Raw genomic sequence first — 121896 nt, 5'->3', positions numbered from 1 at the left:
GAATCCTGTCCTGAGCCAAACCCAGCCCCTTAGGGTCACTTGAATCACAGCCTCTCTGTGTCAGTCTTTTCTATCACCGGCAACTTCACGAGGCAGATCGATAAATTGGCACTTGTTTCCTGGGGTGACCTAAGGTTCTGATGAACCCACCGGTTTTCTCCTTGGGCCTTAAATCATGGAGTAGTAGCAGGCGATGGTTAGTGCGGGTTCAGATTGACTCTAGACTCCTCATTCCTTGCAATGACAAACATCATGTCAAAAGTGTTTCTGTAAATGTGCCTCTTCCCATCCTCCGAACAGCAGAAGGTTGGTGGGACCCAGGAGAAGAACCAGCCAGCCATTCCCTTGGGTTTCCTTTTTTAAATGATTTATTAAAACACAAAAATTAAAAAAAAAACAAAAAGCAGGGGGGAAAACCCTTTGAGACACTCACAGAATTCAAAGGGGGTGGGGAGACACAGTTTGTGGCATTATAAACTTGCCAGAAAGGCCACCCAAGGGTGGGGAGAGCACTGCTTTGATGTCCCACTTGCTGGTATCACAGAAATAAAAACACAGGAGCAATATGGCAAAGTAGCTTGGAACACTTTTCTCATTACCCCACAACCCGTGTTAGGAAATCTAACTGGTCTCACCTGCATTTATGCTCCCAGCTTAAGAGCCAGACTTTCTACTCAGATAGGGGAGGAGGGGGGAAGAGGGGTCCTTATACAAGAGTTGAGACACCCTTGGCAAAGCCAGGGGGAAATGGTCACGGCAGGCAGGTGGTGGGGACTTGAGGTGGGTGGAGCCAGCAAAAGAAACTCAGGGGAAGATCCCAGCAGACTCTAAAGCTCACTGGTTTTCAGACTGCAAAACCGATCACCTTACTATATGGGTATCCTGCTCAGAGCAATGGAATGCTGGCTTGTTGTCAATGCTACACATGAGCAACCTAGAGGCAGGCCTCTCTCTATCCATTTGCCTGTATTTCTAAGACCCAAGTTAATTAATGGTACAGAGCAAAAAAAACACACTTCTAGCCACTGTTTGGCAAGCAGGCAGAGTCAATGCTAAAACTAGTAAATCTGATGACCAGGAAGAGTGGAAATGGGGTGCTTTCCATTCTGGCCAACCCCAACATTAGAGGGTCTCCAGATCTTGTAGGACTCCCAACTTCCAGCAGTCAGCAAGCATATCAGAAGTCCAGCAATGGCCAACCCCTCACCTGTGAATGGTTTGCTAAGGCTGACACGGGGCTTCCAGATGTCAGAGTTCAGAAAGATCTAGGAGTCTAATAAGGCATCCTGAGCTGCTCACAGGAAATCATTCTGGGCTTCTCCACATTCTGCCTTTCTCTCCTGGCATTGCACTTGTGTGTACCATGAGGAACTAAACTCCCACCCTCACTTAATCGAATGGAGCTGGAGAAGCTTTGTTGTCAGGGAATAGCTTCGGTTCATCTGTTAAAACAATTGCCCAATAACTGAGTGTTGTGCTCATGCGCTGAAAAGGATGAGTGTGCAACCTTCTCTGAAAAGCACATTGGGGAAATATATAGAAGGAAAGCATCTGAAAAGGGGGGACATTCAAAGTAGCAGAGACTTGAGGCACACATCCCAGGATCATACACCCAAAATGTATACGAAGGTGTTTCTTGTTGGGGAAATACTGTTTTTTGTCATGGGCACAGATCAGGACTCCTCAAAGGCAGAGTCCTCCTTCAGTGGCAGCCCCAAGGAGGAGATGGAACCATTCCCTGGTCCTCACCATATGGAGCCACAGGCACAAAACCCCTAACACCTTGGTCCGCAGACTCCTCAAAGGGTCAGGATTGCCCTGAGAAGGTATCTCCACTGCTTGAAGCCCTGGGGCCTTAGAAGAAGCCAGCAGATGCAAAGAAAGGCACTGCCCCTTTAAATGGCCAGATGCAACTTTCAAGGGGCATGGGGGGGCCTTTACTTAAAGGAATACTAAGCCCTGGTTATAAAGGTTGCTCCAAGACATTGCTAAGACCTGTGGCCTATGTGAGCTGCAGGATTGCTGACCATGGTCTTCAAACCCGCAGGTTGACCACTCTCCATGGTGCTGAACTTGCCTTGCCTTCCTGTTTGCCTGGAACCCTGGGGCAACTGATCTCTTCTTCACTTCGGCCATTACCTATCCAGGGCAGAGGGCATTCTCCGTAGATCAGGGCACATTTTGGGGATTTAGACAACAGGGACATGGGGACACTGGCACATTCTGTATGAGCTAGTGGAGGCTTGGTAAAAAGGAAGGCATCCAGGCCCTTTGAACAGATTGCTCAAGCATATACAGGTGGAAAGGGACCAAGCCCAGATTACACTCTGGAAGAGCTATATACAGCTGTCTTCATTTTGTGGGAAAGACCAGAGTGGCCATGGCAAGGAGTGGACAGACAAAATCAAATCAACAATTCTGGATTGATGTTTTCATATCTGGGCACTTGTAGATTCACTTTGGGATGTGTCCCCCTTGTCTCCTCACCCTGGTTTTTGCTCAGGGGCACTGAGGACTTTCTACTGTGTGGTGGTTCACATCCCAATGCACATTAATGCATCTCCTTTTAAGTTTGATCAAGGTACACCCAGGCCTGGTTCACACATGCACATTCATCACTGGATAGCAGACCAGCTCATGATGCCTTCATTGCATTGCTTGGGAATAAGCATTCACAAACCCCAAAGACGGAACTTTTGTACCACCACAACTCTTTTTGGTGCAGTCAAATTTACCTGCCGGTCACTAAGCAGAGGGAAATCAAGCAACAGATGCACACATGTGAGATGGGCCTTGAAGAGGACATGCTTGGTGCTTTCATATCCCTCATTACTGGGACCAATTAAAAACTACATTGCTTGACCCTTGCAAAGCCTTCAATCCCTTACACCGTGACCATTAGCCAAACAACATTAAACACTTTGAAGTCCCACTGATTTCAATGGGACAGAGAGTTAACTGAACGATTAACTCCTGCAGAAAGCGACAGGAGTCTTTGGCTGGACTGAGACCTTGGTGTCCATATTTTCTTTTTGAACCTCAGTTGGCTTTTTCGTTCAAATGCGGGTTGCATCCTCAGTCTTGAACACATATCTGGATTGAGCACAACCACAGTTCAGAGCCTCCTCTACACACACAGTAGCAGCAGCATTCAGTCTACCCAACCTGGCCTGTTCAACGTCTGAGCTCAGAGAGTGAGCTTGTACCTTTTCCAAGCACAGGCCAAACAGGCATTAGCAAGATTCTCCACTTGAGTCATGGCTGCCACACATCTCTGGGTGGGGGGGGGGAGGAATAGCACATTGGCACCTGCTCCCAGTCTCTCAATCAGCTGCGTATGAAAGGGGGACAGCATCCAGGCGAAAAACTGAAGAACCCATTTGTAATCCAGCCAACAAACCTTTCAAGTCCTCGATAAGAAAGTGCGAAAGAAAAACCCAAGATACAAGGAAGTGAAAATCTTGCTGTCTCAAGGAAGTTTGTGAAATGGCCCAAGGGACATTGAAGAACACTTTGAGATGTGAACACAGCAAGCCCAGAGCCACCAAGACTGGCCTTCAATCTTCGATGCAGATGACATCGCAATGCTGTCCCTTGCAGTCTAAGGTTGCACCATCTTTCAGGGGCTCGGGGACCTTTATATCCAGGTGGCTCAAGGGCGGTCCATTGGGTGTTGCTGAAAGGACAAAAATGGAGGGATTATGTTCCTTGGATTGAGTTCAGCCTGGATGGCTCAGTTGGTTAGAGTGTGGTCCTCATAACAGGTTTGATCCCTGTATGGGACAGATGGATTGCAGGGGGTTGGGCTGAGACGATCCTCAGGGTCCCTTCCAACTCTATGATTCTATGAGGTACTTCCATCACGAGCCAGGGCCAGTTTGTGAATTAAACACGTGGCCTGACCAATGCCATTTTTAAAAGCAGAGAAGCCACTATGGACCACAAGATTTCAGAGGTCAAAACCTGTTAAGGAGATGCCTTATCTCTGTCTAGAGCCCCACATGGAATGCATTTGCAGCAGTCAAATCCCAAAGATGCAAAAAGGCATGCTTGGAGCTACATTTGGGATTGCAACTTTTTCATGTGGTGAGTGGTGGCATTGCCTTGTGCTCCCCAAATCACCTGAATGGCAGCTACAACAGGCACACCACAAGGAACTTTGACCTTTCTGCATGGGCAGTCAGCTTCCCAATGAACATGCAAGCACTTTCAACAAGCCTTTAAGGCTGGCTCAATGGAGGGTCCAGTGCAAAGATGGTCAACCTGGCATTCAAGGGCACAACAGTTCCCTTGAGGTACTCTGCTGCCACCCAGGGAGCTTCTGGAAGCCCCCTCCCCACTCACACCCACCTCGGTCAGGAAAGTAGATAGAGCTGAAGCAGAAAGTTGGGGAAGAAGCTCTTTCCCACTTCCTCTTTTAGGTCTATGTGCATTTCGAAGCTCCAATTAATTCAGATTCAACCTGGATCCCTTGGACAAATGAAGTGTGCTTCTGAATGCTAGTTACTGGAAACCACATGAGGGGAGAGGGCTTTTGTGATCAGATCCTGCTTGCTGGTTTCCTTTTGGGGCATCTGCCTGGTCACTATGAGAACAGGATGCTAGACTAGATGGACCTGATCCAGCGGGGTCTTCTTACGTTCTTGTGAAACAAGTGAGGACCCGGAAGGTTGCTTCTCCAAACTCTTCACTGGAAGTCTGGACCTAAAGATAGAAGCAACTCCTGTGCTGTCATCAATGAGAGTCCGCTTAAGAGGCAGGCAGTAGCTGCCATGTGGAGGCTGTGTGGGGAAACTGGGTTTCTGCACAATCCTGAAGACTCTCAGCAGCAGCAAACTTGGCTGAGGGTGACATTCCTTTTATATTCCAGGCAGCACTTGCTTCCCCCTTAGGAAGAACCTTTTTCTGGCCAGTTTCCTGGTTCCACAGAGTGGTTCTTGTGATAAACAACAGAAATGGGCCCAATGGTGGATGGACCATCTGCCAATTCCTTTCCTTAAAATTTGAAAAAGGGTAATTATTCATAGACTTTTAGGACTGAAGAGTTGGAAGGTACCCCAAAGGTCATCTAGTCCAACCCCCTGCCATGCACCCAGGGCCAACAACATCTGTTGAGTTCTTAAGAAGCATTGGGGGGGCACCTACAGAATACATCACAATTTAAGGTTGAATTATAGCACCAAAAACTTCTGAGTGCTAGCCATGGAATAAGAGGAAAGGTCCTCTTGTGGATCAGGAATTGAGCAGGGAGTAAGAATAAATGGACAGTGAAAATATTGAACAAAAATGGGTTGTATTAGGATAAATGGCTTGCCAAAAATGTGTATATTAATAAATACTGCAGAAAATGTGTATATTAGGTAAAATGCATGAGGACTTTTTAAGACTGGAAACAATTAGAAACAGAAATAATCCGAAATCGACAGATTCATTGGTCCTTGCTCTTGAGTATTTTCACAACAAATATACACCGGCAACACAGCATACTTAACTGTCACAGCTCCCCAAATAAAGAAACTCAGGAATTGTGGTTTGCTAAGGATGCTGACAATTCCCCATTTGAGATCCACTGTTTGTTAAATAACTTCATCTTCCTGAGGAGAAGCAAAAGCTCTTTGATTAGTCTGATGTGCAGATTCTCTTTCTTGGCCAAAGCTACCTCACCAGGTTGTCATGAGGATTAAGATGAGTAGCCCCGAGTAAACCACCATTTTGGGCCCCAGGATTCAAACCTAATCCATTTAATTTTTTCACCCCCAAAATGGCATTTCTCTATGAAGATTCTCAGAAGAAAGCCAGCTCCTCTAGTGATCTATTCATTTTAGAGAGAGCAGAATGTAGTGTGGTTAAAGTGTCAGAATAGCACTTGGGATGCCCTGGGTTCAAATCGCCACTCAGCCACCTGAGCTTAACCTACCTGCAGGGCTGCTTGTGAGGATAAGTGGGGGGGGGAGTATATGGTTAAGCCCCCCTCTCAGGTTCATTGCAAGAGATGAGTTTAATAGAGAAATAAGAAGGGATATGAACTTAATAGAAAGAAATAAGACTAGAGAAAGAAAACATTTTAAAAGCTACTGAGGCTTTAAAGGGCAAGGCTGTTAAAATAGGGTGATGATTAAAAGTTGGGGCAACTCTCGGTAAATGCCATTTTGCAGTGCAGGTGTCAGGATCCAGAGAGCTCTTGGGAGAGACAGGTCCAGTGGGCTGGAAGAGGTGAGGTCTGAGACTCAGGATATCTGGGCAAGTGACCTCTGAGCTTCAATCCATGCAAAGAATGGAAGGGAGCAAGTTTGGGGGGCGGGCAGTTCCGCAAGAGGGAAAAGAGGGGGGTGCTTAAGAGTTCCGAAGAAGAGAGAATTTCAGCAGGCACATCAGCTATTCCTGCATGCTCTCCCTGCTGAAATCTCCCCCCCCCCAAACTCTTAAAGGAGAAGCACTGACCTATTTTGCATTTGCCCACCCAGGTGCTGTTGCTGATTAGGGTCCCTAAGGTTGGATCTCCCACCCCACCTCATTTTAACATAATTTTAATTAATACCAAAAAAGAGTGCTGCACTGATTAATCAGGTAGAGGGGGAGTTAGAACCTATTGGCCGGTGGAAGATGGCTATAGTTAATTGGGCAAAATGTTTTTTAAATGATTATTTTTATTGCATTGTGATTTTATTTTTGTACTTACCAGAAAAAGTACATGTTGAGCACATGCTTTCTTTAAAAAAAATCCTTTGAACAGAGGAATGCCCTTTGTTTCAGGTGCCTTTTGACTCCCTACAAATTCAACTGGCTAAGCAAAATTCATGGATTGTTGTGCTGTAGAACCTTTTGCATGATTTCTCCGAAGACTTGCTGTGTTAACCGGGGATTGCACCATAGAAAGCACCCTTAGAATTAGAGCGTAAAGCTCAGGGGATCAAATCAACGAAAGTTTTGTCCGTCAGGTGACAACGCGAACCCCAAAGGTTGCAAGTTTGCCACCTGCAGGAAGACTAATCCGGTCACAGCAGTACCAGCCACCCCCACCCTGCCCAAAGACAGAATGACAGAACACAGTTTATCAGAGAGTAATAAGTGTGGCCTTACCTCTCGTAGCAATGAGAACTGCAGAGGAAACTCTCGCAAACGGCTAAATATCTATTGATAAGAGAGAAAACAGCTGGCTTGCCCAATGCCCTTTTGTTTTTTGACTCATGGCCCCCACTTTAAAATTTGTACTCTTAAGAGGAGAGAGAGAGAGATAAAAGAGAGGGGGAAGCTGCAAGGAACCTCAACTCACCCGTCACGTAAGGTCCCAGGGGCATCTGGCTGTAGTTGACAATCCCACCTGGTCCTGGACCACGGAAGTTTGGGCCAAAGTTGTTGCTGTAGATCTGCGAGGAGCCAAAAGAGGCCTGGAGAGGGTGGAGATGGGGAAGAGCATTTATTTGAAAACACAAACCAACCCCAAAGGCTCTGGGTGGATAACATTTAGAAACAAAGAAACCATCAATATTACAATGATTATTTTTTTAACTGCTAGCGATCGATGCTGTGTACAAAATAACTTTAGCAAAAGAACAACCCTCTGCCCCATGGAATTTATAATCTCAATTTCAAATGGGGTGAGGTGCAAGTAATTGAAGAGGAGAAATAGGCTTGAATTTTGAACTGCTACGGGGTCAGCTGAATTGCAATTGCATCCCTAACAGATATATGGTTTGGAATAATAATAATAATAATATAATATAATAATAATAATAATAATAATAATAATAATAATAATAATAATAATAATTTATTTATTTATTTATTTATACCCCACCCCACTCAAAAAAATTTCCAAATATTCCCCAGCCACTCAAAATATTCCAAAATTCCAACAAAATATTAAAATACAATAATGCATCAAACATTAAAAGCTTCCCTAAACAGGGCTGCCTTCAGATGTCTTCTAAAGGTTTGGTAGTTGTTGTTCTCTTTGACATCTGGAATGCAGTTGCATCCCAAACAGATAAATGGTTTGTCTCATTTCTTTACCACTGCACACAGAGCATCTGGCCACACAAAAAATTGGTGTGCTAATGCACCAATGCCTTTTAACGCTGCCTCTAACCTGCTGGATGCTGGGGTCGCTCCCCCGGTTTGTCAGCCGGCTCAGGATGCTTCTCTCGGACATCTGGAGGCGAGCGGCCACAGGTGGGATGCGGGAAAGCATGGAGGGCAACCGAGTCACATCAGCTTTCATGTCGCTCAGCAGCTCTTCCAGCTGGTTTAGGACTGCAAGACAGTTGGGCACCTGTGAGCCCCAGAAACCTGTACCCAAGCCATCTGGCAACAGTGCAGATTTTTCCTTCTGTGTAACTTAGGCTGCCATTTCTTATATTTTATTTCAGTACATGCCATCATAGGAAATCCATTAGCTGTGGGTGCATTTGACAGGGCACAGTGCAGCCCATGAAAACTTATCCCATGATAAAATTGTTAGTGTTTTTTTTAATGCAACAGCATTTATAAAAAAATAAAATAAATCAAATTGTTTATTGTTTCCTGATCTAGACAGAAAAGTGAGCCTGGTGGGCTGATTATGGGATCAGATTCTGAGAGAGAATTGTAACCAATGGGGTGCCCAAAAAGCTATGAAATGAAAGTCCATGGCACCTAATTGTAAAGTTGGAAGGTAACCCCCCCCCCAATCTAGTCCAACCCCCTGCAATGCAGGAATTATAGCTCAAGAATCCCTGAAAGACGGCCATCCAACCTCTGTTGAAAAACCTCCAATGAAGGGGAGTCCACCACCTTCTGAGGAGCTGCATTCCACTGTTGAGCAGCTTTTGCCGTCAGAAAGTTCTTCCTAATGTCTAATCGGAATCTCCTTTCTTACAATTTGAGTCCATTGGTTCAGGTCCTGCGCTCTGGGGCAGGAGGAAACAAGCTTGCTCCATCTTCTGTGGGACAGCCCTTCCTATATTTGAAGATGGATTCATATCCCCTTTTCTGGGCTAAACATCCCCAACTCCCAATCCCCGTGAGGCCTGTTTTCCATCTTGGCCACCCTCTCTGCAGAGAGAGATGAGTCATACACCTTTTGGGGGTGTTCTTGCTGTGCAAACTCTCCCCACCTCCCCACACCCACAACACGCACAGAGTTATATTTACTGATTGCAGACATTTAAATTCCAGTTGTTGTTGTTGTTGCTGTTGTTGCTGCTGTTGTTGTTGTTGATCCGAGTAGTTCATTTTGTCAGTGCTCCCACAGTACAGCTGATAATGTGAGTTCAGGTTCCCTTAGAACCTGAAAAAGCTCTTTCCTCTCTTAGCCACTGTGGAGGTGACACTCTGCCTGTGCTGAGGCAAACCTCGCACCATGCATGCAACAGTGTGCCAAGGAGCATTGCGCCCACGCACCCTGACCTTTTGCCTTCTTGGCTAGCAAACAGGGTTTTCCCCTGACCATCTGTCCTCTCACAGATTTGGTTACTAAACATAATGCTTGGCTGCAGCATGACCGGGGATGCAGATGTAATCAAGTATCAGGGAAAACATTGCTAACACGTGTATTTGCTAATGCTGGAAATGTGCTTAGTTGGAAATATGTCATGTTCAGAGTGGTTTCACTACTGTTTCCAATTGTTGACTTCTGCTAATAAAAGGAGCCTCTACAGAACTACGGGACTACGGAACTCTACGGGACGCGGGTGGCGCTGTGGGTTAAACCACAGAGCCTAGGGCTTGCTGATCAGAAGGTCAGCGGTTCGAATCCCCACGACGGGGTAAGCTCCCGTTGCTCGGTCCCTGCTCCTGCTGACCTAGCAGTTTGAAAGCACAAGTGCAAGTAAATAAATAGGTACCACTCTGGCGGAAAGGTAAACGGTGTTTCTGTGCGCTGCTCTGGTTCGCCAGAAGCGGCTTAATCATGCTGGCCACGTGACCCGGAAGCTGTACACTGGCTCCCTCGGCCAATAAAGTGAGATGAGCGCCGCAACCCCAGAGTCGGGCACGACTGGACCTAATGGTCAGGGGTCCCTTTACCTTTTTACTACAGAACTAGCCGGCAGCCTGCTTGGAGCATGCTTGCCACTGTGCTTCTGCACAGCTCACCTGCCTTCAACCTCCTGTTGTCCTCGTTATTCCTATAGCCACCACTCTCCCAACTGGCATGGGAGAAGCAGACAAGGTGGAGGGAGTTAAGGGAAAAGCGGTCCCTTTTCAGGGAAAACCCACCTTTATGAAGGACGGCATTGGCGGGCTTGTTCCCCGCAAGGGACTCTTTGGAGAGGTGCTGGTGGCTCTCAGCAAGGCACTCCACTTCAGCCAAGCGGGCGTTCAAGGCCATGGCCGGGTGATTGGGGTCCTGGGTCATGTTGAGGTACGCTGCCCGGCGGAGCTGCTCCTCAATCACCAGCGCCTGCTCCAGCAACTGCAAAGAGGATACGGGGAGCAGTGCCGTTAACCTTGCAGAATCCTCCAAGATGCAGAGGTGGCCTCATACACAGATAGCAGCAGCCGAGGAGCAGCAGAATGGGCGAAACGTGGACCAGGAGAACATAAGCAGAGCCTGCTGGATCAGGCCAATGGCCCGTCTAGTCCAGCATCCTGTTCTCACAGTGGCCAAGCAGGTTCCCTAATGGAAAACTCACAAGCAGGAGCCCAAAGAGTGCTCTTGTTTACTGCAACTGGCATTGAGAAGCACTGCTGCTTCTGTGGAGGCAGAGCATAGCCATCATGCCTAGTGGCCACTGATAGTCTTATCCTTTCAATATCCCATTACACAGGGGGATGTGGATGAGGGGGCACATCAAGACAGCCTGCAGAGATTTAAAACACCCATTTAAATTGTCTCTGTTTGCACCAGGAGTGAGGACATCTGGGGACCCTTCAGGCTATGTTACATCCTCAATTGAATCATTCTTGGAGTTGGGAGTCCAGCAATATTTGCAGGGCTGCATATGCTCCCCACTCCTAATTTACATCAGTCCACCCTGAAAGGTACACTGCCTCTGTCCATGGAAGCTTGTTTTTGCTATTGCGGCTGAGACCTGGTGATAGGTTTTATCCTCTGCAAACATGGCTGCTCTCGAACGGGTATTTCTGGAAACCCACCTTGAACCGCCGTGCCAGGAACTTGTTCTTCATCTCCAAGTAGTTACCCTTGTGGATCTCTGACTTGAAGGGCTCGTTGAGGATTACATAATGTGGGTCGTTCTGGATGTCTTGCCAGCGGGCGTAGCCGTGACTTAGGAAGCAGAAGGGAGAGGCGTTAAGGGAACAACAGAACCATCTGGCATCTGAAACATCTCCATTCATTCACTCATTCATTCATTCCTGCCTTTTTCCCTGACAGAGACTCTTACAGGTGGCTTACAGATAAAATAGAAATGGGGGGGGGGGGATAATTTAAAAAACAATCAAACATTAATAGAATATACAACTACAGATAATAACAATAAAAACATCACAGTACCATCCCTTTCCTTAAAAGTAGTCAGTTCCCCATTTCCACTTCAGCTTGGGCAATTTTCATATTATCCCAGAGAATCTTCATGCACATTTCTCCTAACGGAATGTGTTTTTTGCATGTTCACTGATATTTCATTTTATTTATTTCAAATAAATTGATTGTAAAAAACACCACCCAAAAAAAAACCCCATGTCAGGGCAGTTTACCAAAAAGATAAAGCAATAAAATAACCACTAAAAAAAATTAACAACAATAATTTATTTATTTTTGAAAAATAACAATAGACTAGTGAAAACAGATTAAAACTTGCATCACCTACAAGGCAGACTTGCCTAAAACCAAAATGAAGAATAGAGTGAAGGCATCTGCCGGATCTCAATAGGCAGGGAGTTCCAAAGTGTGGGTGCCACCACACTAAAGGATCGAGTTCTTACAAATATGGAATGGGTATTATGTGGCACCTGTAACAGGGCCAGATCTGCTGAGAAAAAAACTGTGGTTCTGCGTGAACTTGCCCCTGTTATATGCTTTCTTTGGATGCATTTGTTTTCATCACAAAATCCAGTAATAATAAGGAAATGTATGCTGCCCATCTGGCTCAGTTCCTAGTGCCATCTCCCGGTAGGGCTGCGTAGGACCCTTCCCGTCAGAGTAGACAACATTGAGCCAGATGGACCAATGGTCTGACTCAGATTGGGCAGCTGCCTAGGTTATTATATCTCTGTGTATGCAGCTTGGCCGAATAAGCATGTGAACTGCCCTTTGGATTTCACACTTCTCCCTGTTTTGAGCCCTCAGCTCAAGAAACATACCAAAATGCACATTTTGGAAATGTGCACACAAGATAAAATAGGGAGCTGAATATGAATCTGCGTGCATTTTTAAAACAAAACATAATAATAAGCCCACATTAATGCAGAAACAGGGTTGGACCAACTTATATGTGCAAAATTGACATGGGCCAGGAACAGGGAAGGGCCGTAGCTCAGTGGGCTAGAGCATCTGCCTCGCATGCAGAAGGTTCCAGGTTCGATTCCCGACAGCGCCTCCAAGTAGGGCTAGGAGTGACCTCTGCCTGAAACCCTGGAGAGCCACTGCTGCCAGTCAGTGTAGGCAATACTGAGCAAGATGGAGAAATGGTCTGACTCGGCAGGAGGCAGCTGAAGGAAACCACCGCCACATCCAGCCCTGACTTCCCATAACCACGCCAAGGATACGTGACGATTCCTGCCAGGAGCCAGTAATCATGCCTCCGGTGCCAGATGTCGTAAATCTTCCCCGAGGAGACAGCTGCCCTCTCCTCGTTCTGCCACAGCGTGTGCAGTTCTGTAAAGTGAGAGCGGAGAAATGCTGCGTTTCAGGCGCCACACCAGCTGCGAACTGGAATGTCAAGAGGAGGCTTAATAATGCTTGACATTTCCACAGCCCTTGTGGGTAAGAAGCCTTGCACAAACTCTCGAAGGGAGACTGCTGTTATTAGCTCCACAGGGAGCCCAGTGACGGCAGGCTGCCCAGGAGTCCAGGCAACCAAGCCAAGAAATTCTTGCGGTTCCCCCATTGCATGGGGGTTGGGCTAGATGGGCCTTAAGGGTCCCTTCCCTACATTTCTATGCGGGTTGCCAGGGCTCTGCCTTACCTCTGATCCTGTGTTATGCCTCTCTGTGAATTCATCTTCGTCATTACTATTATTATTACCAATAGTATATTATTAATATTAATATTGAACAGTTAATTATATAGCGCCATCAATGTACACGGCTCTGTACGCAATTGAAGTAAGAAATTCTACCCCACAAAGCGTACAGTCTAAGACAACAAACCCTAAACAGTAAAAATCAGTAGTGCACAATTCCCAATGCATAGCAGAATTGTGTACACTTAGAGGACGTTGCCTGTCGCATCTCTGCATAACTCACTGCTCTGTCCTTTCCTCCTCCTCCCAGTTAGAGGGCAAGCAATTCTGCCATGTCTCTGCATCAGTCACTCCCTGTGCAGGGCACGGCAGAATTATCTGCCCTCAGAGGAGGTTGCCTGCTGTGTCTCTGCCCAGCTTGCTGCCCTAGCTTTGCATCCCTCCTCTCAGCCTCTGCTTGGGGAAGGTAATGCATCATATGCGACTGGATCAGAATTGCCCTCTCCTTCTGAGGAGAGCGCTGCTCGCTGTGTCTCTGTAAAAGTCACTGCTCTGAGCTTCCCAACCTCCAACCAAAAATATGGAGCTGAGATGGTAATAATGAAGCATGCCTCCAATGAAGGAACAGAGCTTGAGCCACCAGGATCTCACAGGGGGAGGCTGGCTTTCCAGGAGGTTGGGGCCTGCTCGCATGTACCTGTGAAGCCCCCATCAGCGATGTTGAACATGAATCGGATCCCACTCTTGTCATCCTTCTTCCCATCCTCCTCCTCCTCCTTTTCTCCATTCTGCTGAGCCTCTGACAGCTCCTTTTCTTCTGCCTTGGCATCATCTGCTTAGCAAAACACAGGGGCACCCCATCACAAGAACACAAACATAAGAACATACTAAGGACCTGATGGGTCATGCCAATGGCCCATCCTGTCCAGCACCCCATTCTCACAGTGACAACCGGGGGAATTCATTTTTATAAATGCTGTATTAGGTTAAGGTCCGGTTAATTACAATAACTTTTTTTGTGTTCTGTTTTGTTTTCTACATGGGTACTCTTCTTCTTCTTCTTCTTCTTCTTCTTCTTCTTCTTCTTCTTCTTCTTCTTCTTCCTCTTCCTCTTCCTCTTTCTCTGTCTTACTCTGCACACTTGTCGTTATGTATGTTTTATTTTTCAATAAAGAAAAGCATAAAAAGAGGGTGAATTGGAGGGGGATTGCTTAACAATGCAGACCAAATGAAATCTTTAGGAAGACCAGAGTCATGCAGGGGTTCTATATAACGATGGCTAGTTGCTGCTAAATTAATAATATCCCGAGTAAAGTGGATGGAATCCATCAAGTCTGCCTGTCCTAACGCTGGCTCTATGAAGGGTAATCCCTCATTGCTAATCAAAAGTGACTCGTTAATCGCTGGGGGCGGAGAACAGTAGCCAACCAGATGCCCATGAATGGAAACCACAAGGAGCTGAGCACAAGAGCCCCCTCCTTCCCCACACTGTGGTTTCCAGCAACTGAGATTCAGAAACATCCTCTGACACTGGAGGCACAGCATAGCCATGATGGCTGGTTCCCATTGATTGCCTTATTCTCCCCGATGAATTTGACCAGCCCTCTTCAAAAGCCATCCAAGCTGGCAGCCTTCAAGTGTGTGATGGAGCAGGTTCTCCAGAGCAGGGGTGCCAAGTTGAATAAAACATTGTAGGGGCCCAGGTGAGTCCCACCTCACATAATTGATCACATGACACAGTGCACACACACACACACCATTTGAATGGGTATGCCCAACAACTTTGTGGGAGCCCGTCTCCCTCAAATATTTTATAGTGGGGACTGAAGCCCTCACGGCCCCTAAAAGTTGCCTCCTATGCTCCAGAGTGAGCTTGGCACTCAAGCCATGCCCAGCTGGAAGAAGATGCCCTGACTTTTATCCTGGCAAACCTCATCTAGGGGCCCCAAGTGCAGCAGGAACCTCTGCCTGCCCACATTGCAGTTGTAACAGAGGGGTATTTAAGAAACCTTTCAGAACACTTGCGCAGGACAGAAAGCAAATCGATCCTGAAAAATCAAGGATTTATTGGTCCAGTATATCTGAAGGAGCGTCTCAACCCCCATCGTTCTACCCGGACACTGAGGTCCAGCTCCGAGGGCCTTCTGGCGGTTCCCTCGCTGCTAGAAGCCAAATCACAGGGAACCAGGCAGAGGGCCTTCTCGGTAGTGGCACCCGCCCTGTGGAACGCCCTCCCACCAGATGTCAAAGAGAACAACAACTACCAGACTTTTAGAAAGCATCTGAAGGCAGCCCTGTTTAGGGAAGCTTTTAATGTTTGATGCATTACTGTATTTTAATATTTTGTTGGAAGCCACCCAGAGTGCCTGGGGAAGCCCAGGCAGATGCATGGGGTATAAATAATATGTTGCTGTTGTTGTTGTTGATTTTGGAGGAAATTGAGCAAGTTCCTGGCCCTCAAGAAGCTGGTGGGGAGGAGCCCAAGCAAGGTCTGCAGTAGCGGCCAAAGGGACAGCCACAGGACACAGCCCTTTTGACCCTTGATATGAGAAACAAAGGAAAAGTTACATTTGCATATGACTGTGCGTGCTGAGCTGGGTAAAAGCTGAAGAGTGGGCTTCTTACCTGACTTGGGTTCTTTACTGCTTCCTTTACAAGGGCTGGCGTTTGATTCCGACTTTGCGGCTGGCTTTTCATTCTCCTGGGAGGCCTCATCTGCAGGAGCTGGGCAGGGTGGGGGGTAGGCAGGGAGGAGGGGAACGAAGCAAACCTCACATCAGCCAACAAGGAGATGAATGCAGCTTTGCATCAGGAATGGGCCCCTGGGGCAGTGGGGATAATATGGCCCTCTTTGGGGCCTTACTGTCTCGTCCCAAATATAATAATAGCCTCATCTTCCGCTTTTAAAACCATGCAAGTTGTTGGCCATCACTGCCTCCAGTGGAAGTGAGTTCCATAGATTAGCTATGTGCTGTTCGGTTATATAATATAGCCCCTCATCCTATGGATGTGCACACTATGATGCGAGGCAGCTTTATTTACCCTACTTTTTATTGCACCCTATTATGCACATTTAGATAATTCTACGTGCTTTCTTTCTTAGTGCTGGTCATTGACAATAAAGATTTGCTTTGAACCCATGTTCCTCACCCTGGCTCACTACTCCAGGTACAAAATGACATCAAGCGAACTAGAGCAGGGTCCGGTTTGATGGGTCGTTCTGAGGTACCGGTCGACCCCCAAAACCCATTGCTCTTGCACTGTCACCTCCCCACGGCATCTCATCAGCCCCACACCTTTTGCTGGCTGCTCAGGGACAGGCTCTGCCTTCTCGCCCTCTTCAATGCTCTCTTCGCCTGGTTTTGCTTGTCCCACCACAATTTCATCCTTCTCGTCCTTCTCCGTTTTCTCTCTGTTCACCGGCACCTTAACATAAAGTAGAGTTTCCATCACCCCAAGCTCTTTCCAGTATGAATTTGTCTGATACTGATGGGGGCTGCTGGAAGGTAGACTGCGGTCTGTGGGTCAGTGCCCTATTCGCCCTGGTGGATCAGCCCCACTGCTCTTTCTACCCTTCTTTTTTCTTCTTTGTTATTATTAGTAGGATTTTCTTGATGCCAACCCATATATTTCCCCAGTTTATTCTGGGTTATCCCTTTCTGCGTGAAATTCAATATTATTATTATTTTAACTAACCTGCTGCCAACAACCCATCTGCAACATCTCAACATCCCACTTGCAACACTTAAGTCCCCATCTGTGCCCCAAGGATGCCCCTCCTAGCTCAGGGGATGTGCCCTTACCTGGCTCTCCCGTGGCTTTTTTGCCCTCTGCTCCAATGGATCTTTTTCCTGGGGGATCCCTGGCTGTGGGTCCGCTTTGTCTGAAACAAGAGACAAGGCCCGCAAATGAAATGCCGGCAGCTTGTCAAAATCCTGCACACAAATCCGCTTTCTGGGCTCTTGCATGGAAATTATTAAGGCTGGTGGTTCTGTTTCTACAGCTATTAGCCATCATTGTATCAGGAGTGGCCCTCCAGGCTGTGCTGGACTTCATCTCCCATCAGCCCCTGCAAGTATGGCCAATGGCCAAGGGTGATAGGCATTGTAGCAGGGCTGCCATATGCCTGGATTTTCCCGGACATTACCGGGATTCCAAAGGTGAAATTGACACCCTGGCTCCTAGGCAAGTCAATTGAAAAATCACTCAACAACTTTGGGGTTTGTCTTAAAAAAACAACCTGAAAGAAAAGTTCAACAACTTTCGGGTTGTACTGGTTTTTACTGTAGTCCAGTAGCATCTGGAGGATCAAAGTTTCTCCACCCCCCCCCCCCCAATTTGCAGTACAGTGGAAGCTCGGGTTAAGTACTTAATTCGTTCCGGAGGTCCGTTCTTAACCTGAAACCGTTCTTAACCGGAAGCACCACTTTAGCGAATGGGGCCTCCTGCTGCTGCCGCACCACTGGAGCACGATTTCTGTTCTCATCCTGAAGCAAAGTTCTTAACCCAAGGTACTATTTCTGGGTTAGCAGATTCTGTAACCTGAAGCGTATGTAACCCAAGGTACCACTGTATATCAATCCAGCAGCTACCTGATGTTGAGTCTAGCCCAGTCTTTTCTACACATGGGTTGGCAGTGGCTTTCCAGGGTTCCAGGTGGGGATGTTTCAGCCATACCTGGTTGTAACGTGGGCCCCACCTGCCCATGAGCTGGGCTGGCTGGGACAGGCGTGTTTGGGTCCGAAGAGAGAACCTCCCCTCCCTTTTTGCTCTCCAGGCCTTCCGGGATGAGGTCAGGAGTGCTGTATTTCCCATTGACAGGTTCGAACTCTTGAACCTGGATCAAGGAATGGGCAGGGTTGGGAGAGAGAAGGTGCAAGGAACATAGGGTTAGACCCCCCCCCCCCCACAGAGAGAGAATCCATTTATTTCTTAAAGTTTAAAGAACACCATTTCTTACAGGGTGTAAGAAGCAGCTTCAGAAACAAAAGGTTGTGAATAAAATGAAATGATATTCAGGTTAATGACATCATCACCCAGACAATGATATTTAGGTTAGGGTTGCCATATTTCAAAATGTGAAAATCTGGACAGTGAGGTTGTTGAACTTTCTTTCTTTTTTGGGGGGGGGGCAAAGTTGTTGACATATCCTGGACGTATGGCAGCCCTAATTTAGGTTGATGATGTCATCATACAGGCAGTGATATTCAGGTTAATGATGCCATTATCCAGGCAGTGATATTCAAGTTAATGGCGTCATCATGCAAACAATTATATTCAGGTTAATGATGTCATCATCAGAGCTATGATGACTCAGAACTCAAACACAAAAATGAAGGTCATTTCACACTAACTCCCCCCCAAAAAACAACAACCCTAAAACAGGAAAGAGCGAAACACCTTGCTGTTTAAATAGAAGGTGAAAACCATTCCTGCAGTGCTACATCAGTTAACTTAATCTCACTTTTTGCAACCTGGTGCCCTACAGACATTTGGGGCCACAATTCCCATCAGCTATGAGAGCAACATTGGGTAACATGTAGAAGTCAACTTGGACCCAACTAAAGCCATATAAACAGTCTTACAATGACTTTTCCATCAACTCACTGAGTTCTCGGGAGCAAGCCTAGCAGGAAATAATTCAAGGAAAGAGTTGACCCACCTTCTTCCTTACTAGCGACATCACGCCAATTCGGGTCAGCACATGCTGCCGAGACAACCCCTCGCGGGGGACGCCGTCAGCGAAGGTCTCCGCCCCGTCTGCCCCGGGTTCACACAAGTGCCTCATGAACAGGGAGACGTAGGCCCTGGGGAGGAAACAAACAGGAGGGAGGGAGACGCCAGGGCAAATGGCTTCCATTGTCTTAAGTCAAAATAGATGCAACTGCCCCAACCCTTAAATTAGACATCTTGAGCTAAGCAGGGATAGATCTCTGTGTGGAAAGACTCAGCTTAGAACCAGTAATCAAACCAACACCCCGTGTCTTCTACCCAGAGTTCCAGGTGTTGGATCCTGGAATCCTAGCAAAAGCATAAAGCAGATCCCACAAGTCTGCTTTGGTCTAGAAAAGGCTGGAATCAAGCAAAGCGCATGGGAAATCCACTCCACAGAAGTCCATCCATTCTCTGCCATGGCTCCCGGTGACTACTCCAAAACAGGTCTCAAGGGCAGGAAGAGAGAAGGGTCGTGGGGCACCCCCAGTGCCAGGCGTGGAGAGTCCTCCCCTCCCTTTGGCAACTTCACAGATAAGAATTAACGAGCAGTTGATAGATTTATAGTCCTTTTATTACATGTTGCAAGCACAAGCTCTCTGCAAGGAGGGCAGATGCCTAGTCTAATCAACTTTCCGGTTTCCGCAGCATTTTGGGCGCCAATGGGAAGTTCCTCCCTCCCTCTGGCTTCTTTGCTCTCTGATACATTCAGACCTCTGAGTCCGAGGGGAGGGGGAATCCTCCACGCTCTCAAGTGACGTGTCAACTAGCTGCCCCCTCCCTTCTGGTTCTGTCGTCATTATCTCATAACTGGGTAACTCCCCACTAAGCTGTTCAGCTTCTGCCTCTCTCTCTTCTCTGTGATTCTTCCCCCGCTAGCTCTGCATCGGAGAGAGGCTGGTCTGCCATAGAATGCACTCCCTAGTCCTTGTCTTCAGACCATTCCCTGACACCCAGTACCTGAACTCCTTCTCGCTTTTCCCCCGGAGGTCCCGCACCAGCCAGTGGGAGTTGAAGGCGTCCTGAGGGGGCATCCCCCAGCGCATGATGGCGTTCAAGAAGGCTTTCCGCTGGCGGGCGTTGAAGCCCAAAACCTGCAAAGAGAGTCAGGGAAGGGTGGAGAAGAAGGAGAATATGGTGAAAGATGGCATTCTCAGATGCCTAGGACAAAGAGGCAAAGCAGCATGGGATTGTAGGACCGGAAAAGGAACCCCAGGGGTCATCTAGCACACACACACCCAAAATGCAGAAATCACAGCTACAGAATCCCTGGCAGATGGACATCTAAAGTCTGGAAATCTCCCATGAAAGAGGGTCCATCACCTCTCTGGAGAGTCCGCTCCACTAGCCAACAGCTCTGTCCATGAACAGCGTTGTCCAAGACGTACCTCAATGTTCCCACCGACTCTCGCCAATAACGGTGGGAGGGGCTTGTCCCTGTCACTCTTCAGCTGCCTTCGGGACTGCCGCCGGCCACCTAGAGAGCGTCAGAGAGATCCTGTGTCAATAAGCTGAGATCCTAGGAGGAAGCTGCAGCCTCGAAAATGCCCTCTGGAGGGAGGCGGTGCTCTAGACATTCTAGGGCACTTTAAAAAATAATAATGCATGGTTCTATGCTAAGCTAAGCGACGTGGACTGGGATCCACTGAGGACCAAAAAATGAAGACTTGAATGCTGCATACACCACACCAGAGCACCCCTGCATTCAGAAGGCATCGCTGCAAGGACTCGGTCCAGAATATAGGGCAGGGCTTCTGGGTTAGGCTTTGTTCGCTGACTCTCAGAGTGTCTTCAGCTGTGAGCCAGGAGGGCTGAGAGGCTACAGTGATGTTTTATTGGGTAGGGTGTTAAACTGGACCTGGGAGAGCATTTGGCCACGATGAAGCTCGCTGGGTGATCTTGGGTTGAACTACCTCACAGGGTTGTTGAGGAGGATAAATGAGGACTAAAATCTTAGAGAGGCCAGGGTTGAAATTCCCACTCAGCCAAGAATGAAGCTCACTTTCTTTGTTTTTTAGGATGGTGTTTTCTATATAAAGATGAGAGAGAAAGGGACTTTAAACAGTGTGTGCAAGATAGGTAGAGATCCTTCAGTAATGATCTAGGAGAGACAATGTCAGCAAAGCCTTTCTTGCACAGAACTGCCAAAACAGAAGGAACTTTCTCCTCCTTTCCACGGGGTCAGACCAGGTCAGCCTTTCCCCAAAGTTGGTGCCTCCAGATCTTTTGGACCACAAATCCCACCAGCCCCAGGCAGAACAGCTGCTCCTTCTGGGACTGATGGGAGTTGTAGTCTGAAATGACCTTGCCGGCTGAGGCTGATGGGAACTGTGGTCCCAAATGGCTGTGATGGCTGGGGATGATGAGAGTTGTAGTCCAAAACATCTGGAGGCCATCAGCTAAGGGAAGGGTGGTCTAAACCAGTGGTTCCCAAAGTGGGTGGTACCACCTGCAGGGGGGGGAGTTCCTGGGGGGGGCACTAAGAGGCAAGGGGGTGGCAGGGAGGTGCTGGAGGTGCAAGTGACTATCAGAATAGCGTTGCTAGATCAAGTTCAGCAACTTTGTAGCAATAGTATTAATGAAATAATACAGAACATCCACCCAGCATCCATGCTGTAAGCGAGAGAAATTACCAGAGACAACAGCAAGCATAAATCTTGTCCAATTGGATTTTGAATAGACGTGCAATGAATTGTGACTGTTTTGAATTTTACCGTGTTCATCTCTTCCATGCTGGGTCGTGCAAACTGCTGTTCGGAATCATGCTTTTTATAGGGGGCAATGGGGATGGGTTTATGCAACAAAGGGGACGGTGGACCAAAAAAAGACGTTTGGGAGCCACTGGTCTGAGATTGGGGGGGGCAGGGGGAGAGACATGACAAGGAAGATTGCAGGCTAGACTTTAAAGATGAGCTCCAGGTCTGCAGGGTCAACCAGGGGTAACTGCGCAAAGGAATTAGGATCCCCCTTTTCCTTTGCACCCCATTCTGCCTTGCTCCAACACCCACAGTGGATTCTGAGGATGCTGAGCAAATGTCTGCTGTCCATCCACTTTGCTCCCACTTCTGCCGGGATCAGCCTCAAAGGGCCCAAGAGCAGTTGCTGGAACATGCCTGGCTGATGTCAGCCCAGACGAGGAAAGGGATGGGGTGCCGTCGAAGTAACAAAGGTCTGACTCACTCTGACCTTCGGGCCGCTCCTCAAAGTCTTCGTCCTCATCTTCAGAGCCGATGGAGTACTCAGACTGATTGTCGGACAGTTCGTCCTGCCACTCTGCTGGCAGAGGAGAGGGAGGGGTCTCAAGAGGGAGAAGCAATGGGTCCGATGCTAAGAGGCTCAAGGCTGGGCGCAGCAGCAGGCTAAAGTGGCAGAGTCCTCAAGGGACTGCGAGGACTCTGCCGCTTTGAGCCGCAAGCGCGAACTCACATTCGTGAACATTTGAAGCATCATAATAATCATCTCCTCGCAACGTATATTTAAACAACAACAACACAAGAGGCAAAGGTTAAGCCTGCCAAGGTCAAGATTCGGTTGTTGACATTTAAAAGGTACTTAAACAATTTTTGGGGGGGATACCTAGCAGGTCACCTCCCCAAACACAGTCCAAGCTGAACTTCCAAGAAGACCCTGCTGCTCACTGCAATGATCAGCAGATTGTCACTTGGTGACAACGTGGCAGTGGGCCGTTCTAGTGGGCAGCAAACACCTTCGGGAATGCCCACCCCCTCAAGTAATTTGTTAGGCAGATGAAAAACATACATGTTTACCCATGGATTTCTACTTTCCTGGACTTTTTGTTCTTGATTTCATTTGTTCTCTGCACATGCCAGCTTTATTTATGGCTTGCAGCTGCATATTCTTCTTTGATTTTTACACTTGCTTTTAGGAAAAGTGGTTGAATACTGTTGTGGTTTTTTAATTGTTTACTCAGAAATAGCTTTATATTACATTAAAGCATTTTTGCAAATAAATCAATGCACCCATAAATAGGGGTCAGCTAATTCTCTTGACTGATGGTTGCAAACGTTCCATATGTACGTTTAACATTTAATATGTTTTTTTGGTGCACCGGGTAAGTCGATGGTCACTCAGGGGCTTTTCCAAGGGGCCAGTTTGGGTATACGCGACATCCCAGAATGTAAGGCTTGTGCAAGATGCAATTGTACTGCGTTGGGATTTGCCGTTGGGCTTCAGCTGGAGGGATCTCACAGGTTAGGCACCCCTCTTTGTAGATCAAAAGCATCATTCTTTGCTGATTTCAGCTTTGCTTTTATTCTGATTCTCTTTTAAATTTAGTTCTGATTTTACATCCAAGTTATACCCTATGCAGTTTTTCCCCCTTTTCAAAATGTACCCAGCACAGAGAACATTGGGTTGTTTGGCAGCATTAAAAATATCTGGAACTTATTAAATTGGGGTAGTCAACACGGTGACCTCCAAATGCTTTGGACTTCAAAACTTGCATTGTCCCTGGATACTGGCCATGCCAACTGCGGCTGAGGGGAGTTGTTGTAGTCAGAATATCTGGAGGGCACCAGGTTGGTCACCCTTACATTAAAAATGTGAGCAGCAAGGAAACTCTCAAAAGGACAGGTGAAAGCTTCTCCCATCCTTTCCCCTGAATGCTCACTTAGAAATAGAATCAGAGAATTGTAGAATAGGAAGGGAACCAAGGAGACATCTAGTCCAACAGCTAAACCACACAGAAGAAAACCGGTCAGGATCATAGCCCCGTGGAGAGAATGCACAGAGAATCACTGTGTGAGCAAAATACATCTTCCTTCGGGGGGCAGCTGCACATGTCGAGTTTAAACATGTGTAGGCTCTTTCTCACGAGTAGCTGAACCCATTTACAGGTATCTTACACCCACGTACAGTGTAACGTGGGGACACCCCGGGAAAGATTGTCCGGGAATAACTAGTTTTCAAGTTACTGGATAGGATGAGTGCATATGTTTGAGAGAAGTTCCTGGACTACAGTTGCCATCGTCCATTTCTAGCCACTGGCCATGGGCTGATGGGTGATGGAGTCCAACAGCAGTCAGAGGTCTGCAGGTTTGCCACCCCTGGACCACAACAGCCTCACCTTGGTCCTCCTGCGAGGCGTCGTTGTAGTTGACCTGCTTCCGGACTCTCTTCCCTTTCCCGAGGTTACGGGCCAGATCCTCCTGCTGCTGTTCATAGTGGTGCCTCAGGAGCTTCTCCCAGTAGTCGGGGTCCACGTTCTCCTCCTGCTTGATGATCTCACGCTCAACCTCCTCCTGCAAGCGGAAGAGGGGAGAAGGGAACAGCTCTCAAACCACAGCTTTGAGAGATGGAAGTAACCATTCCCAAAAGGAGACACTTGCATGGGGCATGTTGGCAGGGCTGTAGTCAAAGAAAGAAAGAAAGAAAGAAAGAAAGAAAGAAAGAAAGAAAGAAAGAAAGAAAGAAAGAAGCTTCCAAACTGGATTACTGCAATGCACTCTACGTGGGGCTGCCTTTGAAGACAACTTGGAAACTTCAGGTGCTCCAAAATGCAGCAGCCAGATTACTACTGGCCGGGGTTCCATTTAGATCACATATAACCTGCTTTAAAACAGCCACACTGGTTGCTGGTTCATTTCCCAGCCCAATGCAAGAGGCTCACATTGATGTTTAAAGCCCTAAATAACTGAAGACCAAATATCCTGAAAGACCACCTCCTTCCCTACACACCCTCACTGGTGCTGTGATGGGTAGAGGGGGCCTCTTGTAAGCTCCTCTTCAGGGGTGGGTGGACCACAAGAGGGCCTCCTCTGTGGTGGCCCCTTAGCTGTGGAAATGCCTCCCCACAGAGGTGTGTCTGGCACCTTCATTGCACAGCTTCCAGCCAATGCTGAATTTGCACCTCTTTACCCACCTTTTCATGGCGGCAAGTTGTTCTTAATTGTTTTTCACATTGTGTTTTCATGCTGTAAGTAGGACCTGATAGCGAAGGGTGGACAATAAATGAACTAGCTGCTCCAACACTTAAGTTATGAGGCAACCTTTGCTGCCCGGATGTGACTTTACCGCTAAATCGCGCAGAGGTATTTCACAGGAAGCGATTCATGAACACAGTGAAATACACAAATGAGTAAATACTTAAGGGCTAGAAATATGGGTTTGGCTTGGGCTTTGAAGATATTCAAGATGGCGGAATCACAAACCACCACCAATCTCTGCCCGATGGAGTGTTCTTCGGTGCCCCGATGAACAGATTCCAATGGCAGGTGGGTATTACTTTCCTTAAGCGTTCAGTAAGATTTGTTTATATGTTTTATTTGTACCATTTTAGAAAGTTGTGTGTGTGTGTGTGTGTGTAGATTTTAGTGTGCCATGCACAATGTTGCTTTGTGTGTTTTTAAAAAACGCAACAGCATGAAATAAGCAAACTTATTGAAAAGGAAGGTAAACCATGACTCTGAACGCATTACCACACCATCCTCTTCTCTCACAACATACTGGGCCACTTTAAAAGAGCTGAGATACTCGTTCATGTTCTGCAGCTCCGTGTCGTCAGTGGCATCTTGGTTGCGGTCCAGGAGCTTTGAGATGGCCGCGTCGTCGTAATGGATCACGCTGCTGTCCTCGACGTCTTTATTGTCACCTGGGAGGGAGAACATACGTGTGTGAGGAGAGCCTACTGGATCAGGCCCATGACCCACCTTGTCCAGCAGGAAGTCCACAAGCAACAGTGCTCTCCCCTCCTGCGGCTTCCAGAGACTGGCAAACAGAAGCATTACTGCTTCTGACCATGGAGACAGAGCTTAGCCGTTGAAGCTGGTAGCCATTAACAACCTTCCCGTTGTCCAGTGAATTTCTCCAAGGCTCTTTTCAAGCCATCTAGGTTGGTGGCCATTAGTGCCTCCTGCAGGAAGGAGTTCCCATGATCAGAGGACTGTGGCAAACTCTATTGTGTGAAAAGGTTACGATGCCTGGGGCTTTTTAGTTTAGAAAAGAAAGTCATGAGAACATAAAGGTGCATAAGATCATTTGCAGGAGAAAGTGGGTGGGGGAAACTTCTTCTATCCCTCATTTGACATCAGAACTTAATTGGGCCATCCTGAACTTTGAGAGGTTCAGGACAGACCGAGGAAACTGCTCTTCACACGGCGCATAATTAAAACTGTGGAACTCACTCCCACAAGAAAAAGTGGTGGCCCCCCCAACCTGGGAGGCTTCAAAAGAATGTTAGATAAATTCAAGTTGGATAAGGAGATCCACTGCTACTAGTTTCAAGGCCTATACTCTGCCCCACTTTCAGAGGCTGTAGGCACTCAAGTTCTGCTGGTTGGCTTCCCTTTGGGGTGTCTGGTTGGCCATGGGGAGAATAGGAGGCTGGATAAGAAGGGCCCCCTTTGACAACTTGTCTTAGCTTCTCATGTACAAACTCCAGAGCAAAAAAGGAATGTCAGCGTTGGTGGCCTTTGTGCCTCCAGTCCTTCACATACCTGGAGGAGCAGGGCCATGTTTTTTCTTCATGCCAGGAGTCACCGTCCCACCTTTGGAGGTTGGTGCCTCCATGAAAGGGGTCATGGCCTCAGGTATGCCAATTTTCTGGGCCTGAGATATCATCCCTGGGAGCGAGAAAACAATGTGAGTGTTACAGATTACTAAGTCCAAGTAAAGCTCAATTGGCTGAGGTGTCTAGAACCTTGGTTCTTCAACTGTTTGAGGTGTCTGGAACCAGAACCCTTTGACTGGTTGAGCTATCTAGAACCTGGATCATTTGACTGGCTGTCGTGTCTAGAACCATTGTCCATCAACTGGTTGAGGTGTTTAGAACCTGAGCCTGTTGACTGTTGAGATATCTAGAACCTGGAACTTCAACTGCATAATGTGTCTAGAAACTTGATCTTTCAAGTAAGTGAGGTGTCTAGAACCTTGGCCCTTCAAATACAGAGATAGAGTAATTCACAGATGGCCCCAGGCTCAATCCTGGACATCACGTAGGACTGCAAAAGTCCCCCATCTGCAACACTAGGCAGCTGCTGTAAGTCAGTGCAGACAATACTCAGCAAACTGGACCAATGGTCTGGCTAGGTATAAGGCAGCTTCTTATGTTGGAATGGGACTGTGACTCAGTTGCAGAGCACCTGCTTTGCATGCAGAAGGTTCCAGATTCCATCCATGGTTCCCCCTTCGCTGCCACCCTTCCCCACTCATGCATGGATCCTCAAGCACAGCCATGCCATCTCACCCTCAACGTCGTCCTTGAACAGTTCCTCTGTGCCAAACTTCAGGATGTCATCCAGCTCTTGTTTCGTCATGGAGCCAGACTTGGAGCCAAGGCCCGGGCGCACCACCAAATGCGTCAGCATCATCTTCCTCTTGGCCACTTGGGTGATGCGCTCCTCGACTGACGCCCTCGTCACAAAGCGGTAGATCATTACCTTCTTATTCTGCCCAATCCGGTGGGCTCTGCTGAAGGCCTGGATGAATGAATAATGAGATGCTTCAGAATAACATGGAGGACCCTTCATGGAGGAGAAGACTATTAATGACTCCTAATCACAATGGCAATGTTCTACCTCCATGGTTGGAGGCAGAAATCCTTCTGAACACTGGAAGCCAAAGGAGGGGAGAGGGCCTTTATGCGTGAAAGCTCAAATATAACGTGGGAATTAACAGTTATGGAAAAATTGGTGAAATGGAGTAGACCGCTGTGTGAATGCAGCCTTAGTCATGCGAACACCCCAAATGAACAAATTATTTCAGCAACTTCATTTTTCAGCCATCAATCAAATGAGGAACATCTGGAGCAAATGCTGAAGCAAAGGAAAAACAGCAAAACAAAAAGAAAAACCGGCCAGCAGAACATTTCCTTGTGAAAATGGCAGTGGGCAGAGAGGGGGAGAAGGAAAGATTTATACAAGAGGAGAAGGAGTAGCGAAGTCAGAAAAACAGGCATGCATTTCTAGGAAACACTTGCTTTGGAGCCAGGGATGGGGGGAGCTTTTGAGGGACCCTAGCAAGATTGGTAAGGGGTGGGGAATGAGGCGAGGGATGCTAAGAGGAGGGTGGGAGGTTGGGAGATGGCAGGTGTGAGCGGGGTGCCTTTTACTCCGGGGGTTACAAAGGCAGCAAGGGAGAACCGACGGAATTAACCTGAATGTCATTGTGGGGGTTCCAATCAGAATCGTAAATTATGACTGTGTCAGCTGTTGCAAGGTTAATGCCCAAACCTCCGGCTCTGGTGGAGAGCAGGAAACAGAATTGCTGAGCTCCGGGTGCTGAGGATGACAAAATCGACAAGGTTGTGGGGTGAGGGTGGGGAGAGACGAGAGGGGTGGGGAGACAGAGAAGTGTCAGGGTTAGTAACTGACTTCAAGGGGGGTGGGGAGAAGACAAGATCAGTTAGTGGCAAACAAAGAGGGGTGATCCAGAAGCAGGCAGGAGAGAAACAGTCAACCTGAGCACCCTTTTCTGGGGCGTTTATAGAGCCCTACCAGAGCTGGCTAAACTGCTCCATCAGTAGTAGAAGCAAATTCATTTTGTGTTGGCTTAAGTCCATCGTTTTCAAGTTGTGGGCCACAAAGGAAGGGCTAGCATGCTGTGAGAAGCAGATAAACAGAGCGAGGAAAAGCTCTAGTGGTCCAGAAGCCTGCAGACAAGACTCTGCTCTGAGCTCGCCTCCTTCTGATCTGGCAATCTAGCCTGTTCAGCCCCCAACCGGCTGCAGCTAAAGGAAGGAATTGCAGAGGGACCAAGGGACATTTAAGTAAATGAAACTGTGCCAGCCAAGGGGAGCCCCCCAGGGAACCAACGCAGCAGGAGAGGTAGCTCTTTAACCAATGGAAAGCCGGAATGAAAACTGTGCTAGTCCATGAGAATTAAGCTAAATAACATGACTCCCCAACCCTTTTTGGCCATTTGGATAACAAAGAAACCACTTCATCCTATGTATCTTGCAATGGAAAGACATCAAATCCTGCAAACTTTCAGTGGCTTTGAGCTCCAGCTGGTTCCCCAGCATTCATTCATTCATTCATTCATTCATTTCATTTATATCCCCCCTCTTTTCCTCCATGGAGCTTAAAGTGGCTTACATGGTTCTCCCCCTCCACATTTAATCCCCACAACAACCCTGTGAGGTAGGTTCAAGGCCGAGTGGGGATTTGAACCCTGGTCTCCCAGGTCCTCGCCCGACACCCTAACCACTACACCACCACTGCCTCTCCACCAGCCACCTGCAGGCCAGAGCAAGACCTGCATCTTGAACACGGAAAAGCCAAAACTGAAGTACCATTAAACCTGTCGATGGCTTCCTGCCTCAGTCCTCCAGTGATGCCGCCATCAATCCTTTCATACTTATAACCCTCGTATTCCAAGAAATCTTCCAACAAGTCAAGCATCTTCGTCATCTATTAAAAAATTAAAATAAAATAATCAGACCATGAGCGAGTGCGCCACCTGAAATAAAAAGAAACAATTAAAGTTCCCTTTAAGCCCAAAGTACTCGGAAACAGAATACACTCTATGGCAGCCCCAGGATTCCCTAGGAAGGTAACTGCACGCTGGTATACCACTCCCAAACTTTTATCACTTTACTCCCACAATTTTTCCTGGTCAAACAAGTTGTTTTTTCCTTTTCTTTCTAGACTCAAATAACACTAAAATGAGCGCTAAACAAGCCCCACGTTCCCAAAGTTTTCCTGAAGTGCTTTCACATCATGTGGAAGAACAAATAAGATGCGGAAATTAGCAGTTTCTTTTGGGAAATGGAATAAATGGCCGCGTGGATGCAGCCTTTGCCGCTCGACCTGTTCGCACCTGGGAGAAGATGAGCACCCGGTGGCCACCATCCCTCAGCTTCTTGAGCATCTTCTGCAGCAGCATCAACTTCCCAGACGACTTCACCAGCGAGCTGCCGTCGTAGGATCCGTTTGGCAATACCGGAGCTTCCTAAGAGCAAAGGGAAGTGAGTGGGGTATGGCTAAGTCCAGCCTGCAAGGGAATAGCTCCTGCACAGCACATGACCTCTTCTAGGAGGCCGCTGGGTGAGCAAGAAGTGTCTCCAGAGAGATGAAGCCACACCCGGTCTTGGATGGACCAGTGGTCTTGCTCAGTCTAAGCCAACTCTCTGTGCTTGAGTCAGTCATGCTTCTGAATACCAATTGCTAGGAGCCACAAAAGGGGAGAGGGGTCTTATGCTTGGGTTCTGCTTGCGGGCTTCTCTTTGGCGTAACTGCTTGTCCCCTGTGAGAACAGGATGGTGGACTAGGTGGGCCACTGGCCTGATCCAGCAGTTTCTCCTTATGTCCTTATGTTCTGAATAACTTAAGAGGTCCACAAGAAAAAATCGAAAATCCACAGTAGTTAGAACCCACCAAAATGTCACAGGAACATCTTTGCAAATGACAATCTTTTATAATGCTGACTAAACAGATAAACACTCTGTTTACATCCAACAGCAGTCCTACTCAGAGTAGACACATGCAATTTAATGGGCATGGTTAACCTGGGCCCAATTAAGTTCAGTGGGTCTGCTGTGAGTAGGACTTAGCAAGAGACAACCCATTTTGTTGGTTGCTGGCTTAAGATACTGTGAGTAAAAAATGCATAGAGTTCTTAAGCAAATGGAATAAAGAAAATAAAAGGTTTATGGGATATATTCTGCTTCTGCAGTTGGAGGCAGTAATGAATACCAGTTGCTGGAAGCCACAGGAGGGGAGAGGGCTCTTGTGCTCGGATCCTGCTTCCTGAGTGCCATCTGGGTGGCCACTGTGAGGACAGATGGACTAGATGGGCCATTGGCCTGATTCAGCCTGATTCTTATGAAAGAGCAAAGTTGGGTCAAGGAGTTCCCCCACCTCCAATGGTGAACCTGATGAGAGTGACCTCATCCAGAGCAAGCAGACCCCTTAACACTGGGTTGTTGGGTCTCTTGGCCAAAAGCAACTCTGCCTTGGCTGGAGTAAGCTTCAGACCTTTCGTCCATGTCCAAACCACCCTTGACTCGACCCAGAGGTTCAGAACCTCCCCAGACTGAGATGGTGAAGAGAGACAGAGGAGCACATTGGTGACCACCAGCTCTGATTCATACAGAGGAGCCCCACTGCGGCACTATTATTAGGTCCATTTGGACTCCCTCTGGAGTGACTCTCCTTCCTTGGAGGTTTTTCAGCAGAAGTTGGGTGGCCATCTGTCATGGATGCTTAAGCTGAGATTCCTGCATTGCAGGGAGTTGGACTTGATGATTCTCAAGGTCTCTTCCAACTCTATGATGGGCAACTGCCTAGCAAGCCCACCCACCCAATGCACTGATCTGAGCTCCAGTTTGGAGCAAAGGTGGGGAGAGAGATGGCACGAAATAGAAACAGACCTACCACAGCCGCCACGGGGAAAAGATATGGATGGTTACAACACTTCTTGAGATCCATCATGATATTGAGCAGGGACACCTGGTTGCCTCCACCTTTTGAATTCAGAGCCTCAAAGTTCCTTGTCAGGATTAACTTGTAGTATTTCCTGTGTGAACACAAGCGGGGAAGGGGCATCTTAGTTAAGGGGCTTCTGGGCTTCCCATGGAAGCTGTAACATTTCCATGACTCACAAGGGGCATGCTAGATTCCCACCAAGCCACAAGCAAAATAAAGACTTGGGTGCCTTCCAAGTCTACAATTCTATGATTCTGTCTGAGATCCTAGACACACTACCCTGCAGTGAACGGGGCAAGGGGGGGATATGAGCATTTCCCTAGGCAATCTCTACAAAGCTACCAGGACTTCCTCAACGGGTTGTGATGCTTTGCTTATGTTTCTGGAGCTTGGAACGAAAGCCACACTCTCCTGCCAGGAAGAGTGAAAGGGAATCTACAAAGCTACCAGGACTTCCTCAACGGGTTGTGATGCTTTGCTTATGTTTCTGGAGCTTGGAACGAAAGCCACACTCTCCTGCCAGGAAGAGTGAAAGGGAGGGGGGCTAAAACACAAAAGAGAACAAGAGTTTTGGAGGTAGCAGCTGTTAAGAAGCAGCCCCACAGAGCAGGAGGGCAGTTGCCTTTGAGGGAGCACATGGGCTTCCCTGCTTCCCATCTGCTCAACCTGTAAGTAGACAAGGACACAACAAGTCCCTAGCACTCTCTCTTCCTGGAAGAAAAATGATGGCAAACAGGCTGTCTCTGGCAAGGCCTTCCAGTGGGGGAAGAGGAAAGTGGAGGCCCTGTGTGTAAAAGGCTGGCACCATCGGCCTTGGGAAAACTAGTGAATGTAGCTTGGGGGATCACCACCACCCTCCAAGGCCCCTCCCCTTGTTACATTTTTGAAAGTTTTTTGGGACATTTTTTGGGGGGGGTCAGCTGAAAGCACTGCCTCCTTTTTGAGGGGGTGTTGCTCGCTTTTCCAAACTTCTTCTCTGCTCAGAGTTCTCACAAGATGACATTATTATTCTAATTGCAGGTCGTGCACCATGCTTGATGCATGTGTCATGCTGTCTCTTAAAGACATATGTGTATCATGTTTTGTATCACATTATATTTGCCACAAGTGAATGCTTTAATGATTGATTGATTGATTGATTGATTGATTGATTTTTTATAAACAGTCTACTCTGTTTTGACAGGCCTGTGACTGTATAATAAATGATGGATGAGTTTTCTGTCAGTGTTTCACGTGTGTGTTTTTTGTGGAGGGTGAGGAGTTGTGGGTGTTCTCACATTCCCTTTTCCACTACAAGTCTGAGGACAAGGACTGTTGTGGAAGTCACTATGGACTTATATGGGAGCTTTTTCCTGCTAAAGAGCATGATAAAATTCCCAATAATAATAATAGACACACCCACCATTTCTCTAACTATGGTAATGGATCAGTAAAGTTGGGGGTCCACATGCAGATGAAACATGTGGCCACCGGAACCACTGCAAATAAAAGCACCCCACCTGCCCCCCAGTTTCCAAGCTGTGGGCCATAGGGCTCAGTCACTGTGCTATGGCCTGGCCCAGCAGGTCTTGCAAGGGGAGAACTCACTTCTGCATCTGGCTCAGCTCCACCCTGACAATCAGCTCCGTCTTGGCAGGCATGTTCTTAAACACATCGGCCTTCAGCCTCCGGAGCATGTGAGGTCCCAAAAGGTCGTGCAGTTTCTTGATCTGGTCCTCCTTGGAGATGTCTGCAAACTCTTCCAGGAAGCCCTCCAGGTTGCTGTGGAACAGCAGAGGATGGATTATGGAGCAGCCAGGGCTGCTCCAGCACAGCAAATGCCACCCGCTCTGCCTGCAGGACGCGTCTTGCACAGCGTCATTGGGTGGCTTCAAGGCAGTGTCTGGAGAAGGTCCTGTTGCCAGCTGGCCAGGCTGGAGCTCTGGGCAGCCATACCTGAGCGCAGGTTGGGAAGGGCTGCTCTCTGGCATGTGGGCGAGCCACCAAAACAAGAGATGCAGGTTGCATCTGGTAAACAGAGACTTAAATACAGCAGGAAGGCAGCCCTGCGAGGTTGGCCAGGCAAAGGGGAAAGACAAGGATTTACACCAAGCCCAGTCACTTCAAAGTCTTCATGCAGACAACCAACCAACCACAGGCACATCCACAGTCCCAAACAAAGCATAAGGTGTGGTTTCAGCCTCAAGCTACAGTTTGTTCAATGGTCTGCCACAGAGCAGCTTTCCCCAATATGGTGCCCTTCAGCTGTTTTGGAACACATTTTCCATCAGCTCTAGCTTAGGGATGATGCGAGTTGAAGTCCAAAACAGCTGGAGGGCACACATTTGAGGAAATCTGTTGTGGAAGGTACGTGAGGAAGGGCATAACTTGCAGCATTTGGGATTTTTTTTTAGTTTAGAGAAAAAGTGAGGAAGAGGCGACACGATGGAAGTTTATAAAAAATTATGCATGGCATTGAGAAAGTGGTCTTTCTTCTCTCATAACACAGTGACTCATAGACATCCAACAAAGCTGAATGTTGGAAGATTCTGGACATTTTCTAAAAAGTACTCCTTCACTCCCACATGAGGCAGTGCTGGCCACCATATTGGGTGGAATTAAAAGAGGATTAGACCAATTTGTGAAGGAAAAGGCTACCGATGGCTACTAGCCACAACGGCTATGCTCTGCTGTCACAGCTGGAGGTAGCAATGCATCTGAATACCAGTTGCTGGAAACCACAGGAGGGGAGAGTTGCTCTTGTGCTTGATTCCTGCTTGCTGGTTTCCCATGGGGGCATCTGGTTGGCAACAGTGAGAACAGGGTGCTGGACTAGATGGGCCATTGGCCTGATCCAGCAGGGGTCTCCTGATGTCCTTAAATACTCACTTGAACCTCTCTGGCGTGAGGAAGTTGAGCAAATGGAAGAGCTCCTCAAGGTTGTTCTGCAGAGGCGTCCCGGTCAGAAGCAGCTTATAGTCGATTTTGTAGCTGTTGAGCACCCTAAAGAACTTTGGATAAAAGGGGAGGGGTTGACAGAGAGCTTATGGCAAAGGATCTGGGCAGTCGAACCATCACATAATCTTCCATTCAAAGAGAAGCCACTGACTACTGACCCTCCTAACCCATGTGATGTGATGCAGGATTAAGAGGCTGCTCTGGAAACTGGTGCCCCACCATCAAGTTCACCCTCCTCTCCCCCTTGGAAGGTGGTGGACTCTCCTTCCTTGGAGGCTTTAAAGCAGAGGTTGGATCACCATCCTTCAAAGATTCTTTAGCTGTACCTCCTGAATTGCAGATGATCCTTGGGATCCCTTCCAACTCTACATTTCTATGATTCTAGGAGACACCCCCAGAGCAATGATCTACCTCATTGGAGAGTGAAGTTCTTGTTGGCTCCTCTTGGGACAGGTAACCTTGTGTCTCTTTACACATTCCTCAAACCAGCTTGTTCTCGCGCAAAGTCAATGTAGTGCCTCCAGTTTTGGGTCCAGAAAGGAGCATGCCTCGGCTATCAGCAGTTCGGGAAACTCATCTGCCATTCAACCCCTGCGCCAAACTCTGCCAACCTGCCCTGAAAAGGTGAACCTACCTTGGACTGGTTGTTCTTCAGTCTGTGGGCTTCATCCACCACCAGGCATGCCCACTCAATGGATCCCAGAATGGCCTGGTCAATAGTGATGAGCTCATAGGATGTGAGCAGGACATGGAACTTGATCTGAGCTTCTTTCTAGAGGAAACAAGGAGACAATGTCGCCAGCGAGAGAGGCGTGATCTGGGGAGAGGCCCAGACCTCAGAGCATACCAGCTTTTCATGCAGAATGTCCCAGGTTTATTCCCTGGCATCTCTCATTACAAGGAGCGAATAGAAGACGTCTTCTTTCCGCTGAGTCTGGAGTGCCACTACCAATCAGAATAGGCAAGATGGAGCTATGTGGGCAAACATTCTGCCTTGGTGCGAGGCAGCTTCCGAGGTTCAATGATGGCCCTGGTTTACACACAAAGCTAAGCCAGCTTTGGTTCAAGCCAAACTATGGTTTGCTTCAACATATAGACCCAGCCCAGCAAACTACCCATGCTTAGTTTTCTGCCCAACAAATCATGATGTGACGCTATCGTTTGTTGCAGGCTTATGAACCGGCAGCTTGTTTTAACTATGGTTTGGCATAACAGAGGTTCAATGGTCATCTGCCATAGATTCTTTAGCTGTGAGTCTTGCTTTGCAGGGGGTTGGACTAGATGGCCCTTGGGGTCCCTTCAAACTCTAAAAATTTTTTCCCAAACTGTAGCTTGTTGAGGGTGATGAGAGTTGTTAGGAGATCTCCTATTCCCTGCACGGAGCTACAATTCTCAAAATTTCCCCGTGAAGGATTATTAAACCACTCTGAGAGAATTAAAAAAAAAAAGAGTTGAAAAAGATGCTCAAAATCACCATAGAAAAGAAAGCAGAGGCGTATTTACTACGTTTATTAGGGAAGGATATCCCACAGGAAAAGAAAACAATCTTTCTATACGCCACGGCAGCCGCCAGAATAGCTCTTGCCGATAAATGGAAAGGTGAGACAATACCCACAAAAGAAGATTGGATATGTAAATTAAGTGAATTTATAGAAATGGCAAAGTTAACAGCAGTCATAAGGCTCCAGACAAATCAAAAATTAAGATTAGAATGGCAATGTTTTGAGGACTATATGGAAAAACACTTCTCTAAAAAGAGTATGTTGATATGCATGGATTAAGTATGTAAAGTATAAGAGAGAACAATAATTGGTAATGGCTATAAGAGATGTATTATCCAAAGAATGAACTGATAGTATTTAAATTTGAGCTAAAGGAAGTTGAGTCATGGTAGAGGGAAGTCACGGGGGTACGTAGGGTTTATGTTTGCAGGGTAGGGTACATGTAATTTCTTTAGTTTGATTTTGCATTAGTATTTGTTTGTTTACTTCATTTTAATTTTCTGTATCATTTATTAAGAAATAAATAAAAATTAAAATATAAACCACTCTGAGAGTTTGTAGCTCTGTTAAACTGCAGCTCTCTGAGGGGAACCAGGGTCTCCTAAAATTTATTAACAGCTCTAACAAAATATAGTTCCCAGGATTCAGTGTGGGGTACATCATTACTGTTCAAAGTGGTATGATACTGCTTTCTGGTGCAAATGGGGTCTAAGTTGGCTATGCCTAGCCATTTCTATGGGTCTCCTCTGTGCATAGCTGTCAACTTACAGATTTGAAAATAAGGGACCAGCAGCCTCGAAAATAAGGGATCGGCAGCCAAAATAAGGGATTTTCCGGACACAGGTATGTTCGACTTCTGAGCCCCTCCGAGCCAAAGGCAGAAAGCCCAGCCAGCAGCCAAACGAAGCCTCAAGTGGTGGTTCCCACAGCAACCCAGCAAAGGGGATGCCGTAAGGAAAACCACCATCACCTCTCCGCTGGGAAGCGCTGAGCAAAGGCGAGTCCCCAGGCAACGCGGCCGATCTGATAAGCACAAGGCATGCAAGCTTCACACCCCAGTCGTTCTTAGACTCCTTATTGGGTGAGCAACGCAGCCAAGCAACACAGTTGGAGCCTCCCTCCTCCCTGGCCAGCAAGGAGGGAGGGAGAGGATCTGCTTCCTTTGAAACCCGGGAAATTTAAGGGACATCATCAATAAGGGACAGCAGCGGGACACGGCTCTGGGATAAGGGACCTTCCCGCCAAATAAGGGACGATTGACAGCTATGCCTCTGCGTAGAACTACTTTGGATACAACACACTATGTCTGGCATCTCCAGGGAGAGCTGGGAAGAACAATCTACACCTGAAACCCTGGCTGCCAGCCAGTGTCAGCAATACTGAGCTAGATGGAGCAGTAGTCCATTGTGACATAAGGTAGCTTTCTATGTTCATAAGCAAATGATGCTTGCTCACTCCCCACCAACCAGTGCTCACCTTCATCCGAAAAACTTTCTTCCCGCTGCGGATGGCGTTGTCCTCAAAGGAGAACTCGTTCTCACGAATCACAGACCGGCTCTCCTTGTCCCCCGTGTACGTGACAACGTAGAATTCGGGTGCCCACATCTCAAACTCCCGCTCCCAGTTGATGATGGTGGAAAGGGGGGCGCTGACCAGGTACGGACCCTTGGAGTGGCCCTGTTCGGGGAAAGAGGGGTGTTTCTGTGCAAAGGGGAGGGATTTCCCCATAAACAACCTCCTTGCAAAGGAGGCCAAGTAAGGAAGAATGGTTGTGGGTCTGTTTAGCTTGGATGAGAGATGACCAAGAGGGGCTATGACAGTCATCTTTAAATATCTGAAGGGCTGCCCCATGGAAGATGGAGCAAGCTGATTTTCTGCTGCTCCAGAGGGGAGGATCTGAAGCAATGGATTCAAATTGCAAGAAAGGTGATTCCAACTAAACATCAATAAGGACTTTCTGACGGTAAGAGCTGTTTGACGGTGGAATGGACTCCCTTGGAAGGCGATGGACTCTCCTTCATTGGAGGTCTCTAAGCAGAAGTTGAGTGGCCACCTGCTGGAGATTCTTGAGCTGCGATTCCTGCATTACACAGGGGGGTTGCACTAGATGACCCTACAATTCTACGATTCTGTGGTTCTAGGTCAGGGATAGCACAAAAGAGACTTCTACCTCCTTGTAAAGGGAGTAAAGGTACACAATGGTCTGGACAGTCTTTCCGAGACCCATCTCATCAGCGAGGATGGTGTCCGTTCCCTGCGCCCAGGAGAACCGCAGCCAGTTGAGACCCTCCAGCTGATAAGGATGCAGCGTCCCACCGGTTGTATCAATATACCACGGCTGCTTGTCGAATTTTACGGTGGGCTGGGGAAGGAAGAAAACAAGGCATGCCATTAAAGCCGTCAAGCAATGGAAGACATTTCCAGTTGACTCCAGGTTTTTTAATACAGTGGTACCTCGGGTTACAGATGCTTCAGGTTACAAGCACTTCAGGTTACAGACTCTGTTAACCCAGAAATAGTACCTCGGGTTAAGAACTTTGCTTCAGGATGAGAACAGAAATCGCGCAGTGGCAGCAGGAGGCCCCATTAGCTAAAGTGGTGGTGTTATGTACTGAAGTTCTCACCCTGGACCAGCAGGGGGATACTGTAGATAGTTATGCAAATAAGGGGTCGAAAGTGACGTTCAGTGATTGGATAGTTTTAGAAAGTTTTTACAATTATGTGTACTGGAGCTCTATATAAGCAGGCTGACTGAACCCTTCAGTTCAGTTCAGTTCTGGCCTGTGAATAAACAAGAGCTGTTTGAAGAATCGCTGTGTCGTCTGATATGTTCACCAACAACTTAACAGGTTCCTCAGGTTAAGAACAGATTCAGGTTAAGAACGGACCTCCGGAACGAATTAAGTAATACCACTGTAATAAAAAAAGACGGGTATGCAATTAAATCTTCCATTGCTTCAAAATGCAACTGCTAAGGGCTGATCTTTCTTTCCTTTTGCTTAAAACCAAGCAGCCAGCCCTTATGACTGCGATGGCATTCCTGATGTTGCACAGCCAATGCCTGCTGAACTCTGGGAAGCAGACCAAAAGGGGAGAAAGAAAGTGTAAGAAGCTTTCAATAACCACTTTTAAGGGGGACAAAATGCCATCTAGGAAACAGAAACGTGTACGAGGAGGGGGTGGGGAAACAAGCTCTTCCCTCCCCCTTCCGTATCCCAAACGTACATCCACAAGAGGCGATTCTGGAGGCCTTTCTAGTTTCTCATCATTGAACTTCTTCCCTTTCTTGCTCAGCCTCTTGGCAGTCTGGCTGCTCTCCTCTCCCAACATCATCTCCCTGCAAGGGAATCAAACAAAAAAGTCAGTATGTTTCAGGAAGCTGCCTTAGACCAAGTGATTCCTGCACTGCAGGGGGGTGGACTGCATGACTCTTGGGGTCCCTCCCAACACTACAATTCTATGATCATCATTTTTGTCAAACCATCGATCTGTCCAGGCTCTCCATAGTTCAGGCAGGGGTCTTTTCTCAGCCCTACCTGGAGATGATAGGAATGGAACATGGGACCTTCTGCAATACAAGCACTGAGCTATGAAAACTGACACACACACCCGCCAGAGACATGACATATCTGTTTGCAAAGCCAACTTGGGCTGATCTCTTCGGCCACTTGCAACAACCACAGAAACAACGATGGCATCTCAGATTAAAACTCAAGGACGTTTGCAAGGGATCTTTGCCAATTTGAACCCAATGACAAAATGGACGTAAACACAGACTGCGGGATTGGGCACCTCTCTAGCCCCTAGCTGTAAAAGCCCTGGGTTCAATATACTGAAATAAGACAGGGCTGGCTAAGCTGCTGGTGTGACGTGGAACATCCATAAACACTCCAACTTCTCCTGGTGAAAGGTGGAAGGGCAAAGGGGCTGACTTAGGGAAGGAGGACAGAGGAGAGAGAGCTAGTGCAATGATAGGTGTGTAGTATGGGAATGGAAGAGGGAGAGCAAAGCTGGATGTGGAACTGACACAGAAACAGAATCTATATATCCTCCATTCTCTGCTCTTGTTTTTATTATGTTTTTAACTTGTATTTCTGTGTTGTGAATCGCCCTGAGATCTCCAGATGAAGGGCAGTATATGAATTTAATAAAAAATAATAATAACAACAACAACAACTGAGAAGTGTTTGAGCTTGCTTTTCCCTCCTCCTTCCCATTCTTTTTTCCTCTTGCGTCATGTCTCTTTACACTGTGTGTCTGAGGACAAGGGACCATCTTAGCACTGATTGTTCTAAGCCACTCTTAAGGTAGGCTTGCCATATTTCAAACAGTGAAAATTGGGATGGAAAAGTTGTTTGCAAATAAATAATAACTGCCATTTCTGAGCTATTTTAAGGGGAAATTGGCAAAATTGGCAAGCCTACTTAAGGACTTTTTGGGCTAAAGGACCGGCTATAAGAATTTTCTGGTGGTAAGAGCTTTTGGGCAGCGGAACAGACTCCCTTAAAAGGGGCTGGCTCTCCTTCACTTAAGTTTTTAAAACAGAGGTTTTGTGGCCAGCTCACGGGGATTCTTTGGCTGTGATTCCTGCATTGCAGGGGGTTGGACTAGATGGCCCTTGGGGACCCCCGTCCAACTCTACAATTCTGTGATTTTATTCTCTGATTATCTGATTGCATTAGGCCCCTGGCTGCCCTCCCTGCATCGACGTATCCTGCACAATGCCTCACCCCCTGACCTGTGATTCCAGTATTGCTGCTTGAAGTTCTCGTAGTACGGAATGTCAATTTCATCCACCTCCCAGGTGCACTGATCATACGGCAGGTCCTTCCACTTAATCAGATAGTGGACATCTCCTTTCTTGTCAAAGCTGGGGAGCAGAAGACACAGCTGTTTTTTCAAAGCAGAGCCACAAACCTGCCCCAGTCCACCAATGAACAGTATTTCAGGATTCTGATTACATGTTCTAGAAGTAGGATTAAGAATTTACTGTTTAAGTTTCAAAAAGCATGGGGAAAATGCAAAGAATACTTCACAAAACAGTCCCCTAAAATACATACCTGGACTTGTTTTGATTAATGTCTGCAGGAGACTTTGTGGATATTTATGTTATAATTAGAAAAATCTTAATAATTATTCATAAAGGAAACAGCTTATAATAAGTAAATAAGGAGGCCAGATACAGGATAAAGGAAGTCTTTTATCTGGTTGTATTGTATGTTATGCTTATGGTATGTTATGTTCATGTTTAATGAGGGTGGATTTCTGTATTGGGGGTGGGGGGTTTATGTTATGTTGTAAATAAAATTTCCAATTTTTTTTAAAAAAAGAATTTACTGTTTAGTATATTTCATGTTGTGCAGATATTATTTTATCACATTTGTGCTGTATGTTGTAAACCTCCCTGTGGTCTTCTGACAAAAATTGGTTAATAATAATAATAATAAATCTACCATAATATAGAAAAAACTTTGTTAATTAGGTCCACATCTTCTTCATCTGACCCTGTTTTCCCTTTTAAAAAGACCAAACTATCTTATACTCAGTTGCAGCTAATCCACCAGATCCCCAGATATAAGACTGATAAATGAAGGCCAGTCTGCCAAAACCCTGTCCTTTGACCTCTAATCATTTGACATTTGCGAAACCATCTTCCCAAGCCAACAAATCCGATTTACACGGGTGCGACGTGGACCTCCTCACCTGTGGTTGAGGATACGGTGAATCATCATCCATTCGGGCTTGATCCCGTAGCGATAATACTTCTCCTCCATCTTGGCGTACTCGGGGTCTTTGCTCTTCCTCTTCTCTATCTTGGTGTCCTCATCGCCCGAGCCGTAGTCAAAAGCCGGAGGGTCGTCCATATCGTTCTTCCTTTGGTAGTTGCGGAACATCACCGTGTGGTAGAGCTCCAGCTGTAAAGGGAGAGTGCTGAGAAAGGGCCGTAGCTCAGTGGGTAGACCGTATGACTTGCATGCAGAACTCCCCTGCCCCAGCATCTGGTGTGACTGCTTACTTACCTGCAACTCTTTGACCCAGGAGCAGTGCCAGTAGGACAGTCCTGCCCACTTCACGAAGAACTCTCTCTCGGGGATCCCCTCCAGAGGCTTCGGTGGCAGGGCAGCCAGCTCTGGATCCGCCAAGGGCAAGGCTGGCATGAGCGGGGCTGGGGGCTCCTGCCAGATCCAGTGGAGGATCCTCTGCACTTTCCCTTTCAACGGCGGGCACTGAGGACAAAAGAGGGTGAGACGCACACAATCTACAATTGGCTTCGCCTGCAAGACCCAGACCAAGATCTGAGCGCAGGACGTCTCACTTGCCTGTGGTGCAGAGTACACAACCAGCCTGGGGGGGGGGTGCAGTGGGAGGGAGAAGGGTCTCTGCCCTGAGGAGCTTACAATTTAAAGGAAGGGAGAGGGGGAGACCAAGGCAACCAGCTGGCAAAGAGAGTGGAGTTGCCCAAGAAGCAAAGCAGGGGGAAGAGTGAGGACAATTCCTAGCCCCCCAGACAGGAAGGCAGAAACTGTGCAACTGAATTATAAAGTCGGAAGACCCCTTAAAGACGGGTTGTTTTGACTCATCTTTTTGATGCAGGAACTGCAAAGATGAAACTATACCTTTCTTATATATTTTAGAAAACTGAACAAAAATAATTGGGGGGGTGCCTTTTCCATTCTGAAACTTTACAGTGGAACCTTGGTTCTCGAACTTAATCTGTTCCAGGAATCCATTCAACTCCCAAAACAGTTCGAGAATCAAGGCACGGCATCTGATTGGCTGCAGGAGCTTCCTTCAGCCAATCAGAAGCAGTGGAAGCCACACCAGATGTTTGGCTTCCAAAGTACGTTCAAAAACTGGGACAATCACTTCCGGTTTTTGATTGTTCGGGAGCCGGAATGTTCAGCTCCCAAGGCGTTTGGGAACCAAGGTTCCACTGTACTTGGTGTGCATTTGACTTTTTAAAAAAGAAGACAGGAAAGAGAGGGTGGACCCCCTGCTCCCTGCCAGGCAAAATTCCCCAAATGCACCTCTAAGGGGATTGATTGGTGGCAGGGCTTTTGCATTCTTCTCCAGTGAATGCATATGGGCAAAAGAGAACCTCAGGATTCAGGCTAGGACCTGGCAGAGGAGAGCCGGCCACTGGCTGTCCCACCTTGGAGGTCCCGAGCCGTCGGCATCAAGCCCGGCTCCACTGCCAGGGGGCGCAAGGGAGCAGATGGCATGAGGAAGGCTGGTAAAACACTCACTGTACAACGGGGGCAGAGCCATTCACCATTTGGTATCTCCGGCAAAGGTGGGTTGAGGCAGTGCAGGTGGTAGGAGGATGGGCAGGTGTCGCAGCAAAGGAGCTCCCCTCCGTCCTTGCAGATGCGGCAGAACTCCATGTGGTCGTCCTCTTCCTCGCCAACCTCCTCTTCCTCCTCGTCCTCTTCTTTCGGCTCCCATTGGATGCCTTCTTTTTCCTGGTGTAAAGGGGAAGCAGAGCTGAAATGTTTCACATCCCAACGCTGGGCCCGCCATGTTTATCCCCTCTGCAACAGCCTCCAGTAAAATTTATTTGCGAGATTTATCAGGCAGTTTAAAAACAGCTGCGCATAAGAGACTGGGGCAAATTTATTGGCTTGCTTAAGATGGTGAAATGGCACGAGTCAGGCAAAACATATTTGTGCAAGTTGACAGAAATTACAAAGTATGCTTCTAGGAAGTGAAGTCTCTTCGCCCCCTGGGGATGAAATGAAAGACTGCATCTATGGAATGTGTGTTTAAGGCAAACACAGGAATCATTATGTTCTGATCATTAGAATCAGTCCTTATTAAGGGGATAAGTTTGAATCCAGTTTGATGTCACGTCCCTACCGAACACAAGAAATCATGCAACGCTTGCTTCAAGCAACAGTACTCTGTATACCAGAGTAAATACAGGCCTAATTTTTAATAACTTTTAATTCTTATAAAATATTGTGAGGTAGGAGTGGGTGGGTGTGTAAAATTATTTTAGTAAGTAAACCACTTGGGGGGTGGCCTTGGAATGTTCATTGGTATATACCAGTTTTATAACAAAAAAACCAAAGCTATCCAGATATTCTCTGCAGAGATATTTGCCTAATATTTGACACCTGCATTTGATCTCCAGAGCTGCTTGATTATCATATGGCATCCTCGAAGCTAGATACTTTCCCCCTCACCATAGCAATGTTCACACCATTCATTTAAAGCACTATGATACCACTTTAAATAGTCCCCCAAAGAATTATGGGCGTTGTAGGTTGTTAAGGGTTCTGAGAGGTACTAGGAGAGTCCCTGATTCCCCTCCCAGAACTACAATTCCCTGAATTCCCTGGGGTTGACTGTTTAAGCACTCTGGGAATTATATGCTGCAGTTTCCTCAGCTCAGCAATTAGCCCCAGAACTACTGTATTTTTTGCTCTATAAGACACACTTTTTCCCTCCTAAAAAGTAAGGGGAAATGTGTGTGCGTCTTATGGAGCGAATGCAGGCTGCGCAGCTATCCCAGAAGCCAGAACAGCTCTTGCTGTTCTGGCTTCTGGGATTCAAAATATTTCTTTACTTGTTTTCCTCCTCCAAAAACTAGGTGCGTCTTATGGTCTGGTGCGTCTTATGGAGTGAAAAATACGGCAATAGTCTGCCATACAGGTTAGAAATCTCCCTCAAAGCACATCCTGCACCCTTTTCTTGCCAACGGCTGACTCTCAAGTGCCAAACCTCCTTACACAGTGCGGGCAGCTCCATTTCCCTTCTGGCGCCTTCTCCAGCTCTGGGTCCAAACAGACGAGGTGGTAGGCCCGGGGGCAGGTGTCACAGAGAATAATCTCCCCTCCTTGCTGGCACACCTCGCAGTAATCCTGGTGGTCTGTCTCGTAGCCGTCTCCTTCTTCAACTGGAAGGCAAAAGCCAGGTGGAGGAAACAACATTCTGGACTGTTTTTCAGGGATTCCTCAATTAGTTGAGGTGAGTTGATTTAATATTGGCATCCCGCTTTTCCAACAACAACTGTTGAGCTCAAAGTGGCTCACAATTATCACAACAGCATTAAGAAACAACAAACGTTGCAACCACTATGCTATCAAACACAAGTGGCATATAAAGCAAGCAACAGCAAATCCATCAAAACAATGAATATAATCCAAGATAGCCATTATAGTTTATACTATTGCCAGGATAATTCCTTTGCTTTTTAATTTATTTATTTGGTTTTTCAAATTAAAATTTTACAGAGAAATATCAAACAAAGATCATAAAAACAAGATTCAAAGTAATCTCCTGGACTTCCATCATCCCTTTTGTGGGTCTTATTATTAATCATTTCCTCCTGCATCTTTTTGCCAGGAACCTTCCTAATCCCATGGATGTTTACTAAAGGTAAAGGTAAAGGTACCCCTGCCCGTACGGGCCAGTCTTGACAGACTCTGGGGTTGTGCGCCCATCTCACTTAAGAGGCCAGGGGCCAGCGCTGTCCGGAGACACTTCCGGGTCACGTGGCCAGCGTGACATCGCTGCTCTGGCGAGCCAGAGCCGCACACGGAAACGCCGTTTACCTTCCCGCAAGTAAGCGGTCCCTATTTATCTACTTGCACCCGGAGGTGCTTTCGAACTGCTAGGTTGGCAGGCGCTGGGACCGAGCAGCGGGAGCGCACCCCACAGCAGGGATTCGAACCGCCGACCTTTCGATCGGCAAGTCCTAGGCGATGAGGCTTTAACCCACAGCGCCACCTGCGTCCCCTAAGGATGTTTACTACAGAGCAACAAAAAAATGATTTCATTGTTGGCTATCAAATGCATTGTTTTTCAACACAGCAATGAAGGGAAGCCTCATTCCCTGTACAGTGGTACCTCTGGTTAAGTACTTAATTCATTCCGGAGGTTTGTTCTTAACCTGAAACTGTTCTTAACCTGAAGCACCACTTTAGCCAATGGGGCCTCCCGCTGCTGCTGCTGCATCACCACCATGTGATTTCTGTTCTCATCCTGAAGCAAAGTTCTTAACCCAAGGTACTATTTCTGGGTTAGCGGAGTCTGTAACCTGAAGCGTATGTAGCCCAAGGTACCACTGTACATGAATTATAGACACTGACACAGAACATTTAAACACCATTTGGGATGGGTGGGCAAGGTCATTGAGTCAGTGGTGGCTGGTCAGCTGCAGACATGGTTGTGGGGAAAGGATTATCAGTCTGGCTTCAGGACTAGTTTCAGAGCCGAAAGGCTTATGTCAGGAGTGGAGAGCCAGTGGACATCCTTGATGTTGTTAGACCACAACTACCATCAGTAGTTGTGCCATTTCATCACTCGTGCCATTTCATCAGTGCCAGCTGGCATGGCCAAGGATCAAGGATGGGAGGGGGGCACAGATTCCCAAAATGGTCAAGCTGCTATCTCTGTGAAGCTCACAAGGAGGACATGAAGCAATAGCCATCTCCCACCATTGTTCCACCAGTGAGTGGCATTCATCACCACTCACTTTACCAGTTACATGAAGCCATCATGGCAAATAGTCATTGATGGAGATACCCTCCAGCCCAGGGGTCACCAACCTTTTTAGGCCCATGGGCTCATTCAGATTTTTGAGCAAGTGTCATAGGCACCACGAATCTGAGTTTTGGAAAGCACATAGAGCGGAAGGGTGAAGTGAGAACTTCCTTCTTCAGCTCTATGCAAACTCCCATAACCAATGGGGCAGTGAGCAGATGGGGGGAGCTCAATGGCTTTGGAGGTGCCCAGAAAAGTTTGTGCCCACAGGCACCATTCCCCCAGCCACTACCCACCACTTCTGGTCTTCCCAGAAACATCAAAACATAAGAACAGGCATAGGCAAACTCAGCCCTCCAGATGTTTTGGGACTACAATTCCCATCATCCCTGACCACTGTTAGATAGGGATCATGGGAGTTGTAGCCTCAAAACATCTGGAGGGCCGAGTTTGCCCATGCCTGCATAAGAATATCAGAAGATCCTGCTGGATCAGGCCAGTCCAGTGTCCTCTTCTCACAGGAGCCACCCAGGCACCCTTTAGGAATCCTGCAAGAAGGACCTGAGCACAAGAGCACTCTCTCCATTACTAAAGTGTTTGTGCATTGCTCTTGGTGTGCTGCCCTGTCAGGATGAGGCCCTGCACCAGCCAATGCTGTGCCCCTCCCCATGGGCAGCCCTGGTGAGCCCTGAGAGAAGCGCCTGGTGATGACCTACTTTTCTTCTTCTTCTTCCGCCTCTTTCCCCTCTTGCCCAGAACAGCAGAGGACTCGGAGCGCACCGAGGAGCTGTTGATGCTGGCGCTGTCGGATTCCTCCCGTTCCTCCTCCTCGCTCTGGAAGGGAAGCCACGTGGTTAGCACTGCTGACACTGGGGACCCTCCCAGCCACCAGCCCATGCCACCCGCCTCCAGCCATAACCACTCCCAAAGAGATGGCACAACCTTCTAGCATTAGACAATGTAATTAGGGGTGCATTACAGTGATCAATGCAGATCTCCTTATGTTGCCTTTCAGCTCAATCTACTATTTTCTGTTAACCTACACTGGGAAAAGATTTTGAGTGCTCCAATATGATCTTGTGGAGCACCTGTTTTCCATGCTGTTCATAGCAGAACCTGGGTTCCCTCGAAACTGAAGCACCTAAATGCTTAGCCCTGGAGCACACAAAATAATTCCTCCTAGGTCTTCTTCCTGTGTGTCTTCTCCAGAGGAACCCGAGGAACCCATCCTCAGAGGCCGACTTGCCTCCTTCCACTCTGATTGGCTCCAGTCAGCACAGAGACCTCTTCTTGTTGGTTAAAAAGCTCCTCCTTCATTCTGATTGGGCAGCTCCAGGATCCTGGAGACCATGGCCCAGCTTCAGAAAGAGTAACAGGACTTCAACCCTTCACACCCCTAGACCACTACACCACTGCCCACCTCTCTTTGCACAAGAGCTGTCCAGTCTCAGAAGTAGTGGGGCAGGCATGAGGATGCAAGGAAGCTGGGGAGGTCAGGAGACTGCCACTGTTATTGCAAAGGTTGCAGACATGTGAGCAGTGATTCTGCACAAGCCCAGGAACACTGGGCTTAGGTACAGACAGGAGCTTACTTACCGAGGAGCCCTTTTTCCTCTTGTTGGCGATTCCCCCAAAGCGGAATTTCAGAGCCCCCACTTTCTTCCCTTTCCCCTTCTTCTTGATCTCTTTGGTGTTCTTAATTTTTTTTCGCACGCCGGGACCTGCAGGAACATAGAGGCATTTGCAATGGAGACCACCTGAATTTCATTACTTCTCCTGAGCCCTAAAATCCCACGTACTTCCCTCACTTGAGCATTCTGCAGTCATCAAGGGCTCAAGACTTTCCTGGGCTTCTCCCTCCCTCCCTCCCTCCCTCCCTCTCCCTCTTTTCTCCAACTTTTTATCAACCTTTTGTTGACCTTAGCACTTCCCCAGCCCTCGTTGTTCTATTAATCACAGCTAGCACATCCATTCGCATTCTTCCACCCCATTTTACCCTTTCCCTCCTTGGTTTTGGCTTTCCTGATGGCGGGTGGTGGTGGCAGCAGTTGCTGGGGGCTGAGGGTCAGTGGTGCTGGAGCTATGGCAACGGTTTCGACGGCTGCCGCTATGGCGGCTGCAGCAGCAGCAGCTGAGCTGCCTTTGAAGGGGTTGTTGGCACTGAACTCCCTCCACTTGGCACCCAGAACAGTCATCATCTTGGACATGGGGATTTTGGGGTTCCTTTTGGCAACCAAAGGTCTGGAGAAGAAGCAGAGAGGACCATTAACAGAAGTATGGGACACCAGTTCAGGTCCACAGACACACAAACACCAGACAAGATCAAGCCAGGCAGGGAATGGCATGACCTACCTGAGAAATTGGCTGAAGGCCTTGTAGTTTGTCAGCATGTGATAGTCTTCTTCGGAAAAGGCATAGTCCACATCATCCAGACCCCACTCCTCCATCAGCTGAGCCGAGGTCTTGGGCTCCTGCAGGAGAGCCAAGGGCTACAGTGAAGCTTCCCCACAAACTTCTGCAACTTCCAAGGCAGAGGTGGGTGAAATGCTTAGCAGACAGCATCACAGAGGAGTCATAGAATTGTAGAGTTGGAAGGGGCCATGCAGGAATCCTGCCCACAGCCATCTCTGGGTGGGCTTGCACCACCAACCTTCTGGTTAACAGCCAGACACACTAAGCCATTCACAGACATTTCCCCACCACCTTCCCACAGAGTTGCAGCAGGCACACTCACCTGACTGTAGTCATCCTTGTACCCGTGGCGTTCTGGTGGCTGCTGATTTAGAAGGGAGGGAGGCATGGTTAGTGCCTCTTCAGAGGGAAGAAAAACACCTTGCAAGCCAACCGTGCTCCATTAAGAAGTTCCATTTGACTTTCTTGGAGCTTCGTGTCTCATGAGGCCTGATCCTGATTAGCTTCAACAATGCTGGGGCATCACAGACCCTTCCCTGGACCCCAAAGAAGCACACACCCCAAAGGTCCTTGGTGGAAACCAAGAAGTTCAAAAGCCCACCCACAGGGCCATTTGCAAGCCACAGGGGCACAGGGAGCCAGCGTAGTGTAGTGGTTTGAGTGGCAGACTAGGAACTAGGAGACCAGAGTTCAATTCCCCCACTTGGCCATGAAGCTCACTGGGTGACCTTGGGGGCCCATCACTGCCTCTCGGTCTAACCCACCTCACAGGGTTGTTGTGGAGATTAAAGGAGGAGTGGGAAGACCATGGTCACCACCTTGACCTCCTTGGAGGAAAAGGGAAATGCAATCAAAATAATGATAACAATTGTTGCCTGTGGTTCTTTCTGGTCACCCTAAGAGATGGCAAGCCTAAGACATAAGCTGCCAGGGATCAGCTCTCGTCATGCCAATACACTTGAGAAGAAAACCATTGCATAGGCTGTCCTAAGATAGGTTTGGGTGCCCATGGCTAACTCAACATCAAATACGCTGGGTCAAGGATGTTCCCATATGGGTACCACACACACGCAAGTGCATGTGTACACAGAGCCTTAGTCTGTAGTACTAATGTGATGCCCTCTCCTTACCCAGCCCCATCACAGCACCAAGCTGCTGGTTGCCACATCCCAAGATATCTAGAGTTGAGGGTTACTTTTAAGCCTCCTTCTTCGTTCTCCTCCTCGTTCTCCTCCTTCTTTTTCCTCTTGGCCTTCTTCTCCTTCTTCTCTTTCAGCTTCTTCTTCTTCTTCTTGTTGGGGGAATAGTCGCTGCCTTCGCTCTCTGATTTCTCTCCTGCTTCCTCTTCGTTTTCGGAGATTTCGTCGTCTTGGTTCCCCTAGATTTCGACAAAAACAAACACGCATGCATGAGTTAAAGGAAGACAGGTCATAAAATTGGATGAGGCAAATTCATGGAGGAGAAGGCTATCCATGGCTACTCTGCCTCCACTGTTGGAAGTGGTAATGCTAATGGTTTCTGGTTTCTGGGAGAGTGCTGTTGCACTCAGGTCCTGCTTGCAGGTTTCCCACTGGGGAATCTGGATGGCCATGGGATGCTGGACTAGATAATAATAATAATAATAATAATAATAATTATTATTATTATTATTATTATTATTATTATTATTATTATTATTTATACCCCGCCCTCCCCGGGCTCAGAGCGGCTAACAAACAATAATAAAAATAGATGGGCTACTGGCCTCATCCACCAGGCTGTTCTTACATTCTTATGTTCTTAAGAAAAAAGGCAGAAGGCAGAGAACAGTCAGCTCTCCCGTCAGCAATGGGACTGCTTCACACACACACAACCCCCTCCTGGGCAGCTTCAAAGGCACGGCTCAGGTTGTTAAGACCGGGAGGCAACTTTCTCTTGTCGTTATTATTGTCATTAGCTGCCCTTCAACAGCAGATCCATGGGCAGATGACAGCCATTTTCCAATTCAGAATGAAAAAGAGTTAAAACATATTCTGTTCACAATAATAATCTGTCAAACGTGTGCAGTTAAAGTTTGCTTCTCTGTGTAAAAAGAAAAGAACCACTAGATTACAAAAGAAAAACCTGACCAAGTTGCGCTCAGTGGGTCAAGCATTCTAAATATGATCCAAAAAACCAGAGATGGGGAATCCTGGGGGCTCTGGGTGTTGTTAGACTCCCAACTCCCATCACCTCTAGCCAGCATGATCAATGGTCAGGGATACATTTGTGTCATGGAAGCACTTGAAATTGTCTTGAGTGTATACCTTAAATATAATGTGAAAACAGTCTTATCCGGATGCACAGACTTATGCCATGGATCCAGAAGAGACCAGGATTGCTTGAGAGCAACATTTTTGCAGCTTCCCTTTCCCTCTGGCAAAGGCAGCAAGTACATGCTGCACCAAGAGTTGGCAGTGATAAAGCCAGGAAGATTTCAGCACCTTGGACAGGGACAGAAGCCCAGAATGGGGTAGACCCAACTACATCCCCTGGCACAACTGGAATGCTCTGCATAGGAAGTCACTGCCGCTGCCCCCCTGCCCTGTAAACCCTGAAGCTTTTGGTGCTGTTTGTATTTACAGCAGCTGCACAAGCACCAAAACTGATGTGAAAACATGTGGCCGATTATAAAGGGTCTGGAAGCCTACATGAGACGGTCGAGGGAGTTGGGTATGTTTAGCCTGGAGAAGAGAAGACTGAGAGATGCCATCATAGCCACCTCCAAATATCTTAAGGGCTGTCACGTGGAAGATGCAGCAAGCTTGTTTTCTCGCGCTCTGGAGGGTAGGACCTGAACCAATGGAATCAAATGACAAGAAATGATATTTTGACCAAACATTAGGAGGAAGTTTCTGATGATAAAAACTGTTCTACAGTGGAACCAACTCCCTCAGAAGGTGGTGGACTCTCTTTCATGGGAGCTTTTTGAGCAGGGATTGGATGGTCACCTGTCAGGGATGCTTTAGCTGTGATTTGTGCATTGAAGGGCCTTAGACTAGATGACCCTTAGGGTCCCTTGCAACTCAACAGTTCTATGGTTCTGTAGCCATGATTTCACACTGCCCAGTGTTCCATGCATGAGTGTCTTGGTTGAAACAACAAATGATGGATTTCCCCCCAGAATGCCACCTTTCCATCACAGCTTAGCATAGGGGGCAGCAACCTAAGGCCCATGGGCCATAAGCGGCCCATGGGGGTCATTTAACCAGCCCACGAGCCACCCCTGAACTGAGCCACCTGCTTGCTGAGTCCCGACACGCTGTGCTAAACTGGAAATCGCATCTACACAGATGCAGACGCCAAAAATTGCGTCTGCACAGACACAGACGCTGGAAATCGTGGGGGAGGGGCGCTCACGCATGCACATGATCTGGCCCATGGAAGGAGCTTCACTGGAGTGAACCAGCCCAGGCGAGGTAAACTTTGCCAAGCCCTGGCTTAGCATGAATGAGAGAACCTGGGGCGGGGCTATGCAGATAAAAGGGGTGGGGTTATGCAGATCAGAAGGGCTGGATTCTCAATGGCCTGTGCGGGGGGGGGGGAGGGTGAGGAGCTGCCACCAGATGCACAGAGCAAACTCACCAATGACCTGAGAATATCCCTTTACTTTCTCTCAGATTGTGAATAGCACCATCTCCAGCCTGCAAATATTTGAGCATCCCTGGACCAGCTCGCATCATGACCGGATGGATGTTCACGCTTGATATAAGCCCCCAAATCTCAATCTAGGCCCCTCCTGATGTTTTGGACTAGCCTGGGCCCATGGGAGTTATAGTCCAAAGTATCAAGAGGGCACCAGGTTGGGAAAGCTGGACCTAAATCATAGAAACACACAAAGACAGCACTGGCTAATAATTCTGTGTCCTTCAAGTTTTCCATTTAATAACGGGGGAAAGGCGGGGGGAGAGAGAAATCTACTGTTGCTTTTCACTGGCGATATGAACAGTTATAATTTAGGCCTGAATAATTGGTTGCCATGGTAATTTCTGCAGAACTGACTGAAATCCCATATCTCTCTCTCTCTCTCCCTCCCTCCCTCCCTGACAAGGACTTCCATCTACATATGTTCAGACTCAAACAGCAGCCTGGTTGTTTTATGTCAATACATCTCCCTCCTGTTCAGGTTATCCTGTTGAGAGACCCGGTGGAGAACAATCAGCAAATGCATTTGGCTGCCAAAATGGCAGGCATTGAGACAAATTATCTCTTGCAATCTAGATCTAGAATGAGGATTTGGGGGGGGGGGGCTTCCACAGATACAGATATGCAGATGCAGGGGAGGCAGAGGAGAAATGAGCTCTTCTCTCTCTCTCTCTCTCTCTCTCTCTCTCTCTCACACACACACACACACACACACACACACAGCACAGGTCACATCTGCAGTGATACATGTATCAAGAAGGGTTTGCGGCTGCAGGGTACAGTACATAATCTACACTATAATTTTTTTATTATTATTATTTTATTTAAATATTTATGAGCCACCTTGTCAAAGAAAATATCGCAAGGCGGTATACAAATGAAAAGCACAATACAAACATCACAAACGCATCAGTAAGAGCTTGTTGGCAGAAAAAAAGGGAAAAAAAGAAAAATCGGGTACGAAAGGTCTGTCATCTAAAACACCATCTAATATTGAGCAGGAACAGCTCCCACCAAAACTCAACTGGTAAGGAGTTCCACAGGGCAGAGCGCATCACACTAAAAGACTGGAAACCCAAAATCTCCCCATCAGAAGACAGAAGAGCTCATATGCAGGATTTTCTAGGGGCCACTCTCCAGCACCCCCACTTCAAAGGATCTCAGGGTCTTTGCCCAAGACCTACTGCCAACCGTAATTATTATTTTTAATTAACTGTTAATTCATATACTGCTTAAAGTGGCAAGCTAGGCTTCAGAATGGACAGTTCAGAGCCTGACAGATCAATATAAAGCAGCTGTTATCTGTATGCACAAGTCCTGGGTAAGATCAGCTCCTGCTAAAAATGGGCAAAGCCAGTTGCATGAAGAAGCATTGCAGGGGGTTGGACTAGATGATCCCTGGGGTCCCTTCCAACTCTGCAATTCTGTGATTTGATGAACCAGCTTTATACAAAATCAAGCCATTGGTCTATCTGGCTCAAGATTCTGTCCCCCAGCCTGAGGACCTCAAGATGTTCTTGGACCAAAATCCCCATAATCTCTGACCCCTAGTCATGCTGCCCACCCCATTCTTAGTGAAGAATTGGCTAGATGACTGCATGCACCTTCTCCATTCTCCTCCACAAACAGAGGACCTAAATTCAAAGAAAGAGAAATGGATACTAGGATCCAGCCTTAAGTACCGTTGAGAGGACCAACATCCCTCCCCCCTTGCAACTTGTTGGATCAAAATAAGGATCCGCCCAGCCTAGTGTCCTGTTCTCCAACAGTGTTCAGCCTCTGGGAAGATCACATGCCAAGATTAGTCACTGGATTGTGCCACGGCGATAGCCCAAAGGAGGACCAGATAAACTAGCAAGGTGTTCTGTGTGCTGGTCAGTTTTGCCCATTTCTTTCAACTAGGAAACGTTCCACTCGGTGGCTCATAGAAGCAGCACGCACCTCACATGCAGAAAATCCCCTGGGAGAGTTGAGAAAGACCCCCATCTGAAGCCCAGGAGAGCCAGTATAAGGTCAGTATTAATTAGCCCACCTCCTTGAACCTCTTGCCCAGCAGATGTTGCTGGACTCCTGACTCCTGACTCCAATCAGCCCCAGCCAACATGACCAATGATCAGGAGTGTTAGGAACTGCAGTCCAGAAACATCTGTAGGGCACCAAGTCCAGAAGGGGTGCCCTAAACTCAGAGCTGCTGCTGAGAATCAGTATCAACAAAGGTTGATGTGTGAACCTCCCCTCCCTCTCCTCCCCCCCCCCCCCGCCAAACACACATCGGCTTTGAGAACGGTGTTCTGCGTCACCACCAGGAAGACGGCCACCACTGTTTCCCCACCCATCTCTTCTTCGTAACAGGTGGGCGAGCCGCTCCCACGCACGTCTGTGCCGTCAACTGATGCAAATTGCTACCAGAATCCGGAGAGGAGAGACAGGCAGACGCAGGAGCCAACACTTCTGCTAATTAGAGCAACACCGCAAATGCTCACCCAAACAAAGGAGGCGTTGCCCGCATGCCCAAGCAGCTTCAGAATCATGAGCAGGAAATCTATACATTCATTTCTGTCGTGGGAGGGTGCATCCTTTTAATTTCGTCCTTGTGTCTTGCAAGAGCATAAAACTCCCAGGGTGAATGTGGGCTTCTCTCTATGTGCATCAGGAGCAGTGACCTCTGGCCTTTCCTAAGCTGTATAATGCCAGGACTCTGTACACTCTGTACATTTAAAATAATAACACTATTATCATTATTATCATTATTCTGCACAAATTCCAAACATAATTATGTGCCCTTGATGCAAATTAAGGGCATTTGCATTGCTGGGCATAATTTTCATTTCCCTGTAAAGAATGTATGCAGAAAAACATAGGAAGCTGCCTTATATGGAATCAGGCCATTGGGCCATGCAGCTCAGTACTGCCTACACTGACCGGCAGCACCTCTCCAGGGTTTCATGTTTTATTATGTATTTGTATATGCTGTAAGCTGCTTGGAGTGGCTAAGGAAACCAGACAGATGGGCGGGGCACAAATAATAAAATGTAAATTAAAAATTTCAGACGGGTGTATTTTCTCATTGCTAAATGGAGAAGCCAAGGATTGAACTTGTGACTTCTGCATGCAAGGCAGTTGCTCTACTGCTGAGCTACGGTCTTTCCCCTGTTTAAGGAGGCATCAAAGGCCCTCTGACTCTTGAGAGCCTTATTGCCTTCCCGCTTCCAGGATTTCTTCTCTAGGCATTGTCCACATGCTTCCGATCACTTCTTTGCAAGGCTAGTAACTTGCTCTGTTGGAAAACAGAGATGGCCAGGAAACTGGGTCCTGCCTGTGGAACCGCGGAGTGCAGGCAGCCCTCCTTCCCGTCATCCCGCTCTCTCCAAAAAGCGTCCCCCAAGGTCCTCTCCCCTCCCTCAGATGCACCATCCACAGACAGAGCACGGTTGGTACAGCAGAGAGCTGCCAAGATTTACAGCCAGCCACCAGGGACAAACTGTAAATGAGGTGCTGCAATGCAGCTGGAGTATCACACGGAGGAGAAGGCCCAAGATGCTGGAGTAAACACTTCCGGTAACGTGGAGAGGATGGGGCAGAAACAGCCACATCGGGATCCTGCCTTCACGGAGATCTGAATTAGTGCACGCAGATAGATAATTTATTACAGTCAAAGACCAGCTCACATAACATAACACAATAAAAACAGCATTCATAAAGATAAAATATACAATCGGAGCAGATTGCAGCAATAACTCATGAGTTAAAATTGAGATATATACATATACCCATACAACTGAGATTTGGGCTACCATAAAAATTGACCCTGAGGTGCCCCAAAGGGCAACTTCAGCATTTTCCTAGTAAGCTATTTTATTCTAGAGGATGATCTGTGCCTACAAATCTGGGCACAGAATCTGGCTACCAGCCAGGTCATCTTATGATCTTTGCCTAAGAGGAGAGAATTAAGTTTAGACTTGTCTGAAAGCCTCTTCAGCAGAGGATCAATGTGTCTCTACAAATCTCAACATAAAAAGGACATCTAAAAAATATGTTTTTGAGGCTTCCTATTTTCCCTAATGGGAAGGCGCAAAGTCTCTGTGCGTACAGGACCCTTCTATAGGAGCCTTCCAGAACCGGTGACGGCAAGGCCGAGCTTCTAGCAGGAGTAAAAGCCCTTCTTGCATTTCTGGATGTGAGGAAATAGAGATGTGCTACTGGATAGGCTATGTATCTCCCGTTTTCTATGATTTTATAATTGGGGACCCTTGTACAGTCCTGTTGTCTCTCTATGTCCATGATTCTTTGCCTAACCACGGATCTAGCTTGGCCCAGGCCCATAATTATGAGGGTTTGGTAGTGCACACATATTGTGTGAACACCTTGGCCCTTTCCTCAAACTTCCCTTTGAAAGCTAATTCTCATGCCAAGAGGTCCAGGACATACATACATCAGCAGCATCTGCTAATACTTTGCAAATCCAGACTGTCACCAGAGGAAGGATATTCTGTCCAGTAGGGCCAGAAAAGGGCAACCAAAATGATCCAGGGGATAGGGATTAAAACCCCCGCCCCTCAAGGAAAGATTGCAGTGTTTGGGACTTTATATTTCAGAGACAAGGTGAGTAAGAGGCAACATCACAGAAGCTTAAAAAAACGATGCGTGGCATGGAGAAAATGGACAAAGTTTATCTCCCTCTCACATAACTCTGGAGCTCGTGGAGATCCAAGGAAGCTGGACGTTGGAAGATTCAGGACAAGTAAAATAAAGTTCTTCATGCAACACCAAATTAAACTATGGAACTCACTGTCACAGGAAGAAGTGATGGCTACCAACTTGGATGGCTTCAGAAGAGGATGAGACAAAACCATGGCAGAGAAAGTTATCAATGGCTACCAGTTATGATGGCTACATCCTGCATAAATGCTTCTGAATATCAGTTGCTAGAATTTACAGGATTTATCGAACCATAGAAGCATAGAGTTGGAAGGGACCCCAAGGGTCACCATCCAGCCCTCTGCGATGCAGGAATCCTTGACAGATGGCCGTCCGGCCCCTGCTTATAAACCTCCAATAAAGGAGAGCCCAATGAGCTAAATTTGCCATGTGCATCAATTTCAGTGGGTCTACTCTGATTAGGTCTAATGTTGACTACAACCCATTATGGTGCTGAGGCGCCTGCCATGCAATCTTGAGATTGGGGGCCCAACCATGCCTCAGCTTACTGTGAACTGTGAATCCCTCATGACTCCTTTAATTCCCTCTTGCTCTCTACAAATACTGTTCTCCTCCCTAAATTGTAATGTCCACAAGCAGCTGAACTGCAAGCACTACTTTACAACGACCCGTTTTTGTTTTTTGCATATTTGCAAAGAGCACAAGTCTACCTCTCTGCTGAGACACCTTTCCCATTGCTTTGATCTTCTTGTAGCAGATCTCCTTGCAAGGGAAAGGAGCTGTTATTGTGCACTTTGCGTAACATCAAGCCCTTTCCTTCTCTCAGCTAAACAGCTGAGAGGAGATACACAGGAGGAGACCCAGGGGGCTGGAGGTATGTATGGCTTTGGGGCCTGAAGGGTCCTCACTGATGATATGCCAATTCAGCATTTCTGAAGGTACATACAATATCTCAAGATAAACTGGACAATCACACAATGTGGACCTCTTATTCCTGCTTTCCTCATCCCAGAAACCCCGAGAAAACCTACCTCCTTCTTCTTCCTCTTGACTTTAGCTGCCTTGTTCTCCTTCAGCTTCTTGGCCTTCTTCTTCTTCTTCTGGGTGTTCACCTGCTCCTCAGGATAAAACTCCTCCAGATCTTCCAGGACTCCATCCTCTTCTTCTAGACCAGGAAGGAAAGGGATCAGTCAAGAAACTGGGATCTAGGAAACAGCTGTTTTAGCTGTACACTTAATCAGGTCATTAGAACCTCAACGGCTACCTGCTAGTCCACCCAGCCTTCAATTTGAATTAGCCTGATCCTTTTCCCTTTCCTCTTCTATGAAGAAACCCTTTCTGGGACCCCACATTTAAATTCTTCTCTGGTCTTCTTGCTGGCAATAGTAGGACCAACTTGGCCAGTTAGCCCTGGTCATCATTTGATGTCTACTGACTGGGTTGTTGTTTCCCCGCCCCAAATGACCCTGAAATTTTGAGTTTTATTGATATTGATGCTGCATTTTATGCTGTTTTATGCTGTTTTTAAGTCACATTCTAATCAATGTTTTATATTTGCTGTTAGCCGCCCTAGGCCCGGTTTTTAAACTGGGAAGGGCGAGGTATAAATAAAAATTTATTTATATTAATTATTTATAATGGCTGCCTTTCCCCATACAAACCGACCCGGACACTGCAATCATCACCTGAGACCCTTCTCCATGTGCCTCCTCCGTGAGAGGTCCAGAGGGTGACAATAGGAGAACAGGCCTTTACAGTGGTGGCTCCCTGCTTGTGGAATGCTCTTCCTATGGAGGCTCGCCTGGCGTCATCATAACATACTTTGAGGTGCTAGGCAAAACCATTTCTTTATCCCCAGGCCTTTGGCTGTGCTGGCCTCCAGCACAATATTGATTCTGCCCATTGTGTCTCTGCATGATTCATGACTAGAGATTTGACTTCTTAGCATCAGCCTTCAGTGCGAGGGGGTCATTCTGCTGCTTGTCTGCATCAGGAATGATTGGCCCACCCACTGCAAATGCAGCAGAGGAGGCCAGGTCCAGAAAGAGGACTCATTCAGAGATGCGGTAGGGGTGCTCCTCTGAGGCTGCATCATTCTGACTCACTGTAGTTAGAGTGTGTGGTTCCAACACTCTCTCTCTCTCTCTCACACACACACACAGCCAGCAAGTATGGGGAGGAAATGTTCAAAACCTGCAAATACATTGCCAACCTCACGGGGCTGTTGCAGGAATCATGGGGCCAATGCTAAGGCATGCCTTGAACAAGGTCCAAAATGTGCCTAGTGCAGCCCTTGCTGAAGTTAAGGTGATCTGAGTTTTGTCAGCGCCTGCATAGGAGACCACCCCATGTATGCCGACTTTGATTGAACGAAGGCATGTTATAAATAGGTGCAAAGTGCTGTTACAGTTCTGGTGCAGCAGGTGGCCTTCAGTCACAGGTTCAGGTGAGCTTGTGATAAAGTAGTCCAGCATCCTTTTCTCACAGTGACCAGCCAAATGACCCAGTGGGCAAGCCACAAGCAGGATCTGAACACAATATCACTCTCCGCTCCTGCGGTTTCCAGCAACTATCAGAAAGTTCTTCCTCATGTTTAAATAGGAATCTCCTTGCTTGTCCATTGGTTGGCGTCCTACCCTCTGGAACAGCAGAAAACAAGTTTGCTCCATCTTCCATGTGGCAGATATTTGAAATGGCTATTATATTTGAAGGTGGCCATTTGTCCCTTCCCAAAACAAGGGCAGCCCTATGAAGAGTGCCTTACAGTAATCTAAGCTGGATCTTGCCAACGTAATAGTCACAGTGGCTATTATTGGATATCCATGATCAGCGTTTAAATCTAGCAATTATAACCCATATTCTTAAAGGGGAGTGCAACCCCCTCCCAAACATATTGCATGACTAACTCTGCCTCTGCCCTTAAGGATATTATCTCTCAGCCTCAGAGACACCATCTGCATTACGGGGACAACAATACTGACCTACTTTACAGGGTTGTTGTCAAGATTACTGGCAGAAGCACTTGAAAATGAGAGGCTTGAAAGTATGTGTGTTCTTGCAGCAACGTTGCAGAAGTACAGTGGTACCTCGGGTTACATACGCTTCAGGTTACATACGCTTCAGGTTACAGACTCTGTTAACCCAGAAATATTGCTTCAGGTTAAGAACTTTGCTTCAGGATGAGAACAGAAATTGTGCTCCGGCGGCGCAGCAGCAGTAGGAGGAGGCCCCATTAGCTAAAGTGGTGCTTCAGGTTAAGAACAGTTTCAGGTTAAGAAGTACAGACCTCCGGAACGAATTAAGTACTTAACCCAAGGTACCACTGTATTTCTAGTGCAGGGGGTGCAGGACTTCAGAGGTTCCCCCGTAACTCAAAAACCCCTCCCCATAAAACAGGACAAATTGTGCCAACTGTTGAAGTGTTAGCTCATTAAGGAACTTTTTTCTTCAAGCAGCTTGAAGCAGAAAAGGAAACATTATTAGGCAAAGCACCCAAAGACCAAGCAAATGGATAACCATATTATTTATTAGCATCCTTTGGAGACCAATATGGTAACCTCTTAAAACTAGCAAGGCAAGCTTCCAGGTCACTAAGACAGGAGTGAACAGTTGAGAACCCACCTAGTGGCCGTTGCTAATTAAGTTTCAGAGTTCACTATAACGTCAGTAAGCAGCAACAGCAGTGAGCATCTTTGGCAGTTTCCGAAGAGGCCTAGAGACAAATGGACTGAGGATATATCCAGCATCAGCTTAGAGCCAAGTGGGGCCCTCCCCATTCCTCAGAAGGAAACCCCAGGACACGAAAAATTTATAAAAGTTTATAAAATTTATAGAAGTTTATAAAACTATGCATGTCAGAGAGAAAGTGGCCAGAGATAAGTTTTCCTTCCTCTCTCAAAACACTAGAAGTCGTCCAATAAAGCTGAATGTTGGAAGGTTCAGGACCAATAAAATAAAGTCCTTCTTCAGGCAGTGCATTGTTGAACTGTGGAACTCACTCCCACATGAGGCAGGGATGGCCACCAACTTGAATGGTCTTAAAAGAGGATTAGGGAAAAAAATATCTGGAAGAGAAGGCTATTGACTGCTACTAGCCACAATGGCTAAGCTGTGCCTTTGTGGTACGAGGCAGTGATGCTTCTGAGTGCTACAGATGGGGAGAGACTGATCATATGCTTGCTGGCTTCCCACAGGCATCTGGTTGGCCACTGTAAGAACAGGATGCTGGACTCAATGGGCCATTGGGTTGATCCAGCAGGGTTCTTCTTATGTTCTTAAATGAAAAGGAACAGAGGATGAGTTCCCCTCTTGTGTTTCTCATTTTAGGAATTCCCTAAGGTCTCTCTGGAGACAGATTACTGGAATCAGAAGGACCACTGGTCACCTGGCCCAGAGGGGCACACTTTCCCAGGATGTCCCATCAGGCTTGCAAAGGCCTCCAAAGAACATCTGCTACTTGTCAAACGTTATTTACAACCTGTGCTCAGGCTTGGCTGGAAGCCCCATTGATTTCAGTAGGGTATGTGCAAATCACCGCCCTCCCTCTCAATAGGCTTACTGAGGACAGCTATTAGCTAGGGGGGGGGGTGAGGTAGCACACTTCTAAACTCCAGAGGCTCAAAGAGATGTGAAGAAGACAGAGAGCTAATATGATTAGCCATCTTTCTGCTGCTCCAGAGGGTGGCTCCCAAACCAACTACTAAACCTTAGGAACAACTTTCTGAGCTGTGGAAGGGCCTCCCTCAGAAGGACTCTCCTTCATTGCAGGTTTTGGAAACAGAGCTTGGATTCAGAGTCAGGGATTCTCCAGCTGTGATTTCTGCATTTTAAGGGGTTGGACTAGATGACCCTGGGGGTCCCCTCCTAATCTACTATGTTATTATTCTAGTGGCTTGGCCCTGCTGCACCCAGACTCCGGGATCGGGTGGAGAGAGGTGCCCAACAAGCCTTTGGATAAGCTAAAGGGAGCCTCCATGGACAGGGGCAGTCTACCTCAAGTAGATGATCAGAGAGGGAAAGGGGCCACCACCTCAGGGCCCTGTTTGGGAGAGCCCACCCCCCTCCCAGCGTGGGGGCAGTCTTGCAGGCCACCTTGGAGAAAGGTACCTGACCCAGCAGGACTCCTCTTTGGGCTGTTTTGGGGAAAAGAGGTGCACCCTCCCATCTGAGCCTCCACTCGGGTCAGATTTTGTCCCCCCTCCCTTATTCCTCCCCACGCTTTCTCTACCTACCTGACATGTCCTCCGCGATCTGCGGCTCCTCCGCGCCGCGCATCGCTCCGCGAGCCGAGCGGCGGCCGCCTCCGCCCGGTGCGCACGTTGCGCTGCGGAGGGCGAGGCAGCGAAGATGGCCGCTGCAGCGACTGGGGAGGGATGGAGAGGGGGTGCTCGAGAGCCCGGCGCGTGGGAGGGGGGCAGAGATCGGCCCCTCTTCTTCTTCCTCCTCCTCCTCTTTCTCGCCGCTGCCTGCCCCGCCGCGATCCGCAGCCGCGCAGGAGGAGGAGGAGGAGCGCGCTGGACCCACCTCGCACAAGCCAGCCCGGAGCGGCGGCCGCGCACACATGCCCAGGCGCGCGCGCTGACGTCCAGTCTGGTTACCTTGGCAACCGCATCCCATCATTTTGGGCACACCACCACCACCGGCGGCGGCGGCAGCATCTCTCTCGGTAGAAAGCCAAAGCAAGCCCCCTTCCCACCTCCCCAAACACGCACAAACGCCCCTCCAAGAATCCTCCCCGCGGAGATTTTTACGCACCAGGAAAGTGAGAGGCGCAGGGGGGGAAAGATGGGTTGGGATGAGAGGGTTGATCCTGCAGGGACAATGCGATATGAGAAAAGGATCACAATATTTCTGAGGGGAGATACTGTACTTTGATTTGGCATTTGTTTTTCTTTTTAAAGGATCATTTATTTAAGCTTTTCTCTAAAAAGCCGTGCCAAAGGCCCATCAAGGCTAGAGTACCCGTGGTGGCGTCATGGTTAGAGTCCAGGCTTCAAATCTCCACTTGGCCACTAAGCTCACAGGATGACCTTGGGCCAGCCACTCACTCCCTGCCTAGTCTACCTCACGGGGTTGTTGTGAGGACAAAGTGGGGAGGAAAGGTGGGATACCGATGCAACAAATAAATAACAGACCAACCTCCTGTTCTTGCAGTGGGAACCTGCAAGTGGGACCCAAAAACAGGAGCACCTTTTGCCCAACTGCAATTCCCAGCAACTGTTATTCAGGGGGTCTGTTGCCTGCAACAGTGAAGGCAGAACATAGCCATCAGGGTTAGTAGCCATTGGCAGCCATAAATTTGCCCAGTCCTCTGGGTTGATGGCCATCACTTTCTCCTGTGGGAGGGAGTTCCATAGTTCATGCACTGCCAGAAGGAAGACTTCCTCTTATCTGTCCTGCATCTTCCAGCATTCTTGGACTTCCCTGAGTATTATGAGAGAGAACTTTCTACAGTTCCATCACATCCCCTCTTATTCACCGTTTCTCTAAACTGAAAAGTCCCAAACTCTGAAGCTTTTCCTTGATCATTTTGCTTGCCCTTTCCTGAACCTTCTCCAACTCTGCAATATCCTTTTTGAGGTGAGGTGACCAGAACCACACACAGTACTGCAAATGCGCCATAGATTTCTATAACGGCACTATGATGTCAAAAGTTTCCGTTCCTTTCCTGATGATCCCTAGCATGGAATTTGCCTTTTTCACAGCCACTACACACTGGGCAGGGACATGGGTGGCGCTGTGGGTTAAACCACAGAGCCTAGGACTTGCCGATCAGAAGGTCGGCGGTTCGAATCCCCATGATAGGGTGAGCTCCCGTTGCTCGGTCCTTGCTCCTGCCAACCTAGCAGTTCAAAAGCACGTCCAAGTGCAAGTAGATAAATAGGTACCGCTCCAGCGGGAAGGCAAATGGCATTTCTGTGCGCTGCTCTGGTTCGCCAGAAGTGGCTTAGTCATGCTGGCTACATGACCCAGAAGGTGTACACCGGCTCCCTCGGCCAATAAAGCGAGATGAGCGTCGCAACCCCAGAGTCGGTCACGACTGGACCTAATGGTCAGGGGTCTCTTTACCTTTACCTTTTACACAATGGGCAGGCACACTCTCTTCCTATTTGTATTCCCCAGCAGATGGTATTCAGAGATGACGCTGGTTAACCTGAAGGAGGACAGGGAGGAGACTGGTGTGACCTGTGCCCAAGTGAGGATTCGAACTCAGGGCTTCCTCGCTTTAGATATTCTGAAGGCAAAGAAGCTGGCAGCCCACAAGGGAAGCAGCAAATTGGATCCCTGGGAAAGCCCCACAGCCACCCTGGGGAGGTTTGTGGCAGAACAGAGAGTCAAATGGAGGCTTCCACAGCCAATCTAGCAGCCCCAAGGACCCAAACTTGGACCGGATCCCAAATGATCCCTCACCTTTAGGATGTACCTCTCCAAAACTAAGGCAACCAGAAGCCAGTAGGCTTCGCTTATTATGCTGCTCTCTTCCAGATGACCAGTTAATTGAGCATTCAGTCTGGTTTTGTTTGCAGGTAGATTACATCATACATTGAAAGCAAATTATACCCATGCTTAAAGCTCATGATTTCTCCCCAAAGAATCCTGGGAATCGTAGTTTCCCCCCTTCATAGACCTACAATTCCCAGCACCTTAACAAACTACAGTTCCCATTATTCTTTCAAGGAAGCCACTCTGGGATAGTTCAGTCAGAACTTGAGTCTCTTAATCTCAGGGTTGTGGATTCAAGCTCCACATTGTGCAAAAGCTTCCTGTATTGCAGGGGGTTGGACTAATGACACTCGCGGCACCTCCAACCAACTTCTGAAATACTGTTAAGCATCCTTAATATTTGGTGTGAAATGCCAGCTTAGCAGTATTTAATAAATTAAAAATATCTCTTATTGCTTTCCTTAACTACTGGCTGACACAATAGCCACAGTCCTTGTATGTTCACCCTGCACAGCTTGGCAAACTTAATATTGGGCATTTTTTATTTAAAAAAAAAAATCTGGGGAAAAAGCTTTCCTCAACCTCTTCTGTTCCTCAGAAGCAAAAAGAAGAGTTTGCCTGGCAAAAGAAACCCCTCTTCCACAAGTTTGCTGCAACAGTCAACGTGGGAATTTCCTTCACAGCCAGCAAACTGCATTTGCTCTCCAACTCATTCCACCCAGCTGCAAGAAGATCTAAGCAAAACTTGAAATAAGGACAGAGGTAGGAAGGAGTAGACAGGGAGCTAAAGGCATGGCCTTGGGGTAGCAGAGGTCCCTTGGTGCCAGCATGGTCCACAAAGCATAGTTGTCAACTTTTCCCTTTTCTTGTGAGGAATCCTATTCGGAATAAGGGAATTTCCCTTGAAAAATGAAAACGTTGACAGCTATGCCAGAAAGCAGGGCGTACAGTTTGAAGGGATCCCCAAGGGTCATCCAAACCAACACCCTGCAATTCAGAAATCACAGCTAAAGAACCCCTGGCAGATGGCCGTCCAATCTTTGCTTAGAAGTCCAAGGGACCCTGACCCACTGTCAAACCCCTCTCTACTGTCAGAAAGCTATTCCTAAAGTTTAGTCAGAATCTCATTTCTTGCCATTTGAATCCATTTGTTTGGGTTCTTCCCCTGTGGAGCAGCCGAAAACAAGCTCGCTCAGATTTTCCATGTGACAGCCCTTTAGCTATTTGAAGGGGGGCAGTCATAACACCTCCAAAGTCTTCTCTCCTCCAGGCTGAACATCCCCAATTTCCTCAGCTGTTCTTCCTAAGGCTTGGTTTCAAGACCCTCTGGCAGGCCACTAGTGCATCTGTCAATACCCCAAACCCAACCACCTTCAATACTCTACAGACTGCTTCATACATCCACCCTCCCTCTGAAACCAGCCTCCTCTTCCCTATTATACAAACACATGCTCTGCACCCCTCTCTCCAATGATGAAGCCTTTTCCATCACAGCAAGTCTGGGGAGCCTTTAGGAATCTAGACATTGATGAACTACAACTCCTAGCGTCAACCTTGACCATGCTTCCTGGGGCAGACAGGACTTGGTAGTTACAGGTGAAACTCGAAAAATTAGAATATTGTGGAAAAGTTCCTTGATTTCAGTAATTCAACTTGAATGGTGAAACTAATATATGAGATCGACTCATGACATGCAAAGCGAGATGTGCTTCCACTTCTCAGAGGTCGAATCTTGCTTGATTTGCAAACCTTGTTTTGCTGATTTCCTTGAATATTCTAATTTTCTGATATTGTTAATTTGGCGTTTTCATCAGCTGTACGCCATGATCATCACAATGACAACAAATCAAGGCTTGACATATCTCGCTTTGCATGTCACGAGTCTATCTCATATATTAGTTTCACCTTTCAAGTTGAATTACTGAAATCAAGGAACTTTTCCACGATATTCTAATTTTTCGAGTTTCACCTGTAGATTCCCCGCACCTGCATTGCAGCAGCCCTTTCATCCCACCCCAGTACAAGGGGATGAACCTTCCCCTCAGCCCAGTCTCCTAGGCTTGGCACCCACAGGCACAATGACCCTCTCAAAACACCAGCACCCAACACATTCCCTATTTTAACTTGAGGTGCTTTAGCTTGTGGAGAAGATAGTTTGGTTGGGCGAGTGAAGGGCTTGCCCAACCTTTGGGGGTGGTCTCCCCCCCCCCCCGTGTTTTGTTTTGGGGTGGGTAGTTGTTTTCCCCTATGGGGACGGGTGGTGTTTCCGAGCATCACCAGTTTTTTCTTCTACAAAATGTGCCCTTTGCAGCGATCCTGAGTTTGAGATTTCTAAGTGGGCTCTTGGGCATATCAGAAATGGGAACATGTGACTGTGGCGCCACTACCCTGAAGAGATTTTGTGAGGTTTTGGCTGCCAGTGCTGCCTTTCTGGCAGTGGCAGTCTCCTGGGTTAGCACCCACAGGCACCTTCTCAAACACCAGCAACCAACACCTTCCCAATTTTAACTTGAGGTGCTTTAGCTTGTGGAGAAGATAGTTTGGTTGGGGGGGTGGAGGGCTTGCCCAACCTTTGGGGGTGGTCTCCCCCCCCCCCCGTGTTTATTTGTTTTGGGGTGGGGTGGGTAGTTGTTTTCCCCTATGGGGAGGGGCGGTGTTTCCGAGCATGGGCAGTTTTTTTCTTCTACAAAATGGGCCCTTTGCAGCGATCCTGAGTTTGAGATTTCTAAGTGGGTTCTTGGGCACATCAGAAATGGGAACATGTGACTGTGGCGCCACTACCCTGGAGAGATTTTGGCTGCCAGTGCTGCCTTTCTGGCAGTGGCAGAGGTGCCCACAGGACCACTTCGCCCCACGCCACAGGTGGGCTGGCTCTGCTTGGGCAAAAGAAAAAGTTGGGGATCCCTAACCCTAAGCCCATACCACCATCTCTCCGTAGAGGGCAGCAAAGAACAGGGGAAGCTTTTGGTGCGGACATCTATTCTGTGTTTACATGGCAGACTGCAATCCAGACAGAACCACACAAGCAGAAATGTTATAACAACTTTCACCGTATTTTATTGAAGGAAAAGTGAATGTACAAAATATTGCCAGATTCCTTTGCATTTAATCTTCTTCCTCCTCCTCCTCTTCATCCTGGTTGATCTGGAAATATCGCAACTCATAGCTCTCCTTGCTGTTGGCGACCACACGGAGCCAGTCGCGCAAGTTGTTCTTCTTCAGGTATTTCTTGGTGAGGTACTTCAGGTATCTGTGGGAGGAACAAAGAAGCAGGGAAGCAAACTGACTGTGGCCCCCAAATGATGCCACCGGAGTCCGCTGGGTCAGTTGCACGCCTGGTTCTCGAGCTGCTTAAATAATTCAAGCTGAGTCAACGGCAACAGGATCTCAGTCGCCTGATGGGGGATGCAGCAGCCCAAAATCCCCAAAAGGCATGATATATGGAAATGTGGGTAAAATCTGGGCAACCCAAAAAACATTTAGCTTTCTTGTCATTGTATTTTTTAAGAAATCACATTTCCAACTCCCTGTTTCTGGGTGTGAAGGTGAGTTGACAACACCGACTGAAATCTCCAAGGCTTAGAGGAAGGACTCAGTAGAACTGGTTTCATGGGCTTGCATTCTTCAATACCCCAAGCCAAGAAAAGAAAATTATTCAAGTCTGTTAAATGAGCAGTTCGGCTTCATTTATACATGGAATGGGAGGGCCAGCATTCCCCTAAAAATATTTTTGGACTTTCAACTCCTGTCAGTCCCCCCCACAAACCAGCACAACAGAGCCTATCCAACCCTCCTTCTCACTGTACTCAAATCTTGTTTTAAGCTGCCTCCATCCTGCCCTCCATGACACCACCTGCTCACTTTACTCAAACTTACATGTTTTCCTCTCAGTGTTCAGGTTGCAAGGTTTTTAGCTGGGGCAATTAGAATAAGATCCATTATTTGACTATTGATCCAAACCCTCAAAATGTATTTTATATAAGTGACTTTTTACCTTTATTCTTTGTATACCGCATTTTGTTTGTTTTATTGCTATGGCTGGTGGCTGATGCAAATAAATATTTATTTGTTCATTCATTCCTCTCAGTGTTACTCCATCCCTGCTCTACTCAAACCTCCACCACTTTTGTTCTCCTATCTCACTTGGACTTCACACAAATCCAGGATTGTGTTGCGACACTACAAATCCTCAAATGGGGGCTGCATGATAACATTTTTATTGGAAATATTTTATATTGTTTTCACACTTTTTTGGTTCAAGGCTTTTTAAATATACAGTAGAACCTTGGGTTAAGTTACACTCAGGTAACGTAAACTTCAGGTTGCGAAAGCCACAAACCCAGAAGTGTTTTGCCGTGCACGCATGCAAAGAAGCCGTCTCTCTGGTTGCAAAAACCTCAGGATCCGGCCTGACCTCAAAAACGGATTCCGTTTGCAACCAGAGGTACCACTGTAACTGTGTATTTTAATGTGGCATCTTGCCCAGAGACCTTCATTGTGGTAAAGAGGGGAAGTAATTACCGTATTTCTCGCCCTATAGGACGCAGTTTTCCCCCTCCAAAAATGAAGGGGAAATGTGTGTGCATCCTATGGGGCGAATGCAGGCTTTCGCTGAAGCCTGGAGAGCGAGAGGGGTCGGTGCGCACCGCCGACTCGCTCTCCAGGCTTCAGGAAGCTATCCACAAGCCTTGGGAGCCCGGTGGGAAGTTGCACCGGGCTCCCAAGGCTTGCGGACAGCAGCCTGCAGCCCAAAACCCGGGGAACACAGCGGAGCGCACCCCGGGGTTCAGGCAGATATCCGCAAGCCTGGGGAGCCCGGCAGCCTGTTCTGGGGGCTGGGGTCGAGGGAAGCTCGGGCTTCCCCCGCCCCAGCCCCGCGCCTGGGGGAATTTTTTTCCCCTTTATCCCCCCCCCCAAAAAAACTAGGTGCACCCTATAGGGCGAAAAATACAGTAAAAAAAAATAGCTGGCTTCCACTATTGCACCCCACCAACTGGTAATTCAGAGGCAAGATTTCTCTGAAGATGGATGTTCTAAATAGTCCTTATGAATAGCAGCCATGAATAGATTTCTCTGCTCCTCCTCCAAGAATCCCCTTTTGAAGACACAAAAGCTAGTGGTCAACAACACACCCTGTGGCAGTGAGTAAAATGTATTGTATGAAGCAGCACATAAGCTTCATTGGGTGATCCTCTTTTCTCAGCCTGCACCTAGTTGTACAACATCAGAGGGCCAGAGGCAATACCACAGTTGAAGTACGTCAAGAGGCAAGGCCTCTTTAAGTCAAAGCCACCCCCCACCCCAGTCTTTTAACCCCGCATGGCTCCTTACCTCTTGGAAAAAGGAACCTCTGAGGTGACTGTGATTTTGCTTTTGCTTCTCTCAATGGTCACCACACCGCCACCAAGGTTCCCAGCTTTCCCATTCACTTTGATCCGCTCCTGCAGGAACTGCTCCTGCAAAAAATAAATTAAAAAAATAGGAATGCCTGTTTAAGAATTGGCACCGCAGTTTAATTTGTTTTTTCCTCTACCCTCCCCGTCCATTTTCCCTTGCGTGCTGCATTTTTTAAAGTTGTAAACCTGCAGGAAGGGGCTGTCTCATTTTAAATGATTGTATGCTGGCCACTCTGGGAGCCTTTCTGCCTGAAAAGTGCGTAACAAATGCTCTAAAGAAACAACAAGCACTTGAAGAGCGACTGTTACGAGGCGATGCCTAACCTTTTATTTATTTTCAAGAAGATGTTTGTGTTGCCATTGCTCCCTCTAGGAAGATAAAGGCGGTAAACTAGTCCCACCAATCCATTTCATCCCTACAACAACCCTGCAAGACAGGCTGAGAGACAGTAACTGACCAAAGATCAGTCTGCGAGCATCATGGCTGTATAGGCAGGGCTTTAAACCAAAGTCCCCCTGGTCTTAGTCCAAAATCCTGATCAGTACTCTAGGTAAAGGTAAAGGACCCCTGACAGTTAAGTCCAGTCACAGACGATTCTGGGGTTGCAGCGCTCATCTCATTTTACAGGTCGAGGGAGCTGGCGTTTGTCCACAATTTTTCTGAGTCATGTGGCCAGCATGACTAAGCCGCTTCTGGTGCATCGGAACACCAAAACCAGAGCAGTGCACGGAAATGCCGTTTACCTTCCTGCAGGAGCAGGACCTATTTATATACTTGCACTTTTTTGGGGTGTGCTTTCAACCTGCTAGGTTGGCAGGAGCTGGGACCGAACAACGGAAGCTCACCCCGTTGCGGGGATTCGAACCGCCAACCTTCTGATCGGCAAGCCCAAGAGGCTCAGTGGTTTAGACCACAGCACCACTTGCATCCCTTGCGACCACTATACTAGCCCTCCCCAAAGCTGGTGTCCTCCAGAGACTTTGAACTATGGAACCCATCAGCCAGCTGAAGTCCCAAAACATCTGGAGAGCACAGGCTTGGGGAAGGCTGTTCTGCACCAAACTGGACATGCAAATGTCCTGAAAAAGGAGGCACCACTGCCAATTTCTAAAGGTCCAGAGTTCAATCCTGGGCGCCTCTCATGGAAATCTCTCAGGCAGCAGGCTTGGCAAACTCTTCTCTCTACCCCAGACTGTCGAGAGTTGCTGCCAGTCAGTGCAGACCAGAGAAAGGGAACCTGCAGCTCTCTGGCTGCCACGTGGCTTCAATGTCCATCAGGCCCGGCCAGAATGGTCAGGGACGATGGGAGTCATTGTTCAGCAACAATTGGAGCAGAGGTCCCCAAACTAAGGCCTGCAGGCGACCCCTGCCACCACCCGCTCTTACCGCCGCTGTGCCCACCAGAAATAGCTTGTGCGCATGCAGAAGCATTATTTGCGCATGAGCGTTATTTCCGGTGCACATCCGGGTTGGAGGAGGCCCGTGCACATGTGCACAAGCTATTTCCGGTGCTCCTCCGACCCGGAAGTGCGCTGGAAATAGCGTATGAGCACGCGCTCCCCTGCCCTCTGGCCCACTGCGCGATCAGTGCTGGAGACACCGGTCCGAGGCACAGTAAGTTTGCTGACCCCTGAACTGGAGGGTCACAGGCTCCTCACCTCTGCCTAAGGTGGTTCCTTTTCCCCAACGAGTGATTAATAAATTTACATTTGCATAAATCTGCATGTATAATACAGACAATGGCAGAAGCAAGAAAGGATTTATAATACATAGAAGCCTTTGAAAGAATGCACAACCAACAAGGAAAAGGGGTTGAAAGAATGCACTGGGGTATCCAAACTGCTGGCGATACTCTGAGAAGAGTCCTCATCTGAAGCCCTGCAGTGCTGCTGCCAGTCAGGGTGGAAAGCACTGAGATGGATGGCCCAGCAGTCTGACTGAGACAAAGCATTAGTGCAAGCACATACCTAGTCACTTTGTTCAGAGCTGAATGTATGCATTGCAGCAAAATGGCAATGCCACAAGCAAACAGGCATCAGGCTTTGCCACACAAACTTCAGAGACACACACATACACAGAGCTCCAAGATCTGCCCACTCCAAACCAGGCTGTTCCAAAACAGGACACAAAGCAAGAATAAGGAACTGGTGGCCCTGCTGAGGCCATTGGACTACAAGTCCCATTATCCCTGACCAAACTGGCCACACTGGCTATGGCTGATGGGAGCTGGAATCCAACATTCTCTGGAGGGTACCAGGTTCCCCACCCAGAACCAACAATAACCTCCTGCAGGATCCAAAACCAATTGCAACCAAATGTATGCAGCACGAACAAGAAAAAAGCTTGCTGGATCAGGCCACTGGCCCATTTGGTCCAGCCTCCTGTTCTCACTACAGCCAATCTGATGCCCCAGTGGGAAAACAGTTAGCAAGAGCAGAGCAGAAGAGCACTCTCCCCTCCTTCGGTTTCCAGCCACAAGAGGACTTCACAAGTGTTACTGCCTCCGACTCTGGAGCACAGAGCACAGCCATCATGGCTAGCAGCCATCAATAGACTTGTCCTCCATGCTAGCTGGAGAGATCAGAGACAACAGCAGATGCTCCCGTTAGTAGTGTATTTGCAAGCAGCCTTTCGACAGCACAAGGAGGCATACCCTGCCTGTCAAAAACACACTCCGAAACAGAAGCCCTGAACAAGATAGAAGTGCCTCCCATTTCCAAAGGTGGCAGCAAAGCAACCAGATCTTCTATTTGCAATCTGTGTGGGAGATGCATTCAGTTACCCGCCTGGCTTCTCAAGAGTAGCAAGTGCAGGCAGTTAATGGGATTCCAGAGGTGGTCAATGCCTCCAAGGGCCAGGAACTTACAAAGTTGGCAGCGTCCATGATGCCATCTTCTACTGGATGGGTACAGTCTAGAGTGAACTTCAGAACCTGCTTCTTTTTTTTGCCACCCTTCGTCACAAGCTTCTTCTGCAGGAGAGAGAGAGAGAGAGAAAGAGAGGTTACTGTTGTTCAAGAAATCCTGGCACATGCACCAGAGAGGAAATTTTAAGGCCTCTTGTATTATTTTGATATGTTGAAAACCACTTTAGCTATTTTCCTATACTTGAAATACAGTATATAACTTTCTATAACAAATAAATAAAACTAATGTCTCACAGCCTGCCAAATGTAGGGGAGGGGTGAAACAGGCAGCTGTCCCTCCCCAAACCCAGATTTTTCATCTTGGCTGGAGTCTAAACTTAACCAAAAGATTCAGAGTAGATCACACTAACTATACATTGGTCCCTGCCACCCAAAAGGAGAAATTAAAGTACTGAGGAATGCAGTAAAGAGGTAAGAAATTGTTTTTCAGCAGATTATTGTCCACAAACGTTTGTCCCATAATAAATTTAGTAAGACTCTTTTGTTGCTTTTGCAGCTACAGACTAACACGGTTACCCCTCTAGCTAACAGCTTTAGACGCCTTACAGGAGGTGACAATAACCATAAGTATGTTTTCTTTCCCTATTGGTGCCGATGCTCACTGCAAAAGCAGACATCCTCTTCGCAACATCAGGTGAGTCCCACATAGAGAAGAAATTGCACAACATCACATGTTTTCCCAAACCCTTTTTTCTCCCACCCAACACCCTGATTTTGTCTCACACCTGTTGAATCTTTGTGCTGGCTCCTTGCCACTTCTCTCAGCCAATCTAGAAGTTCCTCGTCCTTAAATGCAGGGCTCTACAACCAGCTGCACCTCCTCTCAAATTTTTCCCCCAATCTTTCTTGCTCTCCCCAACCTAAATCTTCTGCCCCTACAATGCCTTTCATGGTGAAGATTCTGCTTCTGAAGCCGAAACCATGTTTTAAAAAGTCCTTCCTAAAATCCCCTTTTTTCTCCAAGATTGTCAAGCTACCCCAGGGCCAACTTTTCTTCACTCCTAGTAGGTTTCTTCTTATTGCTTTATCTGCTGCTATCCCATGCTTTAATTCTTCCTAACTCTGGCTGACTGGAAGCCTCCTGAGGAGAGTCCAGAAGGGGAGTGATGTTGCTCACTGGGCTTAGAGGAGCTCAGGCTAATCCACCTTGCAGAATTCTGGAAAAGAAGTTTGTCATTCGCCCTCAGCCATGACAGCAAAGAACGGAAGTGAGAGGCGGCATGTTGACTATCAAGCACTGGGGACAAACACCAGTGGGTGGCTATTTCCCCTTAATCCATGCTGGCCTAGCTATCTGCTTGCAAGCTAGCAGGACTAAAAGCAGATGATGCTAACTGCCCCCTTATCTGGTTGTCTACAGAGAGCCAGAAGCGATTCCAGGCAATCAAGCTTTGCAGAAAGCTGGCACCTTTTTCAGATTTTGCTAGAAAAGAATGTCAAAACAAAAACACACCACCAGACCACTAATACACTGAATAATATAAATGAACTTGGGGCTGTAATCAATGCTGGTCCTACTCAGAGCAGGAGAATTAAGAGAAATTACTAATGCAGGTCCACTTTATAAACAGTCATAGGTAAAGGTAAAGGGACCCCTGACCATTAGGTCCAGTCGTGGCCGACTCTGGGGTTGCAGTGCTCATCTCGCTTTATTGGACAAGGGAGCCGGCGTACAGCTTCTGGGTTGTGTGGCCGTTTACCTTCCCGTCGGAGCGGTACCTATTTATCTACTTGCACTTTGATGTGCTTTCGAGCTGATAGGTTGGCAGGAGCAGGGACCGAGCAACAGGAGCTCACCCCGTCGCGGGGATTCAAACCGCCAACCTTCTGATCGGCAAGTCCTAGGCTCTGTGCTTTAACCCACATACACAGTCATAGCTATCCCAAAGAATCCTGGGAACTTAAGGCTGATGAGAGCTATTACGAGACACCCCTATTCTCCTTACAGAGCTACAATTCATAGTTACCTGGGAAGTGGGACTGACTGTTAAACCACTCTGGAAATTATAGCTCTGTGACAGACCTTGGGTAGAGGGCAACCTAACAACTCTTCGCACCCGTAACAAACTACAGTTCCCAAGGTTCTTTAAGGGAAGCCAGGGCTGCATAAAGTGGTATGAGACAACTTTAAATGTATAGTGCAGACGGAGCCTAGGAATTAATTGGATGCAACCACTAACACTGTTTGTGTGTGAACAAACCTAACCATTTTGGTGGACTATAAGCAACTAAGCAGTGATCTAGCCCTAGATAGCTGGACAGTCAGGTCTTCCCTAGTGCTCCAGCAACCTAGCTCAGTAACCTAAAGGCAAAAAAAAGACATTTAGTTTGTGCACATACTAATCTTGTATACTATAGATCACATCTGGCACAAACTCTGCCATGGTTTGGGGCTTCCCTTGGGCTTGATCCAGAAGCAGCAGTTAGTGCAGAACGCTGCAGCACAATTGCTGAGAGGTGTGACTTTGTCCACATAGAACAGCTGTGCTCAGAGATTTGCAAGTTAAAGGTGTTACAGTACAAGCATATAGTCGTACCTTGGAAGTCGAACGGAATCCGTTCCAGAAGTTCATTTGACTTCCAAAACGTTCAAAGACCGAATTGCGGCTTCTGATTGGCTGCAGGAAGCTCCTGCAGCCAATCAGAAGATGCGGAAGCCCCATCGGATGCTCAGCTTCCAAAAATAGGTCGCAAACCGGAACAGTCACTTCTGGGTTTGCGGTGTTCAGGAGCCAGTTTGGGAACTGAGCTGTTCGAAAACCAAAGTACAACTGTAAAGGCCTTGACAACTTTGGAACCATTTTACCTGCAAGAACTCCTTACCCCATATGTGCCTGCTTGACCACTTCAATCTGCAGAACTGGCACTGTTACAGGTACCCCATTACCTGTTCTGCATTTGTAAAAAATCAATGTTGTTATGTGGCAGCACCTGCACTTCAGAACTCCCTGCCTACCGACATTGGGCTGGCACCTTCACTGTATACTTTTCAGTGTCTGCTAAAAATATTTTTGTTTAGCCAAGCTTACCCTGATATCTAGAATGTTGATGTGTGTTTTAATTTGTTTTTAGTTTGTTGCTGATTTGAATGTTTCAAATTATTGCTTTTATTTTTTTTTACCAATAATGTTATTGTTTTATACTTCTTATAAACAACTTTGAGGTTTTCTACAATGAAAAGTATCTAAATCTTAGGAAATAAATAAATAACTTGAGGCCAAAAATATAGTGTGCCTTTAGTCTGACCCTGCTGTCAGTCAATTTCCTGAGGAGTTGATGTGAAAATATGAAGGTATGCCATCTTTTCATATTGTTTCATTAGATTTATGTTTCAGCTTTAAATTTTGATATGGTGTGTTTTTTTGTTTTCTTACTGACTGCTTTGACTGTTCCAATAGAAAAGTAGCACAGAAGAAATAATAATAATAATAAACATAGCAACCTGAGAGTTTAAAATAGCTCTTATTGCAACCAATAACTGGAACAAAAGACAAAGCTATAGCTTAAATATTGTGGCTAGGATTATACAGAGTGCAACATTCTGCCCACTCTACACATTTTTTCTTATATTATCATACCTCGGGTTACAGATGCTTTTTTTTGGATTACGGATCACCGAAACCCGGAAGTACCGGAACGGGTTACTTCCTGGTTTCGGCAGTCATGCATGCACAGAAAGCTAAATTGCACTTTGCGCATGTGTGCTGAATCGCAACCTGCGCATGTGCAGATGCGCCGCTGCGGGTTGCAACGTGCATCCCGCACGGATCACATTCTCAACCCGAGCGTCCACTGTATGAGTGAATAAGTGTCACCTGGTCATATAGGGGGGGGGGGAATTAATGGTCTAAATCCAACACAGGCAAGCTTAAGCCCACTGAATTCTGTGACTTTACAGAGTGTTGGATATAGGCCAATGTTACTGGGGACACTGCAAGTTGGTGTTGGTCCCCATCTCACAGGCAGATTTTTCAATTTCATACCCAACACAGCCACAAAGTGGTGGCCCATACAAGTTGGAAAGCGGACACTGGTGAATCCTGGACTGCCAACAATCAGAGCTGCACAATATGTGTGTCTGAACACATGTTCTATATATAATGTGACCTGGCTTCACAGACAATCACACTGGGTGAGGTGTGGACTGCACATAAAGCGGCAGGCCACGACCCTTTAGAGAGACTATTCTCTCCCCCAAATCAATGGAAGCCCCCCACTGTTGGGACTCCCTTCAGCTCCACTTAGCATGCTCAATGGTCAGGGATGATGAAAGCTATAGTTGTTCAGCAGCCTCTACACTGCATATTTTGGGTCTATGGACCACAATAAATTTGTGTGTGTGCTATAGTCCAGCAACATCTGAAGGCCTCATGTTGGCTACACCTGCAGTAAACTATTGATGGTTTGTAGTAAACCTATGGTCCTTCAGGTTATGTTCAGCCTCCAGCTCCCATCAGCCACAGCCAGCATGGGCAATGGGAGTTGGGAGTCCAAAAGTCAACCCTTGAGACACCTCAGTTGAAGCCTCTGAGATAAACGGAGAGATAAAAGGGGTCTCTGATATAAAGGGTGCAGCAGGGCTGTGAGAAGGAGGATGTGCACCAAGCATAGGCAAACTCCAGTCCTCCAGATGTTTGGGACTACAATTCCCATCATCCCTGACTGCTGGTCCTGTTAGCTAGGGATGATGGGAATTGTAGTCCTAAACATCTGGAGGGCCGGAGTTTGCCTATGCCTGATGCACACTGTGAGAACTGGGCTGGACTAGGTGGGTCCCTTTTGGCCCGTTCCAGGGGCTGCAGGGCTCTTCTCAGTTTTGTAAGATTTGTCAATGGAGCCTCCATAGACAGTGCATTCTACCTTAGAATGCTGGAGTAGAAGTGGGAGGAGGCTGTTGCTCTCACGTGCTGCTTGGGGGGTTCACTTTGGGGCACCTAGTTGGCCACTGTGAGAACAGGACGCTAGGCTGGATGGGGCCCCCTTTGGCCTGATCCAGCAGCTCTTATGGGTAGGCCTCGCTTCCTGCGCTGTCCTTCTGGAGCCATATCCAAGAGCTCAGCTGCTCTCTGCACATGCTCAGGGGGGACATAGGGAGCCTACCCCGGAAAGTAACAAGGATGCGGGTCTAGGGAAGTCAGAAATGCGCTTCATGGGGTGGGAGGAGAGGCTGAGGCCTACCTTGCAGGGAGGAAGGGGCAGGGGGACCCCCCCGGCCAGGTAGACTCCCTCCCCTCCCTGCTCCTTATGACGTCACCGCCAACAACCCCCCTCCGCTTCCTTAATACGTCACGAGCATCACCCCACCACCCTGGACCTCCCTTTCTAGGCCCGACTCGGCCGGAGACTCACCGCAGGCGCCATGGCGGCAGCAACGAGGGGGAAAGAGAGAAAAAGAAGGCGGCCGCGCGCATGCGCCTACTTCGGCTCCGCCCTCCCGCCCACTTCCGCCCTTGCGTCAGGCGGCGTGCGCTTGCGCACTCGCCGCATAGGAAGGGCGGGGGAAGGAGAGAAAGGAAGATATAACCATAGAGATGAGCGGGTAGGGTGGGGATCGCCTCTGCGTCCCGTTCTCTTAAGGCCGCTGCTCGCGGAGCATGCTGGGAGGTGTGCCGTAAAGAGAAGCATGGCGGGGAGGGATTGAGCAATACCTTTGGCCCACTTCCCATCCTGCTCCTCCTCCCTTCCCGGGGGCTGATGGGAGTTGTAGTTCCAGGGGCTTACCGGAGCTACCTGAGGGGATTGAAACCAGGTTGACGGGGAAATGTCACAAATAAATACCGTATGAAATGCATAGAGAGACTAAGGAAGTATTCCACTAATTCAAAGAAAGAAGGAAAGGAAAGAAACTTTATTGGTCTCGTTATTCATTAAATAAAATAAATAAATAAAGTTTTCAAATAAGTAAAAAAGAATGTTAATGTAATAAAAAAAAATTAAATGTTCCAAATAACATAGAGCTGCTTCTCTGTTTCTTTATGAGAGCCGGTCATGCATATGCACTGATGTTCCCTGTATATTAACAGATATATATCCTTCTCAAGGTATTCCTCCCACATTCAAAACCATGGGTAGGCACACTAAGTCCTGGGGGGCTGGATCCGGCCCAATCGCCTTCTAAATCCTGCCCGTGGATGGTCCGGAAATCAGCATGTTTTTACAGGAGTAAAATATGTCCTTTTATTTAAAATGCACCTCTGGGTTATTTGTGGGGCCTGCCTGGTGTTTTTACATGCTTTTATTTAAAATGCATCTCTGGATTATTTGTGGGCAGTGGCAGAGCTTCATGCTCCGGCACCGGGGGAGGGGCAGAGAGCAGGCAGGGGCGTGGGACGTGTCCTGGGGGTGTGGCGCGTCACCTGCGGGGGTGTGGCGCCTAGTACAGAGGGGGGGACAGCAATGGCACCCCACCGGGATCGCACTATGGGGGGCGATACGCTCGCCTCGCACTCCTCTTCCTCCGCCAGTGTGTGTGGTGCATAGGAATTCGTTCCTTTCCCCCTCCCCCCCAAATAAATATAGTCCAGCCCCCCATAACGTCTGAGGGACAGTGGACCAGCCCCGTGCTGAAAAGGTTTGCTGACCCCTGTTCAAAACTGTTTACTGTAAATACATAAATGGTTGTCTAGGTAGGCAGAACTCGCCAGGAGAAAATAAGATCCGGTGATTGAAATGGGGGAGATTTACCTAACTTCCTCAAACAATCCACGAACTGAAACGCAGCTCTCCTTGGAATTTAACACTTTTCCAAATTTTGCAATGTGCTTCTCCAGCTCTCAAAAATGTGTACCAAGATGCTTATATTAGGGGGTCGTGGTAAGCACACCTTTAAAATTGCTTATATTGGTAAAATCGTTTGCAAGAAAAGTGTGCGTATTCAGCAGAAATTGATACAAAAATTGTGTAAATCAGGAGAAACCAATGCTGACAGGTTTTCCCAAGGACTTGCGGGGCTGGGTGGGTTGGAAATTGATGTGGAAATATTGCCAATGGATATGTGTAGATGTCATGGACTGAAGACTGGAATAAAGAAACATCTGTTGTAAGCCTTTGCCAACCTGCTGCCTTCCAGACGTTGAACTACAATTCCCAACAGCACCAGTGGCACTGATGGGAGTTGTAGTTCAGCATCTGGAGGCATAGCTGTCAACCTTCCCTTTTTTTGCAGGAAATTCCCTTATTCCAGCGCCGTTTCCCGCTGCTTCCCGCTGCTATCCTGGATTGTTAGATATCCCTTAGCCTGTCCCCGGGACAGGTGAGGCTGCTGATCCCTTATTTTCAAATCTGAAAGTTGACAGCTATGTCTGGAGGGCACCTGCTTGGAGAAGGCTGATCTGCCCATAACCAGTGACTGTGCATAGTGTCTACCTGTCTTACTCCTTTGAAATTGCCATTCAACTTGCTAATCCTTGTGGCCTCTGAAACACGGAGGGAGTTTGCTTTGTTTCCATCACATGGGCATTTGATCTGACCTTGAATGAACCTTGACAGCGGCGGCGAATGAGAAAGAAAAGATTTTGACGTGCTGGAGAAGGGAAGCAGACTGTCAGTCGATAGACATTCGCGCTTGCCTCTTAGTTATCCTGCTTTCCCAGAGCAACAATCCCAAGGGAGCTGGGGGAGCAGACGGTTTTCTAGCACTTCCCGGGAAATGAGATACAAGAGCCGAAGAACTTTTTGCTTCTTCAAATTTGACACGGCATCTTCTCCAAAGTACCCATACTTACTGAGCTTCTGCAGAAGAATTTATGAAGTCCGTATTTGTTCTAATGCCATGGGTGCACACCTGAAATTTGCCTACTGTCTTTCAGAAGGAGGACTATTTTGCCATTGTCTCAGCAGAAATTCTTGTCAGGAGGGCACGTTTCCCCTCACGTTACTACAATTCTAAACAGGTGGTAATTTGTCTTATGCACTGGTTGGCTGAAAGCTACAGCAATTTTGAACTGAAACAAGTGGGGAGGTGGAGGCAGCAAATCGATCACTGCAGAAGTAGGCAAAGTGGAGAAGACCGAAGGAAAACCAGAAAAGGTAAGACATTTCTGCTCTCCACCCAAAAGAATAGCATGGCAGAGGTGAGATCATTTCTAATTGTAATTATGACACCCACTCAACTGATGCAGGCCTAAATTCATAGGGCCGTCGCCAATGTTAGTCCTCCTCAGAATAATTTGTGTCCATTAATTTTGGTGCATGGCTCAATTCCTGGATGGAATTCTCCAAACTTACAAAAATTCTAGGTAGGAAGGACTCATACAGGCTCAATGGCTGACAGGGTTTTCCTTAGATCTATTTATTCCTCAGTGTGAAGTTGCCATTCTGCCATGCAATTGGGGAACAACTGACCTAGTAGGAAAGGAAGAGCTCTGGTATTTTCAATTTGCTTAATAGCATGCATCCAGAACATGATGAATCACTATCCACAAAGCTCTCAAGACTTTTCCCCAAAACAGCTGTTTCAGAATGAAATGAAGGGATTAGCATCCACTCTTGAAATATTACCCTTTCGCTGTCCGTTCGTCCTTCACTGGTCTTCGCAGCCCATTAATCCATATTAATTGTAAAGCTTAAGACAAAGCAGATCATGGTTGTGTTTTCCTCACATGGGTGGTGGCGGGGGGGGGGGATAAACACGTATGTACTGTAATGTGTGAAAACTGCACACAAGTGTCAATATTGCCTCTATTTATACATGGAAGCCACAGCACATCATGGCTCCCCAAACGTGTACTTGCAACTGGACTTTTCGCACATTGTTTGCACACTTTTGTTCTCTGTTCCTGTGGAGGAGAAAATCTTGAGGTGTGTGAATATGACTTCTTCAACCAGGCATGCTGGTATCAATTCCACTGTATTTCTGGGTTCTACCAGCAGAGGTCACTGTAGAGCCAATGAAACCGTTGCAACCTAAAGATGAACTTGCCAAAGTACGGTATACCAAAACCCCAAACACCTTTCAGTATATTTTCTTCAGAAATTAAAATATGATTTCTGGTTCCCCAACCTATTAAAGTTTTCAGCGATCAAAAATGGGAAAGCTGGAAGGACTTTGGATTCTGTTTGCTGCGGGATAGCAATGTGCATAAATTGTTTTCTTCTTTCAAATCACTCTGTGATTACTAGAGTGGAAATATGTCTCAATTGCTACCTCATTTCCTCTAGCCAGAAGCAATTAATAGAAAGCCTTTACGCACACTTGTGATCCTTATAAATGTGTGTGTAACTTGCTATAAATACACACAGTCCCTACTGGTCTTAGAGAATACAATACTTTAATAGTTCAGTGTCGATACACAGTGGTGTGCTGCAAGAGAACACAGAATGTGCTGTGAGAAAAAATGAAATTGTTAAAAGCACCTCTGAGCCCAAAGGATGCTGCCTGCTGTATCTCTGCATGAGCCACTGCTCTGGGATCGCTTCTTTTGAACCTGGGTACATACCCAAATCAATGACTCCGGCACAAACACTAAGGATGGTCTCCTCTGAGGGCATGCAATTGTTAAACTCACGCACCCTAAAAGCAGAGAGGTTTATGAGTGGGCCTCCCATTCAGAAATAAAACTCACCTTGACTATCAATTGCTCCAGGGGGTAGGACCCAGACCAATGGATTCAACTTACAAGAAAGGAGATCCCAGGTAAACATTAGGAAGGATTTTCTGGTGGTAATAGCTGTTCAGCAGTGAAACAGACTACTTCAGAAGGCAGTGGACTCCCCTCCACTGGAAATTTTTAAGCAGAGGTGTGTGGCCATCTGTCAGGGTTTCTTTAGCTGTGATTCCTGCATTGCAGGGGGTTAGACTAAATTCATTCAGATGTTTGGGAGATTCTGTAATAACCTTGACAGGCCAATGTTGAATTCGCAAAAGGGATGTGTAGGCTTTGAGCTCACACAGAGCTCTTTGCCTTTCTGCTTCCACAGCACTCTTTGCCTGTGCAATTCAAAAGGGCTGCTTCTTGTTCTGTGGCCAGTCACCCCTCTAGCCTCTCCAGTAACCTTCTCCTCGCTCGCCACTACCCTTCCAGATGTCTGGTGGGATTTTCTCCCCCTTGGAGAACCTCTGCGACCTGGACAACGCCAACTGCCACCCGCTGGTGTGCTTCCTCTGCCATGAGCAGTACGAACACCCCTGCCTCCTCGACTGCTACCACAACTTCTGCGCCAGCTGCCTGCGGGGCCGCGCCATCGAGAGCCGCCTGACGTGCCCTCTTTGTGGGTAAGGAAGAACCATCTCGCTCCCCTACATTCCAGAGATATTTGAGCGATGGTATAAGCAGCCCTTTTTACTGATGAGTTATTGTACTTCTGCACTAGCCTGGTGCCAGTTTGGAGCCCTTTGTGTGCTGCAAGAAATGCTTGTACAGTAATTTGAGAAATGCATTAAATAAGTAAAGGTTGGTGTGCTGTGAGCCCAAAGGTTCTATCCACAGAGGAGGCTGCCCACTGCACCTCTGCATGATTCATTGCTCTGACCTTGCCTCCTTCCAACCAGTTTCTATCCAGATACTACAGATATCCATCAAAGCAGCAGGATATGGGCATCTTTGGGAAAGACATGCAAGATGGGCAGAGCCTGCAGGTTTTGTAGGGCCCTGGGAAGACCCCTCTAGAGCACCCCCTCCATTTGTGTGTCTGCCTCCTCCTCACCCCTATCATCACCAGCTGCTCTCCTCTTCCTTGCTTGCAAAGGAGAGACCCAGTGACAAGCCGACCGTTGCATCTACTGCTCTGCGTTGTCTGTATTTTAGAAACCTGCTGTTAGTTCTCTCGTTTTATGCTGCTGTGAAAATCTGTTTTATTACACATTTCTTATTATTGCAGTTGTATTTCTACAATTGCCTTGATGTTTATGTTGCATAGTACAGTATTATGTTATGTAGTGACATTGGTACTGTCATGCTGAATGCTCACTGGGACTCCTGGGCAGAAAGCAAGGAGTCCAACAGTAGGTGACAGGTAGAGCTAGCTCAACCTAAGGGCCCAATCACCTTCTCAATCCACCCGGGAATCAGTGTGTTCTTACATGAGTAGAATGTGCCCTTTTATTTAAAATGCATCTTTGGGTTATTTGTGGGGCATAGGAATTCATTCATCACCCCCCCCAAAAAAAAATAGTCCGGCCCCCCACAAGGTCTGAGGGACGGTGGACCGGCCCACGGCTGAAAAAGGTTGCTGACACCTGGTATATACCTTTTGTCCCTATCCTCCTCTCTGTTGAGTTCTACAAGGGCAAAACCGAGACATGTACAAATTTGCAGTATTGTGCTAGAACCTTAGGGTTTTGTAACCCTGGGGCAACAAATCACCCTTTAAAAAAGCATCAAACTTCCTTGTGGTTTGGAAAGCAACAGGAGATGCACTGAAAAGTGTGGGATGAACAAATGATCAACGGGGGGGGGGGGAATGTATGAATACGCCACAAGCAAATGCACACTGGACAAATGTTCCCTGTGTCATCTCCTGGCAAATAAATCAGAACGGGTGTTCAATAAACATCATCCAACCTCCGTGCCAACTTTGCACAAGCAAACCAGAACACTGGCTGAATAAACATATCTTGTGGAGGGGCCCTAGTAAATCTCTCACTAGTGTGAGCCAGGAATAGAGTTTGGGAATTAGCGGAAGAGGAATGAGGCATTGACTTCCTAAAAAGGGAAGCCGTGACCAGGCTAATGCCTGGCCTTTGTCTTCAGTTGTAAGACACCCATATCAGGTTTGACCGTAGCTGCCAAAGGAATCCAAGGCTTTGTGATTAACTGCCAGGGACAGAAACTGGGAAATAGGAGGGGGTTATTAGAGTTCTCTTCAACATTAAGAAGAGCACCATTTCCCCGCTTTCGGGGTGAGCAGTGTCAGTTTGTCTGTTTCCCCTCTGCCTCCCCCCCCCCACTGGAAACCAGGATGCAAATCCCCACTTCTCTCGCCTCTGCGCCTCTGAAACATGAAGCCTCCCATCACACAATGAGCTTCAGGTGTGAACAGCTGCTGAGCTGAATGTCTCCCCTTTTAGCTCCAGCGGAATGCAGTTCGGCAGCAGGAAGGGGGGAAAGAGAGAGAGAGAGAGAGAGAGAGAGAGAGAGAGAGAGAGAGAGAGAGAGAGAGAGAGAGAGAGAGAGAGAAAGCTCGCCTTGGCCAAATCAGGCAAAGGCGTGCAACAGGTGGGGGAGACAAATGCAACCCTCCCATTATCTTTTTGTAAAACACTCCAAGGGGTTTTTAAACAATCAAGCCATGTATACATGTTATGAAATAAATAAAAATAAAAATAGTTAAAGCTTGTTCATTTACACACCTGGTTTTCCTGTCCATAAGGAAATCGATCTTATACCTGTTTGCCGAGAAGCAAGTTTCATTGTGTTCCATGGGGATTATTTCCACCCACCTATCTCTGAGGGCTCATCCAAAGGTCCCTTCTTCTTGTGCATTCGTGACGAGTTACTCTCAGGATGCTTTTCAAACAGTCCTACGTGATCAACACCTGCATATATTTTTGGGACAGTCACACTGCTTTATTTCCAATCAGTGCATAACCCATAACTTCCTGCTAAAGTCCTATAATGTTAAATACAACAAATAATCTGGGGTTTTGCTTCTTTGCCTCCCTCTGGGTGGCAGTAATGCGATAGCACTGGGAAGCACCGCAGAGCAGAATAAATCCACCACGAATGCAGCATTATTCTGGCATTAACTTTTTAGCTGTGATTCCTGCATTGCGGTGGGTTGGAATAGATGACCCTTGGAATCCCTTCCAACGTTACAGTTCTGTGATTCTGTGTTGCACAAAGTTCCCACTCCAATAAAACACCATACTGTATCTCAACATCCTTGCATGAGTCTTCCTATATTATTTTGACATCATCCTTCCCAGGGCTTCCTCTTTCTCCCTGTGTCTTCCTTCTGCAGCCACCAGTCCATTGTCAGGGGGAATGGCCTCCCTCCAGAAGACCGGCTCCTGAAGTTCCTGGTGGACAGCTCCGGGGATTGTGAGGAGGAGGTCCAGTGTGCAAATTGTGACCTGCAGAGTACAAAGCAGGTAAGCAGAGAGGGCGGCAAAGAAGGCCTTTGAAGGTCAAGACCAATGTGTGGGAACTAGGAATGGGCAAATCTGCCCATTTCATTTTCTTTCCATTTCTAGTTTTGTCCAGTCTTTGTTTAGTCCTCCACATTTCCACACCAGTGTGCAATTTTTTTTAAAATATCCTGAAAATTCATCAGCTTTTTAGTGTGCATTTCTTCTAATGCTACACCTGCCTGTAAGCAATTCTGCATACTATACACATTTTTTTGCAAGGCCATTCTCCCAAATATACTGCAATTTTGTATGTTAATCTCACTTAATATATGCATTTTTAACATACCCCTCCACTGTCCTACTAAGCAGGACATCCTGGGATTACAGAAGCCATCCTGGCTTCTGATTAGATCCTGGGATAGCCCATTTTGGCTTCCATGAGAGCGTGGCCCCAAAAGACATACATCCCAATTTTCCTCTGCGGCATCTTGGAGGGTATGTTTTAATGCACACTTTCCCCTAGTATTTCTGTACTTGCTTCTTGGCTGGAGAACTGCGTTGTGAAATTCAAAGAAGTGGGAATTTGAAAGGAGAGCTGTGTTTTTTTTCAAAAGTGCAAGTTAGGTAAAGGGTAAAGGGACCCCTGACCATTAGGTCCAGTCGTGACCGACTCTGGGGTTGCGGCACTCAACTCGCTTTATTGGCCGAGGGAGCTGGTGTACAGCTTCTGGGTCATGTGGCCAGCATGACTAAGCCACTTCTGGCGAACCAGAGCAGTACTGTACACGGAAACGCCGTTTACCTTCTCGACGGAGCGGTACCTATTTATCTACTTGCACTTTGACGTGCTTTCAAACTGCTAGGTTGGCAGGAGCAGGGACCGAGCAATGGGAGCTCACCCTGTCACAGGGATTCGAACCGCCGACCTTCTGATCGTCAAGTCTTAGGCTCAGTGGTTTAACCCACAGCGCCACCTGTGCAAGTTAGTTAGGCTCAAACGGAATTTCTCCAGCCTTTTCACAAAAAGCAGTCAAAAACTGATAAACTGCTGTTTTAAAAATTGCCTCTGTGTTGCAATCTATGCTGCGGTGCACATCCTGGGGCACCCACTGTTGCCACTGAATAAAATGTTCTGCCAGTGTGTGGTGGTGGACCAGGCATGCCAACCAGAGCTTTGCCCTCTAACCTCCCACCTCCCCCAGGACTTGGACGCCATGTATTTCTGCAATACCTGCCACCAGCCTCTCTGCTCCAAGTGCCGCGAGGAGACCCACAAAGCCAGAATGTTCTCCCGTCACGAGATCGTCTCACTGACCAAGCGTATCAAAGACATCCACAAGAAATGTTGTAAGTGTCTATCCCATAGCCTTCCTTAACTCTCTGGAAACCAAACCTTAGGAGAAACAGTTGAGGGAGTTGGGTTTGCTTAGCTGAGAGAAGAGAAGACTGAGAGGGGATAGGGTAGTTTTTTCTTCAAATAACTTAGGTCCATTACATGGAAGATGTAGCAAGCTTGTTTTCTGCTGCTTCTTCAGAGGGGAAGGACCTGAACAAATTGATTCAAATGACAGGGAAGGAGATTCTGAATAAACATTAAGAACTTTTCGATAGAGCTGTTTCTATTTACAGGGCATGTCATAGAATTAAAGAATTGTCGAGCTGGAAGAGACCCTGAGAGTTATTTAGTTCAACTTCCATTAATTGTAACCGCTGGTCTCCCATCCAATTTGAAACCACACCAGATCTTGCTTAGCTTCAAAAGCATGCCAGCAGTTTCAGTGCTGCACCACTAGGAGGTAGTTTGATAGAGCTGTTTGATAGTAGAATGCGCTACCTCAGAAGATGGTGGACTCTCCTTCATCGGAGGTTTTTTTCTTTTTTGTCTAATTTTTTTTTATTTCAAGCTTAAAAGTGACACCTGTGTCTCTTCCAGCACTTCACGAGGAACTCTACATCATGTTCTCAACAGAGAAAAAGTCCATGCTCTGCATCAACTGCTTTCGGGACATGCCCGTGTGAGTTGCTGTTACTTCATATCTACATCACGAGCTATCTACGGGCAGGGCTTTTTGCAAGAAACAGGAAGAGAGGTCCCTGCTCCGAGTTGGAGCTTAGCATCTAGAGGGGTTCTCCAGATATTGTGAACTGCAATTCCCATCAGCCTAAGCCAGGCTGCCAAAGTTTGGTCTAAAGACTGATAGCAGGGAGAGAACAGAGAAAGAACAAAGCAGTAAATGACAAAATATGCTGTAATGCAGATTTAAATTTCAGTGCATCTGGGGAGAAGTTGAAGTTGAAGACTTCATGGACCAGGGTGGGGGTGTTGAAGAAGTGAAAAGAGGGAAATGGCACCACATCTACAATCTAGGAGGGAATTCCAGGCATCAGAGGATGCAAAACAGGGGGTAGAGTAGCTTAAGAGAATGGAAAACCCAGGAAATATCTCCAGACTTTTGTTGCTACTTTCTGGGGAGTGCAGTTCATTCACATACTGGCAAATTCAGGCTGCACAGCTACAGCTGATCAGGAGCACTTGTGTAACCAACCCACTTCCCCAAGAGACTGTGATTTTTTCCAGTAAGCAATAGGTAAATGGGAAGGGTGGGATAAGAACTACCTTTGACACAAGATCATGGAACCTCCCTGCAAACATATCAGGATGAATGCACAATTAACAGGTCATTAATGTTGTTGGGTTGGTTTTGTTTTAAGGCAAAGTGGGGGGGGGGGAAAGGGAGGGAGAAAAAGCATTTCAGGGGAAAACAGAGATAATGGAATTGCTAAAGGAATATTAGGATTTTTTATTTTAAAAAACAACAACATCCAAAGGTGAAAGCTTCAGAGTTGCCCGCTGAACCCTGATGGGTTTGACACACACACATCCGCAAAAGAAGCATTGCTACATTTATATAATGTGCATAATGAGCCAGTGGAACTCCATGCCACAGGATACCCTTTTTTAAAAGGAAGGAAGGAAGGAAGGAAGGAAGGAAGGAAGGAAGGAAGGAAGGAAGGAAGGAAGGAAGGGGTCGTGTCGTGGATGACAAAGACTTAATATTCCTTAATATAGGAAGCTTCCTTAAATGACAAGTTTTGGTCCATTTAGCTCAGTGTTGTTGACACTGACTGGTAGCAGCTGTCCAAGAATATAGACTGGGGACATATCCAGACCTTCCTGGAGCTGGGGAATGAACCGGGGGCCTTCTGCATGCAAAACAAAATAATTCGCCACTGACCCACAGCGCTTTCCCTCTGATACCTCCTTCTCTGGTCTTTCCTCCTCCAGGGAGAGTCGAGCGCATTGCATCGATATTGAGACTGCGTATATGCAGGGCTGTGAGAAGCTAGACCAGGCCGTGATGGTGGGTATAAAAACTGAAGAGGTTTCACTGCCGGGGGCAGGGGGCGGCCCTGTGCCTGGGAGACGCTTTATCTTAATGCAACCTAGACAGAAGCATCTGGTCATGGATATTCCCAGATAATCTTGGAGCAGGCCCAACCTCCCTGTTTTTTGAGCCAATTGGCGCTGGCAGCCTTCACCTGATGATTTAGATTACAATTCCCATCAACCTCACTGTGCTTGCTGGGACTGATGGGAATCGTAGTCCATCGTTTCTGGAAGGCTGTGGATTTGGGAACTGATACAGTTGTGTGACTGGTTTTCCTGGCTAGGACACTTAAGGCATCTGTTTTGTGAATGGGTTGAGATTTGGGTGAAGGAGCTCTGAATAAGAGAATGTACATCTAGGAACCTTTGATGTACGGTAAGTTGTTTTTAAAAGGCGAAGGGGGGTAGAATCAGCCTTTGCCAACCTGGTGCCCCCAGATGCTTTGGACTACAACTCCCACCCTCTGTGCTAGCTGGGGCTGACAGGGGCTGCTAGGACCCAAACCAATGGATTCAAATGACAGGACATTCAGACAGGAAGACCGTCAGAAGGCGGTGGACTCTCCTTCATTGGAGATATTTAATCAGAGGTTGAGCGGCTATTGTCAGGGATTCTTGAGCTGTGATTCCTGCATTGCAGGGAGCTGGACTAGATGATCCTTGAAATCTTTTCCGATGCTGCAATTCTATGATTCTTAATCTTGCCCTTTCCGTGGGGTCTGCTCTGCTCCCCTACTGATAACGCCTGCGGTTTTCAACACTCGCCTTTTCTGCCCTGCGACTCAGGCTGTGAAAGAGCTCCAAACATCCACCAGGGAGGCGATAGTGCTCCTCAAAGCCATGATCGAGGAGGTCCGCAACAGCGCAGACGAGGAGGAAACATCTATAAACTCGCTCTTCAGCAGCATGCAGGTGAATTGCGGCAGGGAAGGGTCACTTGCAGCCTTGGTGCTTGAGTCTGCCTGCAGGGGGCGCTCTTTGAGGCAGCAGCCTATCCCCTAGAAGCCCAGTTGTGGTGGAGGGAGGGAGGCTGCCTAGCGCTTGACGTGAGGAACAGTCCATCTCTCTCTCTCTCTCTCTCTCTCTCTCTCTCTCTCTCTCTCTCTCTCTCTGTCTGTCTCTCTTTTCCACAGGAGAAATTGGCAGAGCGGAAGAAGATGCTTTTGAAAGTCGTTCAGAGGTAAAAGTGGTCCCGTGCTCAAACTCCTTGTCTGATTTTTTCCCCCATTGGCAAAAAATAAGCAGGAGTGTCTCGGGGCTTATCCAAACAAAACTTTAGTGTACCAACGACAACAGCCCACACAGATCTTGCTCATGTGTTGTGAAGGATTTATTCAGGACAGATAAAAAGAAAGGACTTCTTCATGCAGCATGTAGTTAAACTTTGGAACTCCGTCCCACAGGAGGTTGACCTCTGTGAGAACAGGATGCTAGACGATGGGCCTTTGGCTTGATCCAGCAGGGCTCTTTTTATGGAGGTCTATTGGTGACACTGTGGGTTAAACCACAGAGCCTAGGGCTTGCTGATCAGGTCGGCGGTTCGAATCCCCGCGATGGGGTGAGCTCCCGTTGCTCGGTCCCTGCTCCTGCCAACCTAGCAGTTCGAAAGCACGTCAAAGTGCAAGTAGATAAATAGGTACCGCTCCGGTGGGAAGGTAAGCGGTGTTTCCACACCAGAAAGTGGTTTAGTCATGCTGGTTACATGACCCGGAAGCTGTACACCTGCTCCCTTGGCCAATAAAGCGAGATGAGCGCCCCAACCCCAGAGTCGTCCGCAGCTGTACCTAATGGTCAGGGGTCCCTTTACCTTTATTGTCACAGCAGAACCTCCATGCCCAGGGACAGCCTACCTCTGAATACCAGATAACGAGGAGCAACAACTGGAGAGTGCTCAGGTCCTGCTTGCAGGCTTCCCATAGGCATCTCGTTGACCACTGTGAGAAGAGGATGCTGGATTAGATGGGCCATTGGCCTGATCCAGCAAGCTTGCCTTATGTTCTTATCTTCTTAAGAGATTTCCTGGAAAGTGCTGCCATCTCCCTAGTCTCTAACCTTAGTCCTGTTTTTATGGGCAAGCCCTCAGCCAATAAAGCGAGATGAGCGCTGCAACCCCAGAGTCGGCCACAACTGGACCTAATGGTCAGGGGTCCCTTTACCTTTTTATTAAGAGGAAATGTGACACTGGTGGCGCTGTGGGTTAAACCACAGAGCCTAGGACTTGCCGATCAGAACCTGTAACGGGGTGAGCTCCCGTTGCTCGGTCCCTGCTCCTGCAAACCTAGCAGTTTGAAAGCACGTCAAAGTGCAAGTAGATAAATAGGTACTGCTCCGGCGGGAAGGTAAACAGCGTTTCTGTGCGCTGCTCTGGTTCGCCAGAAGCGGCTTAGTCATGCTGGCCACATGACTCGGAAGCTGTACGCCGGCTCCCTCGGCCAGTAAAGCGAGATGAGCACTGCAACCCCAGAGTCGTCCGCGACTGGACCTAATGGTCAGGGGTCAGTCCCTTTACCTTTTATTAAAAGGTATGGAAGTTTCTCTGGCTGTTTCAGATGCATTTTAAATATCACCGGCTAGCACATTTCAGGTTCATTCCCACCTCTCTAACTGTGGAGCTCTCTCATTTTGTGCATAAGCAGCCTTATAATAGGATCATCATCATTATTATTTTTTGTCATTTCCAGCCAGTATGAAGAAAAGGAAAAAGCTTTCAAGGAACAGCTGGCACACTTGGCATCTTTGTTGCCCACCCTACAGGTAAAGCACCTGAGTCGGGAGGGTGGCCATTCCTCCCCCCCCCCAAAAAGGAAGGCTCTCTGCACATTAACAGTAATGTGGCAGGCAAGAATTCAACAGGCACAGTCACCATATCTCAGCCCTGCTTACCTCACAGGGTGCTTGTGAGGACAAAACGATGGGTGCTTCCTTGAGCTTGAGGTGGGGAGGGTGCAAATTTAAGTAAACAAACAAAAACACACCCAATCTGAATGGCAGAGGAGAAGACGAGAATTCCACTTTCTATATTTGCATTGCATTATATTCATAGGGCACCCTAACCTTCAAGGTCAGGTAAGGTACCATCGGCCTCGTTTCCTAAAATTGTATGTCAAGTTTTGCCAGAGTTTGGAGGGACTTGGAAGTCTCATGAGATAAAACGTAGAATGGCAAGTTGTGGTTGGACTGACACCAAAGTTGAGTGAGGTTTAGGTCTTCATGGAAGTCAAGCAGTCTAAGGTGAGGGAGCCCTGTCTCCCCACCCTAGAGGGGAGGAGGCATATATAGCCTGCTCGGTGGTGAGAGAAACGCCCTTTGCACATGCTCAGAGGCCCTCTCGGTTCCTCTGCTCCAAGTACTCATAGTTTTGGTATTTGCACAGGTGTCATGTTTCCTTTCCTCTCCTCTTCAGGTCCACCTGGTGACGTGCTCTGCTTTCCTCAGCTCCGCAAACAAGGCTGAATTCCTTGATTTAGGCTATGTAAGTCATCACCCACAAATTCAAATAACACCCCCTTATCACAGCTGCCTCTGTGGGTACTCAGATGAGGCGCAACGCCCTTCTTGTGAGTTTCCAGGGCAAGAAAAGCACTCTGCAGATGCTCAGAAGCACCTGGTGGTTATGAATCTTTGTACTTCTATCAAGTAAAAGAGGATAGAGCCCTGCCCCAAGGAGCGTACAAACCAAACTTTGACACAGGGAAGACAAGGAAGGAAATGGCAGCTTGGGGATCAGGGGAGAAGATGGTGCATTTAATACAGCTGTGTAGACACAGCAACAGCAGGGTTTGGGGGCTCAGGGGTTATGCCAAGGACTCTGGTGTTTTGAGAGCAGTTAGAAAGAAAGAAGTAGCTAAGGAGATCATAGAACTGTAGAGTTGGAGGGGGCCGGATCTAGTCCAGCCTCTTGCAATGCAAAAATCACAGCTAAAGAATCCCTGACAGATGGCCAGGTGGTTCTTGTTCTTGACCAGAAACAGCCATGGGGCTGGGGCTGCTTTCACAACGGAGGGCGGCATTTCACTGAACTGACCAAATCATCCACAATTCTGTTTTCAGCAACTGATGGAGAGGTTGCAAAAAATCGTCAAGCTGCCCCATCGACTGAGGCCCTCCCAGACGAGCAAGGTACAAGTTTCTGCTCTTCCCTGCTGAGCCAACCTAGCAACTCCAGGCACCCAGAGAGCATTTGAGCAAATGTTCACCCCCCCCTTTTCCTCTGGGGTCATGCCTGTTTCATCTACCAGTTCTTCATGGGAAGGTCACCCGGCAAGCCAGACATAGTCTGCGCCATGAGGTCTAGCGGCACACATGTAAAGCCAAATTTGGGTGTTTGCTTTAACTCCAGGTTCTGTACCTGAGGCTTTCCAGAGTTTTGCGGGAGACAAAGATGAGGCTGCCTACACACCATAGGTGTGTCTTCACAGACAAGACCCTCTCCTGAATTGAACCCCCTTTCCACAAGCCTCTGAGGGCGAAAGAACTATCAAAAGGGCCCCTCTGCCAAACTCAGACTATAGAAGGATTGCAAGGAAGAAGGCACATCTTTGAGATATTTCTGAGTCATTTAGCTTTAAATACCAACGTAAACACCTTGAATTGGGCGTGACAACCAACTGGCAAGCAGTGCAGTTGTTTTTAAACAGGGTTATATTGAGATGCAAATAGAACCTTAGCCAGTAATCCGACCACGGCATTTTGAAACACTTGAAGTTTCCAAGTCAAATTCAAGGGCAGCCCCAAGTAGAGTGTATTGCAGTAATCCAATCTGGAAGTTGCCAGAACATGGACTACGGTGGCCTCGTGTTTATCTTAACACGTAGTCCTGTCCAGAGAGTCCTCTTATATCCACGTGCAGGAGAAGGCTTGCAACTCTGGGTGCTTTCAGAATGACGACCCGTCTTAATTGGTTTCCCTTCCAGATCAACACGGAATACAGAGCTGAGTTTGCACACTGCCTGGAGCCCTTGCTGCTTCTAGCACCCCGTCGCTCCGTGGTGGTGAATGGAGCGGGCATCGGACCTGGGATGAGCAACAGTAACATGTAAGCTGCTCCCAAGCCCTGCTTCATCTGTAGCAAGCTTCCCCAGATGTTTCGGACTACGAGTCCCATCATCCACTGCCAGCAAACACAGGCAATGGCTGATGGGAGTTGTAGTCCAAAACTCCTGGAGAACACAACGTTGGGGAAGGAGGATCTGTGAAGAGGGAAACGCAGTGAAGTATTTTTAAACAAAGGTGGATTGTGCAAAGCTGAATATGGGTTGGAGACATTTTGAAGCCCAAACTTCTCTTGCCTGCCTTTGAGCTGGGCACCAGGCGCCCTTGGAGACAAAAACAGCTGTCCTGATTAGTGAGCAGATCAGATGGGCTGGTGGTGCCAGTTCCAGGAAGCCAAACTGGCTGGTTGGGAGGCTGTTGTGTCAGAGAGTCCCAGTGCAGCTGGCACCCGATCGAACATAGGAAAACGAAGAACACTGTTTCTGTTTCTTTGGGATGTGGAGCAAGGAAGCTAGTTCCAGCAATTGTAGCAAAGAGGCTCCAGGGATGGGGCAGAAAATTGATGGTTTGCATTTAGATGCAAATTTACCTACTGACTTCTCACCTTGTGAAACAATACTACCTTCAAAATTTGCCCTCCTTTGAATTTTGCCGTTCTCCAGAAGGCATTAAATGTATGCATTAAAATGCACTTATTTGTAATAATAACCTGCGAAAATGCGTTATATTAGGAGAAACTGCTCAGCAAACATTGCAGAGAAGCATGCGCATATAAGGAGAAATTTAATAATAATAATAATAATAATAATAATAATAATATCTTTATTGTCTTTATTGTCATTGCCCCCTCTCGGGGTGAATTTTTTTGAGGACTTTTTAAAAAAAAGTAAACTGATGTAGAAATGTAGAAAACCAAAAGATTGGAAAGATGAGAAACTAAGAGAAACTGAAACGGACGTATTTGCCCATCTAGTGCAGACTTGCTTGAAAATAATCCTTTCTGTTCTGGCAAACGATTTCATTTGCTTGCCTTACACACACATTGCATCTCCAAATGTTGCTGAATGCATTTGGAGTTGGTGTAGCTCTTCTGCAACCAGCTGCACTGCAAAATAAAACTTTTTGTAAGAATATTCTTAGGCGGGGTGGGTGGGGATAAGCTAATAGATTTATTGCGGCTTTCGTTGAAGGAAGTCCATAAGCATGTTTGCTTCACTGCAGCCTTGTTTCTGCTGCAAGAGACTTAAACAGTTACACCTGTGTCAGCTTAAAAAAAGAAGAAAAGAAAGAAAACGTTTTGGTCAGTTAACATAACTGAAGGCAAATAAGTGACCTCCATCTTTGCACATTCGTGCCGTTGGAGTCCTGATCCTTGCTGTGCAAACAAGCGTTTGAGGGCTGCTAGTTTGGGAGGGAGGAAACGGGAGACTGGTGTGACAGCCACGGCCAACAGTCTGTTTGCACCATACCGCAGCCTCCAGGCAGGAACAGTCTTACCTGAGTGATAAGAATTTTGGAATTCCAGCAGTTAAACTACGGAATTCTCTCCCACTGGAGGCAGTGATGGCCATCAACTTGGGTACCATTACAAGAGGATTTGGCAAACAAATTCATGGAGGAGATGGGCTAGTGATGGCTACCGGCCAGGTTGGCTCTGTGCTGAACAAAAGTTGCTGGAAGCCCGAGGAGGGGAGAGTGCTGCTCTTGTGATCCTGCTTGCTGGTTTCCTACAGGCATCTGATTGGCCACTGTGAGAACAGGATGCTGGACTAGATGAGTCATGGTCCTCATCCAGCAGGGCTCTTCCTTAAGTTCTTATCTGCAACATAGTAAAGGTAAAGGGACCCCTGACCATTAGGTCCAGTCATGGCCAACTCTGAGGTTGCGGCGCTCATCTCGCTTTACTGGCCGAGGGAGCCGGCGTACAGCTTCCGGGTCATGTGGCCAGCATGACTAAGCCACTTCTGGCGAACCAGAGCAGCGCACAGAAACACCGTTTACCTTCCCGCTGGAGCGGTATCTATTTATCTACTTGCACTTGGACGTGCTTTCGAACTGCTAAGTTGGCAGGAGCAGGGACTGAGCAACAGGAGCTCACCCCGTCGCGGGGATTCGAACCGTCGACCTTCTGATCGGCAAGTCCTAGGTTCTGTGGTTTAACCCACAGCGCCACCCGCCACTGATTCCTGGAATGGGGTAAGTGGTGTCAGCTGAGGAGCCTCCCCCAGGTATCAAAACATCCTATTACAACTACAGTACTTGGGTCTGGAATGGCTGAGAGCCCTAGAAAACAGCAACACCACGATGCATCTTCCTTTTGGCGCTCAGCTAGCGTGCCTGTTGCCTTTGTCTGCCTGACCACCTTCATGCCCCAACCTACTTGAGAAGCAGATGGCAAACCCAGTGGATCCTTGCACACATCCCAGCCTGCCTGGCTAGCAGTTTGCCCGTCCCTATTTTTATCAGAATTTCAGAGAACTCTGCAAAGCACATTTCCCTGGCACTGGATATATTTAGGACCATTGACATCAGAGGCCCCTCTGTACTGGTGCAGCTGATTGCTGTGCAGGCAGGGACGGCCCTCTCCCAAAGCTCTGGGGGCAAAGTGATGGGCTGGGCCGGGGGTCTTCAGGATCCCCTTTCCCTCCAAAGGGAAACTGAGGCTGAGAGCATTGGACTGGGAGTACCAGATGCCCGGCTGAGGGGAAAGGCCAAGCAGAATCTGCAGGGAGTCCCCATCTGCCGGTCTGGATGAACCTTCTGATCCTTAAGTGGCGATCTGAGCATCCGTCTTGGCTGCGGGATGAGTCAGTGGGAAGGACTGTCAGGCTGCAGCCGGGCTCTTTTTAATTTGGTTGTGGGTGGAGGGTTTGTTACATCACAATTAATTGGCAGATAGTCCTTTACTGGTGTAGATGGACCAGTCTTTGACTCATGACACTTCCAGGTAGGTGTGTGTGTGTTGAGTATGTGTGTGATAATGTTTAATTTCATTTATAGATTGCTCTCTGCAGCATATCAAAGCTATTTTGCAATCCAATAAAAACATACACAAAATACATTGAATATTTAAAAACAGCTTTAAAATCCTGCATGTCTTTCTTTTTTTTAAAAAAGGTCAACACAGTAACATATATAAAAACAATTTCAAATCCAATACTGCGATATTGCAAAGGGGCTGCTGAGATACCGCAAAGGGTGTTGCTTCATAGTGTTTATTATGGGATGCATGCACATTTCCCCAAGTGTCAAAACACCGTTGGCATCAAAAAGCCAGTTTGTATTGCTCACTGACTCTACCCATTTAACCCAGATTTACATTTTCTTGGAAAAATTACTGTTTGCCAGCGACAAGCTTGTGATATCTGCCCGGCTTGTTTACTATATGAAACCCCTGCCTGGAACCAGCCTTGGTCATCGGCAACAGCTTCCTTTTGTTTTTAACTCCCATCAGATTTTCCTTGGAAAAAATAACTCTGGATTAACTGGTGGTGGTGGTGGGATTTGGGCTGGGATTTTGACGATGATGTCATGTGGCTACTGCCCAAAACTGACATGTGTGCAGACCATCCATCCCACAACAGGCAACATAATCAAAGCTTATAAAATAATGCATGGCCTGGAGGAAGGGAATGGAGGAAAGTTTTCCTCCGTCTCTTATAACCCTAGGAATTTGTGGACACCCCAATGAAGCTGAATGTTAGAAGATGCAGGACAGATAAAAGGAAGTCCTAATTCACAGCACAGAGCTAAACTGTGGAACTCCCTCCCACAGGAGGCCGTGATGGCCACCAACTTGGATGGCTGTAAGAGAGGATTAGACAAATTCATGGAGGAGGCGGCTATTGATAGCTACTAGCCATGATGGCTATGCTCTGACTTCATGGTCACAGGCAGTGATGCTTCTGAATACCAGTTGCTAGAAGCCACAAGATGGGAAAGTGCTCTTGTGCTTGGGCCCTGCTTGCTGGTTTCTTACAAGCAACTGGTTGGCCGATATGAGAACAGGATGCTGGACCAGATGGGCCATCGGCCTGAAACAATACGGCCTTACGATACAATACGATAAACTTTATTGTCATTGTCCCATACAGAACAACGAAATTGAAAAAATCTACGTAAGACATTCAAAAACCAACAAGCCTGCTATCCCAGCCTGGTTAGCCCCCTAAAAACTCGGATACCCCATAATTAAATACAATATACTTCCATATACTGCGTTTAAAAGATTTGGATAGAAACTGTTTCTCAGGTGGCTAGTTCTAGTCTTTATAACCCTGTTCCTTCCTCCATAAGGCAGAAGCTGAAAGAGATCATTTCTGGGGTGCGTACTATCCTGCGCTATCTCTGCAGCTTATGGCACCTGGAAGCATAGATTTGATCCAAGGTGGGAAGAGTGCACCCAATTATTCTCTCTGCAGTCTTTACAACTCTGGACAGGGTTGTTTTTTTCCCTTACAATACACACCTGCTGCAGAAACAGCCTTGCCACATCTTCCAACACACTTTGTCCCCCCTTAAGTAACACAACTGATGATGAGTGCTGAGATCCAAAGCCATTCCCTTCTGGAGCCTCTCGCTTAGGGACTCCTCCTCTCTTCAGCTGGCTCCCTCTTCTTCCTCCAGGATGTCCGGAGGTCCCTGCTCCAAGACCCTCCTCGTGTCTGGCTGCCCCTCTACCTGCGAAAAAATGTCCCTGACAGGCTCCCTGGTCCGGAAGCCCACCATGCACCGGTACATAAGCACCAAGGTGCTCCTGGCTGAAGGTGGAGAGACACCCTTCACCGAGCATTGCCGCAACTATGAGAACATGTATCGGGTAAGGATGGCTGGGCAAGGGAGAGGCTGCTCTCGCTCTGTCACTGGTGATGGTGCGCAGCCTTGGGCACCGGCGGGAGCAAGCCAGCACCACTGCTAGAGATGTTGCTCAGCCTTGCCACAGAGCAGGCCAAGATGAATCAGCAGGCCCAGCCAATGAATGTGTGTTTGTGCATGCACACGCGCACACACACACAAATGGAAAATAAGAAGACAGGAGCATTATAGCCTGACCACTATAGTCCATGCTTTGGTGACCTCGAGGCTGGATTACTGCGATGTGCTCTATATGGGGCTGCCTTTGGGTCTGGTTTGGAAGATTGCTGATGGGAGCTTCTGGCTGAGAGCATGGGGCACCAACTGTGCCTGCCCATCTACTACTGAGCCAGGTTCAAGGTCCTTGTGTTCATTAACAAAGCCCTGAACAACTTAGGTCCAGGGTGCTTCAGGGAATACCTGAACCCTTATATCCCCAGCTTGATCACTGAGATCATCTGCAAGAGTATTGTTGGTTGTTCCTCGAGTTGGCGAGGGTCCTCTGACCATAACAAGGAACTGAGCCTTTAGATCCATCAACTCTGACCTGTGGAACATTCTCTCACTAGATTCAGAAGCCAACCTTCTGTGCCAACTTTTAAATGCCTGTTGAAAACCTTTCTGTTCTGCCAAGCCTATACAGGCACTTAAGAATGCATTCTTCCACAATTATTATTAATTAAATTTGTATACGGCTCTTCACTGGTATTAATGAAAGCGAACATTAAAAGCATAAAAAGCTAAAAACAAACATCAGTTGCTGATGTTTGTTTTTAGCTTTAAATGTTTGCTTTCAGGTTTAGTATTGTTGCAAAAATCTCATATATGTTTTTCTGATATAGTGGTATAGAAATTTTTTTTACAAATAAAAAAAATAGTAAGTCATAAATCCCCCCCCCCCCCGCAAAAAGGAAGTTTTCAGCATTCTCTTGCTGATCCTTCCACCTCGTCAACCGGAGCCTTTCGAACTTGCTTCCCTTTCCCCCGTGTTGCTGCAGGCCCTTCAAATAGAGATTCAGAACTTGAAGGATCAGGTGCAGGAGCTGCACCGCGACCTCACCAAGCACCATTCCCTCATCAAGACGGAGATCATGAGTGAGATCCTGCAGAAGTCGCTGCAGATGGACGTGCAGATTGCTTCCGAGTATTCCTCCGTGGAGATGATGCGGAGCGTATTTGAAGAGGTACGCAGACTTTCTTAGGCTGCAGAGTCCTGCAGCAACCATGCAATCACAGCACACACACATGCACAAATCCCCCCGCTTGAGGAGCGTGTGCTGAACTCCGACTTTGTGTTTTGCAGACCTGGGAAGAAACCTATCAGCGAGTGGCAAATGAGCAAGAGATTTATGAAGGTGAGCACAATATGAACTTCTCTGAAGCCATCCAACCCCACCAATCAATGGTAGCTGGTAACCTTTTTGACTTGGTAGGGCTGCAGTATTATACCTTGCTGTAGGTATAATAAGGACTTGTATACCTCTTATGTAGGAAGGTGTGCCATTGCACATGTGCAGAGTGCCATTGTTTCCTTCTCTCTGAAATACAAACCATTGATTATTACTCTGTACATCTATGGACGGGAAAAGAACTTCCATGTAAGAAGGCCAAGTACACTTTTCAGAAAAGATTGACCCCATGCCTCTTATTTAGAAACGTAGCCATGTCTCATAAGGTTTTGAATTTGTGTATGGAGACCCACAAGCTTAACTTGAGTCAACAGTGTGATGCAGCGGCAAAAAAAAAAAAAAAAGCTAATGCAAGTCTAGGCCGCATTGACAGAAGTATAAGGTAAAGGGGCCCCTGGCCATTAGGTCCAGTCATGACCGACTCTGGGGTTGCGGCGCTCATCTCGCTTTATTGACCAAGGGAGCCGGCGTACAGCTTCCGGGTCATGTGGCCAGCATGACGAAGCTGCTTCTGGCGAACCAGAGCAGCACACGGAAATGCCGTATACCTTCCCGCCAGATTGGTACCTATTTATCTACTTGCACTTTGTGCTTTTGAACTGCTAGGTTGGCAGGAGCAGGGACCGAGCAACGGGAGCTCACCCCGTCACAGGGATTCGAACTGCTGACCTTCTGATCGGCAAGCCCTAGGCTCTTTGGTTTAACCCACAGTGCCACCCACGTCTAGATAAAGGGAAGTAATAGTAGTGCTCTATTCTGCCTTGGTCAGACCACACCAGGAGTCCTGCATCCAGTTCTGGCCCTCACAGTTTAAGAAGCATATTTACAAACTGGAAGGTGGGCAAAGGAGTGCAACCAAGACCAAACCTTGTGAGGAACAGCTGACAAAGTTGGGTATGTTTAGCTGGGAGAGCGAGAGGATATATGATAGCCATCTTCAAATAGCTGAAGGGTTGTCACATGGAAGATGGAGCCAGCTTGTTTTAGGCTGCCCCAGAGGACAGGACCCAAACCAATGGATTCTAGTGACAGCAAAGGAGTTGCCAAATAAACATCAGGAAGGACTTTCTGACAGCAAGAGCCATTTGACAGTGTAACGGACTCTCCCAGAAGGTGGTGGACTCTAGGCTTTTAAGCAGAGGTTAGGTGGCCATCTGCCAGAGATTCTTTAGCTGTGATTCCTGCACTGCAAGGGGTTGGGCTACCTGACCCTTTGGGAGTCCCTTCCAACTCTACAATTCTATGATTCTGTGTGCCTATGCTTATTTTATGAAAGGGCCAATCCTTTGGACTTGACTGACTTAACGCCAGACTTCCTTCTCGTGCAGCACAGCTCCATGATCTGTTGCAGCTGAAGCAGGAGAACAGCTACCTGACAACCATCACCAAGCAGATTGCCCCTTATGTCCACTCCATCGCCAAAGTAAAGGAGCGGCTGGAGCCCAGGTGAGGAAGCCGAGAGCCCGGTCCACTGCTGCTTTCCTGCTCCGCTCCCAGATCCTGCACAAGTTTGCCTTCAAAAACCTCCACTGCCTTATCTCCAGAGGGGAGGATTGAAACCGATAGATTCAAGTGACAAGGAATTAAACATTAATTTGACTAAACATTAGGAAGCCATTCAGCAGTGACAGGGACAACCTTGGAAAGTGGTGGAATCTCCTTCATTGGAAGTTTTAAAAGCAGAGGTTGGATGGCCATCTGCCAGGGGTGCTTGAGCTGCGATACCTGCATTGCGGTGGTTGGAATAGATGACTTGGCCCCTGAATTGTAAATCCCCATTGTGCTTCATAAAACACCCATAGCTGAAGGAATGTGTAGTCTGGCAGAGGGATGATCAAGCCTTGTGACTTTGTGGGGGAGGAGGGACCTTCTGTCCTCCAGAAATCTCTTTTGCTCCAACCCTGTCAAGGTGTATGGCTTTAATCAGACGGTATTTGTGGTACATCTCGAGTCAGCTTCCCCCATGCCAAATCCCCCAACTCAACCCAAATATCCCTTCAGGTTACAGGACACAAAGGAGGAGAGGAATGGCCAGCCAGAGAGCTTGCAGAAAATATACGATGAGAGCCCAGAGGCTGCTGACGTCCAGCACAGGTATCTATCTGATCCATTTCAGGTAGCAAAGCATTTTGGTTCTATGTTGATGCCACAATACCGGAGGAGCAAAAAGGTAAATATTCAATCTGTTGTTTTCCAAGTGGCCACTCCTCAGGGGATACAGATTAACTAAGTGACCTGGTCATCAGCCATCACTGTTCGCTTGGGAGGGAAAATACTTGATCTAAGAGGCTGGTTTCAAAGGGAAGCACTAGCAGTTTCATGCTTCAGTGTTAAAGAGACAAATTCATGGAAGAGAGGGCTATCAAGGGCTACTAGTCATGATGGTCATGCTCTGCCTCCACAGTGGAGGCAGCAATGCTTCTGAATACCAGTTGCTAGAAGCCACAGGAGGGGAGAGGGCTCTTAGATTCAGATCCCGCTTGCAGGATTCCCACTGGGGCACCTGGTTGGCGACTGTGAGAACAGGATGCTGGACTAGATGGGCCATTGGTCTAGGCCAGAATTCCTCAAACTCGGCCCTCCATATGTTTTTGGCCTACAACTCCCATGATCCCTAGCTAGCAGGACCAGTGGTCAGGGATGATGGGAATTGTAGTCTCAAAACATTTGGAGGGCCAAGTTTGAGGAAGCCTGGTCTAGACTCTAGCAAACTCTTCTAAAGTTCTTATAGCCTTGCTATACTAAAGGCTGCCTTGTCCAGAATCCTATGCCCAGTAACATCCATCCAGATGCTTCTGCAAATTCTACAAGCTGGTTCCCCAGAAACTGGTAGACTGCGCAAGAACAGAGAGGTTCCATTAAGCTGTCAGAGCTACTAGCCTAAGATAGGGCTATCCTCCAGCAGTTTACTTAATTAAAAAAAGCTTGGCATTTATTTAGTGATAGAAAAGCTAGGGCTTGTTATGATTTCCTAGACCATTCCTTCCACTCACTGTTATTTTTCTCTTCTATCTGAGGCCTGATTTGTGCAGTGGCCTTGAGGAACGAGAAGGACCCTTGGAGCCCAAAGCAGAAAGCCAGATTCTCAGCCCAGCCGCAGAGGACCCCCTGCTGAAATCAAACGAATATTACAGGAGCAAGCAGAAAGGCCGACCTGAGAGTCCCCCGCAGCCACCAGGACCTCGCAAGTCAGCCAAAGAGGCAGATCAGGAAACAGAGCTTCTCCTGTGCTGAACCTGCACTCGCAGTCTTTCTGAACAAAAATGTTCATGTATGGCATAACAGACTCTTTTCAGTGTGCTGTGTGCTCAGAAAACCATATATATTCTGCACTAAGATAATCCTGATTCTGCAATCCCTAAAACATGCAAAACAGAAGGATTTATTTTGCGTTACTCTGCAGGGCTTCTTTGTTGTTGGCACTTCCGGAGCCCAGGAAGGTGCAGGCTTGTTAAGAAACAATGGAGCGTGCAGCAGTGGAAATCTTAATTCCTCCAGCTTCTGACAAGTATTGCCAGTGTTCTTTCAGCCGTGCCTCCCACATCAATGTCTAGACAGGCACTGGCTTCTCAAACAGCTCCAAACTGAGTGAGTGAGTCTGGGCTTCTCTGAGAAAAGCAAAATCCTCCTATGACTACCAAGTGTGTGGATTTTCTGCACCTGCCTGGAACTGCAGGTTTTTCTTATTTTACCATGCAACTGAGAGGCATAAAATGTTGCTATGCAAAACCAGCACCTCCTATTATTCAGCTACACCCTTAAAAGCCAGTTCTCTAGATACAGCCATATCCACTAGCACACTAGAGGTTGGGGCATCCTTGGATCCTGAGAAAAACATTCATTCAGCAATTCTTCTGTATGGCTTAAAGTACCTGTGTGCAGAAGAGGCCTGCCCCACTGTCTCTCTCTGCATGATCCCCCGTTTTAGCCTTGCTTATTTCCCGTGAGCCTCTCCTGGGGTCTAGCAATCTTGACATGTCTCCTGAGCAGATGTGGGCACCCGCCTGCTGTTGCTGAACTACAGATCCCATCAGCCCAAGGAAACACAGCCCTTGGCCAGGGTGCATGGAGTTGTAGTTTAGAAACCTCTAGAGCCCCCAGCTGTTCTGGGACAATGTGGTTAGATGATCCAATCCCTCCAGACAGAGCAGAATTACCTTCAGAGGAGCTCACCTGTTGCACCTCTGCAGCAGTCACTGATGTGGGCTGGCCTCCTTCCAAGGAGGTAACTCGCTCTCTGAAACAGGGACCTCCAAATGCTGCTGGACTCCCCACTCACATAGTCATCCCCGATGTGTGTCGAAGTTTAATTCGGGGGTGGAGGACATTCCTCTTATATTGCAAGGCCAGGAAACACTCACTTAGATGCAAACGTTTTCCTTGCCTTTAACGCTTATGGATTTTATTAAGCAACCTTCACAAAATGGATCCCATATGCTCAGTATGATAATTAAGGATGTGTATTTGTGCTATTAGAATTGGGGTGCGTGTGGAAAAAAACATACCTGTTTTCTGTTTGAAGACAGATGGCCCTGATGCAGTGCCTACTGGCATGATGGCTAGGGCTGATGGGAATTGGGAGTCCAACATCTGGAGGGATGCAGGTTCCTAACACCTGCCGAAATGGTTTTAAAATAAGAGGGCCCCTTCCTTGTCCACCAGGAATTATGGGGTTATTCCCATTAATGCATTATGAGGGGGAGACTAGGGTGCAAATCCCTGCTTGGCGACCTTGGGCCAGTCATCAGCTCTCACCTACCCTACCTCACAGGGTTGTTGTGAGGCTTATATTATGGGCTACATACACCACCTTGAGCTTATTGGAGGAATGGTGGGGTTGTCAATGCAATAAATAAATATGATCTAAGAAAGGGGCGCTGTCAACATCTGGAAAAGAATAGAGACTTAAAAATATTTTATTGTTATTCTTTTAAAAATACAAGAGAACAGAACTGATCCTCTGTTTGGCTGGTTGCCAGCCGACTGCTCCAAAGGGACTGGAAAGTAAACAACTGCCTCTCAGCTTCCGAGGTAACAAAGCAAAAAAACAGCATGATTAATTTTCAGAGGGAATCTCAGGATATTCTCCTGGCAACACAAACTGGCTAGTTACCAGGGCAGCCGGGGGGAGGGGGAGGCAGACCTGTGTGTATACCATGATTTCTATAAAAATGATGCTAGGATTATACATCCAAAATTTGTTCTAATAAAAGCTGTATTCCACAATCCATACAAATTACACTGATTTGATTAAATGTGCATACTTTTTTAAAAAAATTGCTTCTGCATATTACAGATATTGCCTGCATATTACAGATACGGACATGTATTTTGACCGAGGAGGGCCTACAGGTCTGAAGTAGGAACATAGGGTGAGACCTGATACTGCTTCAGATCTCTGGATCCATCTACCTCAGTACTACACTGACTGGCAGCGGCAATCCAAGGTTTCAGGCAGGGGACAGTCCCCAACTGGGGACTGAATATGGGGCCTCCTGAATGCAAAGCACAGAGCTACCCCTCAGCTGCAGCCCCTTCCGTACAAAGCAGGGTTTGCAAACTACACACGTGCTATGCAGGGAATTCAAATCTCATCCAACTAAGTGCAGACCCATTGAAATGCATGGACCTTAGACATGCCCATTCATCTCAGTGGATCCACTCTCTGTAAGACAGATCAGAATCTGACCCTTGAAAACCTTAGCAACTTTCTAGATTTTGAAATTCAACCAGACATACCCTTCCTCCACCATGCAAAGCTCATTTTGCAGCCACAAGGACTAGAAACTTTTATTTATTTATTAAAACTAATTTTATTGGGGAAACTGATTTCTGCAACCGATACCCCATCTCATGGCGTATATGAACCGTATGTGAATCTTCTTCCCCATCAGAGCAAGCAAATATTGGGCAACATGGGTCAATGGACTTACTCAACATAAGGAAGAAGCTTCAGTTTTCTGTTGCAGTCGGTCAACTGTGCAACAGGTTCCCCCACCAAGCTGTACTATGACATTCGCACAAAGCCAACCAAGAGGCTCTCAATCGCCACCTGATAGTTCACAAGCAACAGAACAGAATTTTTCAGATTCTGCTTGATTCTTAATGAGCCACCGAGGAAACAAATCGCCCTGAAGATACAAGTCATGAGTTGTGTCTCTCCATCGCACGCCTAAAATTAACTCAGCCATGCTCCCAGATTAAAGAATTAAGGTCAACAGAAGCTCTTGGGCAATGCAGTCTAGAAGGGCAAGGTCTGAGCTTCTACCTAACTCTGGACAGCAGGGGAATTATTGACCAGAAATTACCAATGCTAAAAGCAGACTCTACAGGTACAATAGGAAATGGGGGACACTATGTAGACTGTCTTAATTTATACAGAGGTGTAGAATCCAGCTTTTCCTAAGCATACAATTATTTTGGACTTATTTTTGCAGTATATTTTTCTTTCTCTTAAGTGCAGCTGCCTCATTTTCTTCCTCCCCCCCCCAAAAAAAAGTGCCCCAAGTAAAGAAGCACAAAAGCCTGCTTACCCCTCTGTAAACAAGGATGTCACAGAGTGAAAGAGAAATTAAAGCTGCTTGCTTGAGATTTTGGCCGTTTTGCATTTACAAATCAAAGAAAGTGGAGACAGATGACAGCTTAAAGAATCATCCTTGCTGGGTACAGAGAGAATGATAATTGGATGGCAACTGGCCCCCCAAAACGACAGAAATGCCATTTCTGCCAGTCTTGGCATCAGTTTGCAAGCGTCTTATTTCCCATCTTCATTATAAATAGATCAGTAGAAACAGAAACACATTAAACTTCTCTTTGGTATATTAAAATGGAAAAGTGTGCAGTGAGAAACTTTTTAAAAAGGCAGCCAGGGAGAGGGGCAGGGCGCGAGGGAAGTCTCTCCCAGTCAGTCATGTGCATCCTGCTTAATATATATTGCCAAAGTAATACTTGTTCAGTATGCAAATTCAAAAGCAACCATCCCCTTGCACTTTGTAGAAACAGAATTTGAACTTTTGCTACACAAGCAGGATTCTGGTGGGAGGAGAGGTGGTCAGTATCAAAAATGTGGAATGAAGACATAGGTTGTGAGGCTGGGCAGGAGGAGTGAGACAGGACTGCTCAACCAGGAGGGACGTCAAAATGGCCATGAAAGAAACAGGAGACCATAACATTTAGGTGCAAAGACTTCTCTTTTTTTCGTTCGTTTGTGAGGTGTATTGCAAGCCTAGTTTGGAAAAAGGGCAAAGGGAAGGGAGATCTCTTTGCCTGTGTTGTTAATCTTGACAGTAGTCATGCATTTTAAGATAGAACCAGAGGGCCTGGATGCTGCAAACAGACCCTGCCCCCTGCCAGCCCAGCCTTGGGAGTGCTTAGGAGATCAGGCCCAGAGGTTAAAGCTGTGCTGCACTTGCCCTTTGGTGGGACGGAGTATGTGGGGAGGGAGAAGAACTGGAAGGGCTGGCCCCCTTTGCTTTATAAAAGAAAAGAAAAACTTTCGACTAGAGAGGTGAGTTTCTATCCAAACCCCTTCCAGGGAGCAATAGTGGTTACTCAAAGGGCGAGCTTGTCATTGAAATCTGCTTTGGTGCACTTTGGTCCATCAAAGCTGCAAGAGGCAGAGCAAAGAAAATTGTTTTGCTTTCAAAGTCGGCCTTGAGGATTCAGTGCAGCTCTGATCATCCAGTCCCTTCTCCCGCTTATGTCAAGGGAGGGCATCTATTTTTGCCTAAGGTATGGAGCTTCCGCTCAGCCCTTCACAAACCTCCAGGAAACTCACTAGGTATTAAAACTGACCGCTACTGTACCGGCACGGCACGAATGTCACCGTTGTTCTTCTGCACAGGCCCGGCCAAGCGGCCCCTGGAGCCAGGAGCTCCCACGTTCTGCTCAATGCCGGCCCCGGGGTCTTCATAGTTCTGCTTTCACGCCTCTGATGAACGGCAAGCCTGTGGGGACCCTCCTCTTGTAGGCCAGGTACTCTTCCCCAAAGAAATGGATCAGTGTCATCTCCTCCTCTTCTATCCGCTCCCGGAAGAAGCGCCAGGATGCCAGCGTGTAGCCCACCATGCAGATTGGATTGCACAGCAATACCTGAAACAAGGAATGCAGGAGAATGGCTGCCAGGAGCATGAAAACTGGAAAGCTCAAGAGACTCGAAGGTTACATTCACACCCTATGTTTAAAGCGTTCTGATACCACTTTAAATGACCCTGGCTTCTTTCCCCAAAGGGTTTTGGGAGCTGAAGTTTGTTAAAGGTGCCAGTTTGTTAAAGTTTGTTAAGAGAGCCCTATTCCCCTCCCAGAACTACAACTCCCAGAGTTTCCTGCAACAAGGGATTGACTGTTAAACCACTCTGAAAACTGGAAGGTTGAATTCATGAATTAAACGCTATCACACATTCCTCTTAATATCTCAAGTAGCCTAGGGTACCCCCTCCACCCACCGAAAGAGCCAAAATATTACAAGATGTACTAAGCTGTGCAACAGTACCTGGGTCCCAATACTCCAGTAAAACCATCCGACGTATGATGGGTGACGAAACCAGCCATAAACACCTCTGGTCACAAGAGTGTGGGTCTCCGATTTTTCATTCTGAACAATGTGGTTGAAGTTGGAGCCAGCTGTGAGCATGGCAGCCTTCCTCAGACAGTCCCCGAAAACCACCATGAGCAGCCCTGCCGAACTCAGCCAAGTGATCTGCTTCATCTCTGCAAATGAGCAAGCACAGGTTGCAAAATGGTGCGACTCTGGTAGAGTTGCAGCTGCACCGGTCAGAAGGGGAAAGAAGGCACTCGGTGCTTGTAACAAATGGATTAACTTCACAAAAGTACATTCTTCACAAGGGACCAGGGCAAACAGCTAACTGGAGCTGGGTTTTGGTTTTCTTTTGGACCAAAAATGACTGACAGAAGTCTGTGCCAGCAGGTGGGCTACAACAAAGGTTTGTGGGCTAGTTAACCTCTGTGGAGACCCATCTGCAAACTTCACAATTCGATGTACACAAGAAGCAGAATGCAGAGATCAAAGCCAAACTCCCATAAAAACTCGTTGATAACAGTGATCTCCTCCCCTTCACAGTGTCATTTAAAACAAAAAAGGACCTTAATGTCAGAGCATGAAGTCAAAACAGTCACCGTTTTAGAAGGGTCAGACAATGGTCCAACTAATGAGAGATCTAAAGCCACACACAAGTGGTGTGTGACCATCTTCCAATGCAGCCTCTAAATAAGCTTGAGGGGCAAAAAGTCCACCCTGTTATCAGCATTTTCAGGCGTGTATTAGTAACTGAGGGCCAGGAGGGTGCAATGAATAAAGCACTCTCAGCCACCACCGAAGGGCTGTTGTTATAGCTAAAAATGCGAGTTGTGAAGTCTCTGGTTCAAGGTGGTAATAAGCTGAGTAGGTGGCCTTCACAAAAGGAGTGCTGCTTACTCAGCCTCTGTACCTGCAATAGTAGGATAGCAACCCCGGCCTAAATTAGAAGCTTTCTGAGATAATGCATGCAAACCCCCTTGACACTCAAAGGCCAAGTCCTACACCTTGTTTCAGCATACCAAGTTCTTATTTATTTAAAGTATTTATGACCTGCCTTTCTACCCACAGGTCCCAGAGAAAGAATACATGGCCTAAGCACCAACAGTTTAAAAAAGAAGATAAAAAAACAGCATGTAGCAAAATACAGACTTCAGTTACAAACCACCAGCAGCAATGGAGATTCAAGCACCCAATATATACTTCATCCCTCCCCAAATGCTTGGGCAAAGAGGAGTGTCTTCACCTGTTGCTTAAACAAGTATCAGTGTTGTGGTGAAACACACCTTCAAAGGGGAGATCATTTTAAAGGTGAGGGGTCAATATAACCCCAATTAGTTCAGGTTGGGGAGAGAAACAGCTTCGTTTTCAGACCTGCCTCCAAGTCCATGTTTCTGGGTCTCCCATTAGAATGATTGAGTTTTTCTGTTTCACTTGCATAAGAACTCAATAGTTACTGACCTGGGCAAATGAATTTTTCCACGGTGAACTCAACCCAGGATGAGACTGCAGCTAGGTTGTATTCAAAGCTGTGGTTGATCAAGAAGGAATCCAAGGAGAGACTTCTGGGGTTGTTAACGGCTGTCACCAAGTATTCAGAGTAATGGAAGAAGGAAAGCGAACACATATACCTGGAAGAGCAACCAGGGACTTAGCAAAACCCTCATGTTTCAGCTTCCTGGGTTTTAACTCTAGGTTTGCTCTTCTGAAGAGCTGTAAACTGGGCTGCTCAACACACCAGCTGCTTAATCTCCAATGATAATAATAATAAATAATAAATTTTATTTATATCCCGCCCTCCCCAGCCGAAGCTGGGCTCAGGGCGGCTAACAACAGTCAAAATAGTTCACATTGTAAAAACATTCGTTATAAAATTAATTAAAATCAAATTAATGGCAACCATCAAGCAAAATCCTGTGCAGGTTGCCAGAGGAGGGGGTCAGGCTGCGCCCTGACCAAAGGCCTGGTGGAACAGCTCTGTCTTGCAGGCCCTGCGGAAAGATGTCAGGTCCCGCAGAGCCCTAGTCTCTTGTGACAGAGCGTTCCACCAGATTGGAGCCGCAGCCGAGAAAGCCCTGGCTCTAGTTGAGGCCAGCCTAACCTCTCTGTGGCCTGATGTTTTAAAAACAATATTACAAGGGTGGGCTCATTCTCTTCCTTTTCCAGGAAGCATGCAGACTCAAATATAGCATCATTCACGTCACTCAATGCAGGTGTCCTAAAACAGTGAGAAGAACTTGCACATATCGATATATATATATATATATTACAGAGCAGATGCCTAGGTCTCACATCCAAAATTAGGAGTGGGGAGGCTAACCACCTCAAACTAAGAACCATCAGTTATTCAGGCATTCCCCTCCAGGTGTCTGCTTTTGTCCCCTGGCAAGCAGCTAAGATTTCCTGAGTACAGAAGGCAGGGGAGAAAAGGGGTTCCAAAAAACGGATTCAGAAACAATGCATTAAGTAGTATTTGTCTCCTATGGCAGGCTCTCCTAGTGCCCCTAAGAGGATCAAGACCAGCCAAACAGAGGTGAGTGCAGGTCCCAGGAGTCTCCAGGAACAAGAGAGCTGTCTCCCAGAGCCCACAGTTTTCTTTTCAGAAACCTAAAGTTCTGCCAAACCCAAAGTCTTACCATCCAAAATGCTTCCACGTAGATTGTCCGAAGCTGAGCAATAAACCACACCCGAATGCAAAGCCCAAGAAGCAGGCACGGATGGCAATCTACAAGGCAAGAAAAGGCAGTCAGAAACTCACCTGCCCATCAGCCAGAGGGGGGGGGCAACCCCACATACTGCTACCCCACAAGTCACCAGTTCTGAAGCCAAATTCTAAGGCAGTCCTGTCTCTCCAGCACACCATGGGAGGGATTGACAACAGGAACCCCCTGGGTGGAAATATGCCTATCCCGTCCACCACTCCAAACTCCCATCATCCTCCCCAACCACTGGTAATATTGGAAGTTCGAGTCCAAAAACATATGGAAGACTGCAGGTTCCCCTTCTTCTCTATAGCTTATTTGTCTACAATAACATTTATGAGAAAAAGATAGATGAGATCTATCGGGGACGGCTTTGCATCCTAATCTTCTAGCGCAACCTTATTTCAAATAGGGGTAAGGGCTTGAGGTTTCCTCTTCAAACTTTTCCTACTTATCGTACGGCAAGACATTAAGACCTAACACAACGTTGAAGACTTTTAAGAGACCAGCTGCAGCAAAAATGACTGTGGGCTTGACAAAGTAGGTGCCAGGTTAAACAAATCATGCCACAACAGGCAAGTAAGAGCCTGGCAGGATGAGGCCAATGGCCCATCTAGTCCAGCATCCTGTTCTCATAGTGGCCATCCAGAGGCCTCCGGGGAAACCACAAGTAGAAGATGAGTGAAACAGCCCTGTGCGCAGCAACTGAGGAATAACGGAGGCTGATTCTGGCTAGCAGCCAGTGACAGCCTTGTCTTGCATGATTTTGCCCAATCCTCTTTTAAAGCCATCCAAGTTCGTGGCCATCACTGCCTCCCACCATGGGAGGGAGTTTCATAGTTTACCTATGCGCTGTGTGAAGAAGTCCTCTCTTTCATCTGTCCTGAAAACTCCAACATTCAGCTTCATCAATGTCCACAAGTTAATGTGAGAGAGTAAGAATTGCTTTTCTCTATTCCGTGCATAATTCTATCAGCTTTTATCATTTTATCTCTTACTTGTCTTTTTGCTAAACGAAAAGGTCCTAAGTTCCGAATACTGCAATTTTTTCTGATAGGCAAGTCACTTCTCCCCTTTGATCCTCTGGTTGCCCTTCTCTAAACCTTTTCCAGAAATTTCCTTTCTGAGGTGGGGCAACCAGAACTGTGCACAGTATTGCACATGGAACCACACCATAGATTTGCATAACGACATTATGATTTCAGCAGCTTTGGCTTTATGTACTTGACGAAGCAAGTGCCAGCCTAAGACAAGTAAACAAGCCCAGTTGTCAGAGTGCTGCAAGACGCCTCACAGGCATGGACTGCTTCAGTGGTTAAAGCACTCTGTGCTTGCGCAGGGACATACTTGCCCCATGATTCAGCCCTAAGCACTGGCATCAGAAGAAGATAGAAAGCCATTCAGCAGAGCTGACATATCTGGGTCAGGAGAAAAGGAAACTCATTAAGGAGACAGCCACACCCCTCCTTAAGCAGAGAAGGGAGTAGCCTTTGATGTAAAAATTGGGGTTTGCCTTTTGCTGTCCAACTCCCCATTGGACTCTGAGTCCCCTAAGCCCATGATCGGTCAGAGAAGAATGGATGGAGGCAGGATCCAGTGGAAAGCAAGGCAGATATATATATATTTTTCTGTTGCAACAGAGATCCCTCCCCTCCTTCCACGATGGGAGGGACCCTGAACAAGAGAGTGCAGGAGCCTTTAAAGACTGACGTTGCCCAACCCCCTTAGCCAAAGTCCACTGCCAAATCACCATACATGCATCATAGGAGGCAGTCGACATCAGAAATCCAGTTTTCCAGGATACCTGATAATGGTCGCTGATTGCATTACTTGGGAAGCCTGGCCATTTTTGTGATGGTTAATACTTTAGTTCCTGAATCCAGGTCACAGGCTCACCCTATTCGTACACAAATATGCCCCCTATAAGACAAGAAGGTTTTCCCCATTTACTTCCTTTACTGCAGAGGAATATTTGAAGTCATTGGGAGAGTCAACATGGCTTCAGGATTGCTCTCCTGCACTATTTCAGACACATGGATTATTTATACAGTGGTACCTCGGGTACCTTGGGGACGCGGGTGGCGCTGTGGGTAAAACCTCAGTGCCTAGTGCTTGCCGATTGCATGGTTGGCGGTTCAAATCCCTGTGGCGGGGTAAGCTCAAGTCTTTCGGTCCCAGCTCCTGCCCACCTAGCAGTTCGAAAGCACCCCTAAGTGCAAGTAGATAAATAGGTACCACTTTATAGCGGGAAGGTAAATGGCGTTTCCGTGTGCTGCGCTGGTGCTGGCTCGCCAGAGCAGCTTCGTCACACTGCCCACGTTACCCGGAAGTGTCTCCGGACAGTGCTGGCCCCCGGCCTCTTAAGTGAGATGGGCGCACAACCCTAGAGTCGGACACGACTGGCCCGTACGGGCAGGGGTACCTTTACCTTGGGTTAAGTACTTAATTCGTTCCGGAGGTCCGTTCTTAACCTGAAACTGTTCTTAACATGAAGCACCACTTTAGCTAATGGGGCCTCCTGCTGCTGCCTGCCGCCGCTGCACGATTTCTGTTCTCATCCTGAAGCAAAGTTCTTAACCTGAGGTACTATTTCTAGGTTAGCGGAATCTGTAACCTGAAGCGCATGTAATCCAAATTGCATGTAACCCGAGGTACCACTGTATTTAGATATGCATGCATCTATGAATATTTTTCTATTTTAAAGACCTTAGAATTCTTTTAGATTCCACATCCCTGGGCGTGTCTAACCAAGTTATAGCAAAGAGGGGTATGGCCACGCCCTTCCCAGCCAGAAGTGGGCGGACTTGCACTAACCACGCCCACGAGCTCGCGAATCCCTCCGCCGAGGGGTGGGGCTTCGCGTGGACACGCCCTCCTCCCAGCCCTTACCTGGTACATGCCCCCCGGAGCGCGACCCCAGGCAAGTAGGAGGGCGGCGTTGACTCCAGCCACATGAAGGGCCAGCGCGGCGCGGCCTTGGAAGCCCAGCCCGGAGAGCAGCGCCGGCGGAGGTGCCGACAGCAACAGCGGCACGGCCGCCACGGAGCTTCCCAGCACGAAGGCCGTCAGGCTGGTCCGTGCCTCGCGTCCCCTTCGCCCGCCGACGCCCGCCTTCCCCTCAGCGCCGGCCATGATGGACCGGCGGCCGGAGCCAAGCCCCGCTCTCGCGAGGCCTCGCCCCCCCAATTCTCGCGAGACAACACCGCGGAGGCGGGGCGTAGACTCTGGCATCTCAGCACAGGACGGCGGCGAGACCTCGCGAGATTTATTGAAACCGGCCCAGGGGGGCGTGTCCGCCTCGGTAGGGAGGGTGACCATAGAGATAAGAAAGGTGAAGCGAAACGCACTCAGCGCGAGTTTCTGGTTTCGATAACGCTTTGGTGATGATGATGATGATGTACTTCCCGACCCCCCTTTTCTATTTAACAGGCGAAAGGATTCCAAGAGCAGCTCAGATAGCAGCCGATTTTTACTGCTGGGCGGGTGGGCGGACAACCTACCTATCTTGACTTTAATCAATTTTTAACATGTTTTAAATAACTGCTTTTAATTCTTTTTATTTATAATTGCTACTGTTTTGCTCCATGTAAACTACAGTACTTTGTGGTGCTTTCTTACAGTTGAGGAGTGTACTTATGAAATGATTGATTAATTAATAAATAAGAGGTGGCACGAAAATAATTAATAAATTAATAATTAATTAATAAATAAGAGGTTCAGGGAGGGAAGAGGGAGGAAGGAAAAAAGAACTCTGGCACCGATGGTAAATGCGGAAATAGCCGTTCTCACAGTCAGCAGTGCATTTAGGCTGTTTTAGACTTGGGACTTTATGGCCTTACATTGTGGGCTCTTGATGTGGCATCACTTAAAAATGCCATCTGCTGCCTTTTGAAGTGGGGGGATACATACATATATATATATACACACAAAGAGAATGGGAAGAGAGAGGGAGACCAGTCTAGAATGCAAGCAGTTCAAGAAACAGAAGCAGCCCAATGGAGCTGGCCCTTCAAGCCATGCATGGTGGTATGGGCCCCGATTCCCATCTCACCCACTGAGGCAGCCCATAGAAACCAAGGCAGACACCCAAGAGTTCTCTAAAGCCCTGACTAATGATTTTCAGCCTGCTGCATTATTAAGAGCGGCCTACATGGCAGAACAGGGATGTGGGTGGCGCTGTGGCTTAAACCACAGAGCCTAGGACTTGCCGATCAGAAGGTCGGTGGTTCGAATCCCCGCGATGGGGTGAGCTTCCGTTGCTCGGTCCCTGCTCCTGCCAACCTAGCAGTTCAAAAGCACAAAGTGCAAGTAGATAAATAGGTACCGTACCTTTACCTTTAGCTTTACATGGCAGAACATGGCGGGGTGGTGGTGGTGTTACAATCTTATCGAATTGTAGAGTTGGAAGGGATTTAGAAGAAGAGGAGTTTGGATTTGATATCCCGCCTTTCACTCCCTTTAAGGAGTCTCAAAGCGGCTAACATTCTCCTTTCCCTTCCTCCCCCACAACAAACCCTCTGTGAGGTGAGTGGGGCTGAGAGACTTCAAAGAAGTGTGACTGGCCCAATGTCACCCAGCAGCTGCATGTGGAAGAGCGGAGACGTGAACCCGGTTTCCCAGATTACGAGACTACCGCTCTTAACCACTACACCACACTGGCTCTCATTTAGTGCAACACCCTGCAATGCAGGAATCTCAACTAGATAATACATGACAGATGACCATCTGCGACCTCTGCTTAAAATCCTCCAAGGAAGGAGAGTCCACCACCTCCCAAGGGAGACCATTCTGCTGTTCAGAGCAGGAGAAAGCAATCTTGCTCCATCTTCCGTTATCCACCTGCATCGGGGATAAAACAAAAAGAATATTTCCTTTCAGGGTCGTTGTTGCAATTTTTAATTTTTAACCAATTTCTATACTGGCCTGTATCCAAGGATCACAAGGCAGTTTACAATACAATATAAAACCACAAAAATACATGACATATTAACAAACAAGGACAAAAACTATTCTACCAGCCTGACCCTCAACCTACAACATAGGACAGGGAGTGGGGGAATTGGCAGACCTGGCCAGCACTGCTGGAAGGGTTGTATGCTGCCTTTCTATCCTCATCCCAGTCCATTCTCTTCCTGGTGCTGTGGTTTAGTGTGTCAGACAAGGACCTGGGAGAAACCAGGGTTCAAATCCCCAGTTGGCCATGAAGCTCACTGGGTGTGACCCTGGGCCAGGCACTGTCTCTCAGCCTAACCTACCTCACAGGGTTGTTGCTGGATTAAATGAGGAGGGGGAAGAACCATGTGCACTACCTTGAGCTCCTTGGAATAAAAGTGGGATATAAAATGTTTAATAAATAATATAGAAACCACTTGTTCTTTGGGGTTGAGGCATTGTAAAGCTTAAGTGTAGGCTGTGCATTAAAACGGAACATCGTTCGAAAAATATCTTTGAAACTGTGTTTGTACCGTAAAAGGATATTTTGTATTCTCTGGATATATTATGCTTCCTTTGCTAATTGTTTGTCGGCTGCTGTAAACAAGTAAAAAAATATATGGTTCAGACTGCAGTTACTTAAGTGGCTACATAAATTTTAGAAGATGTGAAAAGCTAGTGGCAGAAGGATACCATTGGATCACCTTCGATTTCAACTTTTAAACACTTGCGGAAAACCTTTCTATCAGGCCTAAGCAGACAATTAATTAGACATTATTCCATCATAATTAGTTGATTTCTGATTTTGATATGGTTTTTATCATACGGTGTTACATACAATTGTTGTAAACCCCTCTGATTCGTTTTTAAATGAATAATACATATTTTTTTAATGACTGAAAACAAAATACCAACCAAAGGTGGGTTCTTTAAGGTTTACCTTTTGCGGGCTGCCCCTGCAAAAACAGAGCCACCACCTCTGGAAATGGTTACACATTCCCCTGCTGCTGCCCCCCCCCCCTGTTGCGTGTGCAAATGAGTTTTGAACAATAGAGCAGGGTAAATATTGAAAGATTACCTCCAGCTGGCTCAAGGCACAAAAGACACAGACAATTGCGCCTTTCTCTGAATTCACTCCTAACTCTCACTTTGCACACTCTGGTTGAGTGTTGATTCACTCCTCTGAGTCTATTGTGTCCAGGCATAGTGGGCCCCTCTCCCCCCCCCCCTTTGCCAATTCAGATTGCTAAAAGCCAACTTTTATTAAGGACACTTTGAAAACCTCCAGCCCCTCCAGGATGCATCTCTAGAGAAAGTGTGGTCATTGTCTGCCAAGAGACAACAGAGGCTGAAATTCACTCAGCTTTCATGGGGGGAAAGAATGCACAGCCTTTTCTCTTTCTTTCTTTTTTCCCTCCAAGCTCTCTATCACCCTCAAAGCTTTTTCCAAGAAATTGGAAAGCGTGACTCCTTTTCACAGGCCGACTGCCCTGAAGAGCTGTTCGCCTTTTCCTCCGAGCCACCTCCCCACTCCTTGTGCAATGATTAACTTCATTTTGCAAATGTTACATTCTGTTGGCTCCTAAAATACAGTCTCTAGTTGGGTATGGAAGAATTGGGTTTTGTTTTTTCACATCTAACATGGCATTTGCAGCTTAGATGGGGTTGCAAGTCTAAACTAAGATTGGTGCCTCGTTTTTGGAATGCATTTGGAATTGCAGGAAGACTTGCCTAGGGATAAGTCCCATCACACACACAGTTGGACTTACTTATGGATAACTATTAATAGGTTTGCACCTATGAGGATGCAAATCACCTACTTGGGAGTGCTCTCCATGGGTTTCAGTGGGACGTGCTCCTGAACAAACACACATTGGGCTGGACTGAATGGCTTTAAGAAGTGTAGGATCATTTGGGCACATTTTAAAATGACGGTCCTGCAAATCCAGAACACACGATTATTCCTTGGAAGTTTCTTTTGGTTCTGGTGTGACTGTAACAAGAAACAAAGAGGAATCAGATGAGATGGCTTTTCAGTCTGACAGTGAATGGTCCTGCATTGCAGGGGGTTGGACAAAATGTAGTCCCTTTCAACTCTACAATTCTGTGACTCTATATCACACATCCTTCAGCATCTCAATAAAGGCATTTCTCTTTGGGCTTTGGCATCAAGGTGAAAATGTATTTAAAAAGGTAAAGGTGAAGAACCCCTGACAGTTAAGTCCAGTCACGAACGACTCTGGGGTTGCCGTGCTCATCTCACTTTACTGGCCAAAGGAGCCGGCGTTTGTCCACAGACAGTTTTTCCGGGTCATGTGGCCAGCATGACTTAAGCCGCTTCTGGTGAAACCAGAGCAGCGCACGGAAACGCCGTTTACCTTCCTGCCGGAGCGGTACCTATTTATCTACTTGCACTTTGACATGCTTTCAAACTGCTAGGTTGGCAGGAGCTGGGACCGAGCAACGGGAGCTCACCCCGTTGTGGGGATTCGAACCACCGACCTTCTGATCAGCAAGCCCTAGGCTCAATAGTTTAGACTGCAGCGCCACCCGCATCCCTGCAAATACATTTAGATTAAACCAATTAAACACTTGATGTTTTGGATTCAAAAGCCCATGATGATTCATCAACTCACTTTTGTACTGCCTGGCTCACCCAGGGCCCAGCCATCGTGACTAGTAGCCCAAATCTTTCTGTCTCTTATATTAGCAGCTTTAGCAGTAGCAAAAGCAGGCAAAGAAGTCTTTTCAGTACTCTTCCTCAGAATACAGATATTTGGGGGACACCTCTGCCTACTTACCTCCATGGTGAGAACTGTCCATTTATTCCTACTCTGTCCCCACCCAGTTCCTTAACCAGTTACCAGTCCCTAAAAGGACCTGTCTTCTTACCCCATGACTGCTAATTTTACTTAGACCATTGATGAAGGACTGTTAAAAAGTCCTTAGGGCACAGACCCAGGACACTAATTGGCAGGTGCTAATTGATATGCATAGGTGCCATAACAATGCATTGTGTTTTAAAAGCATTGCCTAGTAGCTGATGTGGAGTCCTTGGAGAGAAAGGTGGGATATCAACACAACAGATAAATAATAAAGTAGTAATAATACCCCCCCTAGTTTATTTGTAAATCTGGGTTAAATGGGCAGGAGATATGAGGGTACAAAAGACCCAGGGCTGTACCTTCTGGGCTCCTACATCAATGCCCAGGGTTTGGTGTTGTCAATGTTGAGTTAGTTTGTTGCACAGCTGCTTCTTCTGAGCCGTCACAGTCTGTCTACCTTGCACAGAGCTTGGACTAGATGAGACTTGGGGTTACCTCCCAAGCCTACAATTCTAACATAAGCAAAGAGAAGCCTGCATTTCAGCAGTTCAGGAGATCATATCAAATGCTTCTGTAACACTCGGTAAATAGGATCTCATCTTTCCAGGAGCTCCGTAAGAACTTAGCAGGGAGCTCATTTATAACCATTAGGACAAGGCATGGCAATTTCTGGACAAAAACTGAACTGGGAGCCATCTCTGTGTGAGGTTGCCATTGGAGGGGGGGCGCATCAGCAGCGGCACAGGGCCCATTTAGTACGGTGCAGCCTCACACCACCGAGCGTGACCGTGCGTGAATGGCAACGGCGGGCTTAAAGCAGGGGATCACTCCAAAAGCAGAACATTGCAAATTAGCACCATTTTTCGGTCAATTTTCCACCGCTGAGAGGGCCCTCGCCACCACACAAGGCGTTCAAAACCAGCTAGATGCGGCATGCAGGAGAGGCTGGCCTGCTGGCTGGTTTGGGATCCCTTTGAGCAAGACACTCATTAAACACAGCCTGCTGTGTGGGAAATATCCATGTAATTAAAATAATGGTGGAGCAAATTGGGGGACTGTTGGGGACTGGCCGGCATCAGGGAGGAGGTGGGAAGCAAGCAAGGAGGTCCTCAGAAAGGCAGGCATGGTCCTTCCTGAGCTCATGAGCCTTTCCCCCCTTTTTAAAAAAACTTTGGCTATTTGAAGACTTTCGGGGGGGGGGAGAGATGGACCCCAACTCATCACGCTTCAAATGCAAGAATTTGAGAGTTGGTTACAGTTTGCACAGTGGTTGGAAATGTGGGTTTAAAACGCCAGTGTTCAGATCCTGCCCCAGCCACAGGTCAGCCCTGTGCGTGTTTACTCAGGTGTAAGTTGCACTGGGCTTGAGGGAGCAGCGCACAGGAGCCATTCAGCCTGATGTGATGCATATTTACTCAGGAACAAGCCCCATTCATTGTAATGGGCTTAATACGCCCGAGTACAATTTAGTTGGCCTCAACCCACTCTACTCTATGAGACACAAATAGCCAAACAATTGTGTCCCTTCCTGGCTTTACACATGCCTCTCCGCCTGACCATTGGCTTTTCCTGACTCCATAAGGTCTGCTCCTGTATCTCTGCATTCATTTATTACTGTATTTGCACTTCCGTCTGGATTTTAATGTGTACAATTTTTACGGGTGGGGAGAGCACACAATTTTGTGCCTAATTCTGTTCTGTTCTGTTTTTATCTAAAAGGGTATGCAAGCTTGAGACTTCTCTAATTTTGTGCTTAATTATGTTATGTTTTCATCTAATATCCTACGCAAGCTTAGGTCTTCTCTAATGTTAATTGGTTTAGAGATTATTATTTTTTTACAAATGAATGGATAAATCAAAGGATGTGCATGATACATTTCGAACTTTAAATGTGCTGTAGAAATGCTTGATGTTGTTATATATTTCAGAGTGCTGGCTTGCTTTTTTGTTTTTAATTAAAATTAAATACTGTCCAAGGTGCTGGACTATAACACAAAACTCTATTTATGCTGTCTAACTTGTAGGGAGTTTTGGGGCCGAGGGAGGGGAATAGAGAGATTATGATTTCTCTGTAACAGAAATGTACTCCCTACGACCTCAGAAGCACTCTCTCCACTATTACTGTTATGCTTATGCATGTTATAAAGTTGTTCTTTGGTGGGTGGTGGGGTTGGGGGGTTCAGTGTTCTGGAATTAGAGATGCTTTGTTTGTTTGTTTGTTTGTTTGTTTGTTTGTTTGTTTTTAATGTGTTTATACCCTGCCTTTCTCCCAGGCTGGGATTTGAGATGGCTTCCGACATCTAAAAATGTAATTATAAAACAAAAAAGTAATAAAAACAAACTGGTTAAGAGCAATAGTTGAAACACTTTTAGAACCAGCAGTTAAAATACAGCTCCCCCTGAAGGCAGCCCAATTGTCAGCATTAACTGCACCTTAGTTTTCAAAGGTTCCAGGTGCCGTACTAAACATCCTTTCTATCACACCCCTCCCCCCGACTGGTTAACTGGGACTAAGCTTGCAATAGACAATAGGTTGTGTGCTGGATTCAGAGGACCAGTTTTCGTGCAAGGAACGCTAACAATCTGAAGGCTTCTGGTTAGGACAAAGCCCCCCCCCCCCGTCTGCAGAATGGACATTCAACAGGTGCAGATTGCCTCTCATC

General features: G+C 47.3%; 4 protein-coding genes across 9 annotated transcripts; 1 reads left to right on the top strand and 3 right to left on the bottom strand.

Moving 5' to 3' along the window:
* Positions 1–347: 347 nt before the first annotated feature.
* Positions 348–62383, bottom strand: CHD5 (chromodomain helicase DNA binding protein 5). 4 transcript variants are annotated; one of them, XM_081923388.1, is made up of 43 exons: positions 62055–62383; positions 57855–57988; positions 49697–49879; positions 48824–48865; positions 48442–48560; positions 48086–48330; positions 47686–47810; positions 46806–46923; positions 44334–44500; positions 42849–43064; positions 41622–41828; positions 41305–41516; positions 40340–40471; positions 38827–38938; positions 37772–37963; positions 37078–37278; positions 34734–34871; positions 34031–34152; positions 32750–32923; positions 31112–31253; positions 29556–29687; positions 29029–29146; positions 27891–28015; positions 26983–27214; positions 26234–26359; positions 25217–25389; positions 23866–24040; positions 21960–22052; positions 20168–20256; positions 19740–19873; positions 18730–18874; positions 17745–17904; positions 16871–16950; positions 16364–16493; positions 15693–15791; positions 13765–13899; positions 12652–12760; positions 11077–11209; positions 10198–10393; positions 8090–8253; positions 7274–7388; positions 7081–7131; positions 348–3676 (listed from the first exon to the last, which is right to left on the bottom strand). In XM_081923388.1, exons 1-42 carry the CDS (start codon positions 62095–62097, stop codon positions 7124–7126), a joined length of 5895 nt encoding a protein of 1964 aa, XP_081779514.1. In that variant the 5' UTR covers positions 62098–62383; the 3' UTR covers positions 348–3676; positions 7081–7123. The 4 variants fall into 4 exon arrangements, with proteins under 4 accessions (XP_081779514.1, XP_081779516.1, XP_081779515.1 ...); XM_081923390.1 differs by having other exon boundaries at positions 21966–22052; XM_081923389.1 differs by having other exon boundaries at positions 57855–57985.
* A 4917-nt stretch (positions 62384–67300) lies between these two features.
* RPL22 (ribosomal protein L22) lies at positions 67301–78077 on the bottom strand. The gene is made up of 4 exons (XM_081923939.1): positions 77939–78077; positions 72530–72634; positions 69598–69722; positions 67301–67516 (listed from the first exon to the last, which is right to left on the bottom strand). The coding sequence occupies exons 1-4, from the start codon at positions 77948–77950 to the stop codon at positions 67372–67374; spliced, it is 387 nt and encodes a 128-aa protein (XP_081780065.1). The 5' UTR covers positions 77951–78077; the 3' UTR covers positions 67301–67371.
* Positions 78078–79944: 1867 nt separating this feature from the next.
* On the top strand, positions 79945–105507 carry RNF207 (ring finger protein 207). Of its 3 annotated transcripts, none has more exons than XM_081923598.1 (18): positions 79965–80661; positions 82612–82802; positions 85490–85619; positions 86801–86945; positions 87532–87613; positions 88885–88960; positions 89773–89898; positions 90120–90166; positions 91668–91740; positions 92390–92458; positions 93037–93105; positions 93900–94021; positions 98605–98797; positions 99831–100016; positions 100136–100187; positions 101570–101687; positions 102243–102335; positions 103259–105507. In XM_081923598.1, the coding sequence occupies exons 1-18, from the start codon at positions 80497–80499 to the stop codon at positions 103473–103475; spliced, it is 2154 nt and encodes a 717-aa protein (XP_081779724.1). In that variant the 5' UTR covers positions 79965–80496; the 3' UTR covers positions 103476–105507. The 3 variants fall into 3 exon arrangements, 2 of the variants coding, with proteins under 2 accessions (XP_081779724.1, XP_081779725.1); XM_081923599.1 differs by having other exon boundaries at positions 79966–80617; XR_014171294.1 differs by lacking the exon at positions 103259–105507 and having other exon boundaries at positions 79945–80661; positions 101575–101687; positions 102243–102279.
* ICMT (isoprenylcysteine carboxyl methyltransferase) lies at positions 105142–114809 on the bottom strand. The gene is made up of 5 exons (XM_081923790.1): positions 114366–114809; positions 111411–111499; positions 110236–110405; positions 108733–108950; positions 105142–108332 (listed from the first exon to the last, which is right to left on the bottom strand). Exons 1-5 carry the CDS (start codon positions 114792–114794, stop codon positions 108150–108152), a joined length of 1089 nt encoding a protein of 362 aa, XP_081779916.1. The 5' UTR covers positions 114795–114809; the 3' UTR covers positions 105142–108149.
* Between the last annotated feature and the right edge of the window lie 7087 nt (positions 114810–121896).

The sequence above is a fragment of the Podarcis melisellensis genome (genome assembly GCF_964234715.1).
Source record: "Podarcis melisellensis genome assembly, chromosome: 8".
NCBI classification, from domain to species: domain Eukaryota; kingdom Metazoa; phylum Chordata; class Lepidosauria; order Squamata; family Lacertidae; genus Podarcis; species Podarcis melisellensis.
This window is presented reverse-complemented; position numbering and strand designations above follow the sequence as displayed.

Excerpts from the sequence above, each read along its gene's own strand:
- CHD5 (XM_081923388.1), bottom strand. The coding sequence starts at position 62,097 with ATGCGCGGCGCGGAGGAGCCGCAGATCGCGGAGGACATGTCAG. Across the intron at positions 25,390-26,233 it reads ACATGGCCCTGCTCCTCCAG|GTGACAATAAAGACGTCGAG; the intron begins GTATGTGAAGGA and ends TCTCCCTCCCAG. Across the intron at positions 15,792-16,363 it reads CCCTGAGCAGCCAGCAAAAG|CTCCTGCAGATGAGGCCTCC; the intron begins GTGTGGGGCTGA and ends CACCCTGCCCAG.
- RPL22 (XM_081923939.1), bottom strand. Across the intron at positions 69,723-72,529 it reads TCATGGACGCTGCCAACTTT|GAGCAGTTCCTGCAGGAGCG; the intron begins GTAAGTTCCTGG and ends TATTTTTTGCAG. Across the intron at positions 67,517-69,597 it reads GAGGTTCCTTTTTCCAAGAG|ATACCTGAAGTACCTCACCA; the intron begins GTAAGGAGCCAT and ends TTCCTCCCACAG.
- RNF207 (XM_081923598.1), top strand. The coding sequence starts at position 80,497 with ATGCACTGGTTGGCTGAAAGCTACAGCAATTTTGAACTGAAACAAGTG. Across the intron at positions 89,899-90,119 it reads CGCTCTTCAGCAGCATGCAG|GAGAAATTGGCAGAGCGGAA; the intron begins GTGAATTGCGGC and ends TCTTTTCCACAG. Across the intron at positions 94,022-98,604 it reads GGGATGAGCAACAGTAACAT|GATGTCCGGAGGTCCCTGCT; the intron begins GTAAGCTGCTCC and ends TTCTTCCTCCAG.
- ICMT (XM_081923790.1), bottom strand. The coding sequence starts at position 114,794 with ATGGTCACCCTCCCTACCGAGGCGGACACGCCCCCCTGGGCCGGTTTC. Across the intron at positions 110,406-111,410 it reads ACGTGGAAGCATTTTGGATG|GTATATGTGTTCGCTTTCCT; the intron begins GTAAGACTTTGG and ends TTGCTCTTCCAG. Across the intron at positions 108,333-108,732 it reads ACTGGAGTATTGGGACCCAG|GTATTGCTGTGCAATCCAAT; the intron begins GTACTGTTGCAC and ends TCCTTGTTTCAG.